A 144,179-nucleotide genomic window follows, 5' to 3' on the forward strand; every position below is an offset into this window, starting at 1 on the left:
TGGATGTAAAAATAATTAATTATAAATTTGCTAAAAATCATATTAAATGGGTAATTACCCCACATGCCATGAATTATTATTATTGGTTAAGTGGAAAAAAAGCATTTAAAAACACCATGCCTAATCAATTTTGATTTAGTTACCATATCTTTGACCATTTTTTTTGCTTTCATGAAGATCTGTGAAAAAACCCAATAGAAAAACACTTTTGTAAAGTCATTAAAATGCCTGTTTTAATATATTTGTTTTTTACACATTTAACCAGATTTTTCATAATGTGTATGCAATTCAGACTGCTTAATAAATTAAATAAAGCTCTGCTACAAGAATGGAAAAAATTGTAATTCACTCAGTCTGCATACATTTATTCACAGCAACTTCTTACATATTGAAACCCCTGTAAACGTTTCTCACCTTTAATGTGTTCCCAGTTATTCATTTTACCTGTAATGTATTAAATTGTTTACAAATAGCTAATTTACCTTTATTTTGTAATTTGAAATAGTTGTGTTTGCCTGTTGTTTCCCCAAGCTATGCTAAAAATGTCTGCACTTATAATAATGGGCAGAAATTCTGGATTCAGCTTTTGTTTGTGAAAAACATGATGAATATGGATCCTGGCAGTGGTATTCGTTTGACACAAAGATCTGGATTTTTATTTTACTCTTTCATGTTGAAATATCCAGCATTGAAAAAAAACAAACAAATGCTGCTGCCTGTAGCCATATTCACCTTTCCTTTTGCAAACAAATGCCGAATACTGAAATTTTGTCCATGCCAAACTGTTATAGAAAAGCCATGAAAAAAAAAACTGCCAAAAGATTATACACTCAGTGGGATGTTAGAGAGATAGATACTAAACTGTTATTTTTCAAATGTTGTCTCTAAGGGCTTGATTATCTAAAGGTCTCTGGGCTGGCGAGATTGATTTTTCGTGGTGGAATTCACACATTACCCTGAAAAAAGTGTCACACTAAGGGGCGTATGGGAAGGAGATGCATATATTACAAAAAAGCACAATGGAAAACATAAATTAAAAATCATACAAAACAAGTAATTGAACCATTCACACATAAATATGCAGGAAACAATTTTATTGTTAAAGGGACCCTGAAACCAAAAACAATTCTTTCATGATTCAGACTGAGCATGACATTTTAAGCAACTTTCTAATTTACTCCTATTATCATTTTTTCTTTGTTCTTTGCTATCTTTATTTTAAAAGCAGGAATGTAAATCTTAGCAGCCACCATGGATAGCACTTGCTTATTGGAGGATTACATTTACCCACCAATAAGCAAGCATAACCCAGGTTCTCAACCAAAAATGGGCCGGCTTTTTAAATACAGATAGCAAGAGCACGAAGAAAAATTGATAATAGGAGTAAATTAGATAGCTGCTTAATATTGCATGCTCTATCCGAATCATGAAAGAAAACATTTGGGTTTAGTGTCCCTTTAAGGTGCATCAAAAATTGTAACAAAGTTTTTCATCAATAATAAGTAATTTAAGTACACTGAATGTGCAAAAAAAAACACATAGAAATTCATACTTATAAGTACAAAATACAAAGCATAATTGTTGTTTTAACGTAAAACATGGGTGTCCCATGGACGTGTATGAAATTGTCTCTCAAATACAAGCATAATTATCTAAACAATTCCGCCCTACAGATCTTACTATTTTTTCTCACAAACTAAAAGGTTGTGAGGTTGTGTGACAAAATACGCAAAAAACTTAAGGCTAAATTTGAGTGACGCGCTAACAGTTAAGTATGATCGATATTGTGATTCTAGCGGCTGTTTGCATGCATTGGATTTAGCTCTCTTATTTCAAGTTGAAAGTAAATGTGAACATGTGAGTGTAATTGAGATTGAGATTTACGCTGAATGATTTTGTGTGTGTGTGTGTGTGTTTATATGTGTGTCCAGATGTATTTATATAGTTATATGTGTATATATGTATTTACAGACATACAGTATATACACACATATAAATACATATGTATAGATATACTGTATATATATATATATATATATATATATATATATATATATATAAAGTTTTGAGAGAAGTGTGGATGGAAAATTTGCTAGTTCATTAATAGTGTTGAATTGATTTACTCGGTATTCAAAAATTAGATACCAACCCGTTATATTATAGAATATAATTGAATATGGTGTAGACCCATTAAATAATTATAATACAACATATAAGAGAGATTAGGTGGTTTAAGATAAAATCACCTGTTAAAGACTGGGGCTTCAGCACTCTTTTAAAAAAGGACAAAGAGAAGCAACACGTCTTGAATTTGAAACAGAGTTACATTTATTCTCGCACCGTGTCAAGCTTGGGCTCGTTAGATTGACACCATCCAGATGCACTGGATACAGTGAAAGTCATGGATTTAAATACTAAAATATTATAACAACTCAAAGAATTTTACATATGCTAGAAAAAATGTTACTAGGACCGGTCCATGTGAAGTGACAGGCAGTAAACAAGAATCAATTAATTCCTAAATGTACATATGGCTGTAATGAAGCCACAGACATGCTACAACTGAATAGACACAAACCGTGAACCTCAAATTGAATTCTCAGACCTATTAGAGTTTTAGTAAAACTGATGTCAATAAATAAGGCTTACTTTTAATTGTGCATAGTCCCTTGTCAACTCTTAGACAATAGCACATAGTATCTTAAAAGAAATCATATAAAAGTTTTGTTATGTTACTAAGCGTAGCATGAATGTTGTTATGAAACACATTTATCATACAAAAGGAAACCTTGTTTACAATTTCACAGTACAGTAAATGGCATAGGCAGTTTGCAAAGTAGAATAATACCCTTAGGGCTCAGCAGAGCTAGGTAAAAAGTTCAATATGTTGACAGTCTATTGGGTACTGATGTAGTAATAGTGACTCATCCAACCGATATTAGCTATTCCAAGGATGATTTAATGCCATGTAATCAAAGCCACCAAACAAGGTTTTTAGAGGATCTGCCACAGGTATAAGTAAAGATCAAGATGTATGCAGCAAAGCACTTAAAGCATGTATAGTCAAGCTGTAGCAAGATAAAAGCTAGAAAGACAAAGATGCAGGAGGATATCTGTGTCTTTTACCATACCCCTCTGTCGACTGCACCTGTCTTGTATAGAAAGCAGCATGAAAAACAACAGTCATGAATAGTGGTAGTGGTGCATATTAGATGGAACACAATAACAAACAAAATGCAGGAGGATACCTCGTTTGTGTAGTCGTACCCTTCTGTCAACTGCACCTGTGTGTTATATGTTTAGCAACAGACTTCAGTGTTTTGTCTACATGCTGCTTTGCAGAGTTGGCATAAGATCCACTGTGCAGACCGGACTTAAGTGTCATAAATTCCGTGTCTGTGTTCACCTTGTTGGAGCTTTTTTAAGATGTATCGGCACACTTGAACTTCTCTGACATGCAAACAGGCAAACAAACCAGCGTGTCAGGTCACGTGGAGCGGCCAGCCAATTGCCAACATGCGTTTCACCCCCCTCGTCACTAGAGAGACAGGGTTTCCTCAGTGCTTGATGATTTGACAGATGCTGTGTATATTTTTATATCCACATAGACAAATACAAATGACTAATCATCTAAAATAGACGATACATACATATTTTGTTAAAAAGAAGATATTTGCACTTACTAATTATACCATGAAAAAAGAGACCCTCATGTAAGAAATTGTAAAGCGTGTCTTTAACAAGGCCTGTATAAAATTAGAATTAGTACATGCAAATCTTATAGGAAATCGAGCCTTTCATTCATGCCGTTCAAACCAATGGTAGAGAGGTCATAAATCCATTTACACTCCTTTTGGAGAAGGACTTTATCATTATCACCACCTCTGCCATTGGTAATAACTCTGTCTATGCCGGTCACCCTCATGCAATTAGGGCTGCAATCATGAAACAGCCTAAAATGTCTTGCTACACTACTATTTTGTGCTTTATTTTTTATATTGTCTCTATGCTCTTGAATCCTATCCTTCAGTAATCTTTTGGTCTTCCCAACGTAAAACCTGGGTCAGTTGCAGTTAACTAGATATACTACTCCTTCTGCATTACAATTGAAGAAATATTTTATTTGGTACACACTTTCAAGCTGAAAAGGTTTTTGTTTTTAACATGAATCTGCAGGCTACACACATTTTGCAAGGAACATTGCCTACTGTCTTATGGCTCAAGAGCCAATTGTTTTGTGGAGTAATGGACTTACTTCTTACTAGTTTGTCCTTTAGGTTTGGGGCCCTTTTTGCTGTCAAAGTAGGAACACAAACAGAGGGTACACAAACAGAACTAGTCAGTTTTGTTGAAGATCTGTCATAATACCAACATATAATTCAATTTAAAGTGCTTTCATATCTAATTGTGTATCACATCTGTAATTGGATCATTGCTGTTGCTATAAAGCTCCGTTACAGTTCTCCTCTTTGCTTGGTATTGAATCCTGCTCCTTGAGCTTCGTGTCAAGCCCCTCCTCCTGGAACTATCTGAACTGACATTTTCTATTGAGTTCCTGTCTACGCTTCCTCTGGCTTATCCATCCTCCAGCTCCAGCTGATCGACGCATGTTCCTGATCCTCACGCGGTGACGTCACACGCCGTCCGGTTCTCAGTCAGCTGTTGCCGCTTCAGCCCGCTCTCGCTCCACGCTACAAGCTGTCAGCACAGGTCAGAACTAACCTATCTAATACAACATTAGTTGCTTCTCAACATTTGCTATTTTATCCTTGCCTGATAATCTACTATGCTGCTTGCCGCTCTAAACCATACTAATTTACTACAGCCCTACAATCTGCAAGTTCTCTGTGTTCTCCCAAACGTATTAACATTTAATGCCTGACGTTTTTTCACATTTATCCAATACTTTTGATTTAGTTTTTTCTATCGCCAAAATTAACTTTGTAAAGTATATTAAGCCTAATATATATATATATATATATATATATATATATATATATATATATAACCAAATCAGTTAGAAAAGAGCTCTAACAATTCTAAAAGAGCTAAAGCGGATTACTGGCCGCACCAAAAACAACCCTACAGTATACTTGGAAATGACTTCCTAAACAGGTTTGCTGAACATATACATTTTAATAAAAACATAGCCAAAAAGGTACATGCTGAGAATAATGGCAATAATCAAATTACAAAATACAAGTTACAAGTGTAGTGCACTACTGATATCTGTGGGCTAGCATATGCAAGGTTAATGTCGACTCATGAGAAAGTCCATCCCTAATACCGGGCACTTGAGTGTTAAGAACACGCTCCGGTTATAGTGTAGACAGAATACCGTCCTTGATATCTCATTGGTGTATGTTTGATCCGGTACCGGATTTTAGACAATAGTATGAGAGTCCAAGAGTGGTAATTTCACCGTTGAAAACTTAATCCCATGTGCAAGAGACACATCAAACTTCAAACTTTCAGAGTGCAAGACTTATTACTGCATGGCTTACCTTCGCTTCTTCACACACTCTACGGTATTACCTGACAGGATCTCATCCGTGGTGTGACTTACAGCGATGTATTCCGCCTATGCAGCTCTTCACTTGCTCAGATATTCGAACTTGATATCGCCAGATTCACAGCAAATCCACCATGCTGGCGTCCTCCACACTGTGTCTTGTTCAAAACATATGTTTTGAACAAGACACAGTGTGGAGGACGCCACAGCTCTTTTAGAATTGTTAGAGCTCTTTTCTAACTGATTTGGTTATACATTTAGGATTGCCAGCACAATATGCTTTACCCTTACAATATATCTGTGTGCCCTATCCCCAGTAAAACTATATATAAATATATATATATATATATATATATATATATATATATATATATATATTTAACTCATGAGTGTGTTTGGCAAGGATATTCTTCTGTATATAAGACTTGTATACAGTTGTTTACCAACAGCCATAGATTAATCTGTAATGACCCTTGCAAAATATAAAGATTCATTTATGTTTCAACCTTCACCACATTGCAGGGAATTTACAAACACATAATTATTTAGTTTAAAATAGATCTGCAGTTGAGATCCTTACATTTACTGTATTTAAACTATCCTCCACAGGATGTTTATGATAAGATCTGAACTCAAACAACAGGAACATTGTTCTCACTGTCAATTTCAAAAAAGTTAAGCTGTCCTTTTTGGATATAGATATAAGGCTTGAAAACGACACTCTAGTGACAGAAAACTATTGTAAGGAAACTGCAACGAATAGTGTTTTGTCTGCTCAGAGTCATCATCCACTCATCTTATAAGAGGAATCCCTAAAGGTCAGTGTTTGCATCTTCGCAGAAATTGTTCATCAAAATCCAAATATGACAAGCATGCAATGCTAATGAAAAATAGGTTTAAGGCTGAAGGTTATCCTACACACATTCTCAACAGGGTAAACAATGAGGCAAGGAATCTGGATAGGGAGACACTCCTCTTTCCAAAGGAAAAAGAACTGAAAGGGTGTACCAAATAAAATACTTCTTCAATTGTAATGCAGAAGGAGTAGTATATACAGGGAGTGCAGAATTATTAGGCAAATGAGTATTTTGACCACATCATCCTCTTTATGCATGTTGTCTTACTCCAAGCTGTATAGGCTCGAAAGCCTACTACCAATTAAGCATATTAGGTGATGTGCATCTCTGTAATGAGAAGGGGTGTGGTCTAATGACATCAACACCCTATATCAGGTGTGCATAATTATTAGGCAACTTCCTTTCCTTTGGCAAAATGGATCAAAGGAAGGACTTGACAGGATCAAAAAAGTCAAAAATAGTGAGATATCTTGCAGAGGGATGCAGCACTCTTAAAATTGCAAAGCTTCTGAAGCGTGATCATCGAACAATCAAGCGTTTCATTCAAAATAGTCAACAGGGTCGCAAGAAGCGTGTGGAAAAACCAAGGCGCAAAATAACTGCCCATGAACTGAGAAAAGTCAAGCGTGCAGCTGCCAAGATGCCACTTGCCACCAGTTTGGCCATATTTCAGAGCTGCAACATCACTGGAGTGCCCAAAAGCACAAGGTGTGCAATACTCAGAGACATGGCCAAGGTAAGAAAGGCTGAAAGACCACCACCACTGAACAAGACACACAAGCTGAAACGTCAAGACTGGGCCAAGAAATATCTCAAGACTGATTTTTCTAAGGTTTTATGGACTGATGAAATGAGAGTGAGTCTTGATGGGCCAAATGGATGGGCCCGTGGCTGGATTGGTAAAGGGCAGAGAGCTCCAGTCCGACTCAGACGCCAGCAAGGTGGAGTACTGGTTTGGGCTGGTATCATCAAAGATGAGCTTGTGTGGCCTTTTCGGGTTGAGGATGGAGTCAAGCTCAACTCCCAGTCCTACTGCCAGTTTCTGGAAGACACCTTCTTCAAGCAGTGGTACAGGAAGAAGTCTGCATACTTCAAGAAAAACATGATTTTCATGCAGGACAATGCTCCATCACACGTGTCCAAGTACTCCACAGCGTGGCTGGCAAGAAAGGTATAAAAGAAGAAAATCTAATGACATGGCCTCCTTGTTCACCTGATCTGAACCCCATTGAGAACCTGTGGTCCATCATCAAATGTGAGATTTACAAGGAGGAAAACAGTACACCTCTATGAACAGTGTCTGGGAGGCTGTGGTTGCTGCTGCACGCAATATTGATGGTGAACAGATCAAAACACTGACAGAATCCATGGATGGCAGGCTTTTGAGTGTCCTTGCAAAGAAAGGTGGCTATATTGGTCACTGATTTGTTTTTGTTTTGTTTTTGAATGTCAGAAATGTATATTTGTGAATGTTGAGATGTTATATTGGTTTCACTGGTAAAAATAAATAATTGAAATGGGTATATATTTGTTTTTTGTTAAGTTGCCTAATAATTATGCACAGTAATAGTCACCTGCACACACAGATATCCCCCTAAAATAGCTATAACTAAAAACAAACTAAAAACTACTTCCAAAACTATTCAGCTTTGATATTAATGATTTTTTTGGGTTCATTGAGAACATGGTTGTTGTTCAATAATAAAATTAATCCTCAAAATACAACTTGCCTAATAATTCTGCACTCCCTGTATACTTAACTGCAACTGCCCCAGGTTTTACGTTGGGAAGACCAAAATATTACTGAAGGATAAGATTCTAGAGCATAGAGACGAAATAAAAAATAAAGCACAGAATAGTAGTGTAGCAAGACATTTTGAGCTGTTTCACGATTGCAGCCCTGATTGCATGAGGGTGACCGCATAAACAGAGTTATTACCAATGGCAGAGGTGGTTATAATGATAAAGTCCTTCTCCAAAAGGAGTGTAAATGGATTTATGACCTCTCTACCATTGGTTTGAACAACATGAATGAAAGGCTTGATATGGCCTGTTTCCTACAAGATTTGCATGTACTAATTCTACTTTATACAGGCCTTGTTAAAGACTCACTTTGTAATTTCTTACATAAGGGTCTCTTTTTTCGTGGAATAATTAGTAAGTGCAAATATCTTTTTTTAACAAAATATGTATGTATTGTCTATTTTAGATGACTAGTCATTAGTATTTGTCATATTAAACTTTCACCTCCTACTAAGGGTGGAGCCTATGTGGATATAAAAATATACACAGCATCTATCAAATCATTAAGCCCTGACGAAACCCGTCTCTCTAGTGATGAGGGGGGTGAAACGCGCGTCAGCAATTGGCTAGCCGCTCCACGTTACCTGACACGCTGGTTTGTTTGCCTGTTTGCATGGCGGAGAAGTTCAAGTGTGCCGATACATCTTAAAAAAGCTCCAACAAGGTGAACACAGACGCAGAATTTATGAAAGACACTTAAGTCCGGTCTGCACAGTGGATCTTATGCCAACTCTGCAAAGCAGCATGTAGACGAAACACTGAAGTCTGGTAATGTTGCTAAATATATAACACACGGGTGCAGTTGACAGAGGGGTACGACTACACAAACAAGGTTCCTCCTGCATTGTTGTTTGTTATTGTGTTCCATCTAATATGCACCACTATCGTTTCTTATGACTGTTGCTTTTCATGCTGCTTTCTATACAAGACAGTTGCAGTCGACAGAGGGGTATGGTAACAGACAAAGATATTCTCCTGCATATTTGTCTTTCTAGCTTCAACTAATATCTTGCTACAGCTTGACTATACATGCTTTAAGTGCTTTGCTGCATACATCTTGATCTTTACTTATACCTGTGGCAGATCCTCTAAAAACCTTGTTTGGTGGCTTTGATTACATGGCATTAAATCATCCTTGGAATAGCTAATATCGGTTGGATGAGTCACTATTACTACATCAGTACCCAATAGACTGTCAACATATTGAACTTTTTACCTAGCTCTGCTGAGCCCTAAGGGTATTATTCTACTTTGCAAACCGCCTATGCCATTTACTGTACTGTGAAATTGTAAACAAGGTTTCCTTTTGTATGATAAATGTGTTTCATAACAACATTCATGCTACGCTTAGTAACATAACAAAACTTTTATATGATTTCTTTTAAGATACTATGTGCTATTGTCTAAGAGTTGACAAGGGACTATGCACAATTAAAAGTAAGCCTTATTTATTGACATCAGTTTTACTAAAACTCTAATAGGTCTGAGAATTGTGCCTCTTCAGTTGTAGCATGTCTGTGGCTTCATTACAGCCATATGTACATTTAGGAATTAATTGATTCTTGTTTACTGCCTGTCACTTCACATGGACCGGCCCTAGATAAAACACAAATTCTAGCATATGTAAAATACTTTGAGTTGTTAAATGTTTTGAGTTGATTAATGCATTTTTACTTTTAATATTTTAGTATTTAAATCCACGGTTTTCATTGTATCCAGTGCATCTGGATGGTGTCAATCTAAAGAGCCCAAGCTTGACACGGTGTGAAAATAAACGTAATCTCTCTATATATGTATTATATATATATATATATATATATATATATATATATATATATATATATATATATATATATATATATATATATAATACAACATATAAGAGAGATTACGTTTATTTTCACACCGTGTCAAGCTTGGGCTCTTTAGATTGACACCATCCAGATGCACTGGATACAATGAAAACCGTGGATTTAAATACTAAAATATTAAAAGTAAAAATGCATTAATCAACTCAAAACATTTAACAACTCAAAGTATTTTACATATGCTAGAATTTTGTTTTTACTAGGGCCGGTCCATGTGAAGTGACAGGCAGTAAACAAGAATCAATTAATTCCTAAATGTACATATGGCTGTAATGAAGCCACAGACATGCTACAACTGAAGAGGCACAATTCTCAGACCTATTAGAGTTTTAGTAAAACTGATGTCAATAAATAAGGCTTACTTTTAATTGTGCATAGTCCCTTGTCAACTCTTAGACAATAGCACATAGTATCTTAAAAGAAATCATATAAAAGTTTTGTTATGTTACTAAGCGTAGCATGAATGTTGTTATGAAACACATTTATCATACAAAAGGAAACCTTGTTTACAATTTCACAGTACAGTAAATGGCATAGGCGGTTTGCAAAGTAGAATAATACCCTTAGGGCTCAGCAGAGCTAGGTAAAAAGTTCAATATGTTGACAGTCTATTGGGTACTGATGTAGTAATAGTGACTCATCCAACCGATATTAGCTATTCCAAGGATGATTTAATGCCATGTAATCAAAGCCACCAAACAAGGTTTTTAGAGGATCTGCCACAGGTATAAGTAAAGATCAAGATGTATGCAGCAAAGCACTTAAAGCATGTATAGTCAAGCTGTAGCAAGATATTAGTTGAAGCTAGAAAGACAAATATGCAGGAGAATATCTTTGTCTGTTACCATACCCCTCTGTCGACTGCAACTGTCTTGTATAGAAAGCAGCATGAAAAGCAACAGTCATAAGAAACGATAGTGGTGCATATTAGATGGAACACAATAACAAACAACAATGCAGGAGGATACCTTGTTTGTGTAGTCGTACCCCTCTGTCAACTGCACCCGTGTGTTATATATTTAGCAACATTACCAGACTTCAGTGTTTCGTCTACATGCTGCTTTGCAGAGTTGGCATAAGATCCACTGTGCAGACCGGACTTAAGTGTCTTTCATAAATTCTGCGTCTGTGTTCACCTTGTTGGAGCTTTTTTAAGATGTATCGGCACACTTGAACTTCTCCGCCATGCAAACAGGCAAACAAACCAGCGTGTCAGGTAACGTGGAGCGGCTAGCCAATTGCTGACGCGCGTTTCACCCCCCTCATCACTAGAGAGACGGGTTTCGTCAGGGCTTAATGATTTGATAGATGCTGTGTATATTTTTATATCCACATAGGCTCCACCCTTAGTAGGAGGTGAAAGTTTAATATGACAAATACTAATGACTAGTCATCTAAAATAGACAATACATACATATTTTGTTAAAAAGAAGATATTTGCACTTACTAATTATTCCACGAAAAAAGAGACCCTTATGTAAGAAATTACAAAGTGAGTCTTTAACAAGGCCTGTATAAAGTTAGAATTAGTACATGCAAATCTTGTAGGAAACAGGCCATATCAAGCCTTTCATTCATGTTGTTCAAACCAATGGTAGAGAGGTCATAAATCCATTTACACTCCTTTTGGAGAAGGACTTTATCATTATAACCACCTCTGCCATTGGTAATAACTCTGTTTATGCCGGTCACCCTCATGCAATCAGGGCTGCAATCGTGAAACAGCTCAAAATGTCTTGCTACACTACTATTCTGTGCTTTATTTTTTATTTCGTCTCTATGCTCTAGAATCTTATCCTTCAGTAATATTTTGGTCTTCCCAACGTAAAACCTGGGGCAGTTGCAGTTAAGTATACAGGGAGTGCAGAATTATTAGGCAAGTTGTATTTTTGAGGATTAATTTTATTATTGAACAACAACCATGTTCTCAATGAACCCAAAAAAATCATTAATATCAAAGCTGAATAGTTTTGGAAGTAGTTTTTAGTTTGTTTTTAGTTATAGCTATTTTAGGGGGATATCTGTGTGTGCAGGTGACTATTACTGTGCATAATTATTAGGCAACTTAACAAAAAACAAATATATACCCATTTCAATTATTTATTTTTACCAGTGAAACCAATATAACATCTCAACATTCACAAATATACATTTCTGACATTCAAAAACAAAACAAAAACAAATCAGTGACCAATATAGCCACCTTTCTTTGCAAGGACACTCAAAAGCCTGCCATCCATGGATTCTGTCAGTGTTTTGATCTGTTCACCATCAATATTGCGTGCAGCAGCAACCACAGCCTCCCAGACACTGTTCATAGAGGTGTACTGTTTTCCCTCCTTGTAAATCTCACATTTGATGATGGACCACAGGTTCTCAATGGGGTTCAGATCAGGTGAACAAGGAGGCCATGTCATTAGATTTTCTTCTTTTATACCCTTTCTTGCCAGCCACGCTGTGGAGTACTTGGACACGTGTGATGGAGCATTGTCCTGCATGAAAATCATGTTTTTCTTGAAGTATGCAGACTTCTTCCTGTACCACTGCTTGAAGAAGGTGTCTTCCAGAAACTGGCAGTAGGACTGGGAGTTGAGCTTGACTCCATCCTCAACCCGAAAAGGCCACACAAGCTCATCTTTGATGATACCAGCCCAAACCAGTACTCCACCTTGCTGGCGTCTGAGTCGGACTGGAGCTCTCTGCCCTTTACCAATCCAGCCACGGGCCCATCCATTTGGCCCATCAAGACTCACTCTCATTTCATCAGTCCATAAAACCTTAGAAAAATCAGTCTTGAGATATTTCTTGGCCCAGTCTTGACGTTTCAGCTTGTGTGTCTTGTTCAGTGGTGGTGGTCTTTCAGCCTTTCTTACCTTGGCCATGTCTCTGAGTATTGCACACCTTGTGCTTTTGGGCACTCCAGTGATGTTGCAGCTCTGAAATATGGCCAAACTGGTGGCAAGTGGCATCTTGGCAGCTGCACGCTTGACTTTTCTCAGTTCATGGGCAGTTATTTTGCGCCTTGGTTTTTCCACACGCTTCTTGCGACCCTGTTGACTATTTTGAATGAAACGCTTGATTGTTCGATGATCACGCTTCAGAAGCTTTGCAATTTTAAGAGTGCTGCATCCCTCTGCAAGATATCTCACTATTTTTGACTTTTTTGATCCTGTCAAGTCCTTCCTTTGATCCATTTTGCCAAAGGAAAGGAAGTTGCCTAATAATTATGCACACCTGATATAGGGTGTTGATGTCATTAGACCACACCCCTTCTCATTACAGAGATGCACATCACCTAATATGCTTAATTGGTAGTAGGCTTTCGAGCCTATACAGCTTGGAGTAAGACAACATGCATAAAGAGGATGATGTGGTCAAAATACTCATTTGCCTAATAATTCTGCACTCCCTGTATATACTACTCCTTCTGCATTACAATTGAAGAAGTATTTTATTTGGTACACCCTTTCAGTTCTTTTTCCTTTGGAAAGAGGAGTGTCTCCCTATCCAGATTCCTTGCCTCATTGTTTACCCTGTTGAGAATGTGTGTAGGATAACCTTCAGCCTTAAACCTATTTTTCATTAGCATTGCATGCTTGTCATATTTGGATTTTGATGAACAATTTCTGCGAAGATGCAAACACTGACCTTTAGGGATTCCTCTTATAAGATGAGTGGATGATGACTCTGAGCAGACAAAACACTATTCGTTGCAGTTTCCTTACAATAGTTTTCTGTCACTAGAGTGTCGTTTTCAAGCCTTATATCTATATCCAAAAAGGACAGCTTAACTTTTTTGAAATTGACAGTGAGAACAATGTTCCTGTTGTTTGAGTTCAGATCTTATCATAAACATCCTGTGGAGGATAGTTTAAATACAGTAAATGTAAGGATCTCAACTGCAGATCTATTTTAAACTAAATAATTATGTGTTTGTAAATTCCCTGCAATGTGGTGAAGGTTGAAACATAAATGAATCTTTATATTTTGCAAGGGTCATTACAGATTAATCTATGGCTGTTGGTAAACAACTGTATACAAGTCTTATATACAGAAGAATATCCTTGCCAAACACACTCATGAGTTAAATATATATATATATATATATATATATATATATATATATATATATATATATATATATATATAGTTTTACTGGGGATAGGGTGCACACAGATATATTGTAAGGGTAAAGCATATTGTGCTGGCAATCCTAAATGTATATAACCAAATCAGTTAGAAAAGAGCTCTAACAATTCTAAAAGAGCTGTGGCGTCCTCCACACTGTGTCTTGTTCAAAACATATGTTTTGAACAAGACACAGTGTGGAGGACGCCAGCATGGTGGATTTGCTGTGAATCTGGCGATATCAAGTTCGAATATCTGAGCAAGTGAAGAGCTGCATAGGCGGAATACATCGCTGTAAGTCACACCACGGATGAGATCCTGTCAGGTAATACCGTAGAGTGTGTGAAGAGAGCGAAGGTAAGCCATGCAGTAATAAGTCTTGCACTCTGAAAGTTTGAAGTTTGATGTGTCTCTTGCACATGGGATTAAGTTTTCAACGGTGAAATTACCACTCTTGGACTCTCATACTATTGTCTAAAATCCGGTACCGGATCAAACATACACCAATGAGATATCAAGGACGGTATTCTGTCTACACTATAACCGGAGCGTGTTCTTAACACTCAAGTGCCCGGTATTAGGGATGGACTTTCTCATGAGTCGACATTAACCTTGCATATGCTAGCCCACAGATATCAGTAGTGCACTACACTTGTAACTTGTATTTTGTAATTTGATTATTGCCATTATTCTCAGCATGTACCTTTTTGGCTATGTTTTTATTAAAATGTATATGTTCAGCAAACCTGTTTAGGAAGTCATTTCCAAGTATACTGTAGGGTTGTTTTTGGTGCGGCCAGTAATCCGCTTTAGCTCTTTTAGAATTGTTAGAGCTCTTTTCTAACTGATTTGGTTATATATATATATATATATATATATATATATATATATATATATATATATTAGGCTTAATATACTTTACAAAGTTAATTTTGGGCGATAGAAAAAACTAAATCAAAAGTATTGGATAAATGTGAAAAAACGTCAGGCATTAAATGTTAATACGTTTGGGAGAACACAGAGAACTTGCAGATTGTAGGGCTGTAGTAAATTAGTATGGTTTAGAGCGGCAAGCAGCATAGTAGATTATCAGGCAAGGATAAAATAGCAAATGTTGAGAAGCAACTAATGTTGTATTAGATAGGTTAGTTCTGACCTGTGCTGACAGCTTGTAGCGTGGAGCGAGAGCGGGCTGAAGCGGCAACAGCTGACTGAGAACCGGACGGCGTGTGACGTCACCGCGTGAGGATCAGGAACATGCGTCGATCAGCTGGAGCTGGAGGATGGATAAGCCAGAGGAAGCGTAGACAGGAACTCAATAGAAAATGTCAGTTCAGATAGTTCCAGGAGGAGGGGCTTGACACGAAGCTCAAGGAGCAGGATTCAATACCAAGCAAAGAGGAGAACTGTAACGGAGCTTTATAGCAACAGCAATGATCCAATTACAGATGTGATACACAATTAGATATGAAAGCACTTTAAATTGAATTATATGTTGGTATTATGACAGATCTTCAACAAAACTGACTAGTTCTGTTTGTGTACCCTCTGTTTGTGTTCCTACTTTGACAGCAAAAAGGGCCCCAAACCTAAAGGACAAACTAGTAAGAAGTAAGTCCATTACTCCACAAAACAATTGGCTCTTGAGCCATAAGACAGTAGGCAATGTTCCTTGCAAAATGTGTGTAGCCTGCAGATTCATGTTAAAAACAAAAACCTTTTCAGCTTGAAAGTGTGTACCAAATAAAATATTTCTTCAATTGTAATGCAGAAGGAGTAGTATATCTAGTTAACTGCAACTGACCCAGGTTTTACGTTGGGAAGACCAAAAGATTACTGAAGGATAGGATTCAAGAGCATAGAGACAATATAAAAAATAAAGCACAAAATAGTAGTGTAGCAAGACATTTTAGGCTGTTTCATGATTGCAGCCCTAATTGCATGAGGGTGACCGGCATAGACAGAGTTATTACCAATGGCAGAGGTGGTGATAATGATAAAGTCCTTCTCCAAAAGGAGTGTAAATGGATTTATGACCTCTCTACCATTGGTTTGAACGGCATGAATGAAAGGCTCGATTTCCTATAAGATTTGCATGTACTAATTCTAATTTTATACAGGCCTTGTTAAAGACACGCTTTACAATTTCTTACATGAGGGTCTCTTTTTTCATGGTATAATTAGTAAGTGCAAATATCTTCTTTTTAACAAAATATGTATGTATCGTCTATTTTAGATGATTAGTCATTTGTATTTGTCTATGTGGATATAAAAATATACACAGCATCTGTCAAATCATCAAGCACTGAGGAAACCCTGTCTCTCTAGTGACGAGGGGGGTGAAACGCATGTTGGCAATTGGCTGGCCGCTCCACGTGACCTGACACGCTGGTTTGTTTGCCTGTTTGCATGTCAGAGAAGTTCAAGTGTGCCGATACATCTTAAAAAAGCTCCAACAAGGTGAACACAGACACGGAATTTATGACACTTAAGTCCGGTCTGCACAGTGGATCTTATGCCAACTCTGCAAAGCAGCATGTAGACAAAACACTGAAGTCTGTTGCTAAACATATAACACACAGGTGCAGTTGACAGAAGGGTACGACTACACAAACGAGGTATCCTCCTGCATTTTGTTTGTTATTGTGTTCCATCTAATATGCACCACTACCACTATTCATGACTGTTGTTTTTCATGCTGCTTTCTATACAAGACAGGTGCAGTCGACAGAGGGGTATGGTAAAAGACACAGATATCCTCCTGCATCTTTGTCTTTCTAGCTTTTATCTTGCTACAGCTTGACTATACATGCTTTAAGTGCTTTGCTGCATACATCTTGATCTTTACTTATACCTGTGGCAGATCCTCTAAAAACCTTGTTTGGTGGCTTTGATTACATGGCATTAAATCATCCTTGGAATAGCTAATATCGGTTGGATGAGTCACTATTACTACATCAGTACCCAATAGACTGTCAACATATTGAACTTTTTACCTAGCTCTGCTGAGCCCTAAGGGTATTATTCTACTTTGCAAACTGCCTATGCCATTTACTGTACTGTGAAATTGTAAACAAGGTTTCCTTTTGTATGATAAATGTGTTTCATAACAACATTCATGCTACGCTTAGTAACATAACAAAACTTTTATATGATTTCTTTTAAGATACTATGTGCTATTGTCTAAGAGTTGACAAGGGACTATGCACAATTAAAAGTAAGCCTTATTTATTGACATCAGTTTTACTAAAACTCTAATAGGTCTGAGAATTCAATTTGAGGTTCACGGTTTGTGTCTATTCAGTTGTAGCATGTCTGTGGCTTCATTACAGCCATATGTACATTTAGGAATTAATTGATTCTTGTTTACTGCCTGTCACTTCACATGGACCGGTCCTAGTAACATTTTTTCTAGCATATGTAAAATTCTTTGAGTTGTTATAATATTTTAGTATTTAAATCCATGACTTTCACTGTATCCAGTGCATCTGGATGGTGTCAATCTAACGAGCCCAAGCTTGACACGGTGCGAGAATAAATGTAACTCTGTTTCAAATTCAAGACGTGTTGCTTCTCTTTGTCCTTTTTTAAAAGAGTGCTGAAGCCCCAGTCTTTAACAGGTGATTTTATCTTAAACCACCTAATCTCTCTTATATGTTGTATTATAATTATTTAATGGGTCTACACCATATTCAATTATATTCTATAATATAACGGGTTGGTATCTAATTTTTGAATACCGAGTAAATCAATTCAACACTATTAATGAACTAGCAAATTTTCCATCCACACTTCTCTCAAAACTTTATATATATATATATATATATATATATATATATATATATATATATATATATACAGTATATCTATACATATGTATTTATATGTGTGTATATACTGTATGTCTGTAAATACATATATACACATATAACTATATAAATACATCTGGACACACATATAAACACACACACACACACACACAAAATCATTCAGCGTAAATCTCAATCTCAATTACACTCACATGTTCACATTTACTTTCAACTTGAAATAAGAGAGCTAAATCCAATGCATGCAAACAGCCGCTAGAATCACAATATCGATCATACTTAACTGTTAGCGCGTCACTCAAATTTAGCCTTAAGTTTTTTGCGTATTTTGTCACAACCTCACAACCTTTTAGTTTGTGAGAAAAAATAGTAAGATCTGTAGGGCGGAATTGTTTAGATAATTATGCTTGTATTTGAGAGACAATTTCATACACGTCCATGGGACACCCATGTTTTACGTTAAAACAACAATTATGCTTTGTATTTTGTACTTATAAGTATGAATTTCTATGTGTTTTTTTTTGCACATTCAGTGTACTTAAATTACTTATTATTGATGAAAAACTTTGTTACAATTTTTGATGCACCTTAAAGGGACACTAAACCCAAATGTTTTCTTTCATGATTCGGATAGAGCATGCAATATTAAGCAGCTATCTAATTTACTCCTATTATCAATTTTTCTTCGTGCTCTTGCTATCTGTATTTAAAAAGCCGGCCCATTTTTGGTTGAGAACCTGGGTTATGCTTGCTTATTGGTGGGTAAATGTAATCCTCCAATAAGCAAGTGCTATCCATGGTGGCTGCTAAGATTTACATTCCTGCTTTTAAAATAAAGATAGCAAGAGAACAAAGAAAAAATGATAATAGGAGTAAATTAGAAAGTTGCTTAAAATGTCATGCTCAGTCTGAATCATGAAAGAATTGTTTTTGGTTTCAGGGTCCCTTTAACAATAAAATTGTTTCCTGCATATTTATGTGTGAATGGTTCAATTACTTGTTTTGTATGATTTTTAATTTATGTTTTCCATTGTGCTTTTTTGTAATATATGCATCTCCTTCCCATACGCCCCTTAGTGTGACACTTTTTTCAGGGTAATGTGTGAATTCCACCACGAAAAATCAATCTCGCCAGCCCAGAGACCTTTAGATAATCAAGCCCTTAGAGACAACATTTGAAAAATAACAGTTTAGTATCTATCTCTCTAACATCCCACTGAGTGTATAATCTTTTGGCAGTTTTTTTTTTCATGGCTTTTCTATAACAGTTTGGCATGGACAAAATTTCAGTATTCGGCATTTGTTTGCAAAAGGAAAGGTGAATATGGCTACAGGCAGCAGCATTTGTTTGTTTTTTTTCAATGCTGGATATTTCAACATGAAAGAGTAAAATAAAAATCCAGATCTTTGTGTCAAACGAATACCACTGCCAGGATCCATATTCATCATGTTTTTCACAAACAAAAGCTGAATCCAGAATTTCTGCCCATTATTATAAGTGCAGACATTTTTAGCATAGCTTGGGGAAACAACAGGCAAACACAACTATTTCAAATTACAAAATAAAGGTAAATTAGCTATTTGTAAACAATTTAATACATTACAGGTAAAATGAATAACTGGGAACACATTAAAGGTGAGAAACGTTTACAGGGGTTTCAATATGTAAGAAGTTGCTGTGAATAAATGTATGCAGACTGAGTGAATTACAATTTTTTCCATTCTTGTAGCAGAGCTTTATTTAATTTATTAAGCAGTCTGAATTGCATACACATTATGAAAAATCTGGTTAAATGTGTAAAAACAAATATATTAAAACAGGCATTTTAATGACTTTACAAAAGTGTTTTCTATTGGGTTTTTTCACAGATCTTCATGAAAGCAAAAAAAATGGTCAAAGATATGGTAACTAAATCAAAATTGATTAGGCATGGTGTTTTTAAATGCTTTTTTTCCACTTAACCAATAATAATAATTCATGGCATGTGGGGTAATTACCCATTTAATATGATTTTTAGCAAATTTATAATTAATTATTTTTACATCCAAAATTTTATAGGAAAAATTTTAATGTATCATGCAAAACCAATTTGATTAATTGTAACCAAGTATTGGTGCTACTGTAGTTTTTCCTATGTACTGTATGTATGCACATTTTTATTGAATTATAACAATTCTACAGCTAAATGACAATGTATTTCCATGAAACACAGTTAGGTCTGTAAATAATTGGACACTGACACAAGTTTTGATATTTTGTTTGTTTACCAAAATAAATTCAAGTTATAGTTATATAATGAATATGGGCTTAAGGTGAAGCCTCTCAGCTTTAATTTAAGGGTATTCACATCCAATTAGAGGAAGGGTTTAGGAATTACAGCTCTTTAATATGTAGCCCTCTCTTTTTCAAGGGTCCAAAAGTAATTGACTAAGAAGCTGTTTCATGGACAGGTGTGGGCTATTCCTTCATTATTTCATCATAAATTAAGCAGGTAAAAGGTCTGGAGTTGATTCCAAGTGTGGCATTCACATTTGGAAGCTGTTGGTTTGAACCCACAACATGCGTTCAAATGAGCTCTTGGTGCAAGTGAAACAGCCATCCTTAGGCTGCAAATAAAAAATGAAAATAATCAGAGAGATAGCATGAACATTATGAGTAGCTGAATCAACAATATGGTACATTCTGATAAAAAATGAACGCAATGGTGAGCTCTGCAACACAAAAAGGCCTGGACTTCCTTTCCGCTTTGAAGCCAGTGTGAAGCATAGCCATATAGGAGATTGTAGATACTAGGACCAGAATAGTGAACCAAAAAGACATTAAAGGATAGTCTCTAGATTCAGATCATAACAGCTAGACAGCATGGAAGTAGTTTCAACATTGGAGCAAGCTATTCTGAAACTAATTACACAACATTTCCTCCGGCTAGAAAATGAGCTCAGGTCAGTGCTCTGTTTACCTTCAATACCTTCCACAACTACCCATGAGTTGGATGCAGAGCGGTCCTTGGTGTCGATTTCTGAACTCTCCCATGCAGAGGAGCTATCAGTGACAGATGGCTGCTTGGACCGGCAGTTGCGCACTTCTCTTTTTGCTATATTGCAATACCTTGATACCGGATCGGAAGACCACAGCGGGTATATTCCTGAGAAGCTATGTGAGTCACAGAAACAGTGGCCGGACTTGGTAGAGATGAACTGTGTATTGTTTTTTTCACCTCCGATGTCTCCCACTTCTAATAAGCTATCGCCGCATCTAAGCAAACGTATGAGAAACGGCCAGCCCTTACTTACTGGAGAGCCATACTTAAACAAGAAGCAGGCCCAGGGGACAGTAGTGCTATCAAATTGTTCTGCCCTGCATGACTTCAGAGGTGAACTGTCGCAGCCAGACCCCATATAATGGCAAAATCGATGTGGTATAGACTAAAACAACATGTAATATGTTATGTGATTCCACTGCCCACTACCTTAAAAATTGCACCTATTTAATTTAATTTAGTCATCTATTTCCAGAGGACATGTTTGATGGTTTTATTATATACAGTATATAGACTGTCTAATTGTCTTAGTTCAATATTTATTATACCTGGAAATTATTTTTAACGTTTTATAATAAGGCTCAAATTATTGCTTAGCTTCCTGACATAGGAGGGTGAAGTCTTCTTTTTCTATGGATACAATTCTATTCCATATTTTGTTCACATCATATTTTGAGCTTTAAGTGACATCCAATTAATTTCCTTTTCATATTTTGTTGTTTCCCTACTCTGACAAACTTAAGGAGTTGTAACAAAAAAACAGTTTGTATGATTATATATTTCCCTATCTAGGCATTTAGAAATATATGCCCAGGTTATGACTTTTCCTCATCATTATTTTCATATTAAAAGCACTGAAAGTGCACTAGACTATGTGACAGTAAACCAACACATCATTCTTGGTCTCAGTACCCTCCTCTCCTTTTGGAAAGTATGTTTTTGCTTGGCACTGCAGAACCTCCAAGTTAAAATGTAATAGTTTGATATTTATTAATTGCTAAATAGCGATGTCCTATATGTATACACATTTATACTGTATATATGTTAGTCTCATTTATGTTCCACTAGTTTATCTCAATATGAGAGCATCTATACAAAAGTTTTATATATTGAAAGGTTTTTGATCCTAATTAAGAAAATATTTGATTGTTCTCTGCTTCCCCACACATATATATGTAACTTACAGTTTTCTGAGTGAATTTGTTAGACACCAGAGACTAAATCGCGGTTTCCCTCGAAATACACCACCATTAATAATATTTCATATCCTGTAGCAGCAATGACCGAACTTTTGTTTTTCATTTTAGCAGAATTGGGAAGACTCTGTATGAGTTAAGATTATCATATTCAGATGCCATATAACTGCATTGAGGGGTTTCAAGTACTGGGGTCGGGTGTCGGCCAAAGGACCCTGGGCGGCACCGGGTTCAGTAAAGTGTACATTGAATTATGTTTCCTAGATACATGTATATTTATCCTATATTTACACGCGTATGTATACCTGTATGTATATTTGGAAAGTCTTAATTCCCTGCTGCTGGTCATGTGCATCTTATTTTTTTTTCTCTCTTATCCAAATACTACATTATCTAATAAGCTGACGATGTTGCAACAGGCCCTCATATTATTGCTTTTCTTCTCCCTTCTTTATTTTTTTTTTTATCAGCATAAAATAAGTATGGTATTATAGCTATCAATATTGCTTTGGCACGATATGTTTTTACATAAGTTTTCTATATGATATACCTAGTTCGTGTAGACTCTCATGTTACTCATGTATGCACTGGGTACACTTTCATCTTACTATTTAGGTGGTATGCATTATGCTTGTTTATATAACTTTTTGCATCGACATGATTATCTGTATGATTTGCATTAATCGCTATTGTCAATGTTTAATATATTTGAAAAACTCAATAAAAATCTATTAAAAAAAAAAAAAAAAGGCCTGGACATCCATGGAAGACAACAGTGGTGGATGATCGTACAATCCTTTCCATGGTAACGGAAAACCCCTTCAAAAATCATCCAGCCAAGTGAAGAACACTCTCCAGGTGGTAGGCATATCATTATCCAAGTCTACCATAAGGAGAAGACGTCACGAGAGAAAATACAGAGGGTTAACCACAAGAATAAAAAGAATAGATTAGACTTTGCCAAAAAATATCTAACAAAAGCCAGCCCAATTCTGGAACAGCATTCTTTGGATAAATGAAACTAAGATTAACCTGTACTAGAATGATGGGAAGAATGGAGAAGGCTTGGAATGGCTCATGATCCAAAGCATACCACATCATCTGTAAAACACGGTGGAGGCAGTGTGATAGCATGGGCATGCATGGCTTCCAATGGCACTGGGTCACTAGTGTTTCTTGATGATGGGAAAGAAGACAGAAGCAGCCAGATGAATTCTGAAGTTTATAAGGATATATTGTCTGCTCATATTCGGTCAAATTCAGTGAAGTTGATTAAACGGCACTTCAATTTAAAGATGGACAAGGACCCAAAGAAGTGGAATATTCTGCAATGACCGAGCCAATAACCTGATCTCAACCTGATTAAGCACACATTTCACTTGCTGAAGAGAACATTTAAGGCAGAAAGACCCATGAACAAACAACAACTGAAGACAGCTGCTGTAAAGGGCTGGCAAGGCATCACTCAGGAGGACACTCAGCATTTGGTGATGTCCATGCGTTCCAGACTTCATTGCCTGCAAAGGATTCTCGACAAAGCATTAAAAATGAACATTTTACTTATGATTGTGTTAATTTGTCCAAATACATTTGAGCCCCTGAAAAAAGGGGACTGTGTATGAAAATGGTTGCAATTCCTAAACATTTCATACAATATTTATGTTAAACCCCTTGAATTAAAGATGAAAGTCTGCACTTCAATTGCATCTTGGTTGTTTCATTTCAAATCCATTATGGTGGCATACAGAGCTAAAATTGTGAAAATTGTGTCAGTGTCCAATTATTTATGGACCTAACTGTAGCATGCTGATGGCTATGACACGATCTAATGCCCCTTGGTAATTTGAAGTTGATAATTTTTTTTTAGTTATTTCATACAACTTAGGTTTTTATTTGCAACATTCCACACTCCAGTTAGTCAGTTATGTCACCAGCTGACATGTTCAGTAGGGTACTTATTTGTCTGCAAATTATCAATGTAGCTGCATTGCTTGAATCTGTCAGCAGGGGGAGCCTGCAATGAGCAGTCACCATCATCAGGGCTTTTAATATGATCTCATAGTATTTAACGGAAATTTCACAAGATTTCAAAGTAAACTTTCTAAAAGGGACACTGAACCCAAATTTTTTTCTTTCGTGATTCAGATAGAGCACGACATTTTAATCAACTTTCTAATTTACTCCTATTATCAAATTTTCTTCATTCTCTTGGTATCTTTATTTGAAATGCAAGAATGTAAGTTTTGATGCCGGCCCATTTTTGGTGAACAACCTGGGTTATCCTTGCTGATTGGTGGATAAATTCATCCATCAATAAAAAAGTGCTATCCAGAGTTCTGAATAAAAAAAAAAGCTTAGATTACTTATTTTTCAAATAAAGATAGCAAGAGAATGAAGAAAAATTGATAATAGGAGTAAATTAGAAAGTTGCTTAAAATGGCATGCTCTATCTGAATCACAAAAGAAAAATTTTGGGTTCAGTGTCCCTTTAAGCTAAGGAGGGAAATAAAGTTACGTTGCAACACATGCCAGATGCACACATGTCCTGGGGACATTCCTCCGGATTGGCTGCTTAAAGTCCCTTTACAATAGAAAGTGGTTACTGAGAAACATTTGCGGTAAAATATCTTCTGTTTTAGATAGAGAAGTTCAGGAGATATTTTCCAGTCAGTTTTTTATAGCTCTGCTACATCCCTTTTATGTTTCAAGTAATTCAACATAAAAATGAATGATGTTCTCCGGGATAGTGAATCTCACAGTTTGCTAACAGTGGGATTGTGCACTTTTCGTAGCCCAGGGTCACAATATCAATAGTGTACTTTAGTTCTTCACTTACTTTTAAACTATTTTCTATTGAGAAATAAGTTTAAAACACTTCACACATACTGTCAGGCCTGTGAAGAGTTATTTATAATGGCTTTGTAAAGTGTGAACCACAACTGAAGAACCTAAAGAATATGTTGCCAGATTTATCTTAATAAGGTTATATCAGCAGTATTACCAACCTCGTTACAGTGTAGCTGGTTAGAGCTTATTGATATAGATAAATATGTGGCAGAGAAATTATAAACTACCAAACAGCTTGAATCCAACTCAATCCTATACGGCAATGGTACTTAATACCCACTATTGCTATTGTATGCAGATTAGGCCAATAGAAGATAGCAGTGGTTATGTAAGCGACTGTGATGAAAATACTGCAGCATATGAAATAATTAAAATGCACCTTATTGACTAGAAATGAACAGAAGTGGCTTACCAGTACTACCTTTGACATGAATTGGGGGGGATGCGGCAGACGGAGGTGAGGATGCCGGCAGGAGTTAGCTGCAGGATAGAGAGAGAGCTATTTGATTGTTTTTTTAGGCTGTGTCTGTATGGAAGTAAAAGAGATTCAGAATGAGGCCGGTGACGTCACCGGAATAACTTCTGAGTACGGCAGTTAATGTGGACGCCTTAAAATAGTAGATTAACATGAGGAGGCAGATGGTACAGAAATGGCAAGAATATGAACTGAGTACCTAAGGTTACTTGTATGCAGGAACCAGAGAAGGAGAGAATTGATGAAACTCTGGAAAACTTCAGGATGACGGGTGAGAGATCAGGTCCCTGCACTATAGGTAGCGGAATACGTTAGCGAGGTTGATTCTGTAACTTAGAAATGGCAAAAATGTTACTTCACCCTAGATTCAGGGAGAAGTTCACACAGCTTGGAAAAATACCACGCAAAGTGTGACGGTATTGAAGCAGGCATTATAGTGGATCGAAAATCAAAGCACCTCCCATATTTAAAGGAGTTGGAAAGTAAAGCAACCTGTCATGACACATACATACGTGTGTACACACATAGAGGGATATTTATTAAGCCATCAACTGCAAATAGGCTGGAATTCCACAGCGTAATTATGACGAGCTTGAAAAGTTGAAATTTGTGACGTAACATATGATCCGCCGGTCTCAGTCCGACACAGATCGATGCTTACGTCATTACAGATGTTCCGAATACAAATTCGGCACTATCTGACTACTTTTGCTATTTAACAAATGTCTAACAGGTACGCTCGCCACTATTCCGGCCCAGCGTACCTGCTTTTCAATCCGCCGCCCTGGAGGCGATGGATGCCATAGGAATCAATGGGAGTCTAAAAGCAGCGAAAGCTTATGTTCGCTGCTGCCCGATATCCCAGATTCCTATGGGAGAATACAATTTATGTTTACAACTAACACCCTAACATGTACCCCGAGTCTAAACACCCCTAATCTGAAGCCCCCTACGCCGCCACCACCAACATTATACTTATTAACCCCTAATCTGCCGCCCCTCCACTGCTGCCACCTACATTATACTTATTAACCCCTAATCTGCCGCCCCGCCACCACCTACATAAAAGTATTAACCCCTATCCCGCCACTCCCGGAGCCCACCGCAACTAAATAAAGTTATTAACCCCTAAACCCCTGGCCTCCCACATCAGTACCACTAAATAAACCTATTAACCCCTAAAACTAACAAGCCGCTTACTTTATATTAAATATTAACTCATCCCTATCTTATAATAAATTTAAACTTACCTTTAGATTTAAATTAAACTATATTAAACTAATAATTAACCTACCCTAACTATTATACTAAAATTACATTAAACTATATTAAACTATTAATTAATCTACCCTAGCTGTTTTACTAAAATTATATTAAACTATAGTAACCTAATAATTCATCTACCCTAACTGTTATACTAAAATTACATTAAACTGTATTAAACTAATAATTAATCTACCCTAACAGTTATACTAAAATTACATTAAACCACAAATTAAATAAAAAATATTATATCTTTAAAAACCTAACCCTACTCAAATAATTTAAATCTACTATTACAAATTACAAAGTTACCAAAAACTAACAACAAAATTACAAAAAATAACAAACACTAAGTTACAAAAAAAATAAACACTAAGATACACAAAATAAAAAACAAATTATCAAACATTTAAACTAATTACACCTAATCTAAGAGCCCTATGAAAATAAAAAAGCCCCCCAAAATAAAAAAAACCCTAGCCTACAATAAACTACCAATAGCCCTTAAAATGGCCTTTTGCGGGGCATTGCCCCAAATAAATCAGCTCTTTTACCTGTAAATAAAAAATACAAACAACCCCCCAACAGTAAAACCCACCACCCACACAACCAACCCCCCCAAAAAAAAATAATCTAAAAAACCTAAGTTCCCCATTGCCCTGAAAAGGGCATTTGGATGGGCATTGCCCTTAAAAGGGCATTTAGCTCTTTTTCAAAAGCCCAAACCCTAATCTAAAATTAAAACCCACCCAATAAACCCTTAAAAAAGCCTAACACTAACCCCCGAAGATCCACTTACAGTTTCTGAAGAGCCGACATCCATCCTTAATGAATAGGCAGAAGTCCTCATCGAATCCGGCAGAAGTCTTCATCCAACCAGGCAGAAGTCTTCATCCAGACGGCATCTTCTATCTTCATCCATCCATCCGGCGCGGAGTGGACTCCTTCTTCAAGACATCTGACGCGGAGCATCCTCTTCGTTCGACTTCTTCTTTACAATGAATATTCCTTTAAATGACGTCATCCAAGATGGCGTCCCTTAGATTCCAATTGGCTGATAGAATTCTATCAGCCAATCGGAATTAAGGTTGAAAAAATCCTATTGGCTGTTGCAATCAGCCAATAGGATTGAGCTCGCATTCTATTGGCTGATTGGAATAGCCAATATAATGCAAGATCAATCCTATTGGCTGATTGGAACAGCCAATAGGATGAAAGATCAATCCTATTGGCTGATTGCAACAGCCAATAGGTTTTTTCAACCTTAATTTCAATTGGCTGATAGAATTCTCTCAGCCAATTGGAATCTAAGGGACACCATCTTGGATGACGTCATTTAAAGGAACATTCATTGTAAAGAAGACGACAAATGAAGAGGATGCTCCGCGTCGGGTGTCTTGAAGAAGGAGCAACTCCGCGCCGGATGGATGAAGATAGAAGATGCCGTCTGGATGAAGACTTCTGCCCAGTTGGATGAAGACGTCGGCCCACTTGGATGAAGACTTCTGCCGGATTCGATGAGGACTTCTGCCGCTTCATTGAGGATGGATGTCGGCTCTTCAGAAACTGTAAGTGGATCTTCGGGGGTTAGTGTTAGGCTTTTTTAAGGGTTTATTGGGTGGGTTTTAATTTTAGATTATGGTTTGGGCTTTTGAAAAAGAGCTAAATGCCCTTTTAAGGGCAATGCTCATCCAAATGCTCTTTTCAGGGCAATGGGGAGCTTAGGTATTTTAGATTAGGTTTTTATTTGGGGGGTTGGTTGTGTGGGTGGAGGGTTTTACTGTTGGGGGGTTGTTTGTATTTTTCATTTACAGGTAAAAGAGCTGATTTCTTTGGGGCCCTTTTAAGGGCTATTGGTAGTTTATTGTAGGCTAGGGTTTTTTTTAATTTTGGGGTGGGCTTTTTTATTTTCATAGGGTTCTTAGATTAGGTGTAATTAGTTTAAATCTTTGATCTTTTGTATAACTTAGTGCTTCTTTTATTTTTTTGTAACTTAGTGTTTGTTATTTTTTTGTAACTTAGTTAGTTTTTGGTAACTTTGTAATTTGTAATAGTAGATTAAAATTATTTGAGTAGGGTTAGGTTTTTAAATATATAATATATTTAATTTAATTTGTAGTTTTATGTAATTTTAGTATAGCAGTTAGGGTAGATTAATTATTAGTTGAATATAGTTTAATGTAATTTAGTATAATAGTTAGGGTAGATTAAGTAAAGGGATACTGGACCCAAATTTTTTCTTTTGTGATTCAGATAGAGCATGACATTTTAAGCAACTTTCTAATTTACTCCTATTATCAAAATTTCTTCATTCTCTTGGTATCTTTATATGAAATGCAAAAATGTAAGTTTAGAAGCCCATTTTTGGTGAACAACCTGGGTTGTTCTTGCTGATTGGTGGATAAATTAATCCACCAATAAAAAGTGCTGTCCAGGGTCTGAACCCAAATAAAAGCTAAGATGCAATATTGTTCAAATAAAGCAAGAGAATGAATAAAAATTGATAATAGGAGTAAATTAGAAAGTTGCTTAAAATTGCATGCTCTATCTGAATCACGAAAGAAAAAAATTTGGGTTCAGTGTCCCTTTAATAGTTTAATATAGTTTAACCCCTTAATGACCGAGGACGTGCAGGGTACGTCCTCAAAAAAAAGGCAGTTAATGCCTGAGAACGTACCCTGCACGTCCTCGGTTTGGAAAGCAGCTGGAAGCGATCCTGCTCGCTTCCAGCTGCTTTCCGGTTATTGCAGTGATGCCTCGATATCGAGGCATCCTGCAATAACCATTTGTAGCCACCCGGTGCAGAGAGAGCCACTCTGTGGCCCTCTCTGCACCGGACATTAACGGCTACCTTCGTTGGTGGGTGGGAGCCGGTGTGGGAGGTGGGTGGCGGCCATCGATGGCCTTTGTGATGCGGAGGGGGGCGGGATCGGGGGCGGGGACGACCGGGGGGACGCGCACGGACGCGCGCGCGTGCACGGGGAGGCCGGGCGGGCGCGTGCACGGGGAGGGAGCGGGTGGGAACCACTAAGCTACAGAAAATGTTTTTCTTAGAAGTGGGGATCAAAGGGGTTAATATGTTTTTTTTAGTGATCGGTTTGGCTGGTGGGGTATTGGACTGTGGGGGGGAAGCTACACTACAGAAACAAATAGTAAAACATAAAAAAAACAACATTTTTATTTGCAAACTGGGTACTGGCAGACAGCTGCCAGTACCCAAGATGGCCCCAATAAGGCAGAGGGGGAGGGTTAGGGAGCTATTTTGGGGGGATCAGGGAGGTTGGGGGCTAAGGGGGGACCCTACATAGCAGCATATGTAAATATGCTTAAAAAAAAAATTTTTTTTTTTTTTATACCTTTTATTTTAGTACTGGCAGACTTTCTGCCAGTACTTAAGATGGCGGGGACAATTGTGGGGTGGGGGCGGGAAGAGTGCTGTTTGGGAGGGATCAGGGGGTGGGATGTGTCAGGTGGGAGTCTGATCTCTACACTAAAGCTAAAATTAACCCTGCAAGCTCCCTACAAACTACCTAATTAACCCCTTCACTGCTGGCCATAATACACATGTGATGCGCAGCAGCATTTAGCGGCCTTATAATTACCAAAAAGCAACTCCAAAGCCATATATGTCTGCTATTTATGAACAAAGGGGATCCCAGAGAAGCATTTAAAACCATTTGTGCCATAATTGCACAAGCTGTTTGTAAATAATTTTAGTGAAAAACCTAAAGTTTGAAAAAGTGAACAATTTTTTTTTATTTGATTGCTTTTGGCGGTGAAATGGTGGCATGAAATATACCAAAATGGGCCTAGATCAATACTTGGGGTTGTCTACTACACTACACTAGAGCTAAAATTAACCCTAGAAGCTCCCTACATGCTCCCTAATTAACCCATTCACTGCTGGGCATAATACACGGTTGGTGCGCAGTGGCATTTAGCAGCCTTCTAATTACCAAAAAGCAAAGCCAAAGCCATATATGTCTGCTATTTATGAACAAAGGGGATCCCAGAGAAGCATTTACAACCATTTATTCCATAATTTCATGAGTTGTTTGTAAATAATTTCAGTGAGAAACCTAAAGTTTGTGAAAAAATTTGTGAAAAAGTAAAATAATTTTTTTATTTGATCGCATTCGGCGGTGAAATGGTGCCATGAAATATACCAAAATGGGCCTAGATCAATACTTTGGGATGTCTTCTAAAAAAAAATATATACATGTCAATGGATATTCAGAGATTCCTGAAAGATATTAGTGTCCCAATGTAACTAGCGCTAATTTTGAAAAAAAGTGGTTTGGAAATGGCAAAGTGCTACTTGTACTAATAGCCCTATAACTTGCAAAAAAAGTAAAGAACATGTAAACATTGGGTATTTCTAAACTCAGGACAAAATTTAGAAACTATTTAGCATGGGTGTTTTTTGGTGGTTGTAGATGTGTAACAGATTTTGGGGGTCAAAGTTAGAAAAAGTGTGTTTTTTTCCATTTTTTCCTCATATTTTATAATATTTTTTATAGTAAATTATAAGATATGATGAAAATAATGGTATATTTTGAAAGTCCATTTAATGGCGAGAAAAACGGTATATAATATGTGTGGGTACAGTAAACGAGTAAGAGGAAAATTACAGCTAAACGCAAACACCACAAAAATGTAAAAATAGCCTTGGTCCCAAACGGACAGAAAATGGAAAAGTGCTGTGGTCATTAAGGGGTTAATGTAATTTTAGTATAACAGTTAGGGTAGATTAATTAATAGTTTAATATAGTTAAATGTAATCTTAGTATAACAGTTAGGTTAGGTTAATTATTAGTTTAAGATAGTTTATTGTAATTTTAGTCTAATAGTTAGGGTAGGTTAATTAATAGTTTAATATAGTTTATTTTAATCCTAAAGGTAAGTTTAAATTTATTATAAGATAGGGATGAGTTAATATTTAATATAAAATTAGCGGGTTATTAGGTTTAGGGGTTAATAGGTTAATTTAGCTTATGGCAATGTGGGGGGCTGGTGGTTTAGGGGTTAATAAGTTTAGTAAGTGGTAGTGATGTGGGAGGCCAGAGGTTTAGGGGTTAATACATTTAGTTAGTTGCGGCGGGGTCAGGGAGCCGCGGACTAGGGGTTAAACAGTTTAGTATAGTGGCTGTGTTTAGTGACAGTATATAAATAAAGCTGTGAAAAAGCCGAATAGCAGCGAGATCGATGACTGTTAGTTAACAACAGTCCGCTGCTCATCGCCCCGTACTTGGTGCGCGGCTTTTTGACAGCTTTTTTGTTAAATATGGAGAGCGTATTTAGGTCCGCGGCAGCGATGTTAGGCGATGTCAGGCGAGCGTATTGGTGCTGTCGAATGCAAGTAAGTTGACAGCTTGATAAGTAGGCCTCATAGACATTTATACACACACATTTTCTTACTAGGCCAGTACTGGTTTATAAGCGGAAATTACAAGCTCTGTATACACAAGAACACATACAACACATAGAAAGTCTGGCACTCTCTTGCAAGCACACAGCTAGATTAAAAGCAAAATAGAAGAGTTAGTTTCAGCATTTGGCCAAATGTTAATAGACCCAGGAGCACATCAAGGTCTCTTCACTTTATTTCTGTGTTTGTATGTGTCTATGGAAATTACAAAGGGCATGTGTCACGCTTGTTTGTATCTCAGTGTGTTTGATTGAAGGTAGATTGTGTGGCTGTAGGTAAGGGACCCAGGGATGAAATGACCTTGATGGGGTCCTGAGCCTATCACCATTTGGCCAAATGCTTTAACTAACTCTTCCATTTTTAAATTAATCTAGCTGTGTGCTTGTTATGCATATATTTAAGGGTTAACACTTCAGGTCTTTAAGTCTTGCTAGTTTGTGTTGCCCTTGAGCACAACACCATCACTTGTAATCCGAGAGACAGCAGCTCACCTTGCAATATCCATTTAATTATAGGGTGTGCTATAAAAATTTTGGCCATACTGGAAAACCAAATATATTGCAATGCATATACCAAATAAATCTACTGGAAGCTCGGGGCATAATATTAAAAATATAATATACATTTATCATCGTAAAGCAGTATAAAACTCAAGTAGTAAGGGACAAAAGTAGTGTCATTGCTTTGTATATACTACACATTTCTTGCCTCCACACAGGCACTACATAAGGCATGAAAATCTCTCCTATTTTCATGTACTTATAAAAGCATTTTAACTCCATAAATACCGTTATGTATCACATGATGGTTTATAATGCTAGTGTAATGCTATAATAGGTGTGTAAACAACAAAAAGCTCATACAACACAATTAAAAACCCTGGCAAGAAAAGCACTATTGCAGATAACGCACAATAAATAGCAGTAATGTGTATGATGTATATAATCAATGTAGGAAATTACAATATATACAATTGGATAATTACAGACAGTAACGTGGTGCACTAACAGTTACTCGTGAGCGATATCAGGTCTATTGTGCATGTTTGCGAACGTCGGATGTAGAGCTCATATTACAAGTTGAAAGTAAACGCTTGAGCGCAATTTGATTTAACACACATCGCGATAGGGCAATCTCAGAGCTCACAAAACACATCAAAAATACATTTAAAAGTACTATAGTTATATATAGTTATACTGATATAGTTATACTCATAATAACACTACCTGATAAAAAATATTAAAAACGAATATAGCACAAAAAAAGTTATAGGGACTAAAAGATATGAGGTCTCAGGTGTTACAAAAAAAAGACCTGCAAGGAGCTTTAACAGAGATACATACATACATATACACACATATATATATATATATATATATATATATATATATATATATATATATATATAGTTTTCTTTTGATTCTGCCAGTGAGATTTTTTTAAACCTCTTATGTTGTTTAAATGTGCAAAAGATTCCTTTTGTTGTCACTCATTAATGCTAGAGTATGGCTTTAGTGGTTCTTTCTAGAAGCGCATTATAATTAGAATCTTGTCTGCTGACATGATTTCTTATTACAGACATATCTTAACCGAGATCAATTTTATTTGGTTCTGTTTTTTTATTTCCCTTATTTATACGGTGCCTGGGGTTACGGAGCATTTCTTCCTCAGGTCCAAGGGTATTTTTTAAGCTTAGATTTGTATTTTGTCCCTTTAATTGGAACAGGGCTCTGAAATCTTTTTTCCGCCTAGTATCCAAGTTCTTCAAGTTCTGTCTTAAATAATTGTCTTAAAGAGTGTTTTTTGTTTAACATTTCAGTGCCTTTTACTGGATTTGAATGCTATACCCTCTGCTTGCAAAGCTGCAAAGCTAGATACCAGGCCAATTTATTTGCTCTGGGGAATGCTGACAGGTTCAGTGTCCATTAGTTGAATTGGTAAGTAGTTTAAGATCTTATTCCCCATCCAAGTTTGCATGTAGGTGCAGCCCTTGATCTTGAGGCTTTGGTAAGGGGTGGGTTTCTCCTTTTTCAGGAAGTTTTGATTTTAGTCAGTTAAGGTTCCTTAAATTCTTATTATAGTCTCAAGGATATTGAATAGGTTTCAGATCAAGCCCTCCCAAGGGAGAGATTTTTTTCTGTTCTATGTTCCTAGGAACTCTGTAGGCTCAACTTTCTCATGTACTTTGTAAGATCCAGGGATATTTAAACTGTGTTTGTGGATGCTCTGTTGTTTTATTCCAGGGTGATTGCTAAGATTTGACAGAAATAACTTTAGTAATTCTGTTTTGCTCCAGCTTGTTCCTGCATTGTTTGGTATGCAGATCTGGTTATGTTGCCAATTTACCTCCTTGGCTGCTTCTTTTGTATCTTTCCATCCAGATTCTAGTTTTCTTCGTATGATGGCATGGGGATAAAATCAGAAACCCCTTGAACTAGTTGTTTAGTTATTGAGTTTCTTATACAGGCTTCTAAGTCTGTGACTTGGGGAATTGTTGTTTAAAGGTCTGGAATGCCTTTGTTGCTTGGTGTTAGAAGTATTTTCTAGACATTCTTTTTGAATTTCCAGATTTCCTGCTATTTTTACAGGATAGTGTGGATAAGATTTTATCTGCCAGTTCTTTTCAGTCCTTTTTAGTTATGTTCCGTAAAAAGATTGCCAATCTTTCTGACATTCACGGTTTAGTCCTTACCTGTCCTAGAATTAAGCTTTTTTTTATTATTTTTTTTTCCCTGGAACCTTTATTTGATCTTTGATTTTGCAGGTTCCTCCTTTTGGGCCTATGCATCAGGTGGATATTAAACATCTTTCTGGAAGTTTTGTTTAATTTAGCTATTTCATCTGTTAGAGTTTCTACTATTTATTGTGTTCTTTTTCTTTCGGATAAGATTATGTTTTCTGTCTATATAAGTTTGGACATTGTAGTTTCTTCTTTGTTATTCAGAGTGGTCACTTCATGTTTTGTTTTCTGTTAGAGCTTCATAGGTGATGTAACACTACAAATGGTTTCAGGCAAACATTTAGGGCCAGGTTACGAGTGGAGCGCATGAGTGATAATGTATTTTTACACTTGTTGGGCTTATCACGAGTATTACGAGTTGAAATTAAACGCAATTGCTTGAGCGCAATCGTGATTTACGCTAGAATGATTACTGCGACTTCAGAGCTCTGGTTCACTGTTTTGTAAAATTAAAAAGTTTGCACAAAACACATAAAAAATACACAGGGCCGGCTCAAGACATTGTGCTGCCTGGGTCCAAGAATGAAATGACGCTCCCCCATAGTAAAATGACAGGCTAAAATATTAACCCACTAGCCTCACCACCACCCTTACGAAGTCTGCCTGCATGCAACCAATGCTTATGCACAATTGTGCAATAATAGGTGGATGGAAAGGAAGTTAGAGTTATGTGCTTGTCCCACCTTGAATGTCGCCCCTGACTATATAAATATTCATGCAGATAGTCTGGACTATTATGATATCAAGAACAGACACGCACCATGTGACAAACATATGAGAAGACAAGTATGAGTTACACATGCTGCAGGGTAAGCAGGGAGGAACATGTATTGTGCTGTTCATTAGCACTATTCATGTGATGTCCAGAGGCACAATACATGTTCCGTCCTGCTTACCCTGCAGCATGTATAACCCATAATTGTCCAGGAAAACATGGCCGAGGTGGCAACCCTAACAGGCAACCTCATGCTTTGAGCTTAATGCATTAATTGGTTATTTTTTTACAGGGATCTTTATAATTTTAATGCAAACAGCTGCTGAATCATTTAAGTTTGATGAATAAAGGGTTAATAACTGTTCTCAAATGGGAATCCTCACCCTTCTCCACTCCACCAATACTTTTCTTGTGTGATTTGTTTACTGATGACCGGGACCCCAGACAGGAGGGATGAAGTGCAGACTACTCCATGTCAGTTAGTTTTAACTTTTAGGTTTGGACAATCAGGATTTTACCTGCAGTGAATATGCTCTGTGTAGTAGAGGTCCATAAGGTGGGAGATAACACGCAGACCTTTAGAGGAGGGGGGGATGAGAGCTTCTATGTAGCAGAGTGTGAATCATAAGGTTTTAACCTTGATGGCATGCAGTGGCAGATCTAATGCTCAGAGGGCCCTGGTGCAAGATATTTTTTAGGCCCCCCAACACATTCTGTGTTAACATAAAAGCATATCACCAACTTTGGAATATGCATTGAAAATATGGTTTACAGCAAAAATATATATCTCAAATATATAACAGCCAAGTGAATGATACACTGGGAAATCTTAAAGGGTTTTTTTATAATACATTTTCCCCTAAAGCATAGCATATCTGAGCTTTTTGCTATACTGGTTATACTTGAAAGGAGTCTAATATGCATGGTAAGGACATGTCTCTAAATCCTTATGAAGATTACATTCACAATGTAGATTGGGGGGCTATGCAGCATGTTGCAGCTGTCTGGGAATCATGTGGTTAAAGGGGGAAAATGCCAAACCAGACACCTAATAGTATGTATATCAGCTTTTTTTTATTTACTAGTAAGTGTTTTAGCAGTGCTGAATGATTCGGGGCTAAGGCAGCTAAAGTTGAGTTACAAAGTAGCAACCAATTTGCAAGTAGCCTGCAAATTGTGTGCTGTTGCCAGCCAAGCAAGACATAAGAAAACCCGGCACCTTCAAAGTTAAAGAGATCACAAATCATAAACCACCCGACATGTTTATTAGAGCAGTTCGCTCTCACACTGTTGCCCTCTTGGCAGTTTCAGATGTGTGGGTGTTAGGTTTGTGATTTGCGATCACTTTAACTTTTATTTTTTGCTCTCCCTTTACCTGACTGTTGCCCTTTTCAACTGTTTGAGTTGCTGAGCTTGAAGTCACAGCCGGTACACGCTCTAAAACATATAGACAATTGGGTAAAAAATCTGCTGCTCATACTAGTCTAATAGACACGCAATACTATGCCCACACAGACACTATGGGCTCTATTTAACAAGCTCCGGATGGAGCTTGATGGCCCCTGCTGCTCCATAAGCTGTCCGCCTGCTCTGAGCAGGCGGACAGACATCGTCGGAAATCAACCCGATCAAGTACTATCAGGTTGATTGACACCCCCCTGCTGGTGGCCCAGTCTTCAGGGGGCAGTGTTGCACCAGCAGCTTATTCAGCGAGGTCTGGCGGACCTGATCCGCAGTGTCAGATCAGGTCCCCAGACCTTGATAAATATGCCCCTTTATATATTTTTACAGCAGTACACTCTCTCACAGCTCTATCAGGTATAGCAAGTGTATGCAGAAAGAGGAGCACTATGAGAGTGCGCTTCTGTAAAAAAGAAAGTGTCTGCATTACATTGTAGGCTATACAGCTATTTGAATTTCCAAGTAAATTAGCACACTTGCTTCTAACCATGCAAGCAGCTATAGACACATGGCGGGTGGCAGCTATTCAGTGGAATAAGGGGCTAACATTACATAAGGGACTTCAAAACCATAAAATTAAAACATCCGGCTTGAATTTAAGGGTGCCAATGCACCGCATCCAGGGAAATCGAGGACTACCTGTAGTAAAATTAGCAGAATTAAAGAGCATATTGTTATTACTGTGACCCCTGCCTTATAATTAAGCTTGGCGCTGTGCTGCTTCATGCTGCCTCCCTGTGCCGCTGCAGTAGTTCCACTCAGATGTCGCGTATATGAGTTAATAGCCGACTCCAGCATTACCTTTCGCCCCAGCACCACATGCTTCCAGCAGCAGCACACAGAGTAAAACAATTCTGTGCACTTCTAAATGCAGGAGCAAGGGGACAGGAGCAGTCTGGGTAACTTTACTGGGTAACTTTCTCAGTCACTGAAGTGCCACCCCTTGTCAAGGGCCATCTGGGTCCATGGGAATACGGCCCTGAAAATACTTTAAGTTAATATATTAAGTATCTAAAAAAAAAAGTGATACTAGCTTTTCACTTTGGATTATATATGCAGTGGACAATGCCCCTACTTTTTTTTATACAACTGTGGAACCTTTAAGCGTTAGAACATAGTGATAAGCCCAGTTCCTGATTGCACCCCTTTGTGGTGTCTCACCAAAACATAGAGGCCTATTTATCAAGCCGTCAACCACAAATACGCTGGCATTTCGCAGCGTAATTGTGGAGAGCCTGATTCCCCTTATTTATCAAAGCCTACAGACCGGAAAAAGTTTAAATCTGTGACGTAACATACGTTCCGCCGGTCTCAGTCCGACACAGATCAATGCTTACGTCATTACCGATGTTCTGAATGGCAAGATAACAAACTTCTAACAGGTACGCTCGCCACTATTCCGGACCAGCGTACCTGCTTTTCAATCCACCACCCTGGAGGTGGTGAGTGCCATAGGAATCAATGGGAGTCTGAAAGCAGCGAAAGCTTATGTTCGCTGCTGCCAGATATCCCATTGATTTCTATGGGAGAATAAAAGTTATGTTTACACCTAACACCCTAACATAAGCCCCAAGTCTAAACACCCCTAATCTGCCGCCCCCTACACCGCCGCCACCTACATTATACTTATTAACCCCTAATCTGCCACCCCGACATCGCTGCCACCTACATTACACTTATTAAACCCTAATCTGCCGCCCCGACACCGTCGCCACCTACCAACACTTATTAACCCCTAATCTGCCTCCCTCTACACCACCGCCACCTACATTATACTTATTAAACCCTAATCTGCCGCACAACACAGCCGCCACCAAACTTATACTTATTAACACCTAATCTGCCGCCCCAACACCGCCGCCACCTACATAAAGTTATTAACCCCTATCCTGCCGCTCCCGGACCCCGCCACCACCTAAATAATGTTATTAACCCTATCCCGCCGCGTCCGGAGCCCACCACAACTAAACAAATGTATTAACCCCTAAACCCATGGCCTCCCACATCACTACCACTTACTAAACCTATTAACCCCTAAACCGCCAGCCCCCCACATCGCCATAAACTAAATTAACCTATTAACTCCTAAACAACCCGCTAACTTTATATTAAATCATCCCTATCTTATAATACATTTAAACTTACCTTTAGATTTAAATTAAACTATATTAAACTAATAATTAATCTACCCTATTAGACTAAAATTACATTAAACTATTATTAATCTACCCTAACTATTAGACTAAAATTACATTAAACTATATTAAACTATTAATTAATCTATCCTAACTATTAGACTAAAATTACATTAAACTATATTAAACTATTAATTAATCTACCCTTACTATTAGACTAAAATCACATTAAACTATATTAAACTAATAATTAATCTACCCTAACTGTTATACTAAAATTACATTAAACTACAAATTAAATAAAATATATTATATAGTTAAACCTAACCCTACTCAAATAATTTAAATCTACTAGTAAAAATTACAGTTACAAAAATATAACAACTAAGTTACACAAAATAACAAACACTAAGTTACAAAAAACCCCCACTAAGTTACACAAAATAAAAAAATAAATGATCAAATATTTAAACTAATTACTCCTAATCTAATAGCCCTATTAAAATAAAAAAACCTCCCCAAAATAAAAAAAAAACCCTAGCCTACAATAAAATACCAATGGCCCTTAAAGGGCCTTTTGAGGGGCATTGCCCCAAAGAAATCAGCTCTTTTAACTGTAAATAAAAAATACAAATACCCCCCAACAGTAAAACCCACCACCCACACAACCAAACCCCCCAAATAAATGCCTAATCTAAAAAACCTAAGCTCCATTGCCCTGAAAAGGGCATTTGTATGGAGATTGACCTTAAAAAGGCATTTAGCTCTTTTTCAAAAGCCCAAACCCTGATCTAAGATTAATACCCACCCAATTAACCCTTAAAAAAAGCCTAACACTAACCCCCAAAGATCCACTTACAGTTTCTGAAGAGCCAACATCCATCCTCAACAAAGCAGCAGAAGTCCTCATCAAAGCTGGCAGAAGTCTTCATCCAAGCGGGCCAACCTCTTCATCCAACTGGGCAGAAGTCTTCATCCAGACGGCATCTTCTATCTTCATCCATCCGACGTGGAGCGGCTCCATCTTCAAGACATCCGACTGATGGGTATATATGTGTGTATGTATATATGTGTGTATATATATATATATATATATATATATATATATATATATATAATATATATTATGTTATATGGGTAATTTGAATCTCACATATTAAGCATATTGAGGGTAGCCTTAAATCTTGTATCAAATGTTTATAATGCAGCATTCCACAAGTTTCTTTTGTATAAGTTGTAACATATGGTTCTAATATAACATCCTCTCTACAAATGGTTATATGGGCATATTCTGTTATGTGCTATAACAACATTCTTATTTCCTGTGGGCCCCTTATGCAGATGTGAAGTTAACTACGTTTTTTATATATTTCCTGTGACCTCATGTATGATGTATATATCACTATAAATTCTTTGTGTGTTCTTCAATAAATGGGACTCTTGTGAAAACACTCAGTTGCATGTGTGTGTGATTTCAGTGGTCATCCCAGGGCCTTGAAGAAAACGTTTGCCGCACCCTTATCAGCCAGAGCAGAGCTAAGGAACAAAAGAAGTAACCCTACAAACTGGTGTCAGACACGTGGGATGAAACAGGGAACTCTCGGAAGGTGAGTTGAACAAAGAGTCTTTTTTATTCTGACCTTTTTTATCTTACCACGAGACCCCTTAAGTTTCATTTTACATAGGAATAGTTGGGAAATATATATGTGAATCTTTGGTAGATTCTAACTATTGTCTAAAAAGAGGAATAGTAGATTTCTTTGGTAGAAATCAGGTTAAATATATATATGAATCTTTGGTAGATTAAAAATTAAAAGGGAATAATAGATTTCTTTGGTAGAAATCAGATTATATAAAGTCTGGCTGAAGGGTTAAACCACACATTTTCTTGCTGCTTGCTTTTGAAATACGCTGTATGGCTAACATTGCTTTAAAGTTATAAGATAAATACTGCATTGTTTATATGAATTCTTATGCTGCTTGCTTTCTAAATATGCTGTATGGCAAAATACTGTTTATTGTATAAAGTGTTAAGGACGTAAAATACTGCTTATTGTTTAAAGTATTAAGAATGTAAACTGTTGCTTATATGTATTGCTGTTTCTGAATGTTAGTAAAAGGCTACATTTTTTTCTGGTGAAGGGTGACCTTTGACCTAGAGATAATTAATGCCAGAAACTACTGAAAGAAACTAGCATAGTGATATTTTTTCTCTCTCTCTTGTTGTAAACTTAAGCATTAAGCACAATAACTGGTAACGGAGTACAACCATTCTAGTTAATGTGGTTATGGCAAAAAGATTCAATAATTAATTGCTCTTAAAGGTAAAGGTATTGTATTTTTTTATTTTTATTATTTTTTATTATTTATTTATTTTTTTGTATTGTATTATATTTTGTTGTAAAAGTTTTAAATGATAAGTTAGGAGTTGAGAATGGGCAAATCCCAGTCTAAACAATTTCCATCACCTAAGCAAGGAGAAAAATGTAAAGATTATGTGGGAAAATAAAGCAGAATGGACAGAAGCTATGAGAAGCTCTGATCCATTCCCCAGAGAGGGGGATAATGATAAATTTCATATGAATATGGTAAAAGGGTTGTGTTTAGGTGATGAAGAGGCATTTCCATGGTATAAAGGTGATCCAAGATGGAATATGGATTATATGAAAAGGGTGGGGAAAATTGGCTGACTGTTGCTCCATACTGGCAATATATTGATATAGATGGGAATAAAAAGAAGGGTAAAAGTGAGAAGCAAAGACAGATAGAATATTCACCCCCCCCTGCCCCATATAATGCCCCTCACCTACCTTTGCCATCATATAACAGACTATATCCTAGCCTCCCATCCCCTAGTGACATAGATCTAGAGACCATTGCTATTGCCTCTGCTCAGGTACCCCAGGAATGGACCTTGCCAGGACCTTCTGTAACTCCCCGATACCAGGTCACTAAACCCCCAATTATGCCCAAACCCCCGATTAAGGTTGAACCAGTAACACCTTCCTACCCCCCTACAATAACCCCACAATATAAAAGAGGGAATGAAGAAGTAGAGGAGGAGGAGGCAGCTGTACAAGAAGCTAGTATGCCATTTCTTACTGTGGGAGACCAATTCATTATTAAACCTTTGTCCCCGGGTGAATTAAGGGAAATTACCAAGGGAGCCCCAAACCCCTGTCAACATCCATCAGCTTGTATTATGTATTTAAAAAGAATGTTACAAGGAAAAAACATGACACAGACAGATATAAGAATTATCATTGATGCACTTCTAGACTATGACCCTGAATCAGGTTGGGAGTGGGGTAATGTAAAGAGTATTAGTAAATTGAGTCGAGATCCAACAATTAACTATGCCCTAAACACACGTGAAGGACTTGATGAAATGTGGACAGAATTAAGTATAGAAATGCATAGAATATGGAAGGATAAACAAAGTATGTCAATTGCACTAGCGTGCAAACAGAATACAAAGGAAACAGTAGTAGAATTTGATAAGTGTTTTTATAAATGCTGGAAGGAAGAGGCTGGAATGGAATCAGGAGATGCAAAGGGCTCTCTGAAGGTCCAGACTTGCATTAGTAATATGCAACCTCAGCTGTCTCTGATTGGCCGGAGTTGACTCCAGCAGAATTCTTGAAAAGAATTCATGAAAAAGAAGGGGCAGGTTGTTTTGACATCAGGAAATTAGAAGGAAAAAACACTGCTTTTTATCAAAAGCAGAGTTTACAACATTGTGATCCATTCCAGGCCAGGGAAAGGGATAATACAGGGAGTAATAGAATGTATGTGAGAGGGAGAGCTAGAGGGAATTATACTTCAAACAGAACACATTGTTTTAACTGTGGGGAACAGGGACATTGGAAAAATGAATGCCCAAAACCCCCTAATAATTCTGGCCCCCCTTACAATCCCCGACAGTATAACAGACAGCCTTACATAGCCCATGCACCCATGGAGGCACCCAAACACAACATACAATGGCCATAGGGGTGCCTATAAGGTAGCACTCCAATTTTTCCAGTGGTGTCAACAAGTTAACATGAGCAACCGTACTTAGTCCTAGAAGTAGAGGGAGAACCCCTACCATTTCTAGTAGACACAGGAGCTACATGCTCTGCCTTATGCTCAGATATGTATGATGGCATTACTGAAAAATCTGAACCTTCTTTAGGGATTAACTGAGTGCTGACTCAGACTCGCATCACACCGCCACTTGAAGTTAGGGTACCCTGTACTGGCCAACAACTTTTGCACCCATTTCGTATTATAACTGGGTGTCCCCTTAACCTTTTGGGTCATGATCTTATGGGTCCCCTTGGTTTGAAAGTAGCTGTCACTAGACAGGGTGGGTTAGACGTGAGTCTAAGGTCCACTAACCTGTGTTTTTTTAATGACATATTGACAGATGTCCCATCCTCTGTATGGGCATCTTCAAAACTTGACGTTGGTTTAGTTCAGTTTACCCCATATAAAGCCAGATTAAAACCTAATACTACTCCAGTGTTTATTAAACAATATCCATTGTCTAGAGAAAAGAAAGAAGGGATAAGACCCATGATAGAGGAATTCCTTAAATCCTCCGTCCAGTAGTTTCTCCCTATAATACCCCCATAAATCTGATCCCAAAGAAAGACAATGAATATAGGTTAGTACAAGACCTAAGGGCAATTAATGAAATAGTAATCCCAATTGCCCCAATAGTCCCAGATGTTACAACCTTACTCACAGCCATTCCACATGACGCCTGTATATTTACAGTCATTGATTTAGCTAACGCATGTTTTTCAGTCCGATTGGACCCTGAGACTCAGCTACTTATGGCTTTTTATTATGATGGGCGTCAGGTTACCTGGACATGCCTCCCTCAAGGCTATGTGGCCTCACCTGCGGTCTACTCGCTGGTGCTCCAACGTATCTTGCGGTCATGGACTCCCAGCCAAGGTTCCGTCCTCCTTCAGTACGTCGATGACCTACTGTTGTGAAGTCCTAACCAGGAGGCTAATACAGTAGATACAATAAGTCTGTTAAAACACCTTGCTGCTGAAGGTCATAAAATAGCAAAACATAAGCTACAAGTAGGAGTGACAAAAGTGGATTACCTTGGATTTGGGCTTTCCCAAGGCCACCGGTCCATTAGTCCCAAACGAATCCAAGCGATTCAACAGATCCCAAAGCCAGTTACTAGAAAGGACATGCTCACCTTTCTAGGTATGATTAATTACTGCAGACAATGGATTCCTGAGTGCTCCCATCATGATTCCATTCTAAGGCAAGCCACAAAAGAGGATAGCCCTGAACATATACAATGGACCACAGACATGACTAAATCCTACATAGCTCTGAAGACTAGCATTATTAGTGCCCCTGCTTTAGGACTACCTGATTATTGTAAACCATTTCACTTGTATGCGAGGGACAATTGTAAAACCATGGCTGCTGTCTGTGCCCAAGAGCATGGTGGAGGCAATATGCTTCCCGTAGCTTTCTTTTCCAAAGTAGTTCCAATGCCGGTAAAAGGGATGCCGGCGTGTCTCCGAGCATTGGCGGCTTGCGCCATGGCTGTAGAGATGGTTTAAACAATCACATTAGGCCATCCAATAGTACTATACACTAGTCACCAAGTTTTACATCTTGTAAAAAATGTCACTACCCAACACATGACTTCTCAAAGACTTTCTGGTTATGAATGTATATTACTGAATAATACAAATCTGACTATTAAATATAGTAGTGTATCCTCAGGGCTAACTCAAATACTTAGTGCCTTACTTACAGGATCACCAGAATTTCCAACAGACCATGATTGTATAGAGGTAATACACCACATTACCACACCAAGACCTGACTTGATGGATAAACCTTTTGACCATGCTGATAATGTGTTTGTTGATGGTTCTTGTTCCCGACCTAGTGATGGTATTTATAAGACAGGCTATGCCGTTGTGCAACTACCAGACATTGTTCTAGATGCAGGCCCCATTCCTTATCCTTCTGCACAAGCTGCAGAATTAATAGCACTTACAAAAGCATGTAAATTGTTTGAAAATAATTATGTTAACATTTACACTGACTCTCGCTATGCTTTTGGGGTTGTGCACGATCTTGTTATGATATGGAAACAAGGTGGTTTTGTTTCAGCAGATGGCAAGACCATCTCTCATACAGACCTGATTAATGACCTTTTAGAGGCCATACAACTCCCAAAGGACATAGCGATCATACATTGCCGTGCACATACATACAAGTCTGACCCTATTTCCTTGGGTAATGCGCTTGCAGATAAAATTGCTAAAGAGGCTGCTTATGTTTCTCATACACCCGGATCCACCATCCGTATGTATGCTGTTTTAGCCCCACCTTCATGTCCTACAGACCATATGCTTCTTGAACTCCAGGGACATGCCACTCCTAGTGACATATCTTTCTGGACTACTAATGGATTAACTTTAGATGAGAATGGTTTGTTTTCTAAAGAGGGGAAGGTGGGCATAAAACCAACAACTAACTTGTTGAAGCAATCTTTCTACATTAGAGGTATAGGTGATCATTGCAAGGCATATATTAATAGATGTGTATATTTCTTACAGACCAATGCAACCATCCCCAATAAAGCCCAGCATGACCACTTACCCCCACCTACAGCCCCATTCACACATCTACAAATTGATTTTACACATATTCCAAAAACTGGCACTAAACAATTATATCTGCTTGTAATAGTTGACCAATTTTCTAAGTGGCCAGAAGCTTTTGTTACCCAGAGGGAAGATGCAAAAACAGTCGCTAAAATTTTAGCCACTGAAATAATTCCCAGATTTGGTTGTCCGCTTCAGATTAATTCTGATAACGGTCCAGCGTTCATTAGTAAAATCACACATGGTTACAGATTAATTGGAAGTTTCACATTCCCTACCATCCTCAAAGCTCATGGATTGCAGAAAGAATGAATCGCAATATCAAGGAAAAACTTTTAAAGGCAACAGCAGGTACATGGGTTAAATGGCAAAACTATTTACCTGCGATTTTAGCAGAAATCAGAATGACCCCAAATAGGACAACCAGGTTGTCTCCATTTGAGGTCCTAATGGGTAGACCATTCCCGACTCCATGGGTAAAAGGCCCACTTATCATTAAAAATGGTGATTTAGATTGTATTAAGGAACAATATGTAAAACAATTGATTGATAAATTGAATGGCATCTATGGTGATGTGTCTTCCTGTTTACCTCTTCCCTCACAGGAACCAACCCATCCTTTCAAGCCTGGAGATCTGGTCTGCATTCGCCAGCTGAATAAAGCAGAGAAAGGAGGTTTCCCGTTCAGCAAGCCAGTCACTGTTATCGCTGTAACCAGGACTGCCATACTGACTGACGACAAGGACATCTGGATACACGCTTCACGAGTGAAACTCTGTCCAAAGAGAGGAGAAGCGGGTGACAAGCTATCGGTCACCCCTCACAAAGGAGAAGTGGGTGATAAGGTATCGATCACTCCTCACAAAGACCAGGATGATGATCTCAATTATGGATCCAAGACATTCCTGCAAGATCTTCCTTTTTCTAATGGGGATATTGATCTTTGTGTATATCCCAATATTATTAATAACGGCATGTTATTACTCACCTATTTGTAAACTATTTAAAACAAATGATAACTCTAATCTTTTAGTAAGACCAAAAAGGTTTGCACCATTACATGGGACACCCCGTGTAACTGTCAAATGTTATAATTTGTTTGCTTGGTATGGTGATGCTATACATAATTATAGCATAAACCTAGAAGGTAGGGATCCAAAATGGTGTATTATCGAAGAAAAATGTGAAGTATTTATTTTGGAATCTGCATAAAAAAATCTATGTTACAATAACATTTCAAATATATTAACATTAACCCCACACAATGATATACAACAATGTAGCATGCAAGTTACGTCTTATATCAACTATACAAGCTACCTCTTGTCAGATCTTCCCCCCCGTTTTATGGGAATGCCAAATAAATTTAGTTTCAGAATGAATTCACGTTCAAGTACACATGAACAAGATACAAAAATATTCGGTAACATACAATATTTTCTATCTTTTCTTTATCGTAACAATCTAACAATGCCTAACATAACGACAATACAGGATGGTGGAAATCAAACTACAGTGATTACATGGCCTCAGAATACATACCTTGTATTTATGAGTACACGGTTTAGAAAGGGTAGTTCCTCAGAAAGTGTGCATGGTGGTTTTATACAATTTTGTAATCCACACACAACACCCAGTATTACACAGTTACACACAATACCCCTTCCCCACACTTGTGTAAATACTACAACATTCTCCAATATGGTACACATTTCCCTGAATATTTCTACCCCAGATGTCTCCTTATGTCGCCTGTCACGCAGACGACGTGAGTGGTATGATACTTTGTTAGGAGGAACTGGTGTAACTTTAGGTGTTCTTAATGGTATTGATAGTGAAATTATACGTAACAAAATATCAACTACTGGTGCAGATATTGGGTCGGCATTACATTTGACAGGTCAATGGGCTCCTACTATATATGAACCTCAACGAAAGGGTTTACAACTTGAATCTAGTATGTATAAATATTTGAATAACATCACAATGGCCGTAGAGAATTTAGTCTCTGATAGTAGTAGTTGGAGCATTTGTGGTTTACGTTATGTATATATGAGTCAACAACGTTTAGATTTAGAAAACATTCTTATGTTCCCTAAGAGTGATAAACTACGCACCTTGTTAGAATTAGATAACCCCAAGCATAATGTATGGTTGAATATTGACACTTCTAGTGTAAAGTGCGTTGAATGGGAACATAATGGTTATGTTTCAAAACACTATTGTCTAGTATCAATTACTGCCTACACACCTGATGTTGTTAAATTAGCTTGTAAATTTTTTGCTTTACCTCATCCAGTATTTAATCTCTTACATTCTAATTGGACGTGGTGGAAACCTACATTTATTGGTAAATATATAATCCCTGTTGAAAACACCACCACATCCCTTGAGCATTGTGATAGAACTGATCATGGTTTAGCTTGTAGACATGCCTCCCCAATCTTTGAACCCTATTTATTAGCATCTGAGATTAATTCTTATACGTGGCAGATATATCCAGAGAGTTTTTCTGTCATGATAGAGACAGCCCCTCAATGTGTGTATGTCTACAAGTGTGCCAGTTGACATTCCTATTATTGACAGTCAGCTACCATTTTATGGCTGTGTGTTTAATGTTAGCTTTTTGACTTGGGATGATAATAGTTACTGTCTGCACCCTGTACTTACTTTTCACGAACATACTTTCTTTGCACCCCATGCCCTACCTATTTCTTCTTATCAGTTACCTGTTTCTAACATCCTTCAATTAATGGAAAGTCAAAAAGAAATGTTCACTCACCTACAAGGACATGCTAAAGCTATCTCTCATGGGGAAATACAAACCCATTTTGTTAAAAACAAAATATTAACTGTTTCATCAAAAATACAACAAGATTTAAGCCATCATTGGTATGATTTTTTGACAGGATGGTCCCCCACTGGGACAAAAATGGTTAAATTTGCTTTTTATCCTCTGCTCATTATTGTATTTTGTTTACTATTATTAACATTGTTTAACTGTTACATGTCTTGTACTTTACGAAAGAAAATATCAGGTATGATACAAGATGCAGAAAAAGTTCAACTACAAAATTTAATTAGAGGTAGACCCAGATAGTTTATATTGTAGGAACATTACAGGTTATGTGATCACGATGTGATCAAAGAGGGGAATGATGGGTATATATGTGTGTATGTATATATGTGTGTATATATATATATATATATATATATATATATATGTATATATATATATATATATATATATATTATATATATTATGTTATATGGGTAATTTGAATCTCACATATTAAGCATATTGAGGGTAGCCTTAAATCTTGTATCAAATGTTTATAATGCAGCATTCCACAAGTTTCTTTTGTATAAGTTGTAACATATGGTTCTAATATAACATCCTCTCTACAAATGGTTATATGGGCATATTCTGTTATGTGCTATAACAACATGCTTATTTCCTGTGGGCCCCTTATGCAGATGTGAAGTTAACTATGTTTTTTATATATTTCCTGTGACCTCATGTATGACGTATACATCACTATAAATTCTTTGTGTGTTCTTCAATAAATGGGACTCTTGTGAAAAAACTCAGTTGCATGTGTGTGTGATTTCAGTGGTCACCCCAGGGCCCTGAAGAAAACGTGTGCCGCACCCTTATCAGCCAGAGCAGAGCTAAGGAACAAAAGAAGTAACCCTACACCGACGCGGAGCATCCTCTTCTTTGGACGTCTTCTTTACAATGAGGTTTGCCTTTAAATGACGTCATCCGAGATGGCGTCCCTTAGATTCCGATTGGCTGATAGAAATCCTATTGCCTGTTGCAATCAGCCTAAAGGATTGAGCTTTCATCCTATTGGCTGATCCAATCAGCCAATAGGATTGAGCTCACATTCTATTGGCTATGCCAATCAGTATTTAGACCGCTGCTTCATAACTGGTGTTTCTGGAGAGCCCGCAGACTCGCCAGAAACACGGGCCCTCAAGCTTCATTCAGGGCTTGATAAATGGGCCTCATTGTATGTATTTACAGACATATATACACATATAAACACATAAATATATGTATGCATATACAGGCATATATATAAGTGCATTAAAGCCTTTTGCCGTTAAGTAGATGAAAACATGTAAAAACATATGTATGCAATATTCATTTTTTTATAAAGGTTTTAACTATATATTTACTGTAAGTATTTCACATTCCAATGTTCTGTACATAGCAGAATCTGTTCTTCGTATTTTTTTTGTTGTTGTTGAAATTGCTTTTATTGTCATATGTTATAAATTTAATTCTGTAAATATCTATACCTATATACTGTATAATTATCTCTATATATGTATATAGAGGTATAAAACAGTTTACTTTCAACTTGCAATACGAGTGCAACCCGACTAGCACAAAAATCTTAATTCTAGTGGCGTTATCGCTCTTGCTGAAGCACGAAATACCGCTCCACTTGTAATCTTGCCCAAAATGTTTTGAAAGCTTCTGAAAATGTCTTGAATGTTGTTTATTGGATTAGGATTACTTTTTTGTGCAACTTTTTATTTTCGCCAAACAGTTAACCACAGCTCTGAAATCATGGTAATGATTCTAGCATAAATCATGATTGCTCTCATGCGATTGCATTTGTTTTCAACATGTAATATGAGCGGTAAACACGATGATCGTAAACCCTTGTGATATACACCTTATCACTACAGCACAAATTATTGTGCTACACTTTAATCTAACCCTTATTGTCTATGCAGATATTTTGCAATGCAGTGAATAATTTCTGATTAATAAAAAGTCTTTAAAGTGATAGTAAACTTCCCCCTTTTTATAAACAGGTCCAGAATGTTAGCAATATGTTAGATGGAGTTTAATTTATCAGTTGTAATGTAACTTTTTAATGTAGCACTTAAATTCATAAACCCCACGCTCAGGCCTCCAACTTCAAAAGTATTGTTCTTTTTTGTGAGCTAAGTTTTAACTGTACTCCAATTGGTGCTCTAATTTAAAAAAATGTAATAAATTGTGAATGCCGTAAGTGCTGTATGGCTAGAGCCCTGAATGGAGAAAAGTAAAAATAAATTACTATTGAAGTTTTTAAGTAATCATTAAAACTGATTAATTAAACTCCATTTAAACTATCACTGATATTCTGGATCTGTTTCTATAAAACAAGGAGCTAGCAACACACTGGCAACATTATCCGATTGGTTGTGCATCCTGTCCCTCATGGAGACACGGACCAATCAGATAATGCAATAATGGCCAAGGGCAGATACGCTCCAGAGCCTCTGGGAACCTAACCATGGGTCCCACTCCCCACTACATGCTTTTTCAGGTACTCGGACAGGATGCTTGTGCAATGGATAATAATATAAAGGACAAATGTCCATTGGAAAACAGTCCAGTGTGTCCAAGAACCTTTAAAAGCACATTGTGGAGGTGGAACCTATGTTTAGGTTCCAAGAGGCGGTAGCGGCACCCAAGGCTCTTATTAGAACAGAGCACTCTGGAACGTATCTGCACTCGGCCGTTATTGCATTATCTGAATGGTCTGTGTGTCCGTGACGCACCGGATGCACACCCATTTAAATAATGTTGCCAGTGTGTCGCTAGCGCCTATTTACACAAAGGGGAAACAAATCTCTTCACTGTTCCTCTAAATATAAAACATACATGACACAAGCTGGAAACTTTAAATGTTAACAAATGCATGAACTCCCATTTGCACAGAGAGATATACTCATGCACAGACATACAGACTCTGCTATATACTCATGAGAGTTTGTGTATACAATGCCCAAAGCATGACACCATGCTAATTTTTTTTTTTTGCACACCATATTTACCCTGTCTTGGTTTTGCATGACATGACTTTGAATTAAAGGAAGCTGAGATCTTAAACACACACACACACACACATACACACATACACAGACATACATACACACATACACAGACATACATACACACACACACACACAGACATACATACACACACACACACAGACATACATACACACACACACATACACACACACACACATACACACATATACACACACATACACACACATACATACACACACACACATACACACATACACACACGAAACAGAAGTACAGACAGAAAAAAACATGCATTTTCAACACACACACACATACACTCACACACACATACACACATACACACACATACACACACATACACACATACACACACACACACACACATACACACACATACACACACACACATACACACATACACACACATACACACACACATGAAACAGAAGTACAGACAGAAAAAACATGCATTTTCAACACACACACACATACACTCTCACACACACACACAAACACACACACATACACTCACACAAACACAAACACACACAAACACACATACACACACACCTACATACACACAGACAGAAAAAAACATGCATTTTCAACACACATACACTCACACACACACACAAACACACACACACCCACACACACATACACTGTCACACACACAAACACACATAAACACACACACACCTACATACACACATGAAACAGAAGTACAGACAGAAAAAACATGCATTTTCAATACCTGCATAACTGTTCCTGCTGACCCTTCACAAATGGTACCTGATTGTGCCTGCTGACCCTGCCTGTCTTTATTGCAGCAGCAGCAGCACTGTGAGGCAGAGAACAGAATATAAACTACACTGAGTAGGAACATCAGCACTATGAGTGGCTGCTTGTAATGCTTGATAGTAAGGGGATAGTAAGGGGAATCAATTCCAGGGGTGTGGGGCACCTGCCCCCCTCTTGCCTCCACCCCCCCACGGATGCCCATGTATGATATACTTTTTTAGGTTAATATCTCTACAACTTGTCCTAAATCTCAATGTTAAATGTTTTTTTTTTTTAGCTGAATAGTGAGTTTAATATAACTATAATCTTATTGTTTGTGTAAATATTATTATTATTTAGTTATAAAGCACCAACAGATTCTGCAGTGCTGTCCATTAGTACAAAATTAAAATATGATGATACAAAATGTTTGAGACACAGGACAAAATGTATCAAACAAATACAAGGTAATTGAGGGCCCTATTCCCGTGGGAATTTACTTATGTAGTTTATTGTATGAATAATACCTCACAAATTCATTTCTGACATATATAATCCCTTTATTAAAACAAAATGATTGAACATAGAGGTCAAACAATTCTTATGAGCAGTATTACTTTATTATAGTTTGATAGAGGCATTCAAAGGATTATTATAGCTTTCAAAAAATGTTTATAGTCTGTGTGAATAGCACAACATAATAAAACTATATTTACTGAACTTTTTTTGATATTGAACAAGCCGTGTCTTTGCTATTTAAATTATTCATCTGTTTGTCTTTCCTGTTTTCTAGAGCCGTCTAATTTGAAAAATGTTAGGAAAAACGTGTACATATAATAGGTGAGCAATTACCATGTGAACAGATTCCGTTTTTTACATAAATTGTTAGATGATGCCTTTAATTAAATGTTATACAACTGTTTAAAAACTAGAGTGAAAACTGAAATGAATGCATCCTTATGTTATAGGTTAATGAATAATGAAATTCATGGGTCAAATAGGGGTGATTCATATTTAACTCATTCAATAAATTGAAGCTATGAATGTAATAGGACCAATTGCCTCTTGCTCTTGTAAGGTGTGTTAGTCTCTTGTTTAAAGGGACAGTAAGCAATGTTTTAAGCTTATTGTGTAGTATATGCTCAATTAATAAGCATAGTAAGAGATTAGCTTTGTATAAGAAATCCTTCACTACATTTCAACCTCAAAAACAGCACTTGATTCCCTTTTCTTAGCTGGCCTGTCTGCTGCTGCATTTTTGTTTTTTAGGGCTCCATTTAACATGCAGCGAAAGCGATAGCTGCTTGGGAGTCCCAGCGTTATAGTCTCACTCCTTAAACGCTGGTTAAGTAGCAGCGATTGTAAGACGCTGCTATTTAACCAATGTGCAGCACTTTAGGTGGCGGCTTGCAATCATCTCGATCTAATCAAAATAAGATGATTGACAGTCCCCTCCTGCACAATCAGCGAATTGAGCAATGTTAAAGGGACAGTCTACACCAGAACTTGTATTGTTTTAAAATATAGATATTCCCTTTATTACCCATTCCCTAGTTTTGCATAACTAACACAGTTATATTAATATACTTTTTACCTCTGTGATTACCTTGTATCTAAGCCTCTGCAGACTGCCCCCTTATTTCAATTCTTTTGACAGACTTGCATTTTAGCCAATCAGTGCTGACTCCTAGGTAACTCCATGTGCATGAGCACAATGGTATCTATATGACACACATGAACTAACACCCTCTAGTGGTGAAAAACAGTCAAAATGCATTCATTAAGAGGCAGCCTTCAAGGTGTAAGAAATTAGCATAGAAACCTCCTAGGGTTAGATTTCAACTAAGAATACAAAGAGAACAAAGCAAAATTGGTGATAAAAGTAAATTGGAAAGTTGTTTAAAATTGCATGCCCTATCTGAATCATGAAAGGTTATTTTGGGCTATAATGTCCCTTTAACTGCGGGCAGTGTATTGCTGCCCACTTGCCATGAGGCTGGGTGGAAGAGTTTTAAGTCCACAAACCTCGCCTGCCCGGCCTTTGATAAAGTATTGATAACAAATCACAACTCCATCAATAGCTCTGTCACTTTACTGTAGTGAGCTCCAGAGTGGGATAAAACTGTCATCAGGTTTATCCAGCGCAGGAGAGTACTATAGTAAAGTAAATTGCACTATCGATCAGGTCGTGATTTGCCAACAACCCTGAGAAACTGTTTCTTTCAAAGTGGTTCTTCTTCCTATAATTTAAATATTAAAATTTTCTTCACACAAAAAATCCAAACAGCTCCATCAAATTAAAAAATAGATGGAACTGTACTAGGAAACCACAGCCTAGATTTTGAGTTTTGCGTTAGAGTCTATGCGGTGCTAATGAGCAGTTTTCACTCACTGCTCACTTACCTGCAGCGTTGGTATTACAGATTTTCAGAAACCCGTCATTAAAAGACAAGAAGTGAGCGTTGAGCAAAATTTTGCTAATTACCGCACTCCAATACCAGCGTTGCCTAATTCAGCGGTGAGCTGGTCGTACATGCTCGTGCACGATTTCCCCATAGGAATCAACGGGGAGATCCGGCTGAGAAAAAGTCTAACACCTGCAAAAAAGCAGCGTAAAACTTAGTAACGCAGCCCCATTGATTCCTATCGGGAAATAAAATTTATGTCTACATCTAACACCCTAACATGAACCCCGAGTCTAAACACCCCTAATCTTACACTTATTAACCCCTAATCTTCCGCCCCGACATCGCCGCCACCTACATTATATTATTAACCCCTAATCTGCCGCTCTGGACACCGCCGCCACCTACATTATACTTATGAACCCCTAATCTGCTGCCCCCAACATCGCCGACACCTACATTATTTTTATTAACCCCTATTCTGTCGCCCCCAATGTCACCGCAACCTACCTACATTTATTAATCCCTAATCTGCTGCCCCCAACGTCGCCGCCACTATATTGAAGTTATTAACCACTAAACCTAAGTCTAACCCTAACACCCCCTAACTTAAATATAATTACAATAAATCTAAATAAATATTACTAGTAGTGATATCGCGAATAGTGATGTTGCAAATAGTTTGCCGGCGAATAGTTCCTGGCGAACATAGCTTGTTTGCGTTCGCCGCTGCGGCCGAACATATGCGATGTTCGATCCGCCCCCTATTCGTCATCATTGAGTAAACTTTGATCCTGTATCTCACAGTCTGCAGACACATTTCAGCCAATCAGCAGCAGACACTCCCTCCCAGACCCTCCCAGCTCCTGGACAGCAGCCATTTTAGATTCTTTCTGATCCTGCATTCTTAGTGAGAGGAGGGATAGTGTAGCTGCTGCTGATTTTATAGGGAAATTGATAGCTAGGCTAGTGTATTCAGTGTCCACTACAGTCCTGAAGGACTCATCTGATCTCTGCTGTAAGGACAGCACCCCAAAAAGCCCTTTTTAGGGCTAGAACATCTTTTTTTTTGCCTGTGTAATTTTGACAGTGAAACATCAGGGGCGCGATCCGATATAGATCGCAGTTTGCGGCGCAAGCGAGGGAACCGGCGTCGCCCGCAGTTTCAGCTCGCAACTCGAGCTATCCCATATAGGTCGCCGTCAGATGCTAACGTGCCGTAAGTCTGACAAACCAGTGATGTCCAGAAATCTGCGTAAGTACAAATTTCTGGCGTCGCCAGTGACTTGCGCCACGTTAGAAACTGCCGGCGCCTATAAAACCTGACTAAAGTCTAAAACACCCGCACTGTCTAACACGCCTCCCTAACATAGCCCGCACTGTCTAACCCTCTATCCGCTATCCCCCCTCACTAGCCTAACAATAAAAAAGCTATTAACCCCTAAACCGCCGCTCCCGTACCCCGCCGCAACCTAATAAAGTTATTAACCCCTAAACCGCCGCTCCCGTACCCCGCCGCCAGCTATATTATATCTATAACCCCCTAAAGTGAGCCCCTAACACCGCCGCCATCTATATTAAAATTATTAACCCCTAATGTAAGCCCCTTACACCGCCGCCATCTCTATTAAAATGATTAACCCCTAATGTAATCTACCTACCCCGCCGCCAGCTATATTATCTATATTAACCCTAAGTATATTATAGTTAATATAGGTATTACATTATATATATTAACTATATTAACCCTAATTATATTAGGGTTAATATAGTTAATATAGTTACTATAGTATTTATATTAACTATATTAACTCTATCTAACCCTAACACCCCTAACTAAATTTATATTAAATTAATCTAATTCATTTATAAACTAAAATATTCCTATTTAAATCTAAATACTTACCTATAAAATAAACCCTAAGATAGCTACAATATAATTAATAATTACATTGTAGCTATGTTAGGGTTAATATTTATTTTACAGGTAAATTGTTAATTATTTTAACTAGGTATAATAGATATTAAATAGTTATTAACTATTTAATATCTACCTAGTTAAAATAATTACCCAATTACCTGTAAAATAAATCCTAACCTAAGTTACAAGTACACCTACACTATCAATAAATTAAATAAACTACAAACATCTATCTAAAAATACAATTAAATTAACTAAACTAAATTACAAAAAAAAACAAACACTAAATTACAAAAAATAAAAAAAAGATTACAAGATATTTAAGCTAATTACACCTATTCTAAGCCCCCTAATAAAATAATAAACCCCCAAAATAAAAAAAATTCCCTGCCCTATTCTAAATTAAACAAATTTCAAAGCTCTTTACCTTACCAGCCCTTAAAAGGACCTTTTGTGGGGCATGCCCCAAAGAATTCAGCTCTTTTGCATACAACAAATACAATCCCCCCCCATTACAACCCACCACCCACATACCCCTATTCTAAAACCACCCAAACCCCCCTTAAAAAAGCCTAACACTACCCCCCTGAAGATCTCCCTACCTTGTCTTCACCACACCGGGCCGAACTCCTGATCCGATCCGGGCGATGTCTTCCTCCAAGCGGCAAAGAAGAATTCTTCCTCCGGCGATGTCTTCCTCCAAGCGGCAAAGAAGAATTCTTCCTCCGGCGACGTCTTCCTCCAAGCGGCAGCAAAGTCTTCATTCTTCCGGCGGCATCTTCAATCTTCTTTCTTCGCTCCGCCGCCGCGGAGCATCCATCCTGGCCGACTGCTGTACTTGGAATGAGGTACCTTTAAATGACGTCATCCAAGATGGCGTCCGCCGAATTCCGATTGCCTGATAGGATTCTATCAGCCAATCGGAATTAAGTTAGAAAAATCTGATTGGCTGATTGAATCAGCCAATCAGATTCAAGTTCAATCCGATTGGCTGATCCAATCAGCCAATCAGATTGAGCTCGCATTCTATTGGCTGTTCCGATCAGCCAATAGAATGCGAGCTCAATCTGATTGGCTGTTCGGATCAGCCAATCGGATTGAACTTGAATCTGATTGGCTGATTCAATCAGCCAATCAGATTTTTCTAACTTAATTCCGATTGGCTGATAGAATCCTATCAGCCAATCGGAATTCGGCGGACGCCATCTTGGATGACGTCATTTAAAGGTACCTCATTCCAAGTACAGCAGTCGGCCAGGATGGATGCTCCGCGGCGGCGGAGCGAAGAAAGAAGATTGAAGATGCCGCCGGAAGAATGAAGACTTTGCTGCCGCTTGGAGGAAGACGTCGCCGGAGGAAGAATTCTTCTTTGCCGCTTGGAGGAAGACATCGCCGGAGGAAGAATTCTTCTTTGCCGCTTGGAGGAAGACATCGCCCGGATCGAATCAGGAGTTCGGCCCGGTGTGGTGAAGACAAGGTAGGGAGATCTTCAGGGGGGTAGTGTTAGGCTTTTTAAAGGGGGCTTTGGGTGGTTTTAGAATAGGGGTATGTGGGTGGTGGGTTGTAATGGGGGGGGGGGATTGTATTTGTTGTATGCAAAAGAGCTGAATTCTTTGGGGCATGCCCCACAAAAGGCCCTTTTAAGGGCTGGTAAGGTAAAGAGCTTTGAAATTTGTTTAATTTAGAATAGGGCAGGGAATTTTTTTTATTTTGGGGGTTTATTATTTTATTAGGGGGCTTAGAATAGGTGTAATTAGCTTAAATATCTTGTAATCTTTTTTTTATTTTTTGTAATTTAGTGTTTGTTTGTTTTTGTAATTTAGTTTAGTTAATTTAATTGTATTTTTAGATAGATGTTTGTAGTTTATTAAATTTATTGATAGTGTAGGTGTATTTGTAACTTAGGTTAGGATTTATTTTACAGGTAATTGGGTAATTATTTTAACTAGGTAGATATTAAATAGTTAATAACTATTTAATATCTATTATACCTAGTTAAAATAATTAACAATTTACCTGTAAAATAAATATTAACCCTAACATAGCTACAATGTAATTATTAATTATATTGTAGCTATCTTAGGGTTTGTTTTATAGGTAAGTATTTAGATTTAAATAGGAATATTTTAGTTTATAAATGAATTAGATTAATTTAATATAAATTTAGTTAGGGGTGTTAGGGTTAGATAGAGTTAATATAGTTAATATAAATACTATAGTAACTATATTAACTATATTAACCCTAATATAATTAGGGTTAATATAGTTAATATATATAATGTAATACCTATATTAACTATAATATACTTAGGGTTAATATAGATAATATAGCTGGCGGCGGGGTAGGTAGATTAAATTAGGGGTTAATCATTTTAATAGAGATGGCGGCGGTGTAAGGGGCTTACATTAGGGGTTAATAATATTAATATAGCTGGCGGCGGTATAGGGGGATTAGATTAGGGGTTAATAATTTTTATATAGGTGGCGGCGGTGTAAGGGGTCAGATTAGGGGATAGATAAGGTAGATGGCGGCGGTTTTAGAGGCTCACAGTAGGGGGTTAGTTTATGTAGATGGCGGCGGGGTCCGGGAGCGGCGGTTTAGGGGGTAATAACTTTATTAGGGATTTTGGGGGGGGGGGGGGATCGTGGTTGACAGGGAGATAGACATTGTGCATGCGTTAGGTGTTAGGTTTATTTTAGCAGATCGCGGTTGACAGGGAGATAGACATTGCGCATGCGTTAGGTGTTAGGTTTATTTTAGCAGCCAGTTTAGGGAGTTACGGGGCTCCAATAGTCAGCGTAAGGCTTCTTACGGCTGCTTTTTGTGGCGAGGTGAAAATGGAGTAAGTTTTCTCCATTTTCGCCACGTAAGTCCTTACGCTGCATATTGGATACCAAACTGCGCGGGTTTGGTATACCTGCCTATGGCCCAAAAAACTGCGGGCGACGGCAGAAATATACGGGCGTAACTTCTAGGTTACGCCGTATATGTGATACCAAATCCGCGCAAATATTGGCGTCGCCGGCTTTTGCGGGCGACGATTTATATCGGATCGACCCCCAGTCTGCTAGTGTAATCTAATTGCAGTTGCCTGCCTGCAGTGCCACCACTCATATCTGTTGTAACAGTAGTGTAAATTTTGTAAAAAAAAATCTTTTTTGACTGTGAAACATCAGTCTGCTAGTGTAATTTAATAGCAATTGCCTGCCTGCCAGCGTGTGTGCCAGGCCCACTTGCCAACTAGTGCCACCACTCATATATGTTGTAACAGTAGTGTAAATTTAAAAAAAACTCGATTGTGCGAAAGGAAGTAATGGCTTGTCTGGCACACATTGTTGGGGCAAGGGTCCATATGACCACTGATAGCTGGTCTGCAAAGCATGGTCAGGGCAGGTATATCACCTACACTGCGCATTGGGTAAACCTGCTGACGGCTGCCAAGCATGGAATGCATGGCTCTGCAGAGGAGGAGTTGGTGAACCCGCCACAACTTGCAGGCAGGCCTGCTGCCACCTCCTCTACTCCTCCTACTCCATCCTCTTCCATAACCTCCTCGGCTGAGTCCTCTTCTGCTGCTGCGTCTTGCTCCACATCAACGGCAGCCCCCCCAGCTCCGCAGGTACTATTCCACATCCCGGATACGGCAGTGTCACGCCATCTTGGGGTTGACTTGCCAGAAAGCAGAGAGTCACACCCGACCATCACGCCTGTCCGCCCTGAACGCACAGGTGGATCAGTGGCTCACTCCGCACCAACTGGAGATCGGCAAAGTGGTTTCTGACAACGGAAGTAATTTGGTGGTGGCATTGAAATTGGGCAAGTTGACACATGTGCCATGCACGGCACATGTGTGTAATCTGATCGTACAACGCTTTGTGCATAAGTACCCAGGCTTACAGGACATCCTGAAGCAGGCCAGGAAGGTGTGTGGCCATTTGAGGCGTTCCTACACGGCCATGGCGCACTTTTCCGATATCCAGCGGCGAAACAACATGTCAGTGAGGCGCTTGATTTGCGACAGCCCGACACATTGGAATTCAACACTCCTAATGTTCGAACGCCTGCTCCAACAAGAAAAAGCCGTTAACGAGTATTTGTATGACCGGGGTGCTAGGACAGCCTCTGCGGAGCTGGGAATTTTTTTGCCACGTTACTGGGCGCTCATGCGCAATGCCTGTAGGCTCATGCATCCTTTTGAGTAGGTGACAAACCTAGTCAGTCACACTGAAGGTGCCATCAGCGACATCATACCATTTGTTTTCTTCCTGGAGCATTCCCTGCGAAGAGTGCTGGATCAAGCCGTAGATGAGCGTGAAGAGGAAGAGTTGTGGTCACCATCACCACCAGAAACAGCCTTATCAGCATTGCTTGCTGGACCTGCGGCAACGCTGGAAGAGGATTGGGAGGAAGAGGAGTCAGAGGAGGAATGTGGCTTTGAGGAGGAGGAGGAAGCCCAACCACAACAGGCATCCCAGGGTGCTCATTGTCACCTATCTGGTACCTGTGGTGTTGTACGTGGCTGGGGGGAAGAAGATACCTTCAGTGACATCACTGAGGATGAGGAACGGGACATGAGTAGCTCGGCATCCAACCTTGTGCAAATGGGGTCTTTCATGCTGTCGTGCCTGTTGAGGGACCCTCGTATAAAAAAGCTGAAGGAGAACGACCTGTACTGGGTGTCCATGCTACTAGATCCCCGGTATAATCATAAAGTGCCTGAAATGTTACCGAATTACAACAAGTCGGAAAAGATGCAGCATTTACAAAATAAATAAAAAAGTATGATTTACAGTTTTGCACAGCATATAAGGGTGATGTCACAGCACAACGTGAATCTAACAGGGGAAGAGCTGAAAGTAATCCTCAGACTCCCACGACCACGCCGGCAAGGACAGGGAACTTTACAGACATGTTGTTGATGGAGGACATGCAGAGCTTTTTAACTCCTATGCAGCGCCAAAGCCCTTCGGGGTCCACCCTCAGAGAATGACTCGACCGACAGGTAGCAGACTACCTCGCCTTAACTGTAGATCTCGACACTCTGAGGAGCGATGAACCCCTTGACTATTGGGTGTGCAGGCTTGACCTGTGGCCTGAGCTATCCCAATTTGCAATAGAACTTCTGGCCTGTCCCGCTTCAAGTGTCCTGTCAGAAAGGACCTTCAGTGCAGCAGGAGGTATTGTCACTGAGAAGAGAAGTCGCCTAGGTCAAAAAAGTCTAGATTACCTCACCTTTATTAAGATGAATGAGGGATGGATCCCGAAGGGACTGACACTGGGCGATACATTCGAGTAAAAAAGGCCTGATGACATGAGCTGCCTTGGGCTAAAAATGGTCCACACGCTGCTGTATTTTATCTTCAAATGCCGGATGACTTGCGTGACTTATCCGCCACCAACTAGGGTTCAAGCCGCAATGTTTTAGGGCAGTTTCTGCCTGGGAAACAAACATCAACTTATTTGGCCACTGCTACAGCAGTGGCTGCAACAATACCTAATTTTTCAGGCATGTGTACATGCCAATTTTTTCTGGCCTCTGGTGCTGCACTGTGGCTTCAAAAACAAAACCAAAAAAAAGACACTTAACAGGATTAAACTGATAGGAATAGTACTACTTAACACACCACTCCTATCTGGTGGCACATTAGATTGCACGCGCAGTGCCCCAAATTTGAAGTAGGAGGACCGACCAAGCATATTTTTCCATCTCCCGGTTCCTAAAATCCATGCCATATACACATCCCCTGATAGGGTACACCGCAGTGGAAGGTACCCGGCCAACATTTCTTTGCACAAAAGGCAATCCCCAACCTGTACTTGAATGTGCAAAAGGAAGTAACCTTACCATGGGTCCCAGACCACACGTCTTGTAATTCTCTGTCTGGGAAATTATATGTCTATCAAATCTTTCTATTTATCTATCAAATCTATCTAACTATCAATCGTATCTATCAAATGTATATTGCATCTATTGATCTATGTAATCTATGTATCTATCAAATCTATCGATCTCGGGGCCGGACGGTTTTGTGACAGCCACTTGTGTTTCGGCCAAATGTCCGTCGGCCAAATGTCCGTCGGCTAAAAGTCCGGCCACGCGCAGTGCCCCAAATTTGAAGTAGGAGGACCGACCAAGCATCTTTTTCCATCTAACAAAGGGAGTTATACCAATAAGCGCAGGGTGATAACACCAAACTCCTGAAAATACCTATGAGTCCCTAAATAGGCAGAAATGGAATAACAGAAAAAGGAAGATCAGGAGTGCTACAGCTAAAGGTGGTTATACACAAGGTAGATAGGGTCATTCAAACATATAATCAATAAGGACAAATAAGGTGTCTAAAATTAAGCATAAATTTATTTCACAATGAGTAATATTATTAAAAAACGGACGTCTCCGTAAATAAAAGGTTAGGTTGCCAGCATATAAAATAACAGACTTTTCTTGCAGAAAATAGTTCGTGGTGTCAGTACAAACAGTCCAATTTGACACTCGGTTATCCAAACAGGTGTTGGTTTGCTAGCAAACAAGGGCTGACCCCGAACTGTGTCCACTCGGTATCCTCCGTGAATGAATTATGGCCGTTTGCGTAATGACGTCACTTGTGTAGGCACTGTCCCAAGCGAGCCTTCTGATTGGTTTAGGTTTGGGATCAGCTAGTAGCGATGATAGTTCTCTAGCGATCATCCAGCGGATAGTACCTGCTCTTAGTGCCAAACAGCACGCAGGGTACAGAGATGAGAACTATAGATGAAAGTAATGTCCGGTATTATCCAATAAAAAGTTCAGAGAAATAGTTGCAAATTATTTAAAATTATTTAAAATAGCTAACTGTGTTAGCGATATTGCACATTACTCAATGAACACTGAAGTAGCTCCAGCTACATACAAATACTTGTCATTAACAGTTGCAGCACATCAACGCATTTCTCCCTCTGCAGGGCTTTCTCAAGATGAATGATCTGCAACAGGTTTATCCTTATTTAAAGGTATAGCTTGCTTCTCATTGGTTCTAATCCACCTGGGAGTTTTTACTGAGGCAGTCTTAAATTTTTAAGATGGTATTGGCAAACCTCTATATAACCTAGGCAACCCAATGTATACAACCAGTTCATATTAATACAAGAGTGATTCCTATACATAAATATCACAAAATTCCTTTAGAAGTTATCCTTAAAAATAATCTTGTAACTACTTAAAAACAACTTGCAAAACATTTATATTAAAAAGACACTAAAGAAGTACTAAAAGAAATACTAGAAGAAATATTAAAAGAGACATAGGGCTTTTATTGTGGGCCAAAATGAATACAATATGTATCAGTTAGTAAGGTGCGATATTGTCCAATAAAATAGCTGACATTAATCAAATAGAAATGGAGAGATATCCAGTTCAGAGTTTAGACCGGCAGGGAACAAGGTATTATGTCTATAGATCAGTTCTGCCTCTTTTATTTTCAAAAATGTTTCTATGTTTCCCCCCCTCCAATTCTGCTTAACCTGTAATATTCCCCAATACCTTAGATCTTTAGTGTTACTATTGTGTACGGATTTAAAGTGTTTATACAGGTTGGTGTCCACCACTCCCTTCTCAATACATAGTAGATGTTCCCTTATCCTATCTCTAATCATTCTCTTAGTCTCCCCAAAATATAATAAATTACATGTACATTTGAGAATGTAGATGACCCCCTTCGTAGTGCATCTAATACAATCTTTGATAGTAAATTCCTCTCCTGATTTTGAAATGATAATTACCTTCCTTTTATCACTATGCTTACATGCCTTGCATGAATAACAAGGGAAAAAACCTGATACTTTTCCTCCTTGTAAATCTTTTTGTGTGAAATTAGGTTTCTGATTTGTCTCACGCGAGCTAGGTGCAAGTATTGATTTAAAGTTCTTTGTCTTTTTAAAAATCAGTCTCGGTTTGTGAGGGAGTGCATCTCCCAATATTGGGTCAGCTTTTAATATTGCCCAATGTTTATTTAGAATCCTTCTCATAATGCCATGATTTACATTGTATTCCATTACAAATGGAACATCAATTAAATCTAAATTATTTTTAGTAGTTTTTTGTTTATATGAGAGGAGGATCTTTCTATCAGTGTTTCTTGCTCTTAACACAGCCTTATTAACAACCTCCTCATCCTAGCCTCTATCTCTGAATTTCTCAATTAGGGACTCTATTTGGTGTTCAAAATCTGAAAGTCTGGAGCAATTTTTCCTCACTCTCATAATTGGCCCACAGGAATGTTGTCTTTCCATTGTTGGAGATGACAGCTTTTGGAATGAATAAAACTGTTAAAGTTAACTTCTTTAAAATGTGTTTTTGTTTCTAGATTTTTATTTATGGCCATAATTTCTAAATCTAGAAACACTACCTTATCTTTACTATGATTAAAGGTGAATTTAAGTCCTTTGTCGTTAGAGTTCATATCAGAAAATAGTTTCAGTAAATTAGATTCAGACCTCCTCCATATTATCAAGACGTCGTCTATGTAGCGCCTATAGAGCACGAGGTTCGCACCATAGTCACCCAACTGGAAGAAAGACTCCTCCCAATTGCCAACAAATAAGTTGGCATAACTTGGTGCGAACCTCGTGCCCATAACCTTCTATTTGTAGTAAAATTTATTGTTATACATAAAATAATTATTTTTCAATATGAACAAATCTTTTTCCATCTCCCGGGTCCTAAAATCCATGCCATATACACGTCCACTGGCGCCGCAACTGCCTCTGGGAACCTTACCATGGGTCCCAGACCGCACGTCTTGTAATTCTCTGTCTGGGAAATTATATATCTATCAAATCTATCTATTTATCTATCTATCAAATCTATCTATCAATCGTATCTATCAAATGTATATTGCATCTATTGATCTATGTAATCTATGTATCTATCTATCAAATCTATCTATCTTGTGGCCGGACTGTTTTGTGGCAGCCACTTGTGTTTCGGCCAAATGTCCATCGGACAAATGTCCGTCGGCCAAATGGCCGTTGGCTAAAAGTCCGGCCACGATTGCACGCGCAGTGCCCCAAATTTGAAGTAGGAAGACCGACCAAGCAACTTTTTCAATCTCCCGGTTCCTAAAATCCATGCCATATACACCTCCCCCGATAGGGGGAGTAACAGGTATTAAACTGATCAGAATAGTACTACTTAACACACCACTCATATCTGGTGCCACAGTAGATTGCACGCGCAGTGCCCCAAATTTGAAGTAGGAGGACCGACCAAGCATCTTTTTCCATCTCCCGGTTCCTAAAATCCATGCCATATGCACGTCCCCTGGCGCCGCAACTGCCTCTGGGAACCTTACCATGGGTCTCAGACCGCACGTCTTGTAATTCTCTGTCTGGGAAATTATATATCTATTTATCTATCAAATCTATCTAACTATCAATCGTATCTATCAAATGTATATTGCATCTATTGATCTATGTAATCTATGTATCTATCTATCAAATCTATCTATCTTGTGGCCGGACTGTTTTGTGACAGCCACTTGTGTTTCAGCCAAATGTCCGTTGGACAAATGTCCATCAGCCAAATGGCCGTCGGCTAAAAGTCCGGCCACGATTGAACGCGTAGTGCCCCAAATTTGAAGTAGGAGGACCGACCAAGCATCTTTTTCCATCTCCCCGTTCCTAAAATCCATGCTATATACACCTCCCCCGATAGGGGGAGTAACAGGTATTAAACTGATCAGAATGGTACTACTTAACACACCACTCATATCTGGTGCCACAGTAGATTGCAGGCGCAGTGCCCCAAATTTGAAGTAGGAGGACCGACCAAGCATCTTTTTCCATCTCCCGGTTCCTAAAATACATGCCATATACACGTCCCCTGGCGCCGCAACTGCCTCTGGGAACCTTACCATGGGTTCCAGACCCAACGTCTTGTAATTCTCTGTCTGGGAAATTATATATCTATCAAATCTATTTATTTATCTATCAAATCTATCTATCTATCGTATCTATCAAATGTATATTGCATCTATTGATCTATCTATCTAATCTATGTATCTATGTATCTATCAAATCTATCTATCTCGTGGTTGTGCAAAAGGACTGTTTGCGGTTGTTTGCGGTGCATTAAACGGGGAGTTTGGTCTGTCACTGTGAAGTGGGCGTAACCCTTACACTACCTGATCGATACAACATCATACCTGATGTTTTAAAGCACGTTATTCCAAACAATTTAGGAATGTTAGGTGAATTATGCCCTTTATGGCTTAAAACTAGTCTCTGCATCAACTATGTAATTTTCCGTGGGAGTTTTGCCATGGATCCCCCTCCGGCATGCTACAGTCCAGGTGTTAGTCCCCTTGAAACAACTTTTCCACCATTATTGTGGCCAGAAAGAGTCCCTGTGGGTTTTAAAATTTGCCTGCCTATTGAAGTCAATGGCGGTTCACCCGGTTCGCACGTTCGCGAACAGTTGCAGAAGTTCGAGTCCGCCGTTCGTGAACGGAAAATTTTAAGTTCGCGCCATCACTAGTCGCGAATAGTTCGCCGGTGAAAAGTTCCCTGTGAACATAGTATGTTCGCATTTGCCGTGGACGGCAAACATATGCGATGTTCGATCCGCCCCCTATTCGTCATCATTGAGTAAACGTGGACCCTGTATCTCACAGTCAGAAGACACATTACAGCCAATCAGCAGCAGACCCTCCCTCCCAGATCCTCCCACCTCCTGGACAGCATCCATTTTAGATTCATTTGGAAGCTGCATTCTTAGTGAGAGGAGGGACAGTGTAGCTGCTGCTGATTTAATAGGGAAATCGATAGCTAGGCTAGTGTATTCAGTCTCCACTACAGTCCTGAAGGACTCATCTGATCTCTACTGTAAGGACAGCACCCCAAAAAGCCCTTTTTAGGGCTAGAACATCAGTCTGATTTTTTTTTTTCCTTTGTAATCTAATTGCAGTTTCCTGCCTGCCAGCGTGTGTCAGGCTCACAGCGTATACTGTGCCCACTTGCCCAGTGCCACCACTCATATCTGGTGTAACAGTAGTGTACATTTAAAAAAAACAACACTTTTTTGACTGTGAAATAATAGCAGACAGTTGCCAGTACCCAAGATGGCCGCCAATAAGGCAGATGGGGAGGGTTAGAGAGCTGTTTTGGGGGGGATCAGGGAGGTTGGGGGCATGCTACATCACAGCATATGTAAATATGCTTAAAAATAAAAACAATTTAAAAACCTTTTATTTTAGTACTGGCAGACTTTCTGCCAGTACTTAAGATGGCGGGGACAATTGTGGGGTGGGGGAGGGAAGGGAGCTGTTTGGGAGGGATCAGGGGGTCTGATGTGTCAGGTGGGAGGCTGATCTCTACACTAAAGCTAAAATTAACCCTGCAAGCTCCCTACAAACTACCTAATTAACCCCTTCAATGCTAGCCATAATACACGTGTGATGCGCAGCAGCATTTAGCGGCCTTCTAATTACCAGAAAGCAACGCCAAAGTCATATATGTCTGCTATTTCTGAACAAATTTAAGTTTTTTTAAAATTTGATCGCATTTGGCGGTGAAATGGTGGCATTAAATATACCAAAATGGGCCTAGATCAATACTTTGGGTTGTCTACTACACTACACTTAAGCTAAAATTAACTCTACAAGCTGCCTACATGCTCCCTAAGTAACCCCTTCACTGCTGGGCATAAAACACGTGTGGTGCGCAGTGGCATTTAGCAGCCTTCTAATTACCAAAAAGCAATGCCAAAGCCATATAAGTCTGCTATTTCTGAACAAAGGGGATCCCAGAGAAGCATTTACAACCATTTATGCCATAATTGCATAAGTTGTTTGTAAATAATTTCTGTGAGAAACCTAAAGTTTGTGAAAAATTTTAAAAAAATATTTTTATTTGATCGCATTTGGCGGTGAAATGGTGGCATGAAATATACCAAAATGGGCCTAGATCAATACTTTGGGTTGTCTACTACACTACACTTAAGCTAAAATTAACTCTACAAGCTGCCTACATGCTCCCTAATTAACCCCTTCACTGCTGGGCATTAAACATGTGTGGTGCGCAGTGGCATTTAGCAGCCTCCTAATTACCAAAAAGCAACGTCAAAGCCATATAAGTCTGCTATAATGGCATGTCTGGCCCATATTGTTGGGGCAAGGGTCCATCTGACCACTGATACCTGGTCTGCAAAGCATGGACAGGGCAGGTATATCACCTACACTGCGCACTGTGAAGCGGGTGTAACCCTTACACTACCTGATTGATACAACATCATACCTGATGTTTTAAAGCATGTTATTCCAAACAATTTAGGAATGTTAGGTGATTTATGCCCTTTATGGATTAAAACCAGACTCTGCATCAACTATGTAATTTTCCATGGGAGTTTTGCCATGGATCCCCCTCCGGCATGCCACAGTCCAGGTTTTAGTCCCCTTGAAACAACTTTTCCATCACTATTGTGGCCAGAAAGAGTCCCTGTGGGTTTTAAAATTCGCCTGCCTATTGAAGTCTATGGCAATTCGCCCGTTCGCGAACTTTTGCGGAAGTTCGCGTTCGCCGTTCGCGAACCCAAATTTTTAGGTTTGCGACATCACTAATTACTAGCATTAACTAAATTATTCCTATTTAAAACTAAATACTTACCTGTAAAATAAACCCTAAGCTAGCTACAATATAACTAATAGTTACATTGTAGCTATCTTAGGGTTTATTTTTATTTTACAGGCAAGTTTGTATTTATTTTAACTAGGTAGAATAGTTATTAAATAGTTATTAACTATTTAATAACTACCTAGCTAAAATAAATAAAAAAGTACCTGTAAAATAAAACCTAACCTAAGTTACAATAACACCTAACACTACACTATAATTAAATAAATTAACTAAATTAAATACAATTACCTAAATTAAATTAAATTAGCTAAAGTACAAAAAAACAAACACTAAATTACAGAAAATAATAAAAAAAATTACAGATATTTAAACTAATTACACCTAATCTAATAGCCCTATTAAAATTAAAAAAGCCCCCCCCCCAAAATAAAAAAACCCTAGCCTAAACTAATCTACCAATAGCCCTTAAAATGGCCTTTTGCTGGGCATTGCTCTAAAGTAATCAGCTCTTTTACCTGTAAAACCCACCACCCACACAACCAACCCCCCAAATAAAATAATATCTAAAAAAACTAGAATTCTATCAGCCAATCGGAATCTAAGGGACGCCATCTTGGATGACGTCAATTAAAGATACCTTCATTCAGCTTTAGTCATCGGAAGAAGAGGATGCTCCACGTCGGATGTCTTGAAGATGGACCCGCTCCGCGCCGGATGGATGAAGATAGAAGATGCCTTCTGGATGAAGACTTCTGCCCGTCTGGAGGACCACTTCGCCTGGTTTGGATGAAGACTTCTCCCAGCTTCGTTGAGGACTTTGGGCCGGCTTGGATGAAGACTTCTCCCGGTAAGTCGATCTTCAGGGGGTTAGTGTTAGGTTTTTTTAAGGATGTTTTGGGTGGGTTTTATTTTTAGGCTAGGGTTTGGGTGGCAAAAGATCTAACTGCCCTTTTCAAGGCAATGCCCATCCAAATGCCCTTTTCAGGGCAATGGGGAGCTTAGGTTTTTTTATATAGTATTTTATTTGGGGGGTTGGTTGTGTGGGTGGTGGGTTTTACTGTTGGGGTGGTTGTTTGTATTTTTTTTTTACAGGTAAAAGAGCTGATTACTTTGGGGCAATGCCCCGCAAAAGGCCCTTTAAGGGCTATTGGTAGTTTAGTTTAGGCTAGGATTTTTGTTTTTATTTTGGGGGGGCTTTTTTTATTTTAATAGGGCTATTAGATTAGGTGTAATTAGTTTAAATATCTGTAATTTGTTTATTATTTTCTGTAATTTAGTGGGGTTTTTTGTACTTTAGCTAATTTAATTTAATTTAGGTAATTGTATTTAATCTAGTTAATTTATTTAAATATAGTGTAGTGTTAGGTGTTAGTGTAACTTAGGTTAGGTTTTATTTTACAGGTAAATTTGTCTTTATTTTAGCTAGGTAGTTATTAAATAGTTAATAACTATTTAATAACTATTCTACCTAGTTAAAATAAATACAAACTTGCCTGTAAAATAAAAATAAACCCTAAGCTAGATACAATGTAACTATTAGTTATATTGTAGCTAGCTTAGGGTTTATTTTATAGGTAAATATTTAGTTTTAAATAGGAATAATTTAGTTAATGATAATAATATTTATTTAGATTTATTGTAATTATATTTAAGGTAGGGGGTGTTAGGGTTGGACTTGGGTTTAGGGGTTAATAACTTTAATATAGTGGCGGCGACGTTGGGGCGGCAGATTAGGGGTTAGTAAATGTAGGTAGGTTGCGGCGACATTGGGTGCGGCAGATTAGGGGTTAATACATATAATGTAGGTGGCGGCGGTGTCCAGAGTGGCAGATTAGGGGTTAACATTTTTATTATAGTGTTTGCGATGCTGGAGGGCCTCGGTTTAGGGGTTAATAGGTAGTTTATGGGTGTTAGTGTACTTTTTAGCACTTTAGTTATGAGTTTTATGTTACGGCGTTGTACCATAAAACTTAACTTCTGACTTTTAAATGCGTTAGGACTCTCTTGACATGGTAGGGTCTACCGCTCACTTTTTGGCCTCCCAGGACAGACTCGTAATATCAGCACTATGGAAGTACCATAGAAAAAAGACTTTACGAAGTTTACGTATGTCGTTTTGCAGTAAGACCAAAGAAGTGTGCGGTGACCCTAAACCTGCAAGACTCGTAATACCAGTGGGCGTTAAAAAGCAGCGTTAGGACCTCTTAACGCTGCTTTTTTACCCTAACGCACAACTCGTAATCTAGCCTCATACTTGCAAAGGGAAGAGTGGCTACTGGAATATATTTCTTTTTTTATTATTATTAGCAATCAAATCAACTATTACCAAAAGCAAAGTCACAGCTAACTCGCAGAATATAGAGTATAAAAGTAAAGCTATATATTTGTAAATCAAAAATGAAAAATACATTGTCACCTAAAATATTAATATTTAACTTTCAGCACTAGACACAATCGGCTAGATTAGGAGTTTTGCGTTATGAGTGAAAAACATTCTAGCCGAATGTTAATATAACAATTACAAGCCAAATATATTTTTCTCATATGGTTAATGGTAATTTTTTTAAATCCCCTTATTCATTCAATTATATCTAAAAGCATTTTAAGCTATTTAACGTTCACTGTAATTGTGTCCTTTACAAAAGAGCATCTTTGACATTTTGAGATGCTACTGAGCTAATTTCACCATTTACTAATTCTCGTGGTCTAAAGGTTGCACACGCTGTTACTTATAGACACGTGTATAAATGCTTTATTCATGTTATAAAAGCTTGTAAATCCGAAAGTCAGAATGACTTCACATTGGGGCATGGGTTGTACCTTCTGCTTTAAAGGGACATTCCAGCCAAAACTGGATTCACGTTGATGCATTTCATTTTTGAATATGAGCATTTTTGTAATATACATGTACTATCAAAAATGCTTCTAATACAAGTTAAAGCTGTTTCAAAAGTGTATTTAAGTATGCACCATGCACCAGCATTTTAAACACAGCACTTGCTCAGAGAGCATAAGGTACAATCTGGTAATGACTCAATTTGTTAATTGCTGACATGATACAAGCCCCACTGGCACTCTGAGCAGTTGCAGTATTTAAAATGCTGGTGCACTAAGAATGTATAGCTAGCTAGTTCAGCAAAGGATAACAAAAGAATGAGGCATATTTGATAATACATTTTATATTTGTTAAAAATGGTATGTTCTATCTGAATCATGAACAAATTTTTGGGGTTCACCCCCTTTAATTATCTATGAAATTATCTAAATTATCAATTTATTGAACCTAAAAAAACTGCAATTTTCACTATCTAAACGTAATCTTTATTTCCATTGCTGTTGTGAACTGTGTAATTTGGTGTTGTTACCACCGGTTTACACAGGTTACAACAGCAATGCAAACTATGCCGTATTTTGTTTTCCAGTTATCAATTGGAGAAACAAAGATGAATTGATGATTTTAGTTTAGTTTATTGCACATAGAAATATTTTATTTAGGATTACAATTTTTAAATATACTATTTGATTTTGTATTAAAGGGACATGAAACCCAAAATGTTTCTTTCATGATTTACACAGAGCATACCATTTTAAAAAAACTTTCAAATTTACTTCTATTATTTAATTTGCTTCCTTCTCTTGTTATCCTTTGCTGAAAGGTTTATCTAGGAGAGTTCATGAGCAGCAAAGAACCTTGGTTCTAGCTACTGATTGGTGGCTGCATATATATACCGATTGTCATTGGCTCACCGATGTGTTCAGTTAGAAACCAGTAGTGCACTGCTGCTCCTTCAAAAAAGGATGCCAAGAGAATGAAGCAAATTTGATAATAGAAGAAAACTGGAAAGTTATTTAAAAGTGTATGTTCTACCTAAATCATGAAATAATTTTTTGGGTTTAATGTCCCTTTAAATGCAAATAAATTGTTTCTCTAGATATCAGCCAATGATATGAGCAACTGTTCTTGGGGTGTTCTTTGCAGTTAGGAAGCTCTTTCCCTTTGTGGGATTCCATATCTGTCTAACAATAAAAGGCGTGTCCAGAGGTTGGCCGTTGGGTGCTTCACAGTGTTTTGGGGATTTTGCATTTATACCAAGACTCAGTGTATGGAATTTCTTAAGACTATAGGAAAAAGGGAATGGTTAACAAATATAGATGCGGCTCCATTGACTATAATTTAGCAAACCCAGCATGTTTCTTTCATGCTTCAGACCGAACATACAATTTTAAACAACTTGCGATGTACTTGTATTATTTATTTTGCATTGTTCTCAAATGGCCAGATTACGAGTTTTGCGTTAGGAGCTGTGCGGTGCTAACGAGCAGTTTTTTCTCAACGCTCACTTACCTGCAGCGCTGGTATTACGGATTTTTACAAACCCGGCGTTAAAAGGCAAGAAGTGAGCATAGAGCAAAATTGTGCTCCATACCGCACTCCAATACCAGCGCTGCTTAAGTCAGCGGTGAGCTGGTCGTACGTGCTCGTGCACGATTTCCCCATAGACATCAATGGGGAGAGCCAGCTGAGAAAAAGCCTAACACCTGCCAAAAAGCAGCGTAAATCTCAGTAACGCAGCCCCATTGATTCCTGTGGGGAAACACATTTTATTTTTACACCTAACACCCTAACATGAACCCTGAGTCTAAACACCCCTAATCTTACGCTTATTAATCCTTAATCTGCCGCCCCCGACATCGCTGACACCTACATTATATTTATTAACCCCTAATCTGCCGCTCTGGACATCGCCCCCACCTACATTATACTTATTAACCCCTAATCTGCTGGCCCCAACATTGCCGATGCCTACATTATATTTATTAACCCCTAATCTGCTGCCCCAATGTTGCTGCCACTATATTAAATTTATTAACCCCTAAACATAAGTCTAACCCTAACCCTAACACCCCCTAATTGAAATATAATTTAAATATATCTAAATAAATATTACTATCATTAACTACATTATTCCTATTTAAAACTAAATACCTATAAAATAAACCCTAAGCTAGCTACAATATAACTAATAGTTACATTGTAGCTAGCTTAGGGTCTATTTTTATTTTAAAGGCAAGTTTGTATTTATTTTAACTAGGTAGAATAGTTATTATATAGTTATTAACTATTTAATAACTACCTAGCTAAAATAAATACAAATGTACCTGTAAAATAAAACCTAACCTATGTTACACTAACACCTAACACTACACTACAATTAAATAAATTACCTACATTAAATACAATTAAATAAATTATATTAAATTAGCTTTTTTATTTTTGATTAGCTATCAAAAATAAAAAGCCCCCCCAAAATAAAAAAAAAACCCTAGCCTAAACTAAACTACCAATAGCCCTTAAAAAGGCCTTTTGCATGGCATTGTCCCAAAGAAATCAGCTCTTTTACCTGTAAAAAAAATACAAACACACCCCAACAGTAAAACCCACCACCCACACAACCAAACCCCCAAATAAAATACTAACTAAAAAAATCTAAGCTCCCCATTACCCTGAAAAGGGCATTTAGCTCTATTGCAGGCCCAAAGCCCTAACCTAAAAAATAAACCCACCTAATACACCTTTAATAAAATGCTAACACTAACCCCTGAAGATTCACTTACCGGGAGAAATCTTCATCCAAACAGCAAGATATCCTCAACAAAGCCAGCAGAAGTGGTCCTCCAGACAGGCAGAAGTGGTCCTCCAGACGGGCAGAAGTCTTCATCTAGACGGCATCTTCTATCTTCATCCTTCCGGCATGGAGCGGGTCCATCTTCAAGACATCCGACGCGGAGCATCCTCTTCCAACGAAGTCTTCTTGCTGAATGAATATCTCTTCAAGTGACGTCATCCAAGATGGCATCCCTTAGATTCTGATTGGCTGATGAGATTGAGAATTCTATCAGCCTATCAGAATTAAGGTAGAAAAAATCCTATTGGCTGATTGGATCAGCCAATAGGATTGAGCTTGCATACTATTGGCTGTTCTAATCAGCCAATGGAATGCGAGCTCAATCCTATTGGCTGATCCAATCAGCCAATAGGATTTTTTCTACCTTAATTTCGATTGGCTGATAGAATTCTATCAGCCAATCTGAATCTAAGGGACGCCATCTTGGATGACGTCACTTAAAGAGATATTCATTCAGCAAGAAGACTTCATTGGAAGAGGATGCCCCGTGTCAGATGTCTTGAAGATGGACCCGCTTCACGCCGGAAGGATGAAGATAGAAGATGCCGTCTGGATGAAGATTTCTACCTGTCTGGAGGACCACTTCTGCCTGTCTGGAGGACCACTTCTGCTGGCTTCGTTGAGGACATCTTGCAGCTTGGATGAAGACTTCTCTAGGTAAGTGAATCTTCAGGGGTTCGTGTTAGGATTTTTTTAAGGGTGTATAGGGTGGGTTTATTTTTTACGTTAGGGCTTTGGGCCTGCAATAGAGCTAAATTCCCTTTTAAGGGCAATGCCCATCCAAATGCCCTTTTCAGGGTAATGGGAAACTTAGGTTTTTTTAGTTAGTATTTTATTTGGGGGGTTGGTTGTGTGGGTGGTGGGTTTTACTGTTGGGGGGTGTTTGTATTTTTTTTCTTTGGGGCAATGCCCTGCAAAAGGCCCTTTTAACGGTTATTGGTAGTTTACTTTAGGCTAGGGTTTTTTTTTTTTGGGGGGGGGCTTTTTTTATTTTGATAGGGCTATTAGATTAGGTGTAATTAGTTTAAATATCTGTAATTTGTTTTTTATTTTCTCTAATTTAGTGGGTTTTTTTGTGATTTAGCTAATTTAATTTATTTAATTGTTTTTAATGTAGGTCATTTATTTAATTGTAGTGTAGTGTTAGGTGTTATTGTAACTTAGGTTAGGTTTTATGATATATTGTAGCTAGCTTAGGGTTTATTTTATAGGTAAGTATTTAGTTTTAAATAGGAATAATGTAGTTAATGATAGTAATTTTATTTAGATTTATTTAAATTATATTTAAGTTAGGGGGTGGTAGGGTTAGGGTTAGACTTAGGTTTAGGGGTTAATAAATTTAATATAGTGGCGGCGACGTTGGGGGCGGCAGATTAGGGGTAAATAAATGTAGGTAGGTTGCGGCGACATTGGGGGCGGCAGATTAGGGGTTAATAAATATAATGTAGGTGTCGGCGATGTTGGGGGCAGCAGATTAGGGGTTAATAAATATAATTTAGGTGGCGGTGATGTTCGGGGTAGAAGATTAGTGGTTAATATTATTTAACTAGTGTTTGCAATGCGGGAGTGTGGTGGTTTAGGGGTTAATATGTTTATTATAGTGGCGGCAATGTCCGTAGCGGCAGATTAGGGGAGAAACATTTTATTATAGTGTTTGCGATGCGGGAGAGCCTCGGTTTAGGGGTTAATAGGTAGTTTATGAATGCTAGTGTACTTTGTAACACTTTAGTTATGAGTTTTATGCTACGGCATTGTAGTGTAAAACTCATAACTACTGACTTTAGAATGCGCTACGGTTCTTGGAGGTAGAGGGTGTACCGCTCACTTTTTGGCCTCCCAGGACAGACTCGTAATACCAGCGCTATGGAAGTCCCATAGAAAAATGGGTTTACGAAGTTTACGTAAGTCGGTTTGCGGTAAGGCCAAAAAAGTGTGCAGTGGCCCTAAACCTGCAAGACTCGTAATAGCAGCGGTAGTGAAAAAGCAGCGTTAGGACCTGTTCGCTGCTTTTTTACCTTACCACAAAACTCATAATCTAGCCGTTAGAGTGGTGTTTTTTAAAAGCATACCTAGGTAGGCTCAAGAACAGCAACGCACTACTGAGAGCTAGCTGCTGATTGGAGGCTACAAATGCCTCTTGTTATTGGCTTACCTTATGTGTCAGCTACTTCACAGTAGTGCATTGCTGCTCTTTTAACAAAGAATACTAGGGGGTAGATCTACCAAGAAGCGGATGCTGCAATCTAACTTCGAAGTTTCCAGCTTGCTGTAAGACCGCTGCTCCTTAACTCGTCTGCTACCTCTGAGGTGGCGGACTGCAATCATCCCGATCCGATCAAGATGATTGACACCCCCTGCTAGCGGTCAATTGGCTGCGAATGTGCAGGGGGCGGCATTGCACAAGCATTTCACAAGAAATGCTTGTGCAATGTTAAATGCCGACAGCGTAGCGATGTCGGGCAGACATGATTCGCTACAGCGAATAATGTCCACCTGCCATTTGATATTTCGGCCCCCAAGAGTATAAAGCAAATTAGATGATAGAAGTAAATTGTAAAGTTGTTAAAATTGTATTCCCTATATGAATCACGAAAGAAAAACTTTGGGGTTTATGTCCCTTTAACTCACAACTATTAGCTCTGCCAAGGGGAAGGTACAAATCTTTATGGATGGTGCAACTTTTGAGTTCACATATGAGTTTTATTGAATATAGGCCATTGCTATTTAGCTTCTAAAACCTTTATATTTTTCCCTTTATTAAAGTAGCAGTAAGCATCTTCCAAGACATTTCTGTTTTTCTACAAGATAACATATTAGCCAAGTATAAACATTTTAAAAACAAATTAATATCTTGTTTGCTGCAACAATTTTTCAATAGCCAAACTCCACCTTTGATTTTCCTTTATTTGGAGGAGCCAATCAAGGCTTGAGTTGGCAGCTAACAAGGCTAGTCACATTCATAATGTTGGTATAAAGTGCATTGTTTTGATGTTCTTATCTGTTAAATCCAGTTAGGGGAAGATACATAACAAAGTTAGCCTTGAGAACTCTGCAGTTTTCTTTTTTAGTTTTGAAAATGAGAAAAGGAACTTTATTCAAAGCTAAATTACTTAGGGCTAGAATACAAGTGGCGCGCTAACAGTAGTGGGCCAGCTATATCGGGTTTATCATGGGTGTTTGCATGCATCAGAAGTAGCGCGCATATTACAAGTTGAAAGTAAACAAATTCGTATTGAGTGCAACTTAATATAACGCTCGTCGTTAGCACAACTTCAGTGCTCTGATTAACGCTTGAATAAAAAGTTGCACAAAAAACATCAAAAATACTTTCAAAAGTATTCAAAAAAGTATGCAAGAAAGCATACAATAGGGGGCGCAAAATAAAAAATAATAAATAATAAATTTGGAAACTAAAAAAATATGTAAAAATAAAATATATCTACTATATATTAGGCGTGCTACTAGTGTAAGCCCTGTGATCAATATATTATTGTTTGACCACTCAAATTTTTTTGTGTATGAAAAATGGTGTGTCAGAAAAAAGGGTGTGATATATTTCACCAAAAAGGTGAATTGAATCAGTGCACTGTTAGTTAACAGTGCTTAAATAGACAAATATATCTACAGAGGGTGTGATATATTTCACAATAAAGGTGAAGTAAATCGGTGCACTGTTAATTAATAGTGCTTGAAAAAATATCTAGAACTCCAAATGTGTTAAAGTAAGTTTATATATATATAAAACCTAAACTGTATAAAATCAGTTCTAGAAACAGTGGTTAGATACTAAATAGCCGGACGTCTTGATACTAAAAAAATATGAGGTTTATTTATTACATTCCACATTTTATTATCAATGTTATTGTGTCATGCCACATTGAATCTATCTAGATAACTGATCTATTCTATCCTTTGAACATTATAGTCCACACCCCTTACATACATTTTTATTTAAGCGTAAAAATTGATCTTGTCAAATACATCAGATATAGTCCCAGTTATATCTATCAGTCTCAGCCATATCTGACAGCTAGAAAATGGGTTACAAATATCCTTTCAATTTACATCAGACACAGTAGAACTTACAAGTGTGGATTACACATATATTATCTACCAAATACCTAAGCACCATAAACTATAATGACTCTAATTTTTATATATCATTTGTTTTTTTACAGAAATATCGTTTAATTTATAATCAATTAAGTATTCAGTATATTTATCAAATTATTTTTTGTACCTATTTATCATACTTCCAGTAATAATATATTATTATAGTTACTCAATACCCCCCTTATCGCTACACAGTCATAACAATCGTTGAGTAACTTGTACACCATTTATCAAATACATTCAGTATAACAGATTTTTTATTCGTCCTTTTTTATATTCTCATTTTTATATAATCTCATTTTTTATATATTTTCACTATTTTCTAATGCTTCTAATTGCAAGGAATTGTGCCTTTATTACTTTTTTACTTCCGCTTTTTTATTCTCTCTGACAGCGTAACATTGTGTTTTAATTTTGTAACAACTGTATTGTGTGTTTTTATTGGTGGATGTTTCACCCAATCATGACCCTTCTGGGTATTTTTAAAGTCCTGTTCATGACTATACCTTTATTCTTACCTGAGGAAACGGCCAGTGAGCATTACGGCAGAGAAACGCGTTGTATTAGCTCGTAATAAATCCCCCCCTTTTTATATACACACATCTATTGTCCGCTGTCATTGTTTTTAAACATCATTGTTTTACTACTGAGCCCAAATTTTATTGGCCGACTACTAACAGAAAAAACGGCCTGCACACGCTGTGTGTCCCTGGAGCTCTTTCACTTGTCAAGTTGTACCAACAGACTGCATGCGCTGCATGTAGAGGAATTTCTCACTCTGGTAACATTCAGAAATTATATGAACTGTGTGTACCTGAAGCCTCATATGTGGTGAACACTGGAAGTCACTTGACTTGCTCAGTTGAACAGCTGCACCACAGACACCTAATCAGCGCAGATACACTGTGTTGTAGAGGAGACGCCTGCATTCTCAGCAGCTACGGCTAGCCGCATACCTGTCAGAGGGGCACGATTACCAGAACAAACCCCCAGCGTACTGACTGGTGTATAAAGGTCAGCCTGCTCGCATGCACTACTTGTGAGTGCCAACTTGCTTGTGAGTACCCACCTTTTGATGCCGCTATTGTTTGTGTTCGCAAAGTTTCAGACGATAATACTCTATTAGGCGCTCTCTCTCTTTTTGTTTGCAACTTTTAAAAGTAGTTACACTCATTTTGTAAAAAAAAAAAGAAAAAAGAAATGCAATGGGCTTGAACATAGGGATACATATATATAAATGTCTAAATGAAGTTGCGCTAACCCGACGCACTTTAAATTAAATTGTGCTTGAGCGAACACGTTTACTTTCAACTTGTAATAAGCAAGCTGCTTCAGAAGCGTGCAAACACCCGCGAAAAAACCCGATATTGCACGTAACTGTTAGAGTGCCACTTGTAATATAGCCCTTTGTGGGCAAAAGCAATATGCTTCTAATGAACACTAATGACTACAATTTTTTTTCACTGTTAAAGAGGAATTGTCATTGATGTATTAGAAAGAATCACCAACGGACCATCAAAAAGTGACTTGTCTTGTGTATTTTTAGCTTTTCCTTTTCATACTCCATTATTTTTTCTTATTATTATATTAATTATAATAATAAACACATGAATTTTAAATGTCACAAAAATATATTTAAAGTGATGGTAAATCCAAACTTTTAACAAACGCTAGGATTTACCATCACTAGAAATCAAGGGGAGTTTAAATGTTGAGATCTAAAAAATAGGGTGCTAAACTGACCCTTTCTGTGCCGTTGCACAGCGCTAAACTCAGTGGCTGCAGCTGCCCAGGGCACATCAGTCTCCTTCAATGAGGTGACGTTTGCACCTCTGAACCAATGTCAACTGACAGGTTTCTGTATGCACACACGCCTATTGGTTCAGAGGGGCAAGCAGCAACTTATTGGTAGAAGACTGGTGTGCCGTGGGAGGCCAGAGCTGCAACGGCACAGCAAGGGTGAGTTTAGCTCCCTATATTTTAAATCTCATCACTTAAACTCCCCTTGATATTTAGTGATGGTAAGTCCTAATGCTTGGATTTACCATCACTTTAAAATTAATTTCAAATGAGCTTCTTTCTTTCTTTCTCATGAGACAGTTTTTTTTAAGCAGCAAGTACATTATTTCAGATGAGGATGGTAACACATTGTTTTTTTTCGAATCCACAGAGTCGCAGAAAAAAAAGTCACAAGAGCGGCTAGGAAATAAAAGTCACAAAAAAAGATCATATTTTATTCAAATAAATTAAACAAACAATTTTGAAACATGATTAACAGACAATGCATTTTGTACGTACTAACAAAATAATTTACAAATGAGGGCATTACACAAATATGAAAAAAGAGTTGTATTCAGTTTCTTAAGCAAAGTAAAGTAATGAAGATGTATTCAGTTTCTTAAGCAAAGTAAAGTAATGAAGATGTATTCAGTTTCTTAAGCAAAGTAAAGTAATGAAGATGTATTCAGTTTCTTAAGCAAAGTAAAGTAATGAAGATGTATTCAGTTTCTTAAGCAAAGTAAAGTAATGAAGATGTATTCAGTTTCTTAAAGGGAAAGTCTACTTGAATATTGTCATTTTTTTAAAAAAGATAGAATAAAATATGACCTTTTTCTGTGACTTTTTCTCCTAGCCAAACTTGTGACATTTTTTCCTGTGACATTATTTCTGTTCACCGGTTTTTATATAACTAAAAATTATTTTCTCAGTGAATAGTATATTCTGAAGAATCTGTTATCGCATATGGACACAGAAATAGAACACATAGCACTAGATTACAAGTGGAGTGGAATTTAGCACTCCCGTCTGAGCATAAACTTTGCTAGAAGTAAGTTTTTTGTGCCCATCTGATAGCGTTTGTATTAAAAGTTGAAAGTAAAAGTTTGTGAGTGAGCAAAACTTGATGTTCACTAACTTGAGGACTTCGTATATCGTGACCGTGCTAACGCATTAAATGTAGAGTGTAGAAGAAAAAAACCCTAACACTTATTGCTCGCATGCTAACCCAAACAGGAGTTGCTATTATTTCTCATTCCAATGTTCTTCACATACAGGAATATGTTATTATTATTGTAATTACATATATATATGTTTTCTCTGTGTGTTGTATTAATTTGTTTTGTAATTTTCCCTATGGTTCTTGCACCCAGACCTGTCTGGGGTTAACTGCTTGTGGCTCTGGGGACAGCACAGCTTCCTGTGAGTGCCAGTGGCACCCAGGGCTGAGCATGTTGCAGGGTCATGGGATGTGTACCCAGTCCGGTATGAGAGTGCAGTTCCCTTCCGTGTTTTGTATATATATATATATGTATATACCTATACCTGTATATCTATTTATATAGATATATAGGTACAGATGTATTTAAGACCTAAAGCATGAAACTCGAAGCGTGTTACAATCATTTTACATTCCTATGTTCTTCACATAGAAAATGTTTTAATTTTTATTATATATATATATGCATTTCTATATATATCTGATAATGTTAATGTAAACTATATATCTCTACCTATATATCTAATTATGTAATTCATTTTTAACAGATATTGTTTATATGTGTGTAATAGTATAGTATATTTTATGGTATTTATGTTGTTTTTAGTGCAACTTTATTTCATTTCTAACCCTGTACGTGAGGTCTGAAGTCGCTCTAAACCAACGCTTATTAAATGCGATTTCGCTCTGATGTTTACTTTTAACTTGTAATTCAAGCTGTAATTAAAGGGACACTGAACCCAATTTTTTTTCTTTTGTGATTCAGATAAAGCATGCAATTTTAAGCAACTTTCTAATTTACTCCAATTATCAATTTTTTTCGTTCTCTTGCTTTCTTTATTTGAAAAAGAAGGCATCTAAGATTTTTTTTTTTTTGGTTAATACCTCTGGACAGCACTTTTTTATTGGTGGATGAATTTATCCACCAATCATCAAAAACAACCTAGGTTGTTCACCAAAAATGGGCCAGCGTCTAATCTTACATTCTTGCTTTTCAAATACAGATACCAAGAGAATGAAGAAAATTTGATAATAGGAGTAAATTAGAAAATTGCTTAAAATTGCATGCTCTGTCTGAATCATGAAAGAGAAATTTGGGTTCAGTGTCCCTTTAACATGCCCGTGATATTCTTATATTTTGCTCGCTAATGTTAAAGCACCACCAGTAATCTAGCCCATTCTCTTTCTAATTGACTTTCCTGGTAGTTTTCCATTTTGTCTCAGTACTTAATTTACCATGGTGATGTTTGGATGAATCAGCTTTAGAAGTTGCAACTGATGAAATATTCTTGTCATTTGCAAAGAAAACCAAGCATATCAAACTGATTTATCTAACAAGCTTAATAACAAAGACTTGCTTGATCTGCATTGATATTAATATAATAGTTGCCCGAAAAAATGTACAAGAATCATTATCCTGTTTGTTATTATCATGTAAATTATTGAAATGTTCCATGTTAATTAGATCAGACTAAAATGCACTTGATTATAAGATCAGCAGCCTTTATGTGCAGTAAGTGAAACACAAGAAGTTACTAGACAGTGCTGGCCATAGGGTGAGGTGACTAAGAAGGGGGCCCCACACTATTTGGGGGCCCCGCACTTGTTCCTACTAACTGTACAAATCACTGAGCCCTCTGTGTCAGCTTTTAATTCATCCTGACCTGTAATCTCTATTTTGCTACCTGCCTGTCCCTCTATCTTGTTGCCTATTCTGGACTGATAACTTAGTTGCTGACTCTTATTGTCAACCTAAAGAAGTTAACACCAAATACTCTCACATTTAAAGGGACATGATACCCAAATGTTGAAACACTTGAAAGTGATGCAGTATAGTTGTAAAAAGCTGACTAAAAAATATCACCTGAACATCTCTACGTATAAAAGGAAGATATTTGCCTCAACATTTCATAAGTATTCACATCCTATTGTAAAGAGACTTTAGTCCCAGGGCTTCCAAGAGAGTGTGCATCCGGCATGTGCAGACACAGGCCTCTAGTTATCAACGTGTCTACTTACCTGCCATCGCCGGCCACAATACGCCCGCCTAAGCTCGCCTACCATCGCCACCGCGGACCTGAAAAATCTCGCCAAAGTTATCAATAAATCTGTCAAAAAGCCTGTCACTAAGCACCCACACTAACTATACTGTTTTACCCCCTATACCGGTGCCCCCGGAGCCCCCCTGCAACTAAATAAAGTTATTAACCCCTAAACCGGCTCTCCTAGACCCCGCCGCAACTCTTATAAATGTATTAACCCCTAAACCGCCGCTCCCGGAGCCCACCGCCACTCTAATAAACTGATTAACCCCTAAACCGTAGCTCACGGAACCCACTGCCACCTATGTTAAACTTATTAACCCCTAATCTGCCCTCACCTACACCGTCGCCACCTATAATAAATTTATTAACCCCTATCCTGCCCCCCCTATACCGCTGCATCCTATAATAAAATTATTAACCCCTAAACCTAACACCCCTCTAACTTAAATATTAATTAAATACATCTAAATATTATAACTCTTATTAACTAAATTAATCCTATTTAAAAATAAATACTTACCTTTAAAATAAACCCTAATATAGCTGCAATATAAATAATAATTATATTGTAGCTATTTTAGGATTTATTTTTATTTTGCAGGCAAATTTCAATTTATTTTAACTAGGTACAATAGCTATTAAATAGTTAATAACTATTTAATAGCTACCTAGTTAAATTAAAGAGAAATTTACCTGTAAAATAAAATCTAACCTAAGTTACAATTACACCTTACACTACACTATCATTAAATAAATTATTCCTATTTAAAACTAAATACTTACCTGTAAAATAAACCCTAAGATAGCTACAATGTAATTAATAATTACATTGTAGATATTTTAGGATTTATATTTATTTTACAGGTAACTTTGTATTTATTTTAGCTAGTTAGAATAGTTATTAAATAGTTATTAACTATTTAATAACTACCTAGCTACCCAATGAAGATCATCCTACCTTTAGCCGTCTTCAGCCAGCCGACCACCGATGGAACAGAAGAAGACATCCGGAGCAGCAGAAGTCATCATCCAAGGGGCGCTGAAGAAGTCTTCCATCCGATTGAAGTCAACATCCAGGCAGCGCCTTCAATCTTCATCCATCCAGAGCGGAGCGGACGCGGAGCCATCTTCTTCCACCGATGACTGAACGACGAATGACAGTTCCTTTAAGTGACATCATCCAAGATGGCATTCCTCGAATTCCGATTGGCTGATAGGATTCTATCAGCCAATCGGAATTAAGGTAGGAAACATCTGATTGGCTGATTAAATCAGCCAATCAGATTGAAGTTCAATCCAATTGGCTGATCGAATCAGCCAATCAGATTGATCTCGCATTCTATTGGCTGATTGGAACAGCCAATAGAATGCAAGCTCAATCTGATTGGCTGATTGGATCTGCCAATCCGATTGAACTTCAATCTGATTGGCTGATTTAATCAGCCAATCAGATTTTTCCTACCTTAATTCTGATTGGCTGATAGAATCCTATCAACCAATCGGAATTTGAGGGACACCATCTTGGATGACGTCACTTAAAGGAACCGTCATTCGTCGTTCAGTCGTCGGTGGAAGAATATGGCGCCGCGTCGGCTCGTCTGAAGATGGCTCCGCTCCGGATGGATGAAGATTGAAGAGGCCGCCTGGATGTTAACTTCAATCGGATGGAAGACTTCTTCAGCGCCCCTTGGATGATGACTTCAATCGGATGGAAGACTTCTTCAGTGCCCCTTGGATGATGACTTCTGCCACTCTGAATGTCTTCTTCTGTTCCATCGGTGGTCGGCTGGCTGAAGACGGCTAAAGGTAGGATGATCTTCAGGGGGGTAGTGTTAGGTTTATTTAAGTGGGGTTTGGGTTAGATTAGGGGTATGTGGGTGGTGGGTTTTAATGTTGGGGGGGTTGTATTTTTTTTTACAGGCAAAAGAGCTGAATTCTTTGGGGCATGCCCCGCAAAAGGCCCTTTTAAGGGCTGGTAAGGTAACAGAGCTGTTAACTTTTTAATGTAGAATAGGGTAGGTCATTTTTTTATTTTGGGGGCTTTGTTATTTTATTAGGGGGCTTAGATTAGGTGTAAGTAGCTTAAAATTATTGTAATATTTTTTTAATTGTTTGTAACTAAAAAAATTTATTTTTTGTAACTTATTTTTTTTTATTTTTTGTACTTTAGTTAGTTTATTTAATTGTATTTAATTGTAGTTATTTGTAGGTAATTTATTTAATTAATTTAATGATAGTGTAGTGTTAGGTTTAATTGTAACTTAGGTTATTATTTATTTTACAGGTAATTTTGTATTTCTTTTAGCTAGGTAGTTATTAAATAGTTAATAACTATTTAATAACTATTCTAACTAGCTAAAATAAATACAAAGTTACCTGTAAAATAAATATAAATCCTAAAATAGCTACAATGTAATTATTAATTACATTGTAGCTATCTTAGGGTTTATTTTACAGGTAAGTATTTAGTTTTAAATAGGAATAATTTATTTAATGATAGTGTAGTGTTAGGTGTAATTATAACTTAGGTTAATTTTTATTTTACAGGTAAATTTCTCTTTATTTTAACTAGGTAGCTATTAAATAGTTATTAACTATTTAATAGCTATTGTACCTAGTTAAAATAAATTTAAATTTGCTGTAAAATAAAAATAAATCCTAAAATAGATACAATATAATTATTTATATTGTTGCTATATTAGGGTTTATTTTATAGGTAGGTATTTATTTTTAAATAGGATTAAGTTAGTTAATAAGAGTTATAATATTTAGATGTATTTAATTAATATTTAAGTTAGGGGGGTGTTAGGGTTAGGGTTAGACTTAGGTTTAGGGGTTAATAATTTTATTATAGTTGCGGCGGTGTAGGGGGGGCAGGATAGGGGTTAATAAATTTATTATAGTGGTGGCGGTGTAGGTGGGGGCAGGATAGGGGTTTATAGGTATTATGTAGGTGGCGGCGGGGTCCGGGAGTGGCGGTTTAGGGGTTAACATATATATTATAGTTGCGGCGGGGTCCGGGAGCGGCGGTTTAGGGGTTAACATATTTATTATAGTGGCAACGGGTCCGGGAGCGGCGGTTTAGGGGTTAACATATATATTATATTTGCGGCAGGGTCCGGGAGAGGCGGTTTAGGGGTTAACATATTTATTATAGTGGTGACGGGGTCCGGGAGCGGCGGTTTAGGGGTTAACATGTTTATTATAGTTGTGGCGGGGTCCGGGAGCGGCGGTTTAGGGGGTAATACATTTATTTAGTTGTGTAGGGGGAGCAGATTAGGGGTGTTTATACTCAGGGTACATGTTAGGGTGTTAGGTGCAGACATCTCCCATAGAAATCAATGGGATGTCGGGCAGCAGCAAACATTAATTTTTGCTATGGTCAGACTCCCATTGATTCCTATGGGATCCGCCGCCTCCAGGGCCGGAAAAGTGCCAAGCGTACCTGCTAGTTTTTTGATAACTAGCAAAAGTAGTCAGGTTGTGCTGAACTTGTATGCGGAACATCTGTAGTGACGTAAGAATGGATCTGTGTCGGACTGAGTCCGGCGGATCGAATCTTACATCACAAAATTCTACTTTTGCCGGTGTGTAGGGCTTGATAACTTAGGCGAATCAGCCTCGCCACAAATACGCTGTGGAATTCCAGCGTATTTGAGGTTGACGGCTTGATAACTAGGGGCCACAGTCATGTAATTTTAAGGAAGTTTTAAGTTATTAAGAAAATGAAATAACAATTCTCCTATAATTCCGATTTACATAATTATAAAAACAATTACAGAACATATTACAGAATGTCACCAAGGAAAAAAGAATTATAGCATTTCTTAAGGGATTAACAAGATTAATCCTGCAAAGCAGTCCCTGTTATACCTCCTAGCCTAACTTGTCACAAAATAGTTAAATAAATCATGTCAAAGTATATTCTGTTGTGGGTAGATTCCAGGGTATTTAAAAAAGCTTTCCATTTACCCTTAAAATACACCATTTTCCTTTCTGCGTTTTGGTAAAGATTATGGGGCATATTTATCAAGCTCCGTACGGCTTGCCAGCAACAGAAGTTATGGAGCCGTTCTAAAGGCCGCTGCTCCATAGCCTGTCCGCCTGATCCTAGTCGGCAGACAGAAATTAACCCGATTGAATACGATCAGGTTGATTGACACCCCCTGCTAGCGGCCGATTGGCCGCGAATCTGCAGGGGGGGGCGGTATTGCACCAGCAGTTCACAAGAACTGCTGGTGCAATGATAAATGCCGAGAGCGTATGCTGTCGGCATTTATCGATGTGCAGTGGACATGATCCGGAATATCGGATCATGTCCACTCGCACAATTATAAATATGCCCCCATATCTCTCTATTATTAATTGATGTATCATATCATAGTTTAACTGCTTAATAGAGGGAGGTTTATTTTCAATCCATAATTTAAAAATATTCTTCATAGCTGATATTATTGAAGTAATGATTAAATTATTTTCTTCCCAAAGACTAGTTCATCAAAAAATGTTACTTTTAGACTATTTAACTTAAGATCTATATATTGAGGCCTATTTATCATAGGTCTGTCTTTAGGTAAATAATCTTCCCTTTTTACATAGAGATGTTCAGGTGATCTTTTCATGTCAGCTTTTTACAATTATGCTGCATCCCTTTCAAGTGATTTAGCATATAAGTATTATGTCCCTTTAAATTTCCACATATATTACTAAACAAAAATAATAGTCACTATGGTAATACTGAATATTTTTTTCACATTTATATGATAGAAAAAAACATGTCCTTGACATTTACTAGAACGTTAAAATATTTCTATGGAGAAAATGCTAACATGACAGTATCAGACAGAATGTTCAAATTCAATTAAATAGCAACACGTTTTAATAATATAAAACTCTCTTGTTAACCTACTGTATCATAGGGATTAAGGTATTAAAAGTATCAAGGACTCATCTCTATTCAAAAAGGATTATCTGTGATAGTCGGAAATACTCTGTTGCAAAAGAAATAAAATAAAAATAAAAATCTACTTCTTTTGTTATTTGTCCGTTGGATAACAGGTAAGCCACGGCCAATTTGTACGATTCTACACATGCATTCTGTCCGCGAACCTTTAAAAGCTTATCGTGGGGGGTTGGACCCATGGTTAGGTTTCCAGAGGCGGTTGAGGTGCCCGAGGCACTGAATACAATGGAACTCTCTGGAGCGCATCTGCCCTCTGTCGAATGTACGTCCACTCGGAATATAGTCTCCCTGACATATGTCTGACTGACAAATGTGCTTCGGCATTCTGTCCGAGAACTTTTATTATTTTATTGTCATTTTGTTATGCATTTATTGATTTTGCAATTTGTATGTATTTAAATAAATAAGCTAATTAAATAATTATGGCAAAAGCAACATATTGGGACATAAATCCTACAGATAAAGCATGAGATCAGTAAACTGACATAATCATGAGTTTATTCTCTATTCTGTCCTTCTTCGTCTGCAATTCACCCTAAATTATGTAATTTTGCATGTCTGACAGTTTATGGTTTAAACAACTGTCTAATTTACTTTTATCATCAAATTTGTTTTGTTCTCTTGGTATTCTTTGTTAAAAGTTAAACCTAGATAGGTTCATATGTAGGCTGACCATATTGCCGCTTTAAGAAGGAACACATATGAAAAATACATATGTGAGGGTTCTTATACAAAACCATTTCTTTAAACAGCCCTGAAAACAGCCCTAACATATGTATTTTTCATATGTGTCCCTTTTTAAAGTGGCAATATGGTCAGCCTATTCATATGATAATTACTATACCCTTGAAGGCCGCCTCTTATCTCAATGCATTTAAAAGTTTTTCACAGCTAGAGGGCATTAGTTTGTGTGTGCCATATAGATAACATTGTGGTCACACCTGTATAGTTACTTATGAGAGGGCACTGATTGGCTAAATACAAATCTGTCAAAAGAACTGAAATAAGGTGTCAGTCTGTAGAGGCTTAGATACAAGGTAATCACAGAGGTATAAAGTATATTTATATAACTGTGTTGGTTATGCAAAACTGGGGAATGGGTAATAATGGGATTATCTATCTTTTTAAATAATAAACATTCTGGAGTAGACTGTCCCTTTAAGTAGATGAAAACATGTTAAAGAATATTTATGCAATATTCATTTTTAATAAAGTGTTATACTGTGTATTTACTGTAAATATTTCACATTACAATCTTCTGCACATGGCATAATTTGTTCTATGTGTTTTTAAATAGATATTCCTCTATATATATCTGTATATATTTATACCTATATATAATCATCGAAATAGGTATAGATATAAATTGTACCAAATACCATCAGGTATATGTAGAAATATGTATTTAAGAATACATAGAACATATTCTTCTATGTGAAGAACATTGGAATGTTTACTGTCTCTTTAACCATAACTGATTCAAATGGAATTAAAGGGCTACATTTATTTAGATGGCTACTACTTAAAGGGACAGTCAACACTAGGATTTTTGTTTTAAAAGATAGATAATCTCTTAGGCCTAGATTTGGAGTTTGGCGTTAGCCGTGAAAACCAGCGTTAGAGGCTAACTCCGGTATTTGGAGTCACTCAAAAAAGGGTCTAACGCTCACTTTTCAGCCGCAACTTTTTCATACCGCAGATCCCCTTACGTAAATTGCGTATCCTATCTTTTCAATGGGATTTTTCTAACTCCGGTATTTAGAGTCGTGTCTGAAGTGAGCGTTAGAAATCTAACGACAAAACTCCAGCCGCAGGAAAAAAGTCAGTAGTTAAGAGCTTTCTGGGCTAACGCCGGTTTATAAAGCTCTTAACTACTGTACTCTAAAGTACACTAACACCCATGAACTACCTATGTACCCCTAAACCGAGGTCCCCCGACATCCCCGCCACTCGATTAAAATTTTTTAACCCCTAATCTGCCGACCGCCAACTACGTTATCCTTATGTACCCCTAATCTGCTGCCCCTAACACCGCCGACCCCTATATTATATTTATTAAGCCCTAATCTGCCCCCCTCAACGTCGCCTCCACCTGCCTACACTTATTAACCCCTAATCTGCCGAGCGGACCGCACCGCTACTATAATAAAGTTATTAACCCCTAATCCGCCTCAATAACCCTATAATAAATAGTATTAACCCCTAATCTGCCCTCCCTAACATCGCCGACACCTAACTTAAATTATTAACCCCTAATCTGCCGACCGGAGCTCACCGCTATTTTAATAAATGTATTAACCCTTAAAGCTAAGTCTAACCCTAACACTAACACCCCCCTAAATTAAATATAATTTTAATCTAACGAAATTAATTAACTCTTATTAAATAAATTAATCCTATTTAAAGCTAAATACTTACCTGTAAAATAAATCCTAATATAGCTACAATATAAATTATAATTACATTGTAGCTATTTTAGGATTAATATTTATTTTACAGGCAACTTTGTAATTATTTTAACCAGGTACAATAGCTATTAAATAGTTAAGAACTATTTAATAGTTACCTAGTTAAAATAATTACAACATTACCTGTAAAATAAATCCTAACCTAAGTTACAATTAAACCTAACACTAGATACAAGCCTGATGAAACAGGGTCTTCCCTGAGAAACGCGTCGCTATTATCTCTATATACAAGGAGATTTGCCATTAAATACACCAAGCTGTAATTTGTTATTGATGGTATTTTTTATCTTTTGTAAAATAAAATACTTGATACTTTTTAAACAAATCTGGTGTTCGTGTGGCATTTCCCTTGCCAGTAACCATAAGGCTGTTTAGCCTTCCTCCCCTCTGAACATTTTTTCCTTTTTGCTGGAATCAATCTAGTGAAGGATTACTGTTGCGAGGATATCCTGACGGGGATCCCTTGGTACAGCTAGCTGGTTTGCTGTTTAAATACCAGCCCGCTCCTACAGGCACAAGAGAGTGCCTTCACGTTTGTGAGTATCCTGTATCTCATCTAACTTGGATATTGTCTGTTTTGATTGATCTACACATGTGGCGCCTCTGTTTCTGTTTTCCTTGCAGTGAAACCTCTTTTTGAAGATACACCATCGTTTGGGTGAAGACCGAGAGCTGCCTTCTATTTATACTTCCATTTATTTGGACTTATTTGGACTTCAGTTGGGATCTTTCCCATTTCACCTATTGATACGTCTGTATTCTCATATATATATTTTTTATTCTATCATTATATTTTATGTTTTATATTTTACATTTTACAGATTTTACCATTTATTTTTTATATATTGTTTTATAGGTTTTTTTACATTTTTGGTATCACCAAAGGGGTTTTTTGATTGTATTTCAGTACTATTTTCTGCCCTGAGTCATTAGCGCCTCCTATAGGGGATTTGTGGTATTACTCTAATATCACAATATCCCTCTTAATACTTTTTGTAAACCTAACACTATACTATCATTAAAATAATTACAAAGTTGCCTGTAAAATAAATATTAATCCTAAAATAGCTACAATGTAATTATAATTTATATTGTAGCTATATTAGGATTTATTTTACAGGTAAGTATTTAGCTTTAAATAGGAATAATTTATTTAATAAGAGTTAATTAATTTTGTTAGATTAAAATTATATTTAATTTAGGGGGGTGTTAGGGTTAGACTTAGCTTTAGGGGTTAATACATTTATTAGAATAGCGGTGAGCTCCGGTCGGCAGATTAGGGGTTAATAATTGAAGTTAGGTGTCGGCTATGTTAGGGAGGGCAGATTAGGGGTTAATCCTATTTATTATAGGGTTAGTGAGGCGGATTAGGGGTTAATAACTTTATTATAGTAGCGCTCAGGTCCGCTCGGCAGATTAGGGGTTAATAAGTGTAGGCAGGTGGAGGCGACGTTGTGGGTGTGGGGGGTTGGGGGATGCAGAATTTTGAGTGCCTAGGGCAGCACAAAACCTTAATATGCCACTGGCTTTAACATAGAGATACATACATATAATGTACTTTTCTAAATATGTAATGTATCTATTTAATGTAATGTATCTATATACTGTATATATGTTTAATATGTGTGTACATATGTATTTATACAGTTGTAATAAAAATGATTCAACCCCCATTGCAAATCAGGTTTATTGTCACAATGTACAGACTTTCAGCTGTTTGCAATAAACAAATCAAACAAAAGCAATTGCAATAGCTTAACACAACAAATGCTTCAAGTGGTTTCCACAAATTCAACTGAAAATACAACTTTTAATGAATTTTGAAGTCTCAAAATTATTTAACACCTTCAAGGCAAGCTTTTTTAGTACTTAGTAGAGCACCCTTTTGCTATTATGACCTGCTGTAAACTAGATGCATAGCTAGACACCAGCTTCTGACAGCGTTCCTGAGGAATCTTAGCCTCATGAGCAACTGGCCTCCAGTTCAGTAATATTCTTGGGTTTGTGTGCTGCAACCGACTTCTTAAAATCCCACCAGAGATTTTCTATGAGGTTCAAGTCAGGTGACTGTGATGGCTACTGTAGAATCTTCCAGGACTTCAAATGCAACCAAGCCTTGGTGGAATTTGAGGTATACTTGTGATCATTGTCCTGTTGGAAGGTTCAATGACGCCTACGCTTCTGCATCCTCACAGACGGCATGGTTTTTTATCCTAGGATTTCCTGATACTTCAATGAATCCATCTTGCCTTTCACAAGCTTCAGGTTTCCAGAGAATGCAAAGCAGCCCCATAGCATCACCAAGCCACCACCATGGTTAACTGTAGGCAGAGTGTTCTTTTCAGTGTATGCTTTATTCTTCTTCCTCCAGACATACCTCTGATCCATCAGGCCAAAAAGCTCCAATTTTGTTTCATCACTCCACAGAACAGAATCTCAAAACTTCTGTGGCTTATTTATAAGTTTTTGAGCATATTGGAGCCGACTGTACTTTCTTGTGCTTTTGGGTCAGTAGTACACACGTTTCCTTAAAAACTGAAACCTCATTGCCTGTTGCCACCAAGTCTTGAGGCAGGTCTTTTGTAGTCACTCGACCTGCCTTCTCAAAAATCTGGTTGCAGCCGTTGATAGCTTCCATTTTCTGACCCATCCAGGTAGTGTAACCACTGTTGCTTTAACTTTCAACTTACAAACTATGCTTCCAACAGTGTCTCTAGGAACATTGAATGTCTTTGCTATCTTTTTGTATCCTGTTCCTTATTTGTGAAGGGCGATGATCTCTTCTCTTAACTTTTTGGACCATACTTTTGACCATATTTCTAACATGCAGTCAAACATGACACTCAACAAACCTCAAGCCAGTTTAGGTATTTCATGTGTTCTAGCTCAAGCACACCTGGTCCAACTAATGAAGTCCTTGAATTTACATCAGGTGTGCTTGGAACAACACCTGTTTTACATATTTGTGCTGTTGTGATGGATTCTATTCAGGGGGTTGAAACAATTTTGAGACAGCAGAATTCATTAAATTTGCATTTTCAGTTGATTTGGGGAAACCACATGAAACATTTGTTGTGTTGGGCTATTTCAACTGCCTTTGTTTGAATTATTCATTGCAAATAGTCTGTAAATTATTTTGACTATAAACCTGATTTGCATGGGGGTTGAATAATTTTGATTACAACTGTGTATATATATATATTGTACTAAATACCATCAACATTGTCTGACTAAAAGTGGATACATTAATCTTGTTTCAGAAGAGGCCAGCTTTGAAGAGCACAAAAGATAGCACAGAGTTCTAAAATGTTTATTGGTAACCTCACCTCCTGAGGAGACCAAACTCCATGTGCTCTTGACATACCCCCAAACTGTCATGATTTTTGCAGGACAGTCCTGATTTTAGGGGCCTGTCCCGCTGTCCCGGGTTGCTTGCCATCTGTCCCACATTGCCTCATGCATTTTTTTTAATTCTATTGGGCCCATACTCAGAAGCAGCTGGCTTTTCTCTTTCAGGGTTAGATACCTGTTAGTGGAAAAGGAATGGTGTGTGGGTTAATCAGGAGAAAGAAGGCTGTATACCCTCTGACCTCAGGTAATGGTGACCTCTAACCTCAGGTAGTAATGATGTCTAACACCTGGTGATAATATTAGCATGCCTTCATGTTTTTTACAATGAGCAGTGCTAACATAAGGGTAACGAACAGTGGCAGCCTCAGACTGCCAGCTAATGTGCTTGCCAACCCTCTAACCCTCCCCCTCTGCCTTAATGGGCGCCATCTTGGGTATTGGCAGCTGTCTGCCAGTACCCAGTTTAGTAAAAAAAAAGTATGTTATTTTTTTTAATTGCCCTTTTCTGTAGTGTAGCTTCCCACCCCTTCCAGATCCCTTAGATGCTTAGATACAATTTGTAAATCAATTTTTTTTTACTTTTATCAACTTTTTTTCTGCAGTGTAGCGGTTCCCTCCCGCTCCCGCCCCGTGCACGCGCCCGCCCGCGGCCCCCAGTGCATGCGCGTGTGCCCGTGCATGCCCCTGTCTGTCCCGCCCACGATCCTGCCCCCCTCCACTCCATTTGGCCCATCGATGGCCGCCCACCCGCCTCCCAGACTGGCTCCCACCCACCAACAATACCGGCAAACGATGTCCGGTGCAGAGAGGGCCACAGAGTGGCTCTCTCTGCATCAGATGGCCAAGGGGGGTTATTGCAGGATGCCTCCATATTGAGGCATCACTGCAATAACTGGAAAGCAGCTGGAAGCGAGCAGGATTGCTTCAAGCTGCTTTCCAGACCAAGGACGTACGCCACACGTCCTCGGTCATTAACTGTATTTTTTTGAGGACGTATGGCATACGTCCTTGGTCGTTAAGGGGTTAAAAGATATTACTTTATTTAGAAATGTATATTACTTTGGTCTTGCCCACCACATATCACACTTTTGCTGCGGGGGGGGGGGGTCTGTCCCTCTTTTGAATTTTGAAATGTTGGAAGGTATGACGCTGCACCCCAACCATCTGTCATGATTATTTTTTTTAAGAATGAATAGGATCTCTATCTACCAGGATAGAGAAAGTCTTGTAGCTGAATCCAAAATAATCTTTTGAGATAGTTTGGTGTAGTCTTTGCACCATTGGCAAAGCATGTACATTTGAAGAGGTTGCATGTGAAATCAAGCAAATGGAATTGCACCTAAGAACTCCATACACAGCACTACAGATGGTTGGATTGAGACTTTACACAAGTTGTTTGTAACTTGACTCATCTCTGAGTCAAGTTACAAACACTCACTCATCTCATGCTCTGTTAGAAAAAGTCTCACTGACATGGAATCTATGATGACTAAAAAAAATTACTCTAGTTTGAGGAGATTATGGTATTTGCTGTTATGTTATAATATATAGGGCCAGATTACAAAAGGAGTGTTATTTAACGCTCCCACTCGTGCTCTAATTTTGCTAGAAGTAAGCTTTTTCCATGCATCGGGTATCGATTGTATTACTAGTTGAGCGCTCGCTCTAACCCCATGCATGCAAAAGCCGAATTTTGAATATTGTTATTGCGTTAATCTATTCCCCCATAGAAGTCAAAGGGGCAAAATGAGGTATTCAATCCCGATATCACTGTCTCCCTTTTTCTCTCCACCTTTGTTTCCTGTGGGGTGGAGCCAGAATCGTCAGGTCACGTAGCCTATGCGACATCACTTCTCTGGGGGAATCAGCAATGTCCATCTGACAGTATCTTGAAGGAACCATTAGGAAAAGACTTTAAAAGGCGAATAGCTTGGGCTCCACCATATCTTCAGAAAGCCCTTGAGGGGTGAAACGCAATTATTTGGAGGAGCTACTGTATATGATGTGCTCACAAATAGGGATGGGTGAATGTGTTTATATTCGAATTCGAATGTTAGAACAAATGTTATTGTAGAAATTCGATTTAAATACTTGAATATTGATTAGAACGAATATTCATAAAAATTCTTTTATCAAATGTTATTTACAGTTTTCGAATGTGACATTCAAATTTGAATGTGACATTCAAATTTGAATATTAGATTTATAAAACACAGTTGTAGTCTAGAAATACTATTTTGAATTTGAATGCTACATTCAAATTCGAATGTGACATTCGAATATTACATTTATACAACACAGTATTAGACTAGAAATACTATTTCGAATTCGGATGCTACATTCGAATTTGAATGTGACATTCGAATTGGAATATTACATTTACACAACACAGTTGTAGACTAGAAACACTATTTCAAATTCGAATGTGACATTTGAATTGGGATATGACATTCAAATTTGAATATTACATTTATAAAACACAGTATTAGACTAGAAGAAATACTATTTCGAATTTGAATGTGAATGTGTTTTTCATCTTCTGCGATATACCTTTAAGGCATATCCCTTTTTTCCACTTCGTATGCCTATTTAAGCTCACTTCCTGCTAGGGTGGTTGCCTGATAATTGAAGTCTATTTTTCAGCTGATTTGTGATTCAGACTGACGCTTTCTCTCACAGGTCTCTCAGCCTGTGAATTGCTCACGTAAGCCTTTACCGAGACTATTCTCAGCTGTTTACTTTTTGCAGCTTTATATTTTTACTTTTCACTTGAGTCTTCAGAGTTTTCCACCACTTACCTTCATTGCAACTAGCTGGTATCTCTTTTTATTTCATTTTCACACAACTGCAGCTGAATACCGGAGTCTTCGCCTCACAGTCTGGAATCCGACTTCGCCCCCCAGCTCCCCGCTCGGCACGGATCCTTGTTTGTTGTGATGCCGCCCTCAGGGAAGGTAAACCTCTCATATGAGCACTTACTCTGGATAAAGGTACTGTGTTGAACCGTCTCTTTTCAGATGTTGTAATAACTCTCATAAGTGAAACTTTTGCTCGATACTTCCAGTAAGACTTTGTGGAGTCATTATCTGTGCAATGTTTGTTACCAGGCCTCTTCCTCGCATGCTGGATACTTGTTATGTTGTATCAAGTTGATTTCACTCTGCCTGCTTGTATCGCTAACTCAGCATTCACCTTATCAAACTCCACAGAAACTAGCTTATCCTTGATATTCAATAGTATTCTGTGTCATATATCGAAACTCCTTCAGATCTAGCATATACTTAAACAAACTCTGGAGTTTTGTCTGCAGTTTCCATTCTAAATTTGTTTTGGGATTTATTAATTATAAATCCTTTACCTTCAGCAGTATTTCCTGCTCTGTTAACAATTGCTTAATCTATTATACTCATTAACTCTAAAACTGGTTATTGGGTACACATATACAAGAGCAACAACCCTGGTTTTATCCAAATCAGATATATTGGTACATAATCCTTATTGAAACATAACATAATTATCAGGCCATAAAGATAAGAATTTTTACCTAAAATATGGATCCAAATGAGATCACTAACCAAATAGCCAGCATTAATCAAAAGATAGATTATTTGGCCCGTGGCTTGACTGAGGTACAGGCAGAAAATTCTATTCTGAAAGCATTAATAAACCAGACTTGCCAGAACCTCATATAAATTTACCAACCCCATTTTTGGGCAAACGTTCAGAATTCAGAATGACTTTAGGAATGCTTGCAACTTACTATTTACCCTTAAACCCTGCACATACCATACAGAAAGAATCAAGGTATGCACTACAATTTCATATTTGCTAGGTTAGCCTGGGCAAATAGATTATTTAAATCAAATGACCCCATATTAGATGAAGACTCAAACACTCAAATAAACGCAGAGAACAGATTACGTGGCTTAAAACAAGGAAAAAGAACTGTAGAGGAATATATAACAGACTTTCAGATGTGGGCGTCAGATTGCCAATGGAATAAAGTAAGTTTGCGGAATCAGTTCCGTCTAGGACTGTCAGAGTCTCTAAAGGACAAACTCTCACGTATAGATTTACCTGAAACTTTGTCTGGTTTAATTAAGCTTAGCACAACTTTGGATAGAAGACTCAGAGAAAGAAAGACAAAAAGAGGGGCTTACGACTCTACGACTAGACTTACTTCTACTCCTTCTACCATCTCTGAGAAAACATCAACCTATTCCACTCCGATGGAAATCGGAAAAATTAAAGGACCTCTTTCTCAAGAGGAAAAGACAAGAAGAAGATTGTCAAATATATGTATTTATTGTGCCAATAGGGAACATACCGTATCATATTGTCCTCTATTGGCAAAACAAAAGAAAGGTAAGGAAAAGATCAATAAACTTATTTGCACCATTAAAACTCCTACTCAACTCATTATGCCCCTTCCTTACAATGGGACCAACAGCTCATTCAGACAGAGGCACTGATTGACTCAGGAGCATCAGGAATGTTTATTGATACTGATTTCATTGTAAATAATAAAATACCCACTGTGTGCAAGCAAACACCAAAAGGGACCTATAACCCACCACACCATACCAATACTACTGGTTACACCTAAAGGACATACTGAGTATGTTTCATTTGACATTGTGTAATGAATGTAGTCCAGCGCTAGATAAGCACGGGTAGAGTATTTAGTTAAATTCTATAATTTGAATATATTGTATTTTGTAATTGGATAAATGTTTAATATATGTACTGCAATGTTGTTATTATATATTTATTGTAGGTAATCCTAAGTATTTATCAACATTCAGTTAATAAAAAGATATAAACAGGTATATACAACTGATATATATAAACTTGTTGTCTAATGTGAGCTTCTTATCTATATATAAAAACTAATAAAACATTTGTATAATTAGACAGAAATTTAATAACTTGTTAAAAGCATACATAAAATAAAAAGGGACGTCTCCCTTATAACATCGATTTCATCAGAGAAAACAATTGAATAACTGTAGTATATATTTCCGCTATTTGATAATCAGGTACCTGTTATATAGTGTAACAAATGATAATGTCCAGAAATTGGATTAAAAAAACTTAAAGATCCAAACGAGATGACCTCCCCGCTATTGTGGCGGGTGTGTGTAAAAATATGTCATGTGACTTTTCCTACGTCACACTTGTGATCGTAGTTGTTTCAATATGGTTGTAATGTAACCAGTGATCCTTGATATTCTGTCAAGCGCTTATTATGTTGCAATTTTTTTAAAATTTAATCTGTATGTGTATCAGAAGGTGTATTCCCCTATTCCGTGTGTAATTAGGGAGTCTTGGGGGAGATTGCGACTTACGCTGGTCTCTTGGCACACCTGATTTCTCTTTTAGTGTGGTCTTTGCGGTCACATTCAGTGACTTGGATGTTAAACTTTGCGGTCATGTGCAGTGACTATAATGCAATCCTCGCAGTGTGGACTTGGCGGTCACTTGTAGTGACTGTAATGAGGTATTTGCGGTCACGGAGGTGACTAGTGGTGGGGTCTTTGCAGTCACAAGTGGTGACTAGGAGTAGAATCTTTACCGGACATCAGTGATGTTATACAGCAAGGTCTTTGCGGTCACAGATTGTAACTTGCATGTATTAACTTGCGGTTATATCTTTGCGGTCACAGATTGTGACTTAAAAGTGGTCTTTGCGGTCACTAACAGTGGTGACTTAGAGGAAATCTTTGCGGTCACTAGTAGTGACTAACAGAATGATCTGTATCGTTGGAGATCAAAGTAAAACTTGGCAATCTCTCTGTGCAACTTAGTAGAGCTGATTAGAAACAAATGCAGGTTGTAGCAATGTCCAGCTGCAATGTTGCAGGAGGTAATCAGCAAAGGAAGTCTTGTAGTAGTTGTCTTTCCTTTCTTGGCAATTATAACAGCAATCAAAATAAAAACATAAAGTGCAGAGTGACAACAGTGTCAAGGTTAACGCGTTTCGCCCTTAGGCTTTATCAAGACATGTTTGTCTGAGTCTATATATAGGGCTTAACTGGTTTGGATTGGCTATTCTATGTAATTTAATTAAAGGTGGAAAGTATAGATAGATGGAAATTCAATATAAAGGTGGAATTATATAGTTGTGTGTGTCTACAAGAAGCTTATTGTCCTTCATTTGTTTTTGTTCTTTGTGTTGTAATAAATGAAAGAGAATGAATAGATCCTAGAAAGGTTCTTGTAAGAATGCAATAAACATTATTTAGAGAGTTCTAAATATATCTATATAATGTATGTATTTGTATTGATTTTGATGTGCTTATAGTTGCTTGAATATTGAGCATATGTTAATTTTTAAATATATAAAACAAATAGAAATTATAAGTAAAGATTTTTTTAAAATAAAAAAGTTATGACTTAGTGAGTAATTTAAAAAAAATAAATAAATAAAAAAAAAATAAAAAAAAAATTTAAAACTGTTTTTAGTATTCCCTTTTGTGATTGAACTCACGGCCTTTTGGTAATTGAGCAGAGGGTATCATCCACTAAACCACATCTACCTCAACATTGTAAATAGTGAAATACATGTATTAGTGAAAGTATATGTATATACACACACATATTTCTATATACATTTATATTTACAATATGGTTTTGTTTGTATAAATGAAGACCATAGAGAAAGAAGTGATGATATTCATAAGAGACTAAAATCTATATAGATTGTTTTTAGTGGTAGTAAGGGATGTTTAGTAACATTTACATGAACCAACAAAGGAATGTGGTGGGAATTGAACTTTTGACCTTTAGGGTTAGAGAGGGAGATCTTAACCATTAGGCTATGTGTATCTCACTTTCTGTGTTAGCATAGAATGGAGGTATTTATATATATATTAGTATGATGTAAAATTATTATAAGAAAGGGGAAATATCTAGCTCTGAATTTAAGCCAGTTGGAAATAGTATGTCCATATTGAAGATCATTTTTGCTTCTAACTTCAATAATTGATTTTCTAAATTTCCCCCTCTCCAATTAAGTTTTATCTTGGCTAGACCCCAGAATTTAAAATGTTTGAGATTGTTATTGTGAATGTCCCTAAAATGAGAATAGAGGTGTGTGTCAAGAGTGCCTCTATCAATGCATGACAGATGTTCCCTAATTCTATCGCGGAGGGTTCTTGTCGTTTCACCTATATAGTACTTTTTACATGAACATTCAATTATGTATATAATTCCTTTGTCTTGACATCTGATTGTTTCATCAATTCTGTATTTAAAGTTATTCACTTCTATTTCTTTTAGTTTGCAACTGTATTTACAGGATCGGCATCCAAAGCATGGAAAGAAGCCTTTTATTTTATTTCCTTCTAAGTTTATATCTTGATTTCTTGTTTTTAGTGGTTTCAATTCGATTGGCGCTAGTTTATTTTTTAAATTTTTTGCTCTTCTGTATATGATTTTTGGAAATTGTGTTACTTTATCCCCTATTATGGGATCCGTCTGTACTATGTGCCAGTGTTTTTTAAGTATTTTGTTTATTAATTTGTTATTGCAGTTGTAATCCGTAATAAATGACACATTTACCTCATTCTTTGTATCACCATGGCCCCTACTTTGTTAATTTCTATAAGATAGTAGATCTTTGCGGTCTATTTTATCTACCTCTTCCCTTGCTTGGTGTATTATTTTATCCTCATACCCTCTTTCTTTAAATTTATTTTCCAAGATTGTTGTTTGTCTTTCATAGTCTAATTGTTTTGAACAATTCCTTTTAATACGCAGATATTGACCTTTGGGTATGTTATTTTTCCATCTTTCTAGGTGGCAGCTATTGTAGTGTATGAAATTATTAGCGTCTACTTCTTTGAAGTGGGTAGACGTATTTAATTGGTTATCAATAATTTCTATATCTAGATCTAGAAAGACAATTTTTTGTTTACTGAAAGTATATGTAAAGTTAATATTCATATCATTATTGTTCATGTCATTGTTTAACATTTCTAATTCTAACAGTTCCCCTTTCCATATAAAAATAACATCGTCTATGTACCTCTTGTAGAGTACAAGATTTGCACCCAGCTCATGCCAAGGGAAGAAAGATTCTTCCCAATATCCCATACAGAGTTTGGCATAGCTGGGTGCAAATCTTGTACCCATGGCTGTCCCAGTCCTTTGTCTATAGAACTTGCCCTCAAAAGCCAAAAGAAAATACAAAACTTAGAGAAAGGACAAATTATAGACCTAATCATCGGTCCAGAAATAGATATGATGATCAATATTCATCTAATATACACTATAATTCGAGAACATACAACAGACCCAATCAAATAAGATCACAATACAACCATACCAGAGACAGACAATTTGGACAAAATAGAAATATATCACAAAATGACCAATATTACAAACAAACCCAAGATAGATCTGAATATAGAAACTATAACAGATACAACTCTTGGGAACAATGGGATAGAAGATATAACGAAAGATCACATTCAGACAGACAAAGACAATATTATGATAGAAGAGATGATGAGTGGGAAAGACCTAGACACTATAACTCATATGATCAATAAAATAACGAATGGAGAATTAGAACATCAAATCGATTTGAACCATTAAATACAGATACATATAAAAATGAGAACCAGAAAAATGAGAGTGATTTTTTAGAGTTACGCCATCCGACACCAGGGACTTCAAAAGACACAGAGTACAATATAGGCCCACCACAAAGGGAAAGAAAAAGAAACAGAGAGGGTCTAGAGGAGGGCGAAAGAGAAAGGGACACAAAGAGAGTCAAATAACACCTACTAATGGAATCTTTAATATAAGTAATAAAGTTTTAACAGAGGAAGAAAAAAGAGTCCTCAACTTAGGTTTAAGCTTTGCCCCCTCAGCTACAATGAACAAATTTAATACTCACATCAATGTGAGTCAATTTGTTAGAAAACTTACACTTAAGAGGTATTTCCTCAAGAATCCAATAGAAAGAAATTGGCAAACACAATCTATCAATTCAACCCAAACATCAACCACGTTTAAACACTCTAACTTAAAACCTAAGTCAACCTTTTATCCGGTGAATGAGAAAGGGAGAAACTTAGAAATGTTTGAGAGATTGGTACAAAGAGACATTAAAAAAGCAAATACAAAAAATAGATCTAACAATTTAACATTCACAGAAAGAAAAACTTTAAAAAATTTACAGTCAGACCCTAACATAATCATAAATCCTGCAGACAAGGGGGGAGGAGTTGTAATAATGAACAGATCCCAATACACAGAAGAAGCACATCGACTATTGGGTGATACCAACACATATGAACTAAAACTTGACCCTACAAAGAAGTACTCACTTAAATTCATGAAATTAATCGATGAAGCTAAAGATAAAGATATATTAAATGATAAAGAATATGGCTTCCTGCTACCAAAAATAACTAAAATCCCTGTGTTCTATTACCTACCTAAGGTACATAAAAATTCCACCAATCCCCCAGGTAGACCAATAATATCAGGTATTGACTCCCTAACCTCTAACTTATCAAAATATATAGACGGATATCTCCAAACATATGTTAAAGAATTACCTTCATACCTCAAAGATACTACAGAAATACTTCAAATTTTAAATAATATTAAATGGGAACACAACTACACTCTTGTAACATGTGATGTGACCTCCTTATATACGATAATTAATCATGAATTGGGCATAGAATCTGTTAGAAAATATCTTGATAAAGATACCACTCTAAAGAAAGAACAACAAGAGTTCATATTAAATGGTATCAGAATTATACTTGAACAAAATTATTTCTCTTTTGAGGGCAAGTTCTATAGACAAAGGACTGGGACAGCCATGGGTACAAGATTTGCACCCAGCTATGCCAATCTCTTTATGGGATATTGGGAAGAATCTTTCTTCCCTAGGCATGAGCTGGGTGCAAATCTTGTACTCTACAAGAGGTACATAGACAATGTTATTTTTATATGGAAAGGGGAACTGTTAGAATTAGAAATGTTAATCAATGACATGAACAATAATGATATGAATATTAACTTTACATATACTTTCAGTAAACAAAAAATTGTCTTTCTAGATCTAGATATAGAAATTATTGATAACCAATTAAATACGTCTACCCACTTCAAAGAAGTAGACGCTAATAATTTGATACACTACAATAGCTGCCACCTAGAAAGGTAGAAAAATAACATAAAGGAATTGTTCAAAACAATTAGACTATGAAAGACAAATAACAATCTTAGGCCTAGATTTGGAGTTTGGCGGTAGATAGGCTGTTAACACTACGCGGGCTTTTTTGTGGCCGCACCCTAAAATTAACTCTGGTATCGAGAGTCCAAAAAAATGCTGCGTTAGGCTCCAAAAAAGGAGCGTAGAGCATTTTTACCGCAAATGCAACTCTCGATACCAGAGTTGCTTACGGACGCGGCCAGCCTCAAAAATGTGCTCGTGCACGATTCTCCCATAGGAAACAATGGGGCTGTTTGAGCTGAAAAAAAACCTAACACCTGCAAAAAAGCAGCGTTCAGCTCCTAACGCAGCCCCATTGTTTCCTATGGGGAAACACTTCCTACGTCTGCACCTAACACTCTAACATGTACCCCGAGTCTAAACACCCCTACCCTTACACTTATTAACCCCTAATCTGCTGCCCCCGCTATCGCTGACCCCTGCATTATATTATTAACCCCTAATCTTCCGCTCCGTAAACCGCCGCAATTTACATTATCCCTATGTACCCCTAATCTGCTGCCCCTAACACCGCCGACCCCTATATTATATTTATTAACCCCTAATCTGCCCCCCTCAACGTCGCCGACACCTGCCTACACTTATTAACCCCTAATCTGCCGAGCGGACCTGAGCGCTACTATAATAAAGTTATTAACCCCTAATCCGCCTCACTAACCCTATCATAAATAGTATTAACCCCTAATCTGCCCTCCCTAACATCGCCGACACCTAACTTCAATTATTAACCCCTAATCTGACGACCGGAGCTCATCGCTACTATAATAAATGGATTAACCCCTAAAGCTAAGTCTAACCCTAACACTAACACCCCTCTAACTTAAATATAATTTACATCTAACGAAATTAATTAACTCTTATTAAATAAATTATTCCTATTTAAAGCTAAATACTTACCTGTAAAATAAATCCTAATATAGCTACAATTTAAATTATAATTATATTATAGCTATTTTAGGATTAATATTTATTTTACAGGCAACTTTGAAATTATTTTAACCAGGTACAATAGCTATTAAATAGTTAAGAACTATTTAATAGTTACCTAGTTGAAATAATAACAAAATTACCTGTAAAATAAGTCCTAACCTAAGTTATAATTAAACCTAACACTACCCTATCAATAAATTAATTAAATAAAATACCTACAATTACCTACAATAAAACCTAACACTACACTATCAATAAATAAATTAAATACAATTTCTACAAATAACTACAATTACATAAACTAACTAAAGTACAAAAAATAAAAAAGAACTAAGTTACAAAAAATAAAAAAATATTTACAAACATAAGAAAAATATTACAACAATTTTAAACTAATTACACCTACTCTAAGCCCCCTAATAAAATAACAAAGACCCCCAAAATAAAAAAATGCCCTACCCTATTCTAAATTAATAAATTTAAAAGCTCTTTTACCTTACCAGCCCTGAACAGGGCCCTTCGCGGGGCATGCCCCAAGAAAATCAGCTCTTTTGCCTGTAAAAAAAAACATACAATACCCCCCCCCAACATTACAACCCACCACCCACATACCCCTAATCTAACCCAAACCCCCCTTAAATAAACCTAACACTAAGCCCCTGAAGATCTTCCTACCTTGTCTTCACCTCAACAGGTATCACCGATCTGTCCTGGCATCCGGTGCTGAAGAGGTCCAGAAGAGGCTCCAAAGTCTTCCTCCTATCCGGCAAGAAGAGGACATCTGGACCGGCAAACATCTTCATCCAAGCGGCATCTTCGATCTTCTTCCATCCGGTGCGGAGCGGGTCCATGTTGAAGCAGCCGACGCGGATCCATCCTCTTCTTCCGGCGTCTCCCGACGAATGACGTTTCCTTTAAGGGACGTCATCCAAGATGGCGTCCCTCGAATTCCGATTGGCTGATAGGATTCTATCAGCCAATCGGAATTAAGGTAGGAATATTCTGATTGGCTGAGGGAATCAGCCAATCAGAATCAAGTTCAATCCGATTGGCTGATCCAATCAGCCAATCAGATTGAGCTCGCATTCTATTGGCTGTTCCGATCATATTAATATTTAAATATATTTAAAGAAAGAGGGTATGAGGATAAAATAATACACCAAGCAGGTAGATAAAATAGACCGCAAAGATCTACTATCTTATAGAAATAAACAAAGTAGGGGCCATGGTGATACAAAGAATGAGGTAAATGTGTCATTTATTACGGATTACAACTGCAATAACAAATTAATAAACAAAATACTTAAAAAACACTGGCACATAGTACAGACGGATCCCATAATAGGGGATAAAGTAACACAATTTCCAAAAATCATATACAGAAGAGCAAAAAATTTAAAAAATAAACTAGCGCCAATCGAATTGAAACCTCTAAAAACAAGAAATCAAGATATAAACTTAGAAGGAAATAAAATAAAAGCCTTCTTTCCATGCTTTGGATGCCGATCCTGTAAATACAGTAGCAAACTAAAAGAAATAGAAGTGAATAACTTTAAAAACAGAATTGATGAAACAATCAGATGTCAAGACAAAGGAATTATATACATATTTGAATGTTCATGTAAAAAGTACTATATAGGTGAAACGACAAGAACCCTCCGCGATAGAATTAGGGAACATCTGTCATGCATTGATAGAGGCACTCTTGACACACACCTCTATTCTCATTTTAGGGAATTTCAAAATAACAATCTCAAACATTTTAAATTCTGGGGTCTAGCCAAGATAAAACTTAATTGGAGAGGGGGAAATTTAGAAAATCAATTATTGAAGTTAGAAGCAAAAATGATCTACAATATGGACACACTATTTCCAACTGGCTTAAATTCAGAGCTAGATATTTCCCCTTTCTTATAATAATTTTACATCATACTAATATATATATAAATACCTCCATTCTATGCTAACACAGAAAGTGAGATACACATAGCCTAATGGTTAAGATCTCCCTCTCTAACCCTAAAGGTCACGAGTTCAATTCCCACCACATTCCTTTGTTGGTTCAGGTAAATGTTACTAAACATCCCTTACTACCACTAAAAACAATCTATATAGATTTTAGTCTCTTATGAATATCATCACTTCTTTCTCTATGGTCTTCATTTATACAAACAAAACCATATTGTAAATATAAATGTATATAAACATATATGTGTGTGTATATACATATACTTTCACTAATACATGTATTTCACTATATACAATGTTGAGGTAGATGTGGTTTAGTGGATAATACCCTCTGCTCAATTACCAAAAGGCCGTGAGTTCAATCACAAAAGGGAATACTAAAAACAGTTTTAATTTTTTTATTTTTTTTTGAAAAATTACTCACTAAGTCATAACTTTTTTATTTTAAAAAAATCTTTACTTATAATTTCTATTTGTTTTATATATTTAAAAATTAACATATGCTCAATATTCAAGCAACTATAAGAACATCAAAATCAATACAAATACATACATTATACATTATATAGATATATTTAGAACTCTCTAAATAATGTTTATTGCATTCTTACAAGAACCTTTCTAGGATCTATTCATTCTCTTTCATTTATTACAACACAAAGATCAAAAACAAATGAAGGACAATAAGCTTCTTGTAGACACACACAACTATATAATTCCCCCTTTATATTGAATTTCCATCTATCTATACTTTCCACATTTAATTAAATTACATAGAATAGCCAATCCAAACCAGTTAAGCCCTATATATAGACTCAGGTGACACAGACAAACATGTCTTGATAAAGCCTAAGGGCGAAACGCGTTGACCTTGACACTGTTGTCACTCTGCACTTTATGTTTTTATTTTGATTGCTGTTATAATTGCCAAGAAAGGAAAGACAACTACTACAAGACTTCCTTTGCTGATTACCTCTTGCAACATTGCAGCTGGACGTTGCTACAACCTGCATTTGTTTCTAATCAGCTCTACTAAGTTGCACAGAGAGATTGCCAAGTTTTACTTTGATCTCCAACGATACAGATCATTCTGTTAGTCACTACTAGTGACCGCAAAGATTTCCTCTAAGTCACCACTGTTAGTGACCGCAAAGACCACTTTTAAGTCACAATCTGTGACCGCAAAGATATAACCGCAAGTTAATACATGCAAGTCACAATCTGTGACCGCAAAGACCTTGCTGTATAACATCACTGATGTCCGGTAAAGATTCTACTCCTAGTCACCACTTGTGACCGCAAAGACCCCACCACTAGTCACCTCCGTGACTGCAAAGACCTCATTACAGTCACTACAAGTGACCGCCAAGTCCACACTGCGAGGATTGCATTATAGTCACTGCACGTGACCGCAAAGTTTAACATCCAAGTCACTGAATGTGACCGCAAAGACCACACTAAAAGAGAAATCAGGTGTGCCAAGAGACCAGCGTAAGTTGCAATCTCTCCCAAGACTCTCTAATTACACACGGAATAGGGGAATACACCTTCTGATACACATACAGATTAAATTTAAAAAAATTGCAACATAATAAGCACTTGACAGAATATCAAGGATCACTGGTTACATTACAACTATATTGAAACAGCTACGATCACAAGTGTGACGTAGGAAAAGTCACATGACATATTTTTAAATACCAGTCTCTCACTAACGGACCGGTAACACACACCCGCCACAATAGCGGGGAGGTCATCTCATTTGGATCTTTAAGTTTTTTTAATCCAATTTCTGGACATTATCATTTGTTACACTATATAACAGGTACCTGATTATCAAATAGCGGAAATATATACTACAGTTATTCAATTGTTTTCTCTGATGAAATCGATGTTATAAGGGAGACGTCCCTTTTTATTTTATGTATGCTTTTAACAAGTTATTAAATTTCTGTCTAATTACACAAATGTTTTATTAGTTTTTATATATAGATAAGAAGCTCACATTAGACAACAAGTTTATATATATCAGTTGTATATACCTGTTTATAGCTTTTTATTAACTGAATGTTGATAAATACTTAGGATTACCTACAATAAATATATAATAACAACATTGCAGTACATACATTAAACATTTATCCAATCACAAAATACAATATATTCAAATTATAAAATTTAACTAAATACGCTACCCGTGCTAATCTAGCGCTGGACTACATTCACTACATATCAACCACTGTTTTCTTAGAGGGGAATACATTAGTCTAGCAGGGTCAATTCTCCAGCGCCTCATCTTTCTCACTACCAGTTTAATCTCATTTGACATTGTACCCATCTCTAAACTCAATTGTGTTAGGGTACTCTTGGTTACATACACATAACCCTATCATAGATTGGACGCTCAATGACATCACATTGCAATCTGTTTACTGCTTAAAAACCTGTTACCCTCACGTATCCATATCCAATCTTGAGGCTGTGGTACCAGAGGTATATCAGTATTTTTTGGACGTATTTAACTTGACGGAAGAAGAGCACCTTTCTCCCCACAGGCCTTTCAATTGTCCAATTGACATCCTACCAGGCTCACAAATTCCTCACGGAAGGATCTAACCACTATAACAAAATGAACTTACCCATTTACGTACCTATCTTGATGAAAATGCAAGAAAAGGTTTTATTAACCACTCCACATCTCCAGCAGCTGCTGGAATATTTTTTGTCAAAAATAAAGATGATAGTTAAAGGCCAAAAATAGATGATAGAGCTCTTAATGCTATCACCGTTAAGAATTGCTATCGCCTACCTCTTATACCAGAGTTATTAGAACGTTAAGAATCGCTATCCCATACCTCTTATACCAGAGTTATTAGAACGTCTATCTAACACCACAATATACACAAAATTAGATTTGAAAGGTGCGTATAACCTTATTAGAATCAAAAAGGGAGATGAATGGAAAACAACCTTCAGAACAAGGTATGGTTTATTCCAGTATAATGTTATGCCTTTCAGGTTATGTAACGCCCCGGCTACGTTTCAGCATTTCATCAACGAGATATTTGGAGATCTTACCGACGTATGTGTAATTATTTATCTTGATGACATTCTTATATATTCCAAGAATCTTCATGAACACAAGAAACATGTACGCTGGGTTCTCACAAGGTTGCTTGAACACAAACGTTTCGCAAAAGTTGAAAAATGTAATTTTCATGTAGTGAAAATCAAGTTCCTGGGCTATATAATCTCCCCTGGAACCATCCAAATGGATCCAGACAAAATTAAATCCATCATTGATTTTCCTCAACCTACTTCAGTGAGAAAACTTCAGAGATTTATAGGCTTCTCTAATTTTTATAGGAAGTTTATTAAAAACTTCTCAATAATCAAACCTTTGACACAACTTACAAGTAAAATTAACAAATTCACTTGGTCACCTGATGCTCAAGGAGCCTTTACTCATCTTAAGCAAAGTTTCATATCTGCCCCAATACTAAGATTGCCAAATTATGATCTACAGTTTGTCTTAGAAGTAGATGCAGCTGATACTGGCATAGGGGCTATCCTATCACAACAAAATAAAGTAACACTTGATCTACATCCAGTAGCCTTTTTTTTCAAGGACTCTCCTCCCAGCTGAATGTAACTAAAGCATCAGTGACAAAAAATTACTAGCCATTAAGTGTTCCCTGGAACAGTGGCGTCATCTCTTGGATGGAACTAAGATCCCTTTTCTGGTATATACTGACCATAAGAACCTCGAGTATTTAGGAAAAAATAAAACTCTGTCTTCTCGACAAGTAAGATGGGCCCTGTTCATGGAAAGATTCAACTGCTGCATCACCTACAGACCAGGAACACTTAATACAAAGGCTGATGCACTGTCTAGACTTTTTGATACACAACCTGAAAAAGACTCACGTAACCTCATTATACCCCCTGAGAAAATCTTGGGAATACTCACCTTCATTGAAAAGGAGATTCTTGATAATCTAAAACATGAACTCCAACCACCAGAAAACTGTAAATATTCTACCATAAAAATAAACGTTATATTCCTAAAATCCTCAGAAATCCCACTTTAAACCATTTCCTTGATAATGCACTTTCAGGTCATCCAGGAGTACAAAAAACTATAGAATTAATAAAAAGGTATTTCTGGTGGCCTCAAATGGAACAAATAATCCTTGATTATGTCACATCCTGTGACACTTGTGCAAGAAACAAACTTGATCATAAAAAACCCATAGGTAACGTCTTTACCAATACCTGATGTACCCTGGTCCACCGTCTCAATGGATTTTATAGTCGAACTACCTGAATCACAACAATACAACACAATTCTTGTTGTTGTTGATCATTTGACCAGATTAGCACATTTTGTACCCCCTAAAAAGGTTATCTTCAGCCATGATAACAGCAAAAGTTTTTCTAAACTCTATTGTACGCTTACATGGGCAACCAACAACTGATCGAGGAACTCAATTTACCTCTGCCTTTTGGAGATCTTTATGTAAGATATTACAGATAGATACAAGATTCTCCACCTCATTCCACCCTCAAACAAATGGCTTAACAGAGAGGTTAAATCAAACCTTAGAACAATACCTAAGATGCTACATAACACATTTGCAAGATGACTGGATATCCTATTTACCCACGGCAGAGTTCTCTTATAATAACTCTCTCTCCTCATCCACAAAAATAACACCTTTTTATGCAACTTATGGGTATCACCCATCTACTATATCCATCTCCAAAACCAGCGTCAATTCTCCAGCTGCTTCTGACTTCTCAAATCTTGAAGAAAGATTGAAGATCCTCAAGACACACCTCACTGAGGCCAAGGATTGTCAGGAACATTACTATGACTTGAGACACAGACCATCTCCAGTTTATAAAGTTGATGACATGGTTCTCTTGTCCACAAAACATCTTAAGCTACAACTACCCAGTAAGAAGTTAGCCAACCAATATCTTGGTCCTTTCCCTATAAGTAGGATAATAAACCAAAATGCAGTTACTCTGAATCTTCCCGAATCTTACAGAATACATACATCATTCCATGTTTCCTTACTGAAACCATATAAGTGTAATCCCCATCTCCATTCTCAAGCTCCACAACCTCCTTCAGTATTTATCGATAACCAAGAGGAATTTGAAGTAGAAGAGGTACTTGACTCACGTTTTCGACATCGAAGACTGGAGTATTTAATTAAATGAAAAGGATATGGACCTGAGGAGAATTCTTGGCAGCTCCATTCGGATGTTCATGCTCTCCTTCTACTGTCTGAGTTTCATCGCAAGTACCCTTTCAAACCACGCATGGAATCCCCGGAGGAGATTCCTTGAGGAGAGGGATATGTGATATACCTTTAAGGCATATCCCTTTTTTTCCACTTCCTATGCCTATTTAAGCTCACTTCCTGCTAGGGTTGTTGCCTGATAATTGAAGTCTATTTTTCAGCTGATCTGTGATTCAGACTGAAACTTTCTCTCTCAGGTCTCTCAGCCTGTGAATTGCTCACTTAAGCCTTTACCAAGACTATTCTCAGCTGAATACCGGAGTCTTCGCCTCACAGAATGGAATTCGACTGCTCCCCCCAGCTCCCGCTCTGCATGGATTCTTGTTTGTTGTGCCGCCGCACTCAGGGAAGGTAAACCTCTCATACGAGCACTTACTCTGGATAAAGGTACTGTGTTGAACTGTCTCTTTTCAGATGTTGTAATAACTCTCATTAGTGAAACTTTTGCTCGTTACTTCCAGTAAGACTGTGGAATCATTATCTGTGCAATGTTTGTTACCAGGCCCCTTCCTCGCATGCTGGATACGTGTTATGTTGTATCAAGTTGATTTCACTCTGCCTGCTTGTATTGGTAACTCAGCATTCACCTTATCAAACTCCACAGAAACTAGCTTATCCTTGATATTCAATAGTATTCTGTGTCATATCGAAACCACTTCATATCTAGCATATACTTAAACAAACTCTGGAGTTTGGTCTGCAGTTTCCATTCTGAATAGTTATTGGGATTTAGTGATGTCGCGAACTGTTCGCCGGAGAACAGTTCCCGGCGAACATAGCTTGTTCGCGTTTGCCGCTGCGGGCGAGCATATGCGATGTATGATCCGCCCCCTATGTGTCATCATTGAGGAAACTTTGACCCTGTATCTCACAGCCTTCTGACACATTTGAGCCAATCAGCAGCAGACACTCCCTCACAGACCCTCCCAGCTCCTTGGCAGCAGCCATTTTAGATTCATTACGATCTTGCTTTCTTAGTGAGAGGAGCTTTAGTGTTGCTGCTGCTGACATTATAGGGAAATAGCTAGGCTAGTGTATTTAGTGTCCACTACAGTCCTGAAGGACTCATCTAATCTCTGCTGTAAGGACAGCACCCCAAAAAGCCCTTTTTAGGGCTATAACTTCAGTCGTTTTTTTGTGTGTTTTATTTGTAATTTTATTTGAATTTGCCTGGCTTTCAGCCTGTGTGTGAGGCTCACATCATATACTGTGATTAGTGCCACCACTGATATCTGCTTAACATTATTTTAAATAAAAAAAAACCTTTTAAATCATTTTGCTAGTGTAATCTAATTTCATTATCTATCAGGCCTGTGTGTTTCTGGCTTACACAGCATACTGTGGTTAATTGCTGTCCTAGCAGCCAACACTCATATCTGCTTAACATTATTTTAAATTTAAAAAAAAAATTTAAATCATTTTGCTAGTGTAATCTAATTTCATTTTCTATCAGGCCTGTGTGTTTCTGGCTTACACAGCATACTGTGGTTAATTGCTGTTCTAGCAGCCACCACTCATATCTGCTTAACATTATTTTAAATTTAAAAAAAAAACTTTTAAATCATTTTGCTAGTGTAATCTAATTTCATTTTCTATCAGGCCTGTGTGTTTCTGGCTTACACAGCATACTGTGGTTAATTGCTGTCCTAGCAGCCACCACTCATATCTGCTTAACATTATTTTAAATTTTTTTAAAAAAAACTTTTAAATCATTTTGCTAGTGTAATCTAATTTCATTTTCTATCAGGCCTGTGTGTTTCTGGCTTACACAGCATACTGTGGTTAATTTCTGTCCTAGCAGCCACCACTCATATCTGCTTAACATTATTTTAAATTTAAAAAAAAAACTTTTAAATCATTTTGTTAGTGTAATCTAATTTCATTTTCTATCAGGCCTGTGTGTTTCTGGCTTACACAGCATACGGTGGTTAATTGCTGTCCTAGCAGCCACCACTCATATCTGCTTAACATTATTTTAAATTTTAAAAAAAAAAAATTAAATAATTTTGCAAGTGTAATCTAATTTCATTTTCTATCAGGCCTGTGTGTTTCTGGCTTACACAGCATACTGTGGTTAATTGCTGTGCTAGCAGCCACCACTCATATCTGCTTAACATTATTTTAAATTTTTAAAAAAACTTTTAAATCATTTTGCTAGTGTAATCTAATTTCATTTTCTATCAGGCCTGTGTGTCAGGCTTACACAGCATACAATGTTGTTTAATTGCTGTGCCAGCAGCCACCACTCATATCTGCTTAACATTATTTAAAATTTAAAAAAAAAACTTTTAAATAATTTTGCTAGTGTAATCTAATTTCATTTTCCATCAGGCCTGTGTGTCAGGCCCACATCATATAGTGTGATTAATAGCTCTTTTTTCTACCACTTATATCTGGTGTAACAGTGTAAATTTTTTAAAAAAATATTTTTTACATCAGTCCTCTTCTAGTGTTATTTAATATTAGTTGCCAGGCCAGCCTGGCTGCCATTAGTGCCAGCCTGTGTGTCAGGATGCCAGCATATACTGTGCCTACTTCCATCCTCAGTGCCAGTCCACCACTCCTATCTGGTGTAACATTAGTTTAAATTTTGTAAAAAAAAACTTTTACATCAGTCTTCTAGTGTTATTTAATTTTAAATTACAGGCCAGCCTGCCACTAGTGCCAGCCTGTGTGTCAGGCTGCCAGCACATACTGTGCCTACTTCTATCCTGAGTGCCATCACTCCTATCTGTGGTAACATTAGTGTAACTTTTTTAAAAACAAACTGTTACATCAGTCTGCTATTGTTATTTAATTGCAGTTGCCTGTCTGCCAGCGTGTGTGCCAGGCCCACTTTCCAACTAGTGCCACGAATCATATCTTTTATAACAGTAGTGTAAATATTTAAAATAAAAACTTTTTTGACTGTGAATCATCAGTCTGCTAGTGCAATTGAATTGCAGTTGCCTGCCTCCCAGCGTGTGTGCCAGGCCCACTTGCCAACTACTGCCACCAATCATATTTGTTATAACTGTAGTGTAAATATTTAAAAAAATATTTTTAGACTGTGAAAGATCAGTCTGCTAGTGTAATCTAATTGCAGTTGCCTGCCTGCCAGCGTGTGTACCATGCCCACTTGCTGCCAACTATTGCCACCAATCATATTTGTTATAACAGTTTTGAAAATATTTAAAATCAAAACTTTTTTGACTGTGAATTATCAGTCTGCTAGTGCCATTGAATTGCAGTTGCCTGACCCACTTGCCAACTAGTTACACCAATCATATTTGTTCTAACAGTATTGTAAATTATTTTTAAAAAAAATTTTGGACTGTGAAGCATCAGTCAGCTAGTGTAATCTAATTGCAGTTGCCTTCCTCCCAGCGTGTGTGCCAGCCAGGCCCACTTGCCAACTAGTGCCAACAATCATATTTGTTGTCACAGTACTTTTAATATTTAAAAAATAAACATTTTTGACTTTGAAACATCAGTCTTTTTTTTGGTGTCAGGCTCACAGCGTATACTGTGCCCACTTGCCCAGTGCCACCACTCATAATTTGTTTAATAGTATTGTAAGTGTACATTTTAAAAAAAATGACAGGCAGGTGCAGGCCACCCCACAGGTGCAGTTGTGGTCGTGGTGCTGTGAATCCTTTAGACCCTACAAATATGCACATTGTTCAGAGGCCAGGTGCCAGGGGGGACGTGAAAAGTTCTGAGGAGGACCTAGTTGAATGGCTAACACAGGACACCCAATCTTTTACAGCTTCCGCTCCTAGTCCTCCTAACCTTGACGCACCATCCACGTCCAGCTGTGCTTTGGGCACCTCTCAAGTGACCAGTGCCACTCGCCCGCCTGTCGCCACCACCAACACTAGCACCACAGCCACTTCACTTGATCTGTCAGAGGAGTTATTGACACATCAGTTGGAAGAAATGAGTGATGCGCAACCATCATTGACAGAGGATGTAGATAACAGTGATATGTCTCAGTCAGGCAGCATTACAGACATGGAGGTACGGTGTGATGATGATGATGTTGTACCCGCTGCTGCTTCCTTTGTTGATGTGTCAGATACAAGTGAAGCGGTTGAAGGTGATGTGTCGGTGGATGTCATGTGGGTGCCTGCTAGAAGAGAAGAAGAAGAGGGGGAAAGTTCAGATGGGGAGACAGAGAGGAGGAGACGAGTTGGAAGTAGGGGGAGGTCGTCGCAAGGAGCTAGTGGCACAGTCAGACAGCATGCATCGGCACCCGGGGTCAGCCAGACAGCACGCCGACGCCAATCAACGCATGCTATTGCCACCACCAGAATGCCATCATCGCAGAGCTCAGCAGTGTGGCATTTTTTTGGTGTGTCTGCCTCTGCAACAGTGATGGCATTTGCAACCTGTGCCAAAAGAAACTGAGTCTTGGGAAGTCCAATACCCACCTAGGTACAACTGCTTTGCGAAGACACATTGTCTCCCATCACAAACGCAGATGGGAAGAACATATGAGTAGAAGCAGCACACAAACTGAAAGCCGCCCTCCTTCTCCTGCTCCAGCATCTTCAGCCATGTCAACCACTGCTGTCCTCCTTGCCCCCTCTCAACCATCCTCCACTCAGTCTCTCTTACGTAGCAGTTCCTGGTCATCTGGCCACAGTCAGGTGTCTGTCAAGGACATGTTTGATCGTAAGAAGCCAATTTCTCAAAGTCACCCCCTTGCCCAGCGTCTGACAGCTGGCTTGTCTGAACTCTTAGCCTGCCAGCTTTTACCATACAAGCTGGTGGAGTCTGATGCTTTCAAAAAATTTGTATCTATTGGGACACCGCAGTGGAAGGTACCTGGCAGAAATTTCTTTTCACAAAAGGCAATCCCAAACCTGTACTCTATTGTGCGAAAGGAAGTAATGGCATGTCTGGCACACAGCGTTGGGGCAAGGGTCCATATGACCACTGATAGCTGGTCTGCAAAGAATGGTCAGGGCAGGTATATCACCTACACTGCGCATTGGGTAAACCTGCTGACGTCTGACAAGCATGGAATGCGTGGCTCTGCATCGGAGTTGGTGACATCGCCACGACTTGCAGGCAGGCCTGCTGCTACCTCCTCTACTCCTCCTACTCCATCCTCTTCCATAACCTCTTCCTCTGCTGAGTCCTCTTCCGCTTCTGTGTCTTGCTCCACATCAACTGCACCCCCCCAGCTCCCCAGGTAATATTCAACATCCCGGATACGGCAGTGTCACGAGGTCTTGGGGTTGACTTGCCTGAAAGCGGAGAGTCACACCACAACAGCAATCCTGTCGGCCCTGAACGCACAGGTGGATCAGTGGCTGACTCCGCACCAACTGGAGATTGGCAACGTTGTTTCTGACAATGGAAGTAATTTGGTGGCGGCATTGAAATTGGGCAAGTTGACACATGTGCCGTGCATGGCACATGTGTGTAATCTGATTGTACAATGCATTGTGCATAAGTACCCAGGCTTACAGGATGTCCTGAAGCAGACCAGGAAGGTGTGTGACTATTTCAGGCATTCCTACACGGCCATGGTGCACTTGTCCGATATCCAGCATCGAAACAACCTGCCAGTGAGGCGCCTGATTTGCGACAGCCCGACACGGTGGAATTCAACACTCCTAATGTTCGACCGCCTGCTCCAACAAGAAAAAGCTGTGAATGAGTATTTGTATGACCGGGGTGCTAGGACAGCCTCTGGGGAGCTGGAGATTTTTTTGCCAAATTACTGAACACTCATGCGCAATGCCTGTAGGCTCATGCGTCCTTTTGAGGAGGTGACAAACCTTGTCAGTCGCACCGAAGGCACCATCAGGGACATCAAACCATTTGTTTTCTTCCTGGAGCATGCCCTGCGAAGAGTGCTGGATCAGGCCGTAGATGAGCGTGAAGAGGAAGAGTTGTGGTGTCCATCACCACCAGAAACAGCCTTATCAGCATCACTTGCTGGACCTGCGGCAATGCAGGAAGAGGATTGTGAGGAAGACGAGTCAGAGGAGGAATGTGGCTTTGAGGAAGAGGAGGAGGAAGACCAAGCACAAAAGTCATTACAGGGTGCTCGTTGTTGTCACCTATCTGGTACCCGTGGTGTTGTACATGGCTGGGGGGAAGAAGATACCCTCAGTAACATCAGTGAGGACGAGGAACGGGACATGATTAGCTCGGCATCCAACCTTGTGCAAATGGGGTCTTTCATGCTGTCGTGCCTGTTGAGGGAACCTCGTATAAAAAAGCTGAAGGAGAACGACCTGTACTGGGTGTCCAGGCTACTAGACCCCCGGTATAAGCATAAAGTGCCTGAAATGTTACTAAATTCCCGCAAGTCGGAAAGGATGGAGCATTTCAAAAATAAATTAAAAACTATGCTTTACACAGTGTATAAGGGTGATGTCACAGCACAACAGGAATTTAACAGGGGAAGAGATGAAAGTAATCCTCCTCCTCCCACGACCACGGCGGCAAGGACAGGATGCTTTCCTGACGTGTTGTTGATGGAGGACATGCGGACCTTTTTAACTCCTATGCATCGCCAGCGCCTTTCGGGATCCAGCCTCAGAGAAAGACTCAACCGACAGGTAGCAGACTACCTAGCATTAACTGCAGATCTCGACACTCTGAGGAGCGATGGACCCCTTGACTACTGGGTGTGCAGGCTTGACTTGTGGCCTGAGCTATCCCAATTTGCAATTGAACTTCTGGCCTGCCCCGCTTCAAGTGTCCTGTCAGAAAGGACCTTCAGTGCAGCAGGAGGTTTTGTCACTGAGAAGAGAAGTCGCCTAGGTCAAAAAAGTCTTGATTATCTCACCTTTATTAAAATGAATGATGAATGGATCCCAAAGGGACTGACATTGGGCGATACATTTGAGTAAAAAAGGCCTGATGATGAGATGAGCTGCCTTGGGCTACAAATAGTACACACGCTGGCTTTTTTTTCTTATAATGCAGGATGACTTGCGTGACTTATCCGCCAACAACTAGTGTTCAAGTCGCAAGGTTTTAGGGCACTTTCTAACTGTTTTACAAACATCAATTTTATAGCAGCGGCTGCAACAATACCGAATTTTTAAGGCATTTGTACATGCCTAATTTTTCTGTCCTCTGCTGCTGCACTGTGGCTACAAAACTCAAAGCAAAAAAAAGGCACATAACAGTGATTAAACTGTTAAGAATAGTACTATTTAACACACCACTCATATCTGGTGGCACAGTACATTGCACGCGCATTGCCCCAAATTTGAAGTAGGAGGACCGACCAAGCATCTTTTTCCATCTCACGGTTCCGAAAAATTATCTCCGGGTTCCATCGATGCCATACCTGTATTCTATTGTTCAAAAGGATGGCATATGTGGTTTTCATGCTGTTGTGCCTGTTGAGGGTCGTGGGCCATCGTATAAAAAGGCTGAAGGAGAACGACCTGTACTGGGTGTCCAAGCACGTTTTTTGTTCAATATTCCCGGTTCCTCTAAATTATCTCTGGGTTCCTCAAATCAATGCCATACCTGTACTCTATTGTGCAAAAGGATGGCATATGTGGTGTTTCATGCTGTTGTGCCTGTTTTGGGTCGTGGGCCATCGTATAAAAAGGCTGAAGGAGAACAACCTGTACTGGGTGTCCAAGCACGTTTTTTGTTCAATATTCCCGGTTCCTCTAAATTATCTCAGGGTTCCTCAAATCAATGCCATACCTGTACTCTATTGTGCAAAAGGATGGCATATGTGGTGTTTCATGCTGTTGTGCCTGTTGAGGGTCGTGGGCCATCGTATAAAACGGCTGAAGTCGAACGACCTGTACTGCCTTGCTGCTCCTTTTAGGCAGGCCAACTCTTTGCATACAGGCCCACAGACTCTGTAACAGATCCCTCTTTTAGGGAGAGGTGCAGCCATAATGCAGGGTCAGAACCTCTGTCTACAACTGGTATACTTGATTGTGCAAAAGGAAGTAACCTTACCATGGTTCCCTGACCGCACGTCTTGTTGTTATATTTTGGTGAGGGTAATCATGCAGGCCATATAGACCTCCCTTGAAAGGAGGAGTAACAGGGATGAAAGTGCTAAGAATAGTACTACTTTACACAACCTAGTTAGCCATGGGTCCCAGTCCAAAACCGCATGTCTTGTTGTTTTATTTGGTCCGGCTAATCATGCAGGCCATATAGACCTCCCACCAATAGGGGTTGTAACAGGTATTAAAATAATAAGAACAGTACTACTGAAATAAACCTAGTTAACATGGTTCCAAGAGCGCAGGTTTTATTGTTGTACTTTGTTAGGCTAATCATGATGGCCATGTAGACCTCCCCCGAGAGGTGGGAGTAACAGGGATGAAAGTGCTAAGAATAGTACTACTTTACACAACCTAGTTAGCCATGGGTAACAGTCCAAGACCGCATGTCTTGTTGTTTTATTTGGTCCGGCTAATCCTGCAGGCCATATAGACCTCCCACCATTAGGGGTTGTAACAGGTATTAAACTAATAAGAACAGTACTACTGAAATAAACCTAGTTAACATGGTTCCAAAAGCGCAGGTTTTATTGTTGTACTTTGTTAGGCTAATCATGATGGCCATGTAGACCTCCCCCGAGAGGTGGGAGTAACAGGGATGAAAGTGCTAAGAATAGTACTACTTTACACAACCTAGTTAGCCATGGGTAACAGTCCAAGACCGCATGTCTTGTTGTTTTATTTGGTCCGGCTAATCATGCAGGCCATATAGACCTCCCACCATTAGGGGTTGTAACAGGTATTAAACTAATAAGAACAGTACTACTGAAATAAACCTAGTTAACATGGTTCCAAGAGCGCAGGTTTTATTGTTGTACTTTGCTAGGCTAATCATGATGGCCATGTAGACCTCCCCCGAGAGGTGGGAGTAACAGGGATGAAAGTGCTAAGAATAGTACTACTTTACACAACCTAGTTAGCCATGGGTCCCAGTCCAAGACCGCATGTCTTGTTGTTTTATTTGGTCCGGCTAATCATGCAGGCCATATAGACCTCCCACCATTAGGGGTTTTAACAGGTATTAAACTAATAAGAACAGTACTACTTAACACAACCTAGTTACCATGGGTCCCAGACCGCATGTCTTGTTGTTATATTTGGTGAGGGTAATCAGGCAGGCCATATAGACCTCCCCCGATAGGGGGAGTTACAGGGATTAAAGTGCTAAGAATAGTACAACTTAACACAACCTAGTTAACATGAGTCCCAGACCGCATGTCTTGTTGTTATATTTGGTGAAGGTAATCAGGCAGGCCATATAGACCTCCCCCGATAGGGGGAGTAACAGGGATGAAAGTGCTAAAAATAGTACTACTTAACACAACCTAGTTACCATGGGTCCCAGACCGCATTTTTTGTTGTTATACTTTGTCAGGGTAATCGTGCAGGCCATATAGACCTCCCCCGATAGGGGGAGTAACAGGGATTAAAGTGCTTAGAATAGTACTACTTAACACAACCTAGTTACCATGGGTCCCAGACCGCATGTCTTATTGTTATATTTTGGTAGGGTAATCATGCAGGCCATATAGACCTCCCCCGATAGGGGGAGTTACAGGGATTAAAGTGCTAAGAATAGTACTACTTAACACAACCTAGTTACCATGGGTCCCAGACCGCATGTTTTGTTGTTATACTTTGTCAGGGTAATCATGCAGGCCATATAGACCTCCCCCGATAGGTGGAGTAACAGGGATTAAAGTGCTAAGAATAGTACTACTTAACACAACCTAGTTACCATGGGTCCTAGACCGCATGTTTTGTTGTTATACTTTGTCAGGGTAATCATGCAGTTTTTTGTTTTATTTGGTCCGGCTAATCATGCAGGCCATATAGACCTCCCAACATTAGGGGATATGTAAATGTTTATTATGTGTTGCAACTATTTACAGTTTACCTATATTCACTTGTGGGACAAGTGTTCTGGTGTCCCCTCCTCGGTCCCCCCTTCTCTTTATTGTTTTTTTTTGTCTACTTTCCCTACATTGCCATTTGAACTTGCTACTATTCTATACACAAGTGCCCTGTTTTTCAGGAGAAAAGAGAGCATACTGAACTAGGGGTTTAGCTTACCTTATTGAACCTGCTGTATTGTACAATCTAAGAAAAGATAATTGTTTCTATATATTGTGAATCTCTTTGTTCTCCTCTTGTGTGACCTTTCCTCCTTTGGAGCGTAGCAGGCCCCCCCCACCCCCCCCCCGTCTTCGCAGTGTTTTCTCATTGTCAGTTTTCACATAAAGATGATATATTAAACTATCACATTGGGTTTACTATATTGAACCAGTTAAAATAAACATATCTCATCCCCCCTTTTGGCTTATCTTTCATCAAATCCTCATTCATTCCATTACTTAATATCCTACTCCACACCTCATCCCCTTCCCCATTTGACCTTCATTAAACCTTCATCCATTTATCTATTCACCTAACCTCTTCCCCCCTGGCCATATACCCAAACATTCACATGGTTCCCTCACTCCTTCTTGTTTATCAACTATTTGATTACCAGCTACTCGCATACCTATATATTTCATACCTTGGCTATTCACTCTACATTCATACATTCCCGCCCTTCCTATCCCTAACCTTTTCCCTGCTTATCCTTCATCAAAATATTTACACGTTCCCCCTTGGGTATTAATCTATAACTTGTATAACTTGTCCTTCAATTCCCCACCCATTCATATACCTACCCTGCCAGTGATTAGATTCTCACCGTTCACTTAGTAATTATAGTTCTCTGGTAAATTTGTGTACCAGAGACTTTTAGCGCGGTTAATCCTTGAATATACCGCAAAACTAATTACTTTTCCTCAAACCCTCCCCTTCCCTCCTTCCCCCTTCCCCCCCCCCCTTTTTTTTTTTTTTCTTTTCTTCCTTTCCACGATGTCTATTGTATGTGTCTCACAAAACGTTAGGGGACTTAATTTCCCCACCAAGAGAAGCTTATTATTTCGCTCTTTAAAATACCTTAAAGCAAAAATTGTCTTTCTGCAGGAGACCCACTGGCGGGTTGGGGAACCGATTCCTATTCGTTCTCCCTACTTTCCGGTTGTAGAGACAGCCTCCTTTGTCAAAAAATCTAGAGGCACCGCTATATTAGTTCATAGAGATGTCACCTATGAAAAACTGCATGTGGACGCTGACCCCCAGGGGAGATTTCTTATCTTGGTCTGTAAGTTGGAGGGTAACACCTACACATTAGCTTCCTATTATGGCCCGAATTCTTCTCAAATTAGACATCTTAAGAAATTTTTATCTCGCTTAGACAAAGTAAAGAGAGGCCTTTTGTTACTTGCTGGGGATTTCAATATGGTTATAGACCCGACAATGGACAAAAGAGTATCTCAAGGTAGGCCTATAGACAAGGCTACTATGGACACATCCCAAAAATTCTTTACCCTTTTGACCCAGGCTAACCTTTTTGATGTGTGGCGTTCTTTCAATTCCACCAATAGAGACTACACTTATTATTCCCCGGTTCATGATTCTTATTCTAGAATTGATTTTTTCTTCAGTAACCCCTGGCTCTTGGATAGGATAGGAGGGTCATCCATTGGAGAGGTTACTTGGTCTGATCATAATCCAGTGTCTGTATGTCTGAATGGAGTGACCGACCCGTCCCCTAGACCTCCTTGGCGACTAATTGATTCACTACTTTCAGTTCCGGGACAGATTGAGAAATTTGAGGTTGAGATTACTTCATTTCTTGAGCTGAATGACACAGGAGATGTTGACAATTTCCTTCTATGGGGAGCCCTTAAAGCATATCTGCGGGGTTTATTCATTAAACTCCAGGCTCAAACTCGACGGGAATCCTCGATATCTTTGGCCCAACTACATAAGGAGCTCAGGTCCTTGACAAACCTGCACAAGCTAACTCTAGACCCCACTCTTCTACCAAGAATCTCTTCAGTGCAACAACATCTTAGAACACTAGAAAACCAGAGAGTCCAGAATAGATTACGAGAAAATAAGAAATTATTCTATCTTAAGGGGAATAAACCTGACTATTTGTTAGCGAGGAAGTTGCGTGAGAGAACGGCTCAGGCCAGAATTCCTTATCTAATTACTGGCAATCGTAAACTAACTAACCCTAATGATATAGGGATGGAATTTGCCAGATATTATGCAAAACTATATAATCTGCAAACCTTGAGAGGTCAAGTACCCCCTAGGGTTGAAGATATTAGATTGTTCTTATCTAATCTACCTCTGCCCAAACTTTCCGAGGAACATGTGGCTACCTTAGAAGCTCCAATGTCCAGCGAGGAAGTTAAAGATGCCATTTTCTCTCTCAAGCCTCGGAAATCCCCTGGCCCGGATGGGTATTCCGACTTATTTTACAAAACTTTTAGCGCTAGCTTAACTCCTCTCCTCACACGGGTGTTTAACTCAGCAGAACAATTGGGCTACTTTCCAAATGAATTCCTCCAGACATCCATTGTAACTTTACCTAAGCCTGGGAAATCTTCGGACGCTTGTCCCAATTTTAGACCGATCTCCCTTCTGAATCTAGATGCAAAGTTATACGCCAAGATTTTGGCTAAGCGCTTAAATAAGATGATCCCATGTCTAGTAACCCCTGATCAGGTGGGATTCACCTTGGGGCCACAAAGCCCTGATAATACTAGAAGATTACTGAATATATTTTTTGAAGCGGGTCGGCTCGGTCTCTCGTGCGCTGCGGTGTCGCTTGACGCTGAGAAAGTGTTTGACCGAGTCGACTGGCTATATATGAGAGAGGTACTCCTGCATCTTGGATTTACACCTTCTATCTGCACTAAAATTTTTGCGTTATATTCTAACCCTTCTGCCCGAGTGCGAGGATTAGGGTTTTTGTCTCCTGAATTCAAAATTACAAACGGAACCCGGCAAGGGTGTCCGTTATCCCCCTTGCTCTTCGCTCTTATGATGGAACCGCTCGCGGAAGCCATTAGGAGGTCCGATGGGATAAAGGGGATTACACTGCATGAAACTAACCAAAAGGTAGTTTTGTTCACGGATGACTTAACTGTTTTGGTCACCGATCCGTTGGAATCTCTACCAAACTTATTTGGTTTACTAGAAACCTTTTCGAAAATAAATATGTACAAACTTAATTACTCTAAAACTGAAGCATTCACTTTAAATATCTCCAATTTAGATTCTCAGGCATTAAAGCGACAGTTCCCTTTTGTTTGGTCCTCTACACGGCTTAAACATTTGGGGGTCTATCTATCACACAATATCTCTACTATTATATCATCTAACTTTAACCCCCTATTGGGTAAGTTTAAAGAATACTTTGTAAAATGGGATTCACCTAATATCTCCTGGTGGGGCAGGATAGCTGCTATCAAAATGAACCTTTTGCCAAAGCTGACATATCTCTTCCGGTGCCTTCCTCTCCCTATTCCTAAGAGTATAATTTCTCAGTTTCAGAGACTGTGCAACAATTTCATTTGGAAAAGGAAACGTCCTAGAGTCGCAATGAAAATTATGTCATATCCAATACTAGCAGGCGGAGCGGCAGCCCCCAATATAGCAGTCTATCATGAGGCATCCAGGTTAGCCCATATCACAGCCTGGGGTTTAGAGCCCCCTGAAAGTAGGTGGGCGGAAATTGAGCAGGCGTCCCTACCAAAGGGACTTAGTCTGCGAGATCTAATCTGGATTCCAAGACACTCCAGGAAACCAGAGTTAAGCTTAAATTACATCATAGCTTCTAACCTAAAGTTTTGGGATAGAATTCATCATAAGAGTGGAATTGCTCCGCACCCCTCTCCGGCCCACTCTATCACAGGCTTACTGGGTGCTTTAGCAGATCCACATCCTTTAGAATGGAGGGCGCTTGAGATTCAGTCTGTAAGAGATTTGTTCTCAGATGAGGGCTTGATCCCGGTTACCCTCTTCCAAAATAAATTCTCTCCTTCGCCCCTGATGAGCTTTGAGTTTTTTCGATTGCGAAACTTCTTGCGTTCTTGGGGCTTTACTTCAGGACCCCTAAGATCCCGTACTCTGTGGGAAAAGCTTTGGGATGCAAGATACCTTGCCCCAAGAGTGTTCTCTCTTGCTTACTCTGCTCTGATACAGGCACCCACGTACAACAAGTCTTTTTATATCACACATTGGGAGGGTGCTCTACATTTTAATGCCCCTGAAGAGGCATGGAGGTCTGCAGCCTTACTAACTAAGAGTACGGTTCACAGTACTACCTATTTCGAACTCTACTTTAAGATCTTGACACAATGGCATTATACCCCCCTACGCTTATTCCAGATCTCCAAAACGAACTCCCCTATGTGTTGGAGGGGATGTGGCAAAGTAGGGTCGCCGGCCCATATGTGGTGGGAGTGTTCCAAGATTCAGAGAATCTGGGCTAGGGCATTCTATTATTGCACCAAGCTAGGCTTAGTGGATTCTAACCGGCCGGCAGCAGCGCTATTCCATTTATTCACTGACAAGATGCCTCGACATTTAAAATTACTGTGTGTATATATTTTCATGTCTGTTAAATTAAATATCGCTAAGGCATGGCTCCAATCTAAGGGCCCAAGATGGAGTCAGATTAAGTCCACGATGGCACATATTGAAACCATGGAATGCGCTGTTTTTGCAGCTAATAATAAAATCACGATCCACTGTTTATGTTGGGAAGCCTGGCGACAAAGCCTAGAAGGGGAGGTCATTACATGCTAGAAATGTCTTCTACCTCACATGTTGAGATCATTAGTGATATCACTTATGAGGGGTGAGTGCCGATCGCCGGTGGGTTCTCCTGCAGAGACCTAATATTATAGCATCTTTTGGACTTAGTAGTGGGAAGTCATTTTACCGCCCCCTTCCCTCCCTCTCCCCTTTTTTTTTTTTTTTTTTTCTCCCCCCCCCCCTCCTTCCTTTCCTCCCCCTCTTTCCTTTTCTTGTACTTGCTCTATTTCTCGCTTGATATTCATTAATAACTTGACAATCTATGTCTTTCTCATATACTATTGTTTTTCTTTTTGACTGTTCATAGACCGTTGTGTTATAAAACAAAAAATACGTGAGGTTTGTTTAGCCTTGGTACCCTTCGCATGACATACTATTGTTGTTCTTATTCATTTGATGTTAGTGGTCACTGATTAATATGCTGTAATCATGCTTCTGTATGACACTACGTCTTGCTGTTATGTAGCAGTTTTATCTGCATATTTATATGTATGTCTTTTTTTTTTTCCCTGCAAAACCTCAATAAAAATTATTTAAAAAAAAAAAAAAAAAGCAGATATGTAAGCTAACAAGTCAGCTTATCTTTGGTTCCGCACCTGGGTTGCACTTCCTGATGGGTGGATAAATGTAGTAAACATTCACCAAGCGCTATCCAGAGAGATGAAACACAAATGGGCTGGCTCCTATGCTTACATTCCTGCTTTTTCAAATAAAGATACCAAGAGAATGAAGAAAAATTGATAATAAGACTAAATTAGAAAGTTGCTTAAAATTGTATGCTCAATCTAAATCATGAAAGATTCAGCATCCCTTTAACAACAGTATAAATACAATTATTGGAATCTTTAAACCCCAACAGTGCTTGCCCAGTAACACTTCCCTAAGTTCTACCCCCAGACATCGTCTTAAGCCTCTCCTGACCCACCAGGATGTACCCCACTTCAAAAACTACCCTTGAAAGAAGTCAAGCACTCCGCCAACGTGAACTGTACCCTAGAAGAAATTCCCACGGTGGGTGGGTGGGAGCTTCTTTACACATGCTGGTCCAGAATGAAGAGGTCACTTCCTGAAACCTCTTCCTAAATACCCCTATACTTAACATCTCCCACCAACCTCATTCCCATCACTACAATGTTCCTTCCTAGTTTTCTCATCCTGGGCTGCCTATAGAGTCGATAACAATCTATTGGCTGTTGTCTAACGATAAGGATTTTTTTTTGTTTCTGTCAGAGGGCTAGATTACAGGTGGTGCGCTAACGATAGCACACACAATATTTAAATATCCAGCCCGTGTTAACTTGCACGCGTATTACAAGTTGAAAGTCAATTCAAATAAAGGGTTAGGACTAAATAAAAAGGTGCACCAAACCCAACATAAATACATTCAAATAAAGTGTTACACTCATATATACACTATCAAATTAAAAATATTCATATAAATATAAAAAAATTAAATAATTAAAAAGGTTAAAAGGTATATGGTATATGAGAAGGTATTTGAATAGAAAGGGCTACAATAGATATATACTGTACATGTCTTAATATGTGTGAATATATACATACGTTTATATGTGTATACATGTGTATTTTTGTTTGTATGTGTATATATTTCACATCTATTGAAAGTTAATATCTGAAGTTCTCAAGAGAGCGTGCGTATGCTTGCAAGCAAACATCTTACTTGTTACTTTCAACTTGTAATATGCACGCTAACCCACATACATTAAAAGTTTACTTCTGATGGTGTTTGCGAGTGAGTGAAAATGCAAAACAGAGTGCCACTTGTAATCTGGCCCAGAATTGTTAAAAGGGACACTGAACCCAAATTTTTTATTACGTGATTCAGATAGAGCATGCAATTTTAAGCAACTTTCTAATTTACTCCTATTGTCAAATTTTCTTCATTCTCTTGGTATCTTTATTTGAAAAGCAAGAATGTAAGTTTAGATGCCGGCCCATTTTTGGTGAACAACCTGGGTTGTTCTTGCTGATTGGCGGATAAATTCACCCACCAATAAACAAGTGCTGTCCATGGTCTGAACCAAAAATTGGCTGGCTCCTTAGCTCAGAGATGCCTTCTTTTTCAAATAAAGACAGCAAGAGAACGAAGAAAAATTGATAATAGGAGTAAATTAGAAAGTTAATTAAAATTGCATGCTCTATCTGAATCACGAAAGAAAAAAATTGGGTTCAGTGTCCCTTTAAAGTTATTTGAATTAACCCCTTTGCTCAGTGTGTAAGGGAAATCATCATTTATATGTGTGGGATTAACCTATTGCAATCCAATCCTGATCACCGCTAAACAATTTGAATTTGTATATAGGCAGGATGGGCATACAAAGCATGTTTGCTCAATGACTAAATGGACTTTTAATATTTTTAAAGTATTGTTTTTTTATTATTAATAATTATTGATTTTCAGAGCAACATTTTCTGGTTTGTCATGATATTCATCTGAAATCAAGAAACAGACTACAGGTTTCTATTACAAGGACTTCTCAGATTTGAACAGCACTGAAACTGTAAAATGTGAAAACGCTACATTATAATATTGTAGCTGCAAAAAAAAAAAAGATGTTCAAACGAGACTGTGTCTTTTATTTATTTCCTATCTATTAAATCTACCAAGAATTAGAAATTAAATTAATGTTATATTCTAGGTTATGCCATATAGATATATACATAGATTATGATCAGTTCAAAACAGTTTAACTTTTACAATCTGTTCTCTGTATCCATTAATTTACTTATTTTATGATCTACGGTCAAATGTGCACTGGGAAATACATCTTGTTTTCAGACCTGTCCTTCAAGTGACTTCAAAGCCATCTTCATGACTAATAGTTGTTAGTCACACTCAAGTGAATGACATAAATTGTTGAAGGTCAGTGATAAAGTTTGATACTCAGAGATTTATGATATCTAGGCTGACATTGAAGAGTAATTTAAAAGACAAAAGGAAAAAAGATAGTGCTAGACATATATCTAGGAGCAATAAATCATGCAAATGTCTAAAATACAAATGTTACCATGGTTATTTACTTCAAGTTATATATAAGACATTGAACTCAAAAATGTTCCAACAATGATATGAAAAGCAGCATTTAAACAAGATGAAATTGTATTTGACTGAAGAAATTTAAACTAGTATTATTTGCCAAAAAATGAACATCAAAGCTAGAGTTTGTTTTCTATCAAATTTTTAAAACCAAGGGAATTCCTAACTTAAACTGTTTCCACTCCTTCCCTTGAGAGCTTTGTATGACATCACACTTGACATCACCAATGTCATCTGATCTGAGATAGTTGATGACATTGTTGGTGACATTGCAATTATATCATTAAAGGGACATTAAACACTAAATAAATGCTAGATAGAATGAAGCATTCAATAAAAAGATTAGTCTGAGAATAGCATGTAGATTTATTTTTAAAAGTTCAATTAGCTGTTTAAAAATGATCAAAATAAGTGTAATGTTTTAGTATCTATAAAACAATAGAAGCTGCCATGTTGTAACTTAGGTTACCTTCTCTGCTGTGGTCAATTAGGGACAGTACTTATAAATAGGTCACTGAAGTGTGCAGCCAATGGCTGTGTGGAAAATAACAGTATTCTGCACTTCCACTTCCAACAGGAACTAAAACGCTCACAATTTTAGTATGGAATTACAGGAAAAGGAGACAAAATAAATAACAAAAGTATATTGCAGACTTTTTTTAAATATATTATTTATCATTTTATATTATCATCTTAAAGTGTTTAGTGTCCCTTTAATGGAATCACTAGTCACATCATCCGACATTCAAAAGGAAAATTGTATATACCATTTAAACCCACCCTCCCTTACATAAGCCCTTGGTCACTTTGTCATCCTCTGTCTACCACACATGCTACCACCTTCTCATCCTCAGATGCACTCTCCTCCTCACTCACTCTCACCTCCATTTCCCTGACACACATGTTTCTTTACCTCTCACTCCCTCTAGCAACTTCTCCCTCTCGTTCTGCTCGCCCTCTTGGTCCCACCAACCCTTACACACCAGCCTCTGTTCATTCATTTAGCTCCCTTAAAGGGCCATAATACCCAAATGTTTAAACACTTGGAAGTGATGCAGTATAGCTGTAAAATGCTGACTAGAAAATATCTCCTGAACATCTCTATGTAAAAAAAGAAAGATATTTTACCTCAAAAGTTCCTCAGTAGCCACGTCCCATTGTAAAGGATTTCTAAGCAGCATTTTAGTGTGTCTGTCCTGGGACATCTTAGGGGATGAGCCTTGTGAACTCTCATATTATTTCACCAATCAGGTAAAGGAAGCTTACTATGAAATCTCATGAGAGTTAAGTCAAATCTCATGAGATCACAGTAAGAGTTCATGACCTCAGCACTGCTGATGCTGATTGGCTGCTGTTCATTTCTTCATTTATTTTTTATTTTTACCTGCAGCTGGGAGCAGGTGAAGTATAAATTTTTACACAGAACTTACTCTGCTGAGCTGAGGAAATTGTGAGGTAAAATATCTTCCTTTTTTACATAGAGATGCTCAGGTGATATTTTCCTGTCAGCTTTTTACAGTTATACTGCATCAGTTTCAAGTGATTTAGCATTTGAGTATTATGTCCCTTTAATCAAACAGCTGCCTCCTCAAACTCTCTTACTAGCTCCCTGATATCCACTACCCTCCTCACCCTCTCACACAGCTTCAACTTCACCCCATCTCTTTACAGTCTGCTTCCTATCCTCTTAGTTCTCTATACCTCACACCGCACCCCTCCTCACCTGCTGTCTGTTACATACAGCCCTCTCTTTCTCCTTTACACACAACCTTCATTATTCTCTTAACATCTTGTCTCTCACCAGACCTTGCTCAGCATCTCACCCCTGCACACAGACTCCTACTCTTCTCATCCCCTCTCATACAACTCCTGCTCACCTCTTTATCACCTCTACTAAATAGATAAATCTGCACAAACTGTATATAAAGACACACACATAGACATATTCAATTTTCACTAAGAATGTCATAGTGATGTCATCAGTGAGGTAATTGCTGATGTTATGCAAAGCTCCCAAGGGGGAGTTGAGCAGTTTAAGTTAGGAATTTCCATGCATTTAAATGCTTGATAGAAAACTTAAATTCTCTCTTTAACTCTTTTGCTGGTTCATTTATTAGTTTATTTCCTAATTCATTAGAACAAACATACTCTACAAATACATTTTAGAAAAAAATAACATTGTAAGAAAAAAAAAATATATTTCTATTTTTTTTTATTCCTTCTAAGGAAGGAGCACTATTATATTATGTTATATTATATAGATGCATGTTTGTAGGAGGATTGTATATAATATATAGAGGCCTATTTATCATATGTCTGTCGGACCTGATCCGACAGTGCGGATCAGGTCCGACAGACATCGCTGAATGCGGAGAGCAATACAAGAGCTGCTGGTGCAACGCCGCCCCCTGCAGACTCATGGCCAATTGGCCACCAGCAGGGGGGTGTCAATCAACCTGATCGTACTCGATCAGGTTGAATTCCGGCGATTCCTGTCCACCTCATCAGAGCAGACGGACAGATAGGGTTATGGAGCAGCTGTCTTTAGACCGCTGCTTCATAACTGGTGTTTCTGGTGAGCCTGCAGACTCGCCAGAAACACGGGGCATCAAGCTCCATACGGAGCTTGATAGATTGGCCCCATAGAGTGATTGATTTGGACTCTGGCAGAAGATGAAAATTAACAGTGTCTATCTCCATCTTCTTATTCAAAGTAAGTGTCAGAATAGAGTGAACACAAACTTCCATTTCAACCACCAGACAGTCCTAAGCTGCCTCTCTACGGTGCAAATTGTGTGAAATGGGGGTTGATAAAGCACTGTGGATTGTGCAATGCACCCCAACATTTATGGTGCCCGTGCCATCTTTTTTAAAATAACAGTTAAATAAATGGCACAGGATAGATGCGATATGGGACCTCAGGTGCGCTATTACAGCTGGGACAAGCAATATAATTCCTTCCCTCCATTCCTGCACTTTTTTGGCACCAAATAGCATGAATGATGAACAAACCAATTTCATCAAGTAATCATACATTTTCCTATATAGAAGTCAATCGAGAAAAAAAAGTGGAAAAAACCAGACTTGGCAAATAACCCAATCGCATATTCTCAAGTGCGCTAAGCCGACATGAAAATATGAATATTTCATAGTCCTATGTTATTCCCATAGAAGAATATGTTCCATTTATTCATATATACATATTTCTATATATTTATATATCTGCTGTTTTAGTACAATATATATTTTCTCTCTCTCGTTATAGATATATACAGATATAGAGATAGGAATATCTATTTAGAAATACTTAGAACATACTTAGCTATGTGCAGAACATAGGAATGTGAAATATTTACAGTAAAAACATAGTTAAAACCTTTATTAAAAGGAATATTGCATAAATAAGTGTTTTCATGTTTTCATCCACAGGTCTCCATAGCACTTCTATATATGTCTATTTATGTGTACATATGTATTTCCTTCTTAATATAAGAAATACATATGTAAATACTTATGTACACACACACACACACACACACACACACATAGATATATATAAACATACATACATATACATCTTTAGACATGCACATGTATGTATCTCTTTGCTAACACTTAGTGACCAGAACATTTTTACATTTTCTTACCTTTAGGGACCAGGGCTATTTTTACATTTCTAGTGTTGTGTTTAGCTGTAATTCTCCTCTTACTCATTTACTGTACCCACGCATATTATATACTTTTTTTTCTTGCCATTAAATGGACTTTCTAAAGATACCATTATTTTTATTATATCATATAATTTACTATAATTTTTTTATAAAATACTAGTCCTAAAGCCCGTTCACACAGGCCATTTTTTGCAGTACAGCGGTCCCACCCCTTGCCCTCTCTCCCTCCTCCTCTCTTTTGTTCTCTCTCTCTCTCCCCCCTCTCTTTTGCTCTCTCTCTCCCCCCTCTCTTTTGTGCTTTCTCCCTCTCTTTTGAGCTCTCTCTCTCCCCCTCTCTTTTGCTCTCTCTCTCTCCCCCCTCTCTTTTGCTCTCTCTCTTTCCCCTCTCTCTTTTGCGCTCTCTCTCCCCCCCTCTCTTTTGCACTCTCTCTCTCCCCTCTCTTTTGCACTCTCTCTCTCCCCCCTCTCTTTTGTGCTTTCTCTCTCCCCCTCTCTTTTACACTCTCTCTCTCCCCTCTCTTTTGCGCTCTCCCCTTATTTGCGCTCTCTCTCCCCCCTCTCTTTTGTGCTCTCTCTCTCCCCCTTTCTTTTGCGCTCTCTCTCCTCCCACTCTTTTGCGCTCTCTCCCCCCTCTCTTTTGTGCTCTCTCCCCCCTCTCTTTTGCGCTCTCTCTCCCCCCTCTCTTTTGCGCTCTCTCCCCCTCTCTCTCCCTTTCTCTCTCTCTCTCCCCCTTTCTCTCTCTCTCCCCCCTCTCTCTCCCCCTCTCTTTTTATCTCCACCTCTCTTTTTATCTCCACCTCTCTATATCCCCTCTCTTTTTATCTCCCCCCTCTCTATCTCTCTCCTCTTTATCTTGCGTGAGCGACCGCGCCCGGCCACGCCCCTTTACGACCGGCCACGCCCCATTCACGACCCTTCACGTCCGACCATGCCCCCTTCACGTCCGACCAGGCCCCATTCATGCCCGGCCACGCCCCCTGACCACGCCCGACCACGCCCACTTCTGCCGCAGATCAGGTAGGGACTCAAAGGCCAGGTGTGTTTGTCCTCGTGCTGTCTCTACTGCGCATGACAGCTTCGGACAAACACACTTGGCCTTTTATTATATAGGATGATGAAAACATTTAAAAAAAAAACACACTTTTTCGAACTTTGACCCCCCAAAATCTGGTACACATCTACAACCACCAAAAACACCCATTCTAAATAGTTTGTACATTTTGTCTTGAGTTTAGAAATACCCAATGTTTACCTGTTCTTTTTTTGTGTGCAAGTTATAGGGCAATAAGTACAAGTAGCACTTTGCTATTTCCAAACCATTTTTTTTCAAATTTAGCGATAGTTACATTGTAACACTGATATCTGTCAGGAATTTCTGAATAACCCTTCACCCTTTTGGTATATTTCATGCCACCATTTCACCACCAGATACCATCAAATAAAAAAAAAAGTTAGCTTTTTCATAAACTTTAGGTTTCTCACTGAAATTATTTACAAACAGCTTGTGCAATTATGGCACCACAAATGGTTGTAAATGGGTGCCATAATTGCACAGAAACAGCAGACATATATGGCTTTGGCATTGCTTTTTGGTAATTAGTTGGCCGCTAAACGCCGCTGCCACCACACTTGTATTATGCCCAGCAGTGAAGGGGTTAATTAGGTAGCTTGTAGGGTTAATTTTAGCTTTAGTGTAGAGATCAGCCTCCCACCTGACACATCCCACCCCCTGATCCCTCCCTGACCCCTCTCAAACAGCTCTCTTCCCTCCTCACCTCCCCCAAAGGTCACACCCATCTTAAGTACTGGCAGAAAGTCTGCCAGTACTAAAATAAAAGTCTTTTTCTCTTGTAAGGTGTATCCAGTCCCTGGATCATCCATTACTTGTGGGATATTCTCCTTCCCAACAGGAAGTTGCAAGAGGATCACCCACAGCAGAGCTGCTATATAGCTCCTCCCCTAACTGCCATACCCAGTCATTCTCTTGCAAATCTCAACATAGCTGGAGGTAGTAAGAGGAAAGTGGTGTAATATAGTTAGTTTTTTCTTCAATAAAAAGTTTATTGTTTTTAAATGGTACCGGAGTTGAACTATTTTATCTCAGGCAGCATTTAGAAGAAGAATCTGCCTGCGTTTTTCTATGATCTTTGCAGAAGTAACTAAGATCCATTGCTGTTCTCACATAGGTCTGAGGAGTGAGGTAACTTCAGAGGGAGAATGGCGTGCAGGTTATCCTGCAATAAGGTATGTGCAGTTTAAGTTTTTCTAGGGATGGAATTTGCTAGAAAATGCTGCTGATACCGGATTAATGTAACTTAAGCCTAAATACAGTGATTTAATAGCGACTAGTATCAGGCTTGCTATCAGAGGTATATACTCTGATTAATGTGCAATATAAAATGTTTGCTGGCATGTTTGATCGTTTTTATATATGCTTTGGTGATAAAACTTATTGGGGCCTAGTTTTTTCCACATGGCTGGCTTGATTTTTGCCTAGAAACAGTTTCCTGAGGCTTTCCACTGTTGTAATATGAGTGGGAGGGGCCTATTTTAGCGCTTTTTTGCGCAGTTAAAATTACAGACAGAGACATTCAGCTTCCCTCAGCAGTCCCCTGCATGCTTTAGGACATCTCTGAAGGGCTCAAAAGGCTTCAAAAGTCGTATATTGAGGAAGGTAAAGCCACAGTGGAGCTGTGGCAGTTGTTGTAACTGTTTAAAAACGTTTTTTTCAATTTGTTAATCTGTTTTTTGTATTAAGGGGTTAATCATCCATTTGCAAGTGGGTGCAATGCTCTGCTAACTTGTTACATACACTGTAAAAATTTTGTTAGTTTAACTGCCTTTTTTCACTGTTATTTCAAATTTTAGCAAAATTTGTTTCTCTTAAAGGCACAGTAACGTTTTTTATATTGCTTGTTTAACTTGATTTAAAGTGTTTTCCAAGCTTGCTAGTCTCATTGCTAGTCTGTATAAACATGTCTGACATAGAGGAAACTCCTTGTTCATTATGTTTAAAAGCCATGGTGGAACCCCATATGAGAATGTGTACTAAATGTATTGATTTCACTTTAAACAATAAAGATCAGCTTTTATCTTTAAAAAAATTTATCACCAGAGGATTCTGGTGAGGGGGAAGTTATGACGACTAACTCTCCCCACGTGTCAGACCCTTTGACTCCCACTCAAGGGACTCACGCTAAAATGGCGCCAAGTACATCAAAGACGCCCATAGCGATTACTTTGCAGGACATGGCGGCAATCATGGGTAATACCCTGTCAGTGGTATTAGCCAGACTGCCTGAATTCAGAGGAAAGCGCGATAGCTCTGGGGTTAGACGTAGTACAGAGCGTGCAGATGCCTTAAGGCCCATGTTTGATACTGCGTCACAATATGCAGAAGCTGAGGAAGGAGAGCTTCAGTCTGTGGGTGACATTTCTGATTCGGGGAAACCTGATTCAGATATTTCTACTTTTAAATTTAAGCTTGAGAACCTCCGTGTATTGCTTGGGGAGGTGTTAGCTGCTCTGAATGACTGTGACACAATTGCAGTACCAGAGAAATTGTGTAGACTGGATAAATACTATGCAGTGCCGGTGTGTACTGATGTTTTTCCAATACCTAAAAGGTTTACAGAAATTATTAATAAGGAGTGGGATTTACTCGGTGTGCCATTTCCCCCCCTCCTATTTTTAGAAAAATGTTTCCAATAGATGCCACCACACGGGACTTATGGCAGACGGTCCCTAAGGTGGAGGGAGCAGTTTCTACTTTAGCAAAGCATACCACTATCCCTGTCGAGGACAGTTGTGCTTTTTCAGATCCAATGGATAAAAAATTAGAAGGTTACCTTAAGAAAATGTTTATTCAACAAGGTTTTATCCTGCAGCCCCTTGCATGCATTGTGCCTGTCACTGCTGCTGCGGCGTTCTGGTTTGAGTCTCTGGAAGAGGCCTTTCAGACAGCTACTCCATTGACTGAAATACTTGACAAGCTTAGAACACTTAAGCTAGCTAATTCTTTTGTTTCTGATGCCATTGTTCATTTGACTAAACTAACGGCTAAGAATTCTGGATTCGCCATCCAGGCGCGCAGGGCGATATGGCTTAAATCTTGGTCAGCTGACGTGACTTCAAAGTCTAAATTACTTAACATTCCCTTCGAGGGGCAGACCCTATTCGGGCTTGGTTTGAAGGAAATTATTGCTGACATTACTGGAGGTAAGGGTCATGCCCTTCCTCAGGACAGGGCCAAATCAAAGGCCAAACAGTCTAATTTTCGTGCCTTTCGAAACTTCAAGGCAGGTGCAGCATCAACTTCCTCTGCTACAAGACAAGAGAGAACTTTTGCTCATTCCAAACCGGGCTGGAAACCTAACCAGTCCTAGAACAAGGGCAAGCAGGCCAGAAAGCCTGCTGCTGCCTCTAAGACAGCATGAAGGATCGGCCCCCTATCCGGTAACAGATCTAGTAGGGGGCAGACTTTCTCTCTTCGCCCAGGCGTGGGCAAGAGATGTTCAAGATCCCTGGGCGTTGGAGATCATATCTCAGGGATATCTTCTGGACTTCAAAGCTTCCCCCCCCTCAAGGGAGATTTCACCTTTCGAGATTATCTGTAAACCAGATAAAGAAAGAGGCATTCTTACGCTGTGTGGAAGACCTCCTAAATATGGGAGTGATCTGTCCAGTTCCACAGACGGAACAGGGACAGGGTTTTTATTCAAATCTGTTTGTGGTTCCCAAAAAAGAGGGAACCTTCAGACCCATTTTTGATCTAAAGATCTTAAACAAATTCCTCAGAGTTCCATCGTTCAAAATGGAAACTATTCGGACCATCCTACCTATGATCCAGGAGGGTCAATACATGACCACAGTGGATTTGAAGGATGCTTACCTTCACATACCGATTCACAAAGATCATCATCGGTTCCTAAGGTTTGCCTTTCTGGACAGGCATTACCAATTTGTGGCTCTTCCCTTCTGGTTAGCTACTGCTCCAAGAATCTTTACAAAGGTTCTGGGATCACTTCTGGCGGTTCTAAGACCGCGAGGTATATCAGTGGCCCCTTATCTGGACGACATCCTGATACAGGCGCCAAACTTTCAGATTGCCAAGTCACATACGGACATAGTTCTGGCATTTCTCAGGTCACATGGGTGTAAGGTGAACGAGGAAAAGAGTTCTCTATCCCCACTCACAAGAGTCTCCTTCCTAGGGACTCTGATATATTCTGTAGAAATGAAGATTTACCTGACAGAGTCCAGGTTATCAAAGCTTCTAAAATCTTGCCGTGTTCTTCATTCCATTCCGTGCCCTTCGGTGGCTCAGTGTATGGAAGTAATCAGCTTAATGGTAGCGGCGATTGACAGAGTGCCATTTGCGCGCCTACATCTCAGACCGCTGCAACTATGCATGCTCAGTCAGTGGAATGGGGATTACACAGATTTGTACCCTCTGCTAAATCTGGATCAAGAGACCAGAGATTCTCTTGTCTTGGGTCCATCTGTCCAAAGGTATGACCCTTCGCAGGCCAGATTGGACAATTGTAACAACAGATGCCAGCCTTCTAGGTTGGGGTGCAGTCTAGAATTCCCTGAAGGCTCAGGGATCGTGGACTCAGGAGGAGAGACTCCTCCCAATAAATATTCTGGAGTTAAGAGCAATATTCAATGCTCTTCTAGCTTGGCCTCAGTTAGCAACCCTGAGGTTCATCAGATTTCAGTCGGACAACATTACAACAGTGGCTTACATCAACCATCAAGGGGGAACCAGGAGTTCCCTAGCAATGCTGGAAGTCTCAAAGATAATTCGTTGGGCAGAGACTCACTCTTGCCACCTATCAGCAATCCATATCCCAGGTGTAGAGAACTGGGAGGCGGATTTTCTAAGTCGTCAGACTTTTCATCCGGGGGAGTGGGAACTCCATCCGGAGGTGTTTGCTCAATTGGTTCATCGTTGGGGCAAACCAGAACTGGATCTCATGGCGTCTCGCCAGAACGCCAAACTTCCTTGTTATGGATCCAGGTCCAGGGACCCAGAAGCGGCACTGATAGATGCTCTAGCAGCACCTTGGTTCTTCAACCTGGCTTATGTGTTTCCACCGTTTCCTCTGCTCCCTCGACTGATTGCCAAAATCAAACAGGCAAGAGCATCGGTGATCTTGATAGCGTCTGCGTGGCCACGCAGGACCTGGTATGCAGACCTAGTGGACATGTCATCCTTTCCACCATGGACCCTGCCTCTGAGACAAGACCTTCTACTACAAGGTCCTTTCACTCATCCGAATCTAATTTCTCTGAGACTGACTGCATGGAGATTGAATGCTTGATTTTATCAAAGCGTGGCTTCTCAGAGTCAGTCATTGATATCCTAATACAGGCACAAAAGCCTGTCACCAGGAAAATATACCATAAGATATGGCGTAAATACCTTTATTGGTGTGAATCCAAGAATTACTCATGGAGTAAGGTTAGGATTCCTAGGATATTGTCCTTTCTCCAAGAGGGTTTGGAAAAAGGATTATCAGCTAGTTCTTTAAAGGGACAGATTTCTGCTCTGTCTATTCTTTTGCACAAGCGTCTGGCTGAAGTTCCAGATGTTCAAGCTTTTTGTCAGGCTTTGGTTAGAATCAAGCCTGTGTTTAAATCTGTTGCTCCCCCATGGAGCTTAAACTTGGTTCTTAAAGTTCTTCAAGGGGTTCCGTTTGAACCCCTTCATTCCATTGATATTAAACTTTTGTCTTGGAAAGTTCTGTTTTTGATGGCTATTTCCTTGGCTCGGAGAGTCTCTGAGTTATCTGCCAATGTGATTCTCCTTATCTGATTTTCCATTCAGATAAAGTAGTTCTGCGTACAAAACCTGGGTTTTTACCTAAGGTAGTTTCTAACAAGAATATCAATCAAGAGATTGTTGTTCCATCATTGTGTCCTAATCCTTCTTCAAAGAAGGAACGTCTTTTACGTAATCTGGACATGGTCCATGCTTTGAAGTTTTACTTACAAGCTACTAAGGATTTTCGCCAAACATCTATACGCTTAGCCTATGAGACTGCTGGACAGCAGCCCCCTGAAAGGATTACAGCTCATTCTACTAGAGCTGTGGCTTCCACCTGGGCCTTTAAAATTAGGCTTCTGTTGAACAGATTTGCAAGGCAGCGACTTGATCTTCGCTTCATACCTTTTCAAAATTTTACAAATTTGATACTTTTGCTTCTTCGGAGGCTATTTTTGGGAGAAAGGTTCTTCAGGCAGTGGTTCCTTCCATTTAAGCCTGCCTTGTCCCTCCCTTCATCCGTGTACTTTAGCTTCGGTATTGGTATCCCACAAGTAATGGATGATCCGTGGACTGGATACACCTTACAAGAGAAAACATAATTTATGCTTACCTGATAAATTTATTTCTCTTGTGGTGTATCCAGTCCACGGCCCGCCCTGTCCTTTTAAGGCAGGTCTAAATTTTAATTTAAACTACAGTCACCACTGCACCCTATGGTTTCTCCTTTCTCGGCTTGTTTCGGTCGAATGACTGGATATGGCAGTTAGGGGAGGAGCTATATAGCAGCTCTGCTGTGGGTGATCCTTTTGCAACTTCCTGTTGGGAAGGAGAATATCCCACAAGTAATGTATGAGCCGTGGACTGGATACACCACAAGAGAAATAAATTTATCAGGTAAGCATAAATTATGTTTTTTTCTTATATATAGTTTCTGCAGTATAGGATCCCCCCCTTACACACCAACCTCCCTGATGCCCCCCCCAACAGCTTTTTAACCCTCCCCCCCTTTACCTATTTGTGGCCATCTTAGGTAATGGCAGTTGTCTGCCAATACCCAGTTTAAAGTAAAATTAGGCTTTTTTTTTATTTTTTATTTATTATACCCATTTTTTTCTGTAGTGTTGCTGCCCCACCCTCAATACCCTCCCCCCTCCCCCTCCCAGATCCCTTTCCCAAATCTTTATTATAGACCTCTCCCTCCTTCCTTCACTGAAGCTATTCCATAGTGTAGCGGTTACACCGACTCCCGCCCCCAAGTGCGCGCTCCCGGACTTTAAAACGGAAGTCCTCTAGTGATGAGCTGCCCACTCGCCTCCCTCATATCCCTCCCATGCCACCAATGATCAGTACCATCACTGGCCAATGCAGAGAGGGCCACAGAGTGGCCCTCTCTACATTGGTTGCTTACCAGAGGGTATTGCAGGATGCCTAAATATTGAGGCATCATTGCAATACCCTGAAAGCGACTGGAAGCATTGAGGAAGTGCAGGGTATGTCCTTTATCATTAACTAACAGTTTTTGTAGGACGTACGCTGCACGTCCTTGGTTGTTAAAGGTTTAAAGCCCTTTGTCAGCCTTTTTTTCTAACAACTGAGACCTCATACATTTGAGCCCTTAAAAAAATTTTGTGCAATATTTTTTTTATAATTTTTTATCAGATGGTGTTATTATGAGTGTAATTGTACTATGCAATTTATTTTTTATGTGTTTTGTGATACTTTTATGTTTTGCCAAACAGTCAACCAGAGCTCTAAGGACGCGCTAACTCGACGAACGTTAACTTGAATTGCACTCAAGCGATTGCTTTTACCTTCAATTTGTAATACTAGCCAAAAAACCAGAAGCACAGAAACACCCACAATACACCCCTTATTGCTTGTGCGTAACTATTAGAGCTCTACTCATAATTGGGCTCTTTGTGTTTAATACATTTGCATTTTGTATACAGCAATGTATTTTAGGATTGTGATTTTGAAAATTCTGATTGCATTTGAATGATTGTGAAAATTTAACAAATCTGGGGCGCGATCCGATATCGATCGCAGTTTGCGGCGCAAGCGAGGGAACCGGCGTCGCCCGCAGTTTCAGCTCGCAACTCGAGCCATCCCATATAGGTCGCCGTCAGATGCTAACGTGCCGTAAGTCTCACAAACCAGCGATGTCCAGAAATCTGCGTAAGTACAAATTTCTGGCGTCGCCAGTGACTTGCGTCACGTTAGAATCTGCCAGCGCCTATAAAACCTGACTAAAGTCTAAAACACCCGCACTGTCTAACACGCCTCCCTAACATAGCCCGCACTGTCTAACACGCCTCCCTAACATAGCCCGCACTGTCTAACACGCCTCCCTAACATAGCCCGCACTGTCTAACACGCCTCCCTAACATAGCCCGCACTGTCTAACCC

The sequence above is a fragment of the Bombina bombina genome, chromosome 5, assembly GCF_027579735.1.
Source record: "Bombina bombina isolate aBomBom1 chromosome 5, aBomBom1.pri, whole genome shotgun sequence".
NCBI classification, from domain to species: Eukaryota; Metazoa; Chordata; class Amphibia; order Anura; family Bombinatoridae; genus Bombina; species Bombina bombina.